This window comes from Rhipicephalus microplus, chromosome 6 (assembly GCF_043290135.1).
Source record: "Rhipicephalus microplus isolate Deutch F79 chromosome 6, USDA_Rmic, whole genome shotgun sequence".
In the NCBI taxonomy this organism is placed as follows: Eukaryota; Metazoa; Arthropoda; class Arachnida; order Ixodida; family Ixodidae; genus Rhipicephalus; species Rhipicephalus microplus.
In genome coordinates this window covers 63,137,740-63,281,918 of record NC_134705.1, presented here as the reverse complement: position 1 = coordinate 63,281,918, position 144,179 = coordinate 63,137,740, and the positions used below count along the sequence as shown (strand labels likewise).

Sequence of the window (144,179 nt, the reverse complement as noted above, 5' to 3'; positions counted from 1 at the left end):
CGAATCTGTAAAAAAAGCATAACGAGGGCTTACATACTTATTGCCTCCAATTTTATATAAGTGCAACAGGTCATGAAAGTCTCCACAGTGACCAGCATTTTCGATAATATCACTTTGAGTTGAGCTCTCAACAACAAAAGCATGAAAATGTTCATCGAAATATTTTGTCTCAAGAATGGAGGCACGAACATTTAGTGGATGTACAACAATGAGTGTAATTTTGGTGAATTCTGGCAGACAGTCATCAGGTACAAGCAAAGGTACCACAGCACCCACAGATAGTGTCCTTCCAGAGACAGTAATTGAATCCACACACTGCATATCTGTCATATTCAAAGAGAGTTCCTGTAGTCTGTCTTTCAAAAGGTCAGGCAACATATTTAATTCCATTGCTTTGCTGCCTTTAACAATCAATGGCTCATGAGCTTGTGTCAAAGCATACATAAGATACATTTGGTGTTGGCGACTTAGTGTTGCAGAAATACTTTTAAAGTTGCGTACTTCCTCCTGAGAGACTTAAAAAACTGATGTTTTGCTTCGAACCGCATACAGGACAGTCTAATACGATGGCCATATGAAAAGAGAAGGCTAGGATAGTGAATAATATAGTGCATCTTCGGTATATTGTTGACATTTGGAAAAGTTTTCTTGAATGCTACATAAAAGTCCTCAATGCACACCTTCAGATATGCAGAAGCACCTTTACACACCTGCGGAGCAAGAATGATGTCTACGATAGCATGCAGTTCAAGGTATACTTCATATGCAGGATTGTCTATTGGCACTTTGTCCCCTACCACAAAAGAGAAGAAACGAAAAAACAAAGCTTTTCAGCCGCTGATTCTTTTATGGGGTTTTTTCCAACACGGCAGCACGTGACAAAGGGGGCAACCTAGACTTTTTGTCCCCCGCTTGAAATGAAAATTTGGCAAGTCGCTTGTTTAATTGCTCCAAAGTCAAAAAAAAATCCGCTTGATACAATGGCTCCGACTACATGTTTCATGATGAAAGGGATCACGCTTTCGTGAAGGTCGTGCATTATGTCTGGTGACAAGCCTTGTGTGACATCAAACGAGCTGAGAGAGCTAAGGAAGCTCTCACCAGTAACGCCATATGCAGTACTTAAAGTTAGATCCTGCTTCAGACGTTCAACGTGACGACTGTGCGATTGCTTTGTCCTCATGACAAACTTTTCTTCATGCCATTTATATTGATCTCATTTCTGTCTGCCATGCAGTAGCGGCACATAATGCCAGAGGAAATACATTCTCGAAAACCACCAAGTTGGTGGCTTGACAGGCTGTCACCACAAACATATAAAAGTGACCCCTTCATTACTGTTCCATTTATATTATTTCCATTAGATTCCAGTTTCTGCATGTCGTTCAGCAGTGGTTTGAGAATTTCCTGATAACTGAATTTCGTTACAAGGCTTCTTTTCGCAAGGAGAATCAGATATTTGTCATCAAGCTTTGAACGCGACTGTGGCATATAATTTAAGAATGACAAGTATCCAGCAAAAAGTTTGTGTTTGCCACGTTTGCTTCCCAGAGAGTTACACACTTCAATGTCGTCAAAATATAGCTGAAGGGCCAACGACTTCTCAGAGCCAGCATATTTAATTATTTTGTGCTCCTCTAAGTAGTCTCCATCACATATATCCTTCAAGAGGGTTGCACGCTGCTTGAATTCCCCTGAAAGCTCACGGACCCCAGCAATCGCTTGTATGGTCTCAAAAAGAGGTACATATTCAAACTTATCATCTGGATGATTTGAAAGATGCACAGTTTGTGGAGACACAAAAGTTAATACACTTTTCCAATATTGTTCTCGGCCAGATTTTGTCCCAAGGTGCTGGAGTCTTCCCATTTCAACTGTGTTCAGCTTAGCTTGAAAATCTGTAATGAAGTTCACCAAGTCATTGGCGATTTCACCCACAGTACACTCTGGCAATTGTCTCCCTTCTTGCCACTTTAACAGTAGAGAGAACAGATGCATGGCACATTGATCAGTAACATCCCAAGTGCTCCTGTTGCGTCTGCATCCCTGTGGAAGCTCCTCATCATTGGGTTCACAGAGTTCACTGGGCTCATTAGTTGCATCTATTTCCCTAGGCTCATCAGTTGCACCAACAAGAGTGCTATGAGGCACTGGCTCATCATTGGTCTCACTGGCAGGGGGGTTGCAGCAAATGGTCGTGGTGTCTCTTCACGTGCTTCTGGAATGAACTGTACAGTCTAAACGTCCGCACACAGTTTTCAAAATTGCAAGTCCAGTTACTTTCTGTGCCATACCAAGTGCAAAAGTGCCGGAAAAGTGCAGGCAATAAACTGGTCCTCTGGTGGCACCGGGCACACGCATATGCTTATGTAGAATCTATCTGCAATGAACAAGCTGAGATTGAAATATCACAGATTAATGCACAAATGTAAAAACTAGATAGAAAAAAAGATAGACTACCTTAAGCAGGTCAAGCAGGGAAGCAGGGAGCCCTATTTTGTAACCCTTTCTCACATAGGTGTGCGCACGATGGGAACAGATGGGGCGGCCGCTCCCCCCAGTCATCTAAGAGGGAGGTGCAAGTTCTGCGCCTTACATTTAATCTGACAATGGCACTAGAGGGCGAGGCACCCTACTAGCCACGTAAAAAAGGGGGGGGGGGCATAAACTCGACCCCATACATTGATGTACCGGGGGGGGGCGAAGGTTTGATATTTTTTCTCGATTTAAAACTAATAGCTAGCAGATAACTGGTATATACCTGTAACGAATACGCAGCGATAAGCTACCGACGTAGCGCTCTTGTGAGCTGAGCTGATAAGATGCTCAAGTAGTAATTTGAGGCAACAGCTGAAACGCTGGAACACCTAAGGGGCACGGGCTTTCCGTGGGAAAATACCGCTACTGCTTTATTGCAATTTTATAGAAATGCAGCCACTCGATCGTTTTCACCATTATAGTGTCACGTGGTCGTGACGTGGCCGAGGACAGGAGACTTTGCGTTGGAATTTAACTCTTCATTTCAGCGAACCTGTGCCCGGTAAACGGAAAGTCCGATTACAGTAGCAGTCTTGGACTGATAGCGGCGAACGGGGCGTCGGCCGTCGATCAACTACTGACAAGCGGCGAAGCGCGTCGGCATTTATACTCTTGCCATCGAATGTTCTAGCGTTATCGCTGGCGGTGGCGTAGGTTCCAGAATTATCTGTACAGTTCACAGTGTAGGTGTGATCTTATCGAAATGATCTACTACAGTGCGGAAGCTTCTCGAAAATTGCAGGTGCCGGTTGCGCTGAGAATTGTGTAGTGGTTTGGGACGATAGCAAAACTTGGGAAATGGAACGTGGCATTGCCCCCTCTGAAAAAGGCATCGTTCCGATGCTTTAACTAAAGATGAAGATACAACTATAATGCAAAAAAGTACAATAAATAAATTACGATACGATAATAATACAAAAAACAGTTTCTGTTTGTTAACGCGCATGAAACGGCTTGAGGCGCGCGACGTGGACGACTTCAGGTCGCGATCGGCGTCGTTGAGAGTTCTTGATGCCGTCGGGGACAACCTCGTAAACAAGTGGGCCGAGACGTTGAATGACCAAGTACGGTCAGCAGTACCGTCGCAGAAGATTTTCACTTAGTCCACGTCGGCGTTTCGGCGTCCACATCCAAACACGTTCATTGGGCTCGTATTCCACGAAGCGTCGTCGAAGATTGTAACGGTGGCTGTCGGTCGTCTGTTGATTCTTGATACGGAGACGTGCGAGTTGTCGGGCTTCTTCGGCGCGTTGAAGGTACTCACTCCGATCGAGGTTTTCTTCGTCGTTGACGTTGGGTAACCTGGCATCGAGCGTCGTTGTCGGGCTCCTTCCGTAGATCGATTTGTACGGAGATATCTGCGTCATCTCCTGCACCACCATGTTGTATGCGAAGGTCACGTACGGAGGAATGGTGTCCCACGTCTTGTGTTCGACATCGACGTACATTGCCAGCATGTCGGCGATCGTCTTGTTAAGCCGCTCGGTGAGGCCGTTGGTCTGTGGGTGGTACGCTGTCATCCGGCGGTGGTTTGTCTTGCAGTATGCCAAGATCGCTTGAGAAAAGTCGGCAGTAAATGCCGTTCCTGTGTCGGTGATAAGGACCTCCGGGGCGCCGTGACGTAAGACAATATTTTCGACGAAGAACTTAGCTACCTCCGATGCACTGCCTTTTGGCAGGGCTTTTGTCTCGGCGTAGCGGGTGAGGTTTTAGGTAGGTACCATGATCCACTTGTTTTCGAAAGCCAACGTCGGAAACGGCCCCAGTAGGTCCATACCAATCTGCTGGAAAGGTCGGCAAGTTGGTTCAATTGGCTGCAGAAGTCCCGCTGTCCTTGTCGGCGGTGTCTTGCGCTGCTGACAGTCCCGGCATGTCCTCACATAACGAGTGACGTTGGTGGTAACACGTGGCCAGTAGTACCTTTCTTGTATCCTCGCGAGCGTGCGAGAAACACCAAGGTGCCCTGCCGTCGGATTGTCGTGCCGGGCCTCCAGGAGTTCTGGTCGCAGAGCTGAAGGCACCACAAGGAGGTACTTAGCTCGAAGTTGTGAAAAGTTTTTCTTTTGTAGAAGACCGTTTCGTAGGGAGAACGACGCAAGTGCGCGCTTGATTACCTTCGGGACTTCGGCGGTCCTGCCTTCGAGGTATTCTATTAAGGCCTTACGTTCCGGGTCAGCCCGCTGTCGTTCAGCGAAGTCGTCGGTAGCTATCGTTCTCAAGAAGTAGTCGTCATCCGGGTCGTCGGGTGGTGGTTGGTCAACAGGCGCGCGAGAGAGACAGTCGGCGTCGGAGTTTTTCATGCCGGACTCGTAAATGACAGTAATGTCATATTATTGAAAGTCTCAGGCTCCATCTTGCGAGGTGACCTGAAGGGTCCTTCAAGGTGGCTAGCCAACACAAGGCGTGGTGGTCGCTCACAACTTTGAAGCGCCTGCCGTAAAGGTAGGAGCGAAATTTCGACGTAGCCCAGATGATGGCGAGTCACTCCTTTTCTGTTGTAGAATAATTGGCTTCTGCTTTGGATAGCGATCCGCTGGCGTAACTAATAACCCTTGCAAGTTCGTCAGCCCTCTGCACAAGAACGGCGCCAAGACCTACGCTGCTTGCGTCAGTGTGTATTTCTGTCTCGGCGAATTCGCCGAAATGGGCAAGTAACGGAGGCGTCTGGAGGTGATGTTTAGGCTCCTGGAAAGCGTGTTCCTGCGGTGTTTCCCACTTGAACTCCACGTCGGCCTTTGTAGGGTTAGTGAGAGGATCGGCTATGCAGGCAAAATTCTTCACCAACTGCCTATAATAGGCGCACAGGTCCAGAAATCGGCGCACTGCCTTCTTGTCAGTAAGCGGCAGGAAGTCAGCGATGACGGCTGTTTTCCGTGGATCGGGACGAACTCCAGACTTACTAATCACGTGCCCCAGAAACAAGAGCTCCTCGTACGCAAATATGCACTTTTCTGGCTTCAATGTGAGTCCGGACGTCTTGATGGCTTTAAATACAGCTTCGAGGCGCCAAAGATGCTCGTCGAAACTCGAGGAAAACACGATGACGTCGTTCAAGTACACAAGGCAAGTCTGCCACTTCAATCCTGCCAGTACTGTATCGATAATGCGTTGAAAAGTTGCAGGCGCTGAGCAAAGACCGAAGGGCATCACCTTAAACTCAACGAGGCCGTCCTGTGTTATAAACGCCATTTTCTATCGGTCTTTTTTGTCGACTTCTATTTGCCAATAGCCAGTTTTGAGGTTCATTGACGTAAAGTACTTGGCGTTATGGAGCCGATCAAGTGCGTCGTCTAGTCGTGGGAGAGGATACACGCTCTTTCTTGTGATTTTGTTCAGGCGGAGATAATCGACGCAGAAACGTAGGGTCCCATCTTTTTGCTTCACTAACACAACGGGGGATGCCAATGGACTCTTCGACGGCTGGATAATGTCATCTCGCAGCATTTCATCAACTTGTCTCTTCATGGCTTCACGTTCTCGCGTCGAAACCCTGTACGGACTCTGACGGAGTGGTCTGGCATTTTCTTTGGTTATGATGCGATGTTTCGTGATTGGGGTCTGCCGAATTTTTGATGACGACGAAAAGCAATTTTCGTATTGCAGGAGCAGGGCCTTGAGCTGTTCTTGCTTATGGTTTGGAAGTCTGGGATTGACATTGAAAGCTATGGGAGGGGCTTGGTTCTTCTGAGCAGGTTCCGCAGAATCGGCGAGGGCAAAAGCACTGGTTGCTTCGACAATTTCTTCGATGTATTTGACCGTTGTTCTTTTGTTCACATGTTTGTACTCATTGCTGAAATTCGTGAGCATAACCATTGCTTTGCCTCCCCGCAGCTCTGCAATTCCTCTTGCGACGCAAATATTTCCGGGGACGAACAGATGCTGACTGCCTTCAACGACGCCTTTCAAGTCAGGTGATTTAGGAGCGCCGACAGAAAATATGACGCTTGAGCGAGGCGGAATGGCAACTTGTTTTTGTAGCACATTCATGGCATGGTTTCCTGACGGCGTGCGCGGCGGTAGTGCTTCTTCTGTGGATGACGTTATCGACATTGTTTTTAGGTTGATGACAGCATCATGGAGGCATAAGAAGTCCATACCAAGGATGACATCTCTCGAGCAACGCTGTAGGACTACGAAGTCTGTTGGATAAATACGGCCGTCAATGGTAACTCTCGCTGTGCAGATTCCTGCAGGCGTTACGAGATGACCTCCGGCTGTGCAGATTTCAGGGCCTTCCCAAGCTATCCTAACTTTCTTTACCTTCGCGGTGAACGACCCACTGATGACGGAGTAGTCGGCTCCAGTATCGACGAGAGCGGTCACACTGTGGCCGTCGATAAGAACGTCGAGGTCGCTAGTTCGCCGTCTCGTTCGTTAGGGCGTGGCGTGGGGTCACGGCTGCGTCGGCTAGTTCCGCTACTTCCATGTTGCGTCGTCAGGTCACCTTCGGTAAGTGAGGTTTCGCCGTCAGGGCTTTGCCTGGTTTGCGTTGTGTTCGGAAAGCTCCGTCGTGACGTCGTCGTCGGAGGAAGATCTTCGGTAGTTCGTCGCACAGCAACCGCACCTTCATCGGTTGCTGCCCTTAGTTTCCAGGATACGGGCTAAGAGACCGGCCCCGCGTTGAGCCAGTGTACTGCCGGTGGTGCGGTGAGGTGTGGTGGTGGGGCGACGGCAAACAGGAAGGGCTTCGTAGTGTCCACTGCGTTCCTGTCAGGTAGTCGGCGATGTCAGTTGGCCGTTCTCCTGGCTCTGGACGCGGTGCATTGACGGCGAAGCAACGCAGTCCCATCTGTCGGTACTGGCAACGACGGTATGTGTGTCCGGCCTCGCCGCAGTGGTTGCAGAGCGGGCGGTGGTCAAGGATCAACCCGGTCAACCTGGTCCTGTGCTTGCTGTTGCCAATTTATGCCCGCAAACTTCCTAATCTCATCTGTCCACCTAACCTTCTGTCTCCCCCTAACCCGCTTCCCTTCTCTGCGAATCCAGTTAGTTACCCTTAATGACCAGCGGTTATCCTGTCTACGCACTACATGCCCGGCCCATGTCCATTTCCTCTTCTTTATTTCAACTATGATATCCTTAACCCCCGTTTGTCCCCTAATCCATTCTGCTCTCTTCTTGTCGCTTAAGGTTACACCTACCAATTTTCTTTCCATTACTCGCTGTGTCGTCCTCAATTTAAGCTGAACCCTCTTTATAAGTCTCCAGGTTTCTGCTCCATAGCTAAGTACCGGTAAGACACAGCTGTTATATACCTTTCTAGTGACAATCTACCAGTCATAATTTGAGAGTGCTTGCCGAATGTGGTCCACCCCATTCTCATTCTTCTAGTTACTTCAATCTCGTGGTTCGGCTCTGCGGTTATTACCTGCCCTAAGTAGACATAGTCTTTTACAACTTCAAGTGCACTATTACCTATCTCGAAGCGCTGCTAATTTCCGAGTTTGTTGTACATTACTTTCGTTTTCTGCCGATTAATTTTAAGACCCACCTTTCTGCTCTCCTTGTCTAACTCCGTAATCATGAGTCGCAATTCGTCCCCTGAGTTACTCAGCAATGCAATGTCATCGGCGAAGCGCAGCTTACTAAGGTATTCTCCATTAACTCATATCCCAAACTGTTCCCATTCTAGGCTTGTGAAAACCTTCTGTAAGCACGTGGTAAATAGCAGTGGGGAGATTGTGTCCCCCTGCCTTACACCCTTCTTGATTGGTATTCTGTTGCTTTCCTTATGAAGCACTGTGGTAGCAGTTGATTTCCTGTTGATTTCTTCCATAATGTATATATATATATATATATATATATATATATATATATATATATATATATATATATAGCTCGGCTCAGTAGTACACCTCACCGGAGAACAATGGCGTACCGTTCACAAACGAACGGGCTAACACAGCGGCTTAATAAGACCTTCGCAGACATGCGCTGAATGTATGTCGACACAGAATACAAAAACTGGGATGAATTCTTGCCTTGTGTGACCTTCGCCTATAATACCGCCCGGCAGGAAACTACCGGAAGGAAGGAAGGAAAGCAAACAGAGGGAAAAGAACGGCAGGAAGGTTAACCAGCCTATAGGCAGCCGGTTTGCTACCCTGCACATGGGAGAGGGATGAGGGAGAAGAAAGATAGAGAGCAGAGAGGGAAGAGAGAAACACAGCACATTCGGCAGCACACGCGCGCACACTCAGTCATAGTACAGTCTTGTCTTTCGCGGTGTGTGGCATTGCTATTACAGTCGCTTGTGTAATTCCGTGTCGCGTAGGAATTTCAGCAGAGCTTTCGTCGCCTTCTGTTGCAATGTCTTCTCTCGGGCACTTGACAGAATAGTGTCCACAGACATTTGGCTGTTGTCGATGCGCGCAAAAGCGGACGCCAGTGACTCTCTCTGGATTTCATACAATGGACAGTCACACAGGATGTGGTGTAGCGTCTCTTCGCAATGACATACATCGCAGAGGGCATTGTCGGCCATTCCTATGACAAAGGAATAAGATCTTGTAAATGCCACTCCTAGTCATAAGCGATGAAGAAAGGTGGCTTCTCTTCGGTCGAGTCCAGTGGGCATGCGGAGAGCCATCAAAGAGGGCAGGTGGTGCTGACGATTCGTATCGATGCTTGGTGGGCACCATAGTGAAAACGTGATTTCACGCCCAAGTCGTCGAAGATTACTTGCAGAATCGGTCCGCGAAAGTGGTATGGCTTGTTTTCGTGTTCCTTCAAGGGCTGCCCGCGCGGCAGTGTCGGCATGTTCGTTCCCTATGATGCCGCAGTGACTTGGCAGCCATTGAAGCGTCACATGATGCCCTTTCTCGTGTGAAGTGTGGAGAAGGCATCGAATTTCGAAAACAAGCTGTTCGTATGGCCCGCGACGCAGTGCTGAGAGCACAGATTGTAGAGCAGCCCTTGAGTCGCTGAAAATCGACCATTGTTGCGGTGGTTCCCGATTGACCACACAAAGTGCAGCGCGCAAAGCAGCTAGTTCCGCTGCTGTAGATGCCGTGGAGTGGTCAGTCCTAAAGCTGATGGTAACACCTCTTGCTGGGACAACTACTGCCCCTGATGAACACTGGTGGTTTGTGGAACCATCGGTGTATACATGTATGCTGTCTGAATATCTCTCGTGCAAAAGAAGAAGATACAGTTGTTTCAGCACGGGCGACGATGCTAAGATTTTTTCCGGATCCCTGGTACACTAAGATGCACTGTGGGTCGAATAAGACACCAAGGCAGTATGGATGGCTTAGATGCAGGAGTGAAGCCCGAGGGAAGTTTATCGTTGTAAGGAAGCTACCGAAATGACGCCGTTTAGTTTAACACATGGGGCAAAGTCACTACAACGTTGGACGCTATACTGCCGCACGAGTGTCACGACATTGATGCTGACGCCGAAGAGTTTGGTGAGCGCCGAAAAAGCCCGAGAGCTAGCCCGCGTGCGTATTTGTCACCAGCACCACAAAGATGCGAAACGGTACGACCTACGAAATAAATTGGGAACCTACACACCAGGCGACAAGGTATAGTTCTGGATTCCAATACATCAACACGGACATTCAGAGATGCTATTACGACAATACTTCGGCACATATCGAGTCACCCGACGATTGAACGACATCAACTTCGAAGTTATTCCCCGCGGCGAATGCAGCTGCAGTCACCAAAACCGCTCACCCGAGATCATGCATGTCATCCAGATGAAATCCTACTTGCCCAGCTAACTCTCGCTTGTCCTGTGGGTGCCGGTGCATATGTGCGTTTTTAAAAGTAGAGCACTTGACTTCGAGCCTGTATTTGTCACGCCACCTCAGGCCATCGCATCATCCAAAGACGCTTTCCTCGGTGAACATCTTACTTCCTCCGCCTTTACAACTGCTATCAGCAGCGACTTAACAAATTCATTGAGGCAGCAGCTGCTCGCATTTTTACAGAAGTATGCCAATGCTTTCGATATTTGCTCGTCTAAGCTAGGCCACACTAATACTACAGCACATCGAATTGAGACAGTTGGGACATTTATCATACACCTCTGACCCTACCGCGTGTCTCTAGCTGAAAGTAAAATTAAAGAATAAAGCGTTGCTGACATGCTTAAACGGGAAGTCATCCATCCCTCATCTAGCCCTTCGTCGTTTCCTATTTTTTTTTTTTTTTTTTTTTTATTCAAGTACCCTAAAGGCCTGGGTAGGCATTACATAGGGGAGTTGTAGCACAATAAAGCTGTTACAATTACAGTGTATAATTTGAATAACAAATACAAACGATTGATATAAATATGCACATACATATGTAGAGATATTATTACTTAACAGTACAGAGATGCTACGTGGAGGAATAAAGAAAGTACTACTAAAAAAGAAACAAAAAAAAAGAAAAGAACAGGACAACAAAACTCTAAGGAAAATTTTCGCAGTGTTCAAAACAACAAAAGGATGCAAAGAAAGGATAATTCACGTTCATTGAAATACCGCGTACAAGAACAACGACAACAAGTACAACAAAACAGATATGCACAAGAACAATATTAACTTTCATTAAAATAACTTTTAAGTTTATTCATGAAATCTTCATGATTTTGGGAAGAAACGACGTCGGCAGGTAGCTTGTTCCAGTGATATATTGCGAGAAAGAGGGGGGATTTACTTAAGAAGTTTGTTCGAGCAAAAACGGGTTGTACTTTAAAGGGATGATCCAGGCGCGGAAAGATACGATGGGCGGCCGTGATGTGGCGTACGCGGAACGATGATGATGAGTGATAAAGTTTGTGGAAATGAGATAGAAGTGCTATGATTCTTCTATTCTCTAGGGTGCTTAGATTCAGAGATTTTTTTAGGTTAGTTATGCTTGATGTTCGTGAATAATCTTTGGTAATGAAGCGGGTTGCTTTATTTTGAATTGCTTCGAGTTTGTTGATGAGATAAGACTGGTGCGGGTTCCAAATAAAAGATGCATATTCTAGTTTTGCGCGAACCAACGTCGCATAGGCCAATAATTTAGTAGACTTGTTTGCCAAATAAAGGTTACGCCTGATAAAACCAAGAGTTTTGCATGCACTGCTACAGATTGCTTCGATGTGGTCACTCCATGAAATGTTAGAAGATAAATGAACTCCCAAGTATTTTATTGTATGCGCACGCGCGATGACTGAGTCATTTATCAAATAATGAGTAAGCTTAGGATTAGACACTCTAGTGAAGGCTACAGCCTTAGTTTTCGAAGTATTTATCTCCATTTGCCACTGTTCACACCAATCTGCAATTTTCGCAAGGTCAGATTGCAAAGCGTCACTATCAGAGGTGGTAGTTATTCGTCTATAAATTACGCAGTCATCTGCGAATAATCGAACTGTAGATGAAATGCTATTGCTGATGTCATTTACATACAACAGGAATAAAATAGGCCCCAATACAGAGCCCTGAGGCACCCCTGACTTGACCAGTGATCGTGAGGAAGAAAATTCATTGGCAGTTACAAATTGGTACCTGTCGGTTAAGAAATTCCTTATCCAATTCACAACCTGACTATGTATATTAAAATAGCGAAGTTTTTGTAATAAACGGTTATGAGCTACCTTATCGAACGCCTTGGCGAAGTCGATAAATATGGCATCTATTTGCGATGAGTCATTAACAGCTTCGTAAATGTCAGAGACCAGCTCGAATAACTGCGTCTCGCAGGAGCGACCCTGTTGAAAGCCGTGCTGGTTGCTGAAAAGATGGTTGTGCTTTGTTAGGTACTTCATGATTGCCGATGATATGATATGCTCTAATAATTTACATGGTATACTGGTCAGCGAGATTGGTCTGTAGTTGGTGACAGATGACGGGTCTCCGGATTTAAAAATTGGTACTATTTTAGAAACTTTCCATCCGTCAGGAACGCATCCTGACTGAATCGATTGCTGGAAAAGGCATGCAAAAATGGGAGAAATAACAGGTTTAGTTAACTTTAGCAGTTTAGGACAAATACCATCTGGACCAGGAGCAGAGCTGCTAGAAAGACGATCAATAGCAGCTTCGATTCCCTTTTCAGTGATCACGATGTCCTCCATGATGGAGGTAACGGAGCCGAGGTGAATATTGTCGGTAATAGGAAGCTCACGAGAAAAAACAGAACAAAAGAAGGAATTGAACGCAGTAGCGACTTCAGAGGGCGGGAGGAACTCGTTGCCTTGCATTATCGATATGAAACATGAAGACGACGGCTTGGGGTTTATTACTTTCCAGAATTTTTTTGTGTTGACAGTTAACATGTTGGAGATGTCATGGTTGAAAAATTTGTCTTTTGCTGCCTCAATTTCGGTTTTGCATAACTGCGACTGTTCGCGATAAGCCTTCCAGGCATCGTCAGATTGCAAGGTTTTAGCTCTTGAATAAAAGCGCTTCTTCTTGTTAATGCATCGCTTCACGTGGGAGGTAAACCAAGCGCTCCCTGTAGACACAGATATGTGTATTTTTGGAATGTATTTTTCTTTGAGTTCGATTAGCTTGTGACAGACGATCATCCAGTTCTCATTGCTGTCGCGATGCTGCATGCCGTTGAAAAATTCTACGCAAAAGGACGAGAGTTCGCTATAGATCATTTCAACATCTGCACGTGCGTAATCATAAATTGTTTTCTTTTCATTCACGCTTTCTTTACGCGTTAACTTGAATTCACAATGGATGACATTATGGTCACTGATGCAGTCTAACACATTAACAGACATGTTTGACGGTTCGGTGGTAAGCACAAGATCCAAGATAGCATCCCCCCGTGTTGGCATAGAAACTATTTGGCTTAAACCGTAAGACGAAATCACGTCAAGAAAGTCCTTACATTCAGCTATCCTTGCGCCGCTATCGGCTGTGCCCGTCCGCCAGTTAATTCCAGGATAGTTAAAGTCGCCCGCGAGAATCACAGGAGAGCCAGGAAATCTGTCATATACGAGGCTCAATGATTCGTTTAAGCAATTAACGAAGGTTTCTTTTGAGTCAGGCGGACGGTAACAAACCCCAACGGCACAAGTTACACATGAAAGCTGGACCAATACCCACAAAATTTCAATACAGGAACCCGTATCAAGCAGACGCGCTTGAAGATCTTTTTTTACTGCAATCATAACACCACCTCCTCGTGTTTCCGTTCTGTCCTTTCGAAACAGGATAAAGTTTTTAGTAAAAGACAATTCATGGTTACACACATCACTCGTCAGCCATGTTTCAGTTCCCACTATGATGTCTGCCGAGCAGGATTCGACAAACGCACAAAGGTGATCTTGTTTTCGAAAAATACTTCTAAAATTAGCTATAATAATAGATAGTTTTTTAACTTCGGTTTCAACTTCGGTTTCAATGGGGCGTCATTCATAAATCGCGGGAGCGTCTTGTCTCGGGATGGGGACCACTTTATTGCTCGAGGAATCGACGGTGAAAATTACGTTGCCCATTATAAGCTTGTCAAACTGCAACTTATACTTCTCATTTTTCTGTCGCTTCGCACGCGCGAAATCACGAAGCGTTTTTCTAATTAGCTGCACACGAGGTGAAAAATCCTCCTCGATCCACACTCGCGGGGTTGCCAGGTCTTTCAGCTTGAACGCATTTTTCAGAATATTGCTTTTGTCCTTGAAGTTTAGGAATTTGACAACAACAGGTCGAGTGCGATCGGGTTTGCGTTGCCCGACCCGATGGGCTCGCTCAATTTCACCTGGTTGAATTCCCAAGTTTTCCGTGACGAATTCATGAATGAGTTTTTCTGTATCGCTCCATTTTTCAGCGGCTTGCTCAGGAACACCCTTGAACACGAGATTATTGCGCCTCATTCGATTGTTCAGGTCATCTACAACAAGGTTGGCTTGATGGGTCTGTTTTTGCTCAATGGTTTTCAACTGTTCCTGAGACTCTTGCACAACAGAGCCGACAGCCTTGACGCTTTCACTTAAGTTGTCAACGCTCTCAAGACGCTCCTCTATTTTGGAGAGCCGCCTTTTGAGGTCTGTTACAGTAGTGTGAATGTCTTTTAGCTTGTTCGTCACTTCCTTTTGAAAACGTTCATTTGAAGCAGTGAATTCCTTTACCAGTGCCACCACTTGGTCAACCTTGTCAGGACCTGGATTAAGCTCAACGTCGCCCGCACAAATGAGCAAATGAGCAAGCGAAAAAAACACAAGCACTAGGCGTCCACCTAGCAAGTGACGGCGACCTAATGAACACGGACGGAGCCACAAAAGATTCCATGATCCCGTATTTTTTCTCGGCTGAGTGAAACAGCCGATGCGAGCGCGGTAAGTGCACAAATCAATACCCATACTTAGTCATACATAGACAGTGTGCAATTGGGGGATATGCAGCCAGTTAGAAGTTCAGCAAGGGCAAGCAAGTAGCTACACACTCACCTAGAAAACAGCACGTTATTAGCTTGAGGCTTTGGCTGCAAATCCCCACTCGGTCGGCGTGAGCGATCCTTTTTACGGCGGGGCTGAACTGAGGGTGCTTGAAGCGATGAGCAGTCGAAGCGGTAAGCAATGGCAGCGCCGGTGTGGTGCTGATTGCCTCAGATGAAGTGGTGATTGCCAGTCACGGTGCAAGGTAAAGGGGGACGCCACGTGTCCGGTGGCAACTGCGTCCGGTGGCAACTGCGTCCGATGACCTAGAAAACAGCACGTTATTAGCTTGAGGCTTTGGCTGCAAATCCCCACTCGGTCGGCGTGAGCGATCCTTTTTACGGCGGGGCTGAACTGAGGGTGCTTGAAGCGATGAGCAGTCGAAGCGGTAAGCAATGGCAGCGCCGGTGTGGTGCTGATTGCCTCAGATGAAGTGGTGATTGCCAGTCACGGTGCAAGGTAAAGGGGGACGCCACGTGTCCGGTGGCAACTGCGTCCGGTGGCAACTGCGTCCGATGACCTAGAAAACAGCACGTTATTAGCTTGAGGCTTTGGCTGCAAATCAATATTGTTTTGGTCCGTAAAAAGGATGGCTCTGTGCGTTTTTGCGTGGACTACCAGGCGCTTACTAAGATCACGCACAAGGACGTGTACCCTATGCCACCCTTGACGACGCCCTTGATCCCCTACAAGGCGTTGAATTCTTTTCAAGCATCGACATGCGTTCTGGGTACTGGCAGATCTCTATGCATGAAGACGATAAGGAGAAAACGGCGTTCGCGACCTCCGACGGGCTATTTGAACTCAGCGTAATGCCTTTCGGGCTCTGAAACGCACCAGCGACTTTTGAGCGTATGATAGATACCGTGCTGCGTGGCCTGAAATCACAAAGTTGCCTTTGCTACCTGTAGAAAATAATTATCTTTTCGTCAGCGTTTCCTGAGCTCCTAGAACAGTTGGATCAACTTCTGACGTGTCTTGTCGACGCCGGGCTCCAAATAAACACTGGGAAATGCTCTTTCGCTAGCAAATCTATCAAGGTCTTAGGAGACACGTCGTTAGCAAAGATGGCATCCGGTTAGACACTGAAGAGATTTCTGCAGTTTTTCACTTTCTGCGTCCCGAAAAACCAAAGGAGCTTCGCAGTGTCCTTTTCCTCGCCTCCTATTTTTGCCAGTTTATCCAGAACTTCCCTTCTATTGCTGCTCCATTACACCAGCTACTTGCTTCCAACGTCCCCTTTCTGTGGTCTCAAGAATGTCAAATGGCATTCGACCTGTTGAAGCGGGCCCTCGCGTCTGAACCTCTGCTCTTCCACATTGATGAAGCCGCACCGACTATCCTTCATACCGACGCTAGCGGCCTTGGTGCAGGAGCCGTTCTTCTACAACGCGACAAGTATTCCCCAGAGAAAGTTGTTCCATATGCCAGTCGTGTACTCACCCTTGATCTTCTCCGGTGTAGAGTTTACAGCGGTGACAAGTGCAGAGCCATTGCAAAAACGAACGACACCGGACGGAAGAACTATTCTTTACGAACGCAAAGTGGTGGCGGTGAGACCAATACATCACCGTGATAGATGTCGTTGGACGTAATGCTGACAATTTGCTCTTGTAGTGGCGGAAGTTCGATGTCTTTCGCAGCAACCAGACGAAGTGGTTTCTGATTGTCGTCGTCAAGCATGTAATCAGTGTCAGCGAGGTGAACGACGCGTTGTCCACAACAAATCGCCGCTGAAGCAGATGATAGAAAATCCCACCCTAAAATTTGTTGGTGATTGCAGCGGGACAGGAGAGCAAACTGGACATGATGGCGGATGCCGTCGAGGAAAACACGCACAGTACAAAACGCGGAAGGGCAAGTGACGTTCCCCTGGGCAGCAACTAACGTGCGGTCATCATAAGGCATCATTACTTTCCTTGAATGTTCACACAAATCAGCACGTATCACAGACAAGGTCGCACCTGTGTCCCCCAAAGCATCGACTCGCACTCTTTCCATTCCCACAGAAACCATGTTACATGGGCCTGATGGAGGAATTTCAGTTCTAATTCCGAATGCAGTTTTTCCTCCACAAACTGTATCATTTAATTTTCCGAATGAATATCAGAGGAGAATGAGGCGGGCCGAAATGGAGAAGTGGAACGGTGGAAGGGCAAAGGCGAGCGGCGTCTCGTGTTTCGGCTGTTTCGTGGTGTAGTCGATACCGGAGGAGATGAAGACCGGTGCGGGGGAGACGAATTACGCCGACCTTGATAAGACGCCCCAGTATACAAATCCCGTTCACGCACGTCGTTCCGACGCTCATCTTGCTGGCGTTTTCGGCAGAAACTAGATAAGTGGCCGCGATAGCCACATTAGTAGCAGACAGGGCGGGACGAGCGCCACGGTCGGAAGTAGAAGGCGTTCGGGGCACCTGGAGATAGCGCGGTCAGGTGAGCCGAAGAAAGGTCAGAGGGCACAGAGATGGTAGTTCACCGGGGGAGCGGCAGTGACAGGCGCGTAGGACGGCAGTGGCAATGTCGCGTGTGCGTCGCTAGGAGGTACGGCGGCAACTTGAGGGTACGTGGATATAGGGCGAAAAGCAGGTGGCTGTACGGGCGCAGAGCCGGTCAGGAATGTAAGTTCCTCCTTGATGATGCCATGCAAGGGCCTCCCGAAGACTGTGTAGGACGCGGTGTAGGAGGTGTGAAGCCCATAGACCGCAATTCTTCGCGTATAATTTCCAGGATAAGGTCACACAAATGGCCACGAGACGTGGAGTGGTGGTGGCCAATGCCCGGCTGGAGACGAACGGAGTCACGACATCATGTCGTCACGACATCAGCGATAGTAGCTGGGTTTCGCACAGCGAGGCTATAGAAAGCAACACGCCCAATGCCTTTCAATATATGGTGCACTTTGCCCGATTCCGGCATGGATTGATTCACACGCCGGCAAAGTGCGAGGACATCCTCGATGTATGAAGTGTACGATTCGCCAGGAAGTTGTCGGCGAGTATCGAGTGTCGTCTTCACGACGGCGGATCGAATGTCTGGTGTCCTAAAACGTGTCGCAGCTGCTGCTGGAAGGTAGCCCAGTCGGGTAAGTCAAGTACGTGGTTAAAACCATGTCTTTGTGACTCCGGTCAGATAAAAAAGAACGTAATGCAGTTTGGCGGCCACGTAATCTATTAGCGACACTTACGCGGTCGTGTCATCGAGCCAGTCTTCTACGTCTTATTCCCGAAGACCATCGTATAGCGGGGGTTTCCGCTGATGTCCGTGTATGTAAGTAGGAGGGGCAGCTTGCGGCGGTGCGTGGTTGATGACATCAGCTCGGGCAGTCTCGGTCTGGAACATGCTGCCTTACTGTGGGCACAAGCGGCGGCCTGAACGAAGCTCCAGGGGATAGAGCAGGCTGCGGGAGGTCAAACGACCGAAAATCTACCTCCACCACGTATGGAATCTTGGTAGTCTTAGTTGCGTCAGCGTTAATTTAAGTACAGACCTCGCAAAACGAACTGGCAGAGCCAGTATACAGACGATGATGATGACCCAGAGTGGCACTGAGGACAAAGAGACTAGTGGATGATGGTGATTGTGATCATGCAGGGATGAGAACGATGTAACTAACGCCCACAGTATATATATATATATATATATATATATATATATATATATATATATATATATATATATATATATATATATATATATATATATATATATATATATATATATATATATATATATATATATATATATATATATATATATATATATATATATATATATATATATATGTGTGTGTGTGTGTGTGTGTGTGTGTTAGTGTGAATATGTGTGTTTTCGAGGAATTAAAAACGTACCTTCAGTATATTATTACGTGTGATTGTTGTCTGCATTGTAGAATGTCTTCCTGTCGTCTGCAGGACAGGAAATCACAGAAAACTGACGCAAGGCTGCTACTGAAATCCGAAAACTCCAGCAATTTATTCGCCCTATTCGATGCGTCCGGTGCTGCTTCAACGAATTGATCTGCGAATTGGATTTCGATGTTAACCTAAGCCTTTCGAAGTGCAAGCAAGACCAGCTCAAGTACTGCTCTTGCAATTCAAGGACACCATGCTGGCTGGATTGAAATGGGAGACTTGCCTCGTGTACTTAGATGACGTCAGCGTATTTCCCTCCAGCTTCTGCGAGCATCGCCAGCGCCTTGAAGCGGTACTTCTTCAAGCTATCACTACCTCTGGATACGACGAGCTGTTTTTCCCGGGACACGTGATAAGCAAGCATGAATTTTGACATCATCACGCAGGAAGGGGATTCCGCGACCTTCCCGTCGGGCCGCCGTAGTCGTTCAACTACGGAATCAATGGTGATGAGTGAAACGAAGCGTCCGTCCGTCCAACTGTGCGTCTGTCTGTGTGCCTGTGCATTTGTCCGTCTGGCTGTCTGTTCGTGCATGCTTTCCTCCGTCTGCCTGTCTGTCTGTACGTCCGCGCGTCTGTCTGTCCGTCTGACGGTCCATTCGTCCGTTCATTAATCTATGGACACTCCAAGTACCGCCATCTCAATTCGACACCTACGGTGACAATCCGGAACCTAGAGAGACACTCATTTCCCACCCACTCAGGCAAAGTATGCGCAGCAGAAAATCGGAGAGTAGCAGTAGAGTAACGCAATATAAACAATGAGACGAGAAATGGTCCTTCATTTTACTGTTCGGGAGATACTTCCGGTTATGCGTGACGAGCGACAAGGTTAGATTAAGAGGAGCTTCACCCCTAATACTGGTTCTAGGCGATGCAGCGAATACAGTTATGATGTTGTAAGTCGCTTCTCATTTGCCATGTTATGGATACACAACATGACTCTCGCAGAACACCACAATTTCACCAACTGTTAGTATCTTGTCACTTGCAGAATTCGTGCGCACTGTCTCTTCCGTCACCATGACAGCGGTAGGCTTGTCCACGTTTAGCACAACAAGCATCACCGACGAGCATGACGAAGTTTCTCTATCACCATTGAGTTTCAGCGCTTGGCTGTTTATTTTGTTTGAAGCCAGCGATAGGGCGAATTCCAAAGAGATAGCGGATATTAAGGCTTGTTTAGTGGTCCTCAAGTTGTAAGCACATGGGGCACAGTCAGACTGTCAGTCAATAAACTGTATATGGGTTCTAAAGAACTACAGCGAGGTAGTTGCGGGTCACGTCCACGTTGGGTTTCTTCGACCAGCCCTCAGCTATTCATGGAGATCACCTCCCAGTCCACTTGTAAGAGGCATTTTGTAACGCTGAACATCGCCAGGCATGTGTGCTGATAAGCAGTACTATTCATGGCATTTTAGGGACTGTGGATCGATGTAAATTGGCTCTTAATAAATGAAGCACAATGTACCAGCAGAAGTTTCCTGCTCCGCATCGAAGTTTTATGCACTCGCACAGGGTCACCGCTCATGCACGCGCTGCATTGCTTAATTAGAAAAGTGCTTTGGAATAACGGCTGCCATGCCTCACATCAACCTATGCAGAGCAAGTGCAGGTGGGACTGTGATATGTGGAAATTTACAAAAACGTTTTTTGCTATTCATATGGGCCTTTCTTCTGTTTACCTTTGAATACAGACCTCTCCAGGAGGTCGTGCTTCCCGAACTGAGCCAGTGTAATTCACGCGTATTATTGCTGGAAGAGTGATGACGGTGGAAGATGAGTGTCACCAAGCCATTTTCTTGAGTCAACCTTTCTTTAGCCTCCGCAGCTTCTCTAGTCGTGTTGTGTACCCCTAACTTCAGCAATATATGAGTGCTGGTACGAAGTGGGAGAACCAGTGCACTCTTTATTACTTGTTCACCACCACGCCGAGCTTCTTTGTATGCGTCCAGTTGTACATAGAAGCTGCATATAAAATATGACATAACACGAAAGAGTTGATCAAACTGAGAAGATCATTCTCTTTGATGCTTTTCTGTCTCCGTTTAAGTCGTCTGATCATCCGGTTTACGTTTTCTATCTTGAAATTATTATTCTTGAGTGCCTTGTGATCCCTGCCTTTTGCATCTATAAAAAAGTCGAGTACCCTCATCGCGTCGTCTCTGAGTATATTATTCTCGTTTTCGCTCAATATGTGTATTCCGCAGTCGGATAGTGCCTTCCAGCTCTTAGCTCTCCCTCCTTTCTCTTTTCTGGAAAGTAACAACACTGATTTGTGTGGGGAGCGTCTGAGACCAGTGGAACTTAAGTATTCCTCCACTGCCTGCACCACTTCTGTGTGTGCATCCTGTACCTCTCTTCCACTACCGCCAGTATACCATATAGTGAGGTCATCAGCATAGACGGTGTGGTGAATGTTGCTGATATTGTTCAGTTTCCTGGATAGACCAATCGTGCACAAGTTTAAGACGACGGGAACGATCACCAAGCCTTTAGGGGTTCCACAATCACTGAGTTGAACCGCATCTGAGTTTATGTCTCCTACCCTTAACCTCGTTCTACGTGCTCCCAAGGAGGAATATATGTTCTTATATATTTTCGATCCAAGTCCGATTTCCTCGTTCATTTTAAGGATGCTTTTGTGCCTGGTGTTGTCGAATGCTTTCTCTAGAGTACCCCTCCAGAATGTGGTGTTTAATCTCCTTCACAGCATCCTGAGTAGATAGTGAGAATCTGAAGCTTAGCATACTGTGGGTGTATATGCTGTTGTCCTTCAAGAAATCTTTAAGCCTGTTGAGTATTGCATGCTCGGCAACCTTTCCTACACACGATGTTAGCGATATTGGCAGCAAGTTCTCTAGCCTTGGATGTGTACCTGGTTTCGGTATTAGTATGACTTTAGAAAGTTTCTACTCATCTGGAACATCTCCCGAATTCCATGCTTCGTCAATAAACTCAGTCAGTGATTCAATATAGAGCTCATCTATGTTCCCGATTGACCTGGTAACGTCATCTGGGCCAGGGGTAGATTTTTTATTTAACGCCCTCAGGACACTTTTAATTTCAGAAAAGACGAAGGATCAATCCTGCTCTGGCTGAGAGGCTCCCCGGTATTCAGACCGAGGAAATTTTTCTTGCTCCTTAGCGACTGGTAGATATTTCTTTATAAGTTTTTTACTAACTGTTCCAATGTCTTGATTTTCAAGGGCTATGTGCATGTCCCGGTTAAGGCAGTGTCTCCTATTAGACTTGATGCCTTGCTCGTCTAGGACGTGGTTATTGGGTTTCTATGCCATGCCGTTCCTGACATGCCGATCAATGGTTTCACAGAAGTCATCCCAGTGCTGCTTGCATAGGGTGTTGCAGTGCTGTTCAATTTGTTTACTCAGTTCTGCTGTTTTCTTCCTTAGTTTACGATTGGGTTTTTGAGTCCACCATTTCTGAGTATGGCCTGCTTTGCGTCTGTTAAGTGGGCTAGCTTAGAATCTATGGCCTCCACGTTAGCGTCAGTGAGGATTTTTGTGGTGGCTACCTCGATATCATTCACGATGAATTCGCGCCACTCTTAGAGGCTTGGTCTGACGGCATTTGGTCCGCTTTGCGTTCCGATTCTGCAAAAGAAATCTCATTCAACAACCTCAAGTTCTCTAAAGCGGCTTTTTTCTACCTCCAGCTTCACCTCGAGAACAAAGTGATCACTGCCGAATTTAGTACCGGTATTTTGCTATAAAGCAAGCTCTATGTTCTACACCAAGGTTAGGTCGGGTGTGGTGTCTCTACAGACAGAATTGCCGTCTTTTGTTGGACACCCTTTAATATTTATTGGCCATGCACATAACAACGACCACGTCTGCCAGAACTGCTTCAGACGCCTCAGATATATGCTGTCTTCGTCTAATCGCTTCTCAGCTTAAACAGCTGATGAGTTTTTGCCGGAAGAAGAAAAAAACAGAAGTCAAGAGCGGTGCGTAAACACGCCTGAAGCATTGTCACATATGCGACTGGAGAAGCTGCATGCGCAAAATAGCAAAGTTCATGCAGAGCCAAGACAACTTAGTGGCAATTCAAAAGTAAACGTGAAATGCCACCGTAACGTGTGTAACCGCCACTTTCAACCATCAGATCTAAAATGCAGTGTGTGTGCCCAGTGGTTCAAGAACTTCAAGCAAGCCTATGAAGCGTGTTCTTCGTATCAAGAGCGCATGCGTTTGTTGACACTGTTGCCGAGCAATATAGAGCGCCGAAAACTCCTATGCGCTTATACCAAACTTGTCAGCTTACATGATATACAGATCCCGACGCTGGCGCGCAACACACGGGATAGATTGATTTGTGGGGTTTAACGTCCCAAAACCACCATATGATTATGAGAGACGCCGTAGTGGAGGGCTCCGGAAATTTTGACCACCTGGGGTTCTTTAACGTGCACCCAAATCTGAGCACACGGGCCTGACACACGGGATATGGTTAGCACCAAATGCAGTAAAAAGGACATGGCTGAACCCAATGGACGTCCAGGCAGCTATATGGCTTACTACTCAAAAGATGAGTATAGCTGCTCTTGGCAAAGTCCCAACAAAAACCATGTAGTATCTGTTATCATTGACGGAAAAAAGGAGCTTGTTTCGAAAAGGTTTATGACCCGTTCGGTGCGAGAGGCATACCGTCACTTTAGAGAAGCTAATCCGAACACGTCTACTGGGCTCTCAAAGTTTTATTCACTGAGGCCGAAGTGGGTTCTTTTTGCGCCACACCAAGAAGTGTGCCTTTGTATACACTTTGCTAATGCAACGGAGTGTGCTTCTGCCCTACAGGACGTCACCGACGGTGCCTACACGGCGGACTTCTTGAAAGAACTATGTCTTTGCAGCTCCCCTACAAGTGATTGTTTTTTAGGCCATTGTGACTATTGTGCTACGGATGACGCTCTAAACGCCACATGTTTAGGAATCACTGAAGATATTGAGGTAGCTTATGCAGTATAGGAAAATGGCGATCTAGTAAAAAAAACAGCCCAGGCAAGTGCTTTTCTGCGAGAGCTAAGTCTACGGTTCGTGAAGTGGATTTCCCATGATTACATAAGATACATTAAAAAATCTGCAATACGCCAGGAGAAATTGAACCAAGAAAAAGAATCTTGCATTTTTCACTTTGATTTCGCCGAAAATTGGACAGCTATTTTACCGAATGAGGTACAGTCGTATCTCTGGCACAAAATACAGGTATCTATATTCCGGTGTGTCGTCACAAGGAAGCAATCAATTCAAATTTTTGCCATCATCACTGATAACACATTTCACGATGCTGCACATGCCTGTTTTGCTCTACAAATAATCCACAACTATACGAAGTAACAACTTAAGCCTGACACGCATGTTACGTATGTTTCTGATGGTGCAAGCAGTCACTTCAAAAACAAGTACCAGTTGTTCGAGTTATTTCAGAAAGATTATACATCAACAAAGTGGACTTTTTCGGCCACAGGACATGACAAGAACTCTTGTGACGGCGTTAGTGGCCTACTAAAGCATCAGGCTACGCTCTACAACCTCAGAGCGGCAACCTCAGCTATGACTGCGCCAGCATCCCAAATGGTGGCGCAAATGAGCGCGAAGCTCAAGAATGTCAAGCTGCTGTGTGCAAATGCAGACGAGCTAGAAACATTTCCGTCCGTTTAAGAATAGCCATTGGAAATTGTTGCCACGTGTTCCAGGTATACGTTCTTGGCATTTTTGGCTAAGCACATCTGAGGGCACTGATCATGGTCGTGTTTTGTTAGCGTCACGTACTGCTAAATGTGATCTGCAAAAGATGCAGCCATTTTGAGCGCACCTCTTGTTTCACGCAGTCACTACCAAAATACCAGCGCATATGATTTTTCTAGCGAGACGCAGCACTTGCGTTGGAACATTTTCATGTTTCAGTTTATCTGCAAATATAGACAGATGTTTTGCAACTGAGTTACAGTGTCGAAGATTACCTCCATTAGAGCTGAGTTATCAGGAGCATAAATGCGCCTTCATGGGTACGTATTTGTCACAGTGCTAAAACAGCGTGTCTTCACCAAATGCGGTCACTTTTAGTCGCGTTTGAAGCTTATTGCCGCTTTTCTGTTCCGTTCTATATTTCTCAACTTATCAGCGCATTCTCGAAAAGCTCTGATTTGTACCACGAATATTGTTGCTAAAAACAAAATATTGCAACATGTTTTTCTATATTACTGTATGATGGCCTTCGGTTGTCTATTTACGAGATTTTAAGAAAAATCGAAGCTGGGGTTTTTTATTATTCAAATTTCACTGGAGTACACTTTTGCCAATATGAGAATTTTGAGGCAATATATAAAAAACTTACGTTTGCCCTACGGCAGCAATAATATAGGTACCTGATGAACACACTATATCCTTAAAACGTGTCAAGTTTGAAAACGCTGCTTGCATACCTTTCGGAGAAAAAAATGGGGAATACGTAACTTATTTTAAACTGTCGCAAAATTAGACATCTTTAAAAGCTATTTTCTTAAGGTCTGCAAACTTGAAACCGTATGAATTCATTCTTCATTAGACATATATTTCAGGTAAAAAATATCTTCCTTGAAACAAAAAAATATTTGTCTTTTAATAGCATCTGAAATTTTCGAAAATGACAGGTGACGAAGTTGGTGCCATTAATAATAAAACGAAGTTGACTTTCGGGCTACCTGGTGTGAGGTGCTTTTCTTGATTTTTGAAATTTGTAGTTAATGATGTTTTTGTATTCGTTGCACCTTGTTCAATATTGTCCCTTTGCCTGTCGTTTATTATACTCTAATTTGTCTTCTAGAGCAACTCGATTTCCTAGTCAAGATGTCTCTTGTTAATGTATTTGATAGAAAACATGCATTTGTTTGTATTCGCCACCACTCGAACAAGGACTGTTTATATTTCTATTCTTTTATTCACACTTCTGGAAGTTCCTGTTCGACTATGGTACCCGTGTATGATAACACGTGATGTTGTACTTTTCTGCGTACTGTACTTGTGGTATGTTGTTGCTTTGCTGCCAGGGTGGCACGACCAAGTCAGGCATTTACTTAGCCTTTAGTCGTGTCCCCCAAGGCAATCTTGTTCAATTTTGCCTTGAATAAAGCAAACCAAACCAAACCAAAGAAGCACAAAATATAAAATACTCAATGAAATCTAAAATATCAACTTTTGGACCTGTGTCGATCTCTCGTGGAATCACCCGAAAGATGTTCCACACTGCGCTCTGTCGATTCACTTTTTCGCTAAATGCCTGAAGCCCTTCCCTGGGATCGTTTATTGTATTCTGCATTTGTACCACATTAATAGCTAACTGTGAGGCAACGTCCATGATCGTTTTCATTTCATCTGCAAATGAGGTCAGTGTTTGTTTCATTTTCTTCAAGTGCGTTTCAGTATTTTTGAGCTTACTCTCGACACTTGGATGGCCCCGTCACCCGCAGGCGTGAGAACCAATGTTTCCTTTTGCGTGTTGTTTTTGTTCTCTGCTTTGTTTCGCTTAAAATATTTTTCAATTGCTTCTCAATTTGTAAGCATATCCTGGTTCATCTTCCTTAGTTCATTTTTTTGTTGAGCCTCTCTATTATCCTATTTTGCTCTGGGTGTGTTTCACGAAGCATGGCACTTACCGGTTCCGTTCGCGCACCATCGGCCCAGGATCGTCGTCTGTTGTCGAAAAATTGCCCTCTGGTAGGGGGTGTCTTGCCCGTCATTGCCGATCCCTTGACTTTGTCGCCCCACGCGGAACAACTGCCTCCCACAGATTTCGGGTTGACAGATGGGCTCCGATTCTCAGACTGCATTACAGATTTGGATCTGGATGCTCTCCTTCAACTGCATCTCGATGCACTATTTTTTCTAGATCGGGAGCGATTTCGCGACCTGGACCTGCTGCGAGGTGCTGCTGTTGCCTTCGATTCGTCCGCTGGCGCTGATACTGTGGAGTGCAGCTCTGATGAGCGCAGGTTCAGCTAATTGTCGACTTGCTCCTTTTCAACGTTGGCTGCCATTGTTCTTTCTTCTGACAAAGTATGGAATCGTGAAACGCTGTCTGCACATCTTTACCGCCATGGTGTGTGGACCACCACACCACGGACAAGACAGTTCATACCTGGGCTGGTGCCTGTACTTCCTAGTCACGTTTATTGCGCCACATCCACGCATGGTCTCTTCCGGGGTCGGGCACATGTCAGCTCCGTGACAAAGCCGGCCAGAAGCATAATATATATCGATCTCTTTTCTTGTAGAGCGAACACTTCACCACAATCGGGTCGTACGTGACGAAATTCAGAACCTTGTGACCGTCGAAGGCCATGATCACCATGCCATAATTCTTAATTCTTTTAGGAGTGAGCGCCAAGGGGTTCCTTAGCACTCGCCCCTAAAACGCGCGTTCACTCGCCCCCGGCGAATGCCACTTAGTGCACGTTCGTGTGGCGCTGACTCGGCTCGGCGTAGGCCTACCTCAAAACGGCCTGGTCGCACGAAAAAGTCTCCTAATATAGTGAAAAGTTCACGCATCGTACAAAATCCATGAAGCTTCAATCTCCTCAATGTTATGCGTCGATTGATATAATCCATCCAATTAGACATATTGATTAACTGGCGGAAACAGATGTTGAAATCGGGAGCCGATATTACTTTCCACAGTGATCGGCGCCTGAGCATGCACAGTGGGGGTCTCGACGGTACCACCACCGACGCCGAAGCGCGCCATCGTGGGACTAAGAAATATTCCGCATACGAAATTATCTCCTGTGTTTTCCTTGCCTTTCTTGTCCACCAGCCGAATTAGGTATGAACATGTGTAATGGAAGAAATTGTAGAAACCTGCTTCTTTTCATGCGGGGTTGTCTCTCGTTGGTGCACTGGTGTGTACGCTAGTGCTCATTTCTCTGGCTAGAAACGCAGCTGTGCTCTTCGTTTCGAAAGCGCTCACTTGAGGGCGCGCCGCCGCTCAGGCGACTCACAAATCTGAAATTGGCAACCCCACTGAGCATGCTCGCGCGTCGCGTCTGTGCAACACCCTTGGGTCTCATGCCAACTGTCGCTCCCCCCTCTCTCGCCTCGCAAGGCTGGCGCAGGCAGCATCTGGTAGTAAAAACTAGTGAACTCCATTAAAAATTCTGGACGATGCATTCCTGCTTTCCGATGCGGGCGCTTGTAAGCCACCGGAAGGTTCTTACACTGTCCCGGAAACTGGCATCTTCTAGACGTTTTAGGCGTCTAATTGGTATTTTATCTGGTGGAAGTGGTTGTGGTCTCAATTTTTCTGTTTTCTTTTCATAATTCTACACACTCGCGGTCATCCAACGCTAAATGAAAAATTACAGACGCCGTAGCGACGCCGTCCGAAGCGGCGTGGTGCGGTGATCTACAACTAGTGCTTTCAACAAACCCTACAATTAGGCATCACTTCAAACGCTGACTAACGCTACACCAAAAAGGACAAATGCAGTAGCAACGCCGTAGCGACGCCGTTCAAGTATGGCGCAGTGCTGTTACGTACAGCGTTACAATTACTCCTTAGTCTGGTGACAAAAAAAAAAGTTTTCATGGAATCTGAAAAAACAAAAAAGAATGAGTGCAATGGTAACCAGGAGGGCAAAATTTTGCCTTTTGTTAGTGATCCGCGAAAGAAAGCAACGTTGGGATGACATGGTTTCGAAGATAAGTTTTTGGAACCAAGGGGTTGAAACATGACTCGGCAAAGTGGTCACCGCAAAGTATGCTTCCTGGATACGGCGTCCACTTGTTCCTGTTTACGTTACTGACCTACTTCTTGTATAGTTGAGACTCCAAGCGTGGGAAACTGCATATCAAATAGCCAAACACCTTCAACGCACCTCAGTAAGTAAACAGCCGGTCAAATACCACAGCTTTCTTGCTGAATGCGTAAGAAGAAATATAATTTTGAGGTACTTAAGCGTAAAATGTCTTCGCGACGACACGCCAGGTCCATTCGTAAACTTCACAGCTCTCTACAAGCCAGCAATTCATTAAAAGAAGAGCCCTCGTGCCCGCAGCAGGTGACTATTTATGGCGGTGACTTCCGGGCCAACGACGTCTTTCGGTGGCTTCAACCGCGCGCTCGATGCGCCATCCAGTTCCCCTTAATAGAGATCAGTGGTAAAAGCTAACTGCTCGCGCTGCACAACTATTCACTGCACTGGTTCACACAACAGCGTCCCACCATTCATCCTCCTTCATTCAATAAATAAGATTGGTAAATATGAAATACCAATTAGATGTTTCCAAAGCATACCCAATTACGCAACATTGCCCCGCCGCAGTGGTATAGTGAATAAGATACTCGGCTGCTGACCCTCAGTTCGCGGGATCATATTCTGGCTGCAGCGGCTGCATTTTAAATTGAGGCTAAACTGCTGCAGGCCCGTGTGCTTAGATTTGGGTGCAGGTTAACGAACCCCAGGTGGTCAAAATTTCCGGAGCCCGGAATTTGCGGCGGCTTTCATAATCATATGGTGGCTTTGGGACGTTAAGCCACACATATCAATTACGCAACATTCACGCAATACCCCCACCATTGCGACACATCTACTCGAGTTTCCCTCGTCACGTGACACATTCATATTTGTAAACATGAATAGGCCGACGTCGACATCATGGATAAAATTATAGCAACGTCCGCACGTCACTTCCGCCCTAAGTGCTGAGGGCTGTGATGTGCGCCAACAAAACGACGTTGTGAGACGCCAGAAGCGTTGTGAAAGCCATAAGGGCTGAGGGCTGTGATGTGTGCCAACAAGCAAAACTAAGTTGTGAAACGTGACTCACATCCAACCGTGACGCAGCTCGTCGGCATACCGTTTTTTTTTTCGTTGCTTGCCTGAGAACACCATATGCATCATTGAGAAACCCAAGACAGTGCCACCACATTTTCGTGACGCAAGTCTGGTGGGATTGGAATTCCACCAGACTTACGTCACGGAAATGCGGTGGTGCTGTTTCGCGAGGCAAATTAGGGAGCCTTCTTGTGCGTGAGTCTCCGTGTTTTAGGGTCATGTCAGCCTTTGACCCAGCACTTGCCGCCACCCGCTAAAACACAATGTTGCCAGTCCCGGTTTCCTTGGCAACAAGCGCCACGTTGGTTCTTGCAGCCAGGCGTTCGTGCTCCGCCACACTGCACCAGCTGCATGTTGGCGCGGGTGTGCAAGCTGCGGTATGAGCTGCATTTGATTACCCTATAGACGTAGCTTCCGCTACGACACCATCCTCGTGCTAACCAAACATAAAAGAACTTTGAAGTCTATATGCCAGGGTGCTGCGTGCCACAATGCAAAAACCTCTGGAGACCTTCCCGCTTCCCGACTTGCTCTAGCCAACGGAAACGCTAGGCTACACAAGTGAAGTGGGACTGCTTGGAGGCGACTACTTCTCGCCGTGTTTGTGAGGTGAGTACCCTTTGTATTGCGAGTTGGGTGAGTGTATCACCGCACATTTCGTGAAATGGCAGACTTAGCCATGCAACGAAAAGCAGTTTGAGCCAAGTAAGCACGACAACGTGCACAGTATAATAATGAATTAGGCTTCGTTCGGCTACGCTGTGTGAGCGGAAGATGGTTGAGTATGCTTGTTTATCCTTGTAGTTGAAGGGCAGTTCCTCAATCTAATGATATGAGTAGTCGAATGTGTGGTCCTGCATGCATTCACTATCTGCACTTTGTCGGTTTTCGAAGCCGTCACTGCATGCGTCGCGGAAAACGCCAGGCCCGTAAACCACCTACAGACGCTCCCGTTCGCTTCTTCCTTTTCTGGCAGGTGTTCGCATTCTTGCAATTTTACCTCAGTTGCTGAGGAAGGGCATTTGGAGAGGTAGACAGACGAGCCGATGAACGCGTTCCCTGTAAGCGCTTGTCTTGCACAGTTGCAACGCAACTAACTTTTTGTGTGGCTTGCCATGGGGTATTCGTTCTTCACTTCAATGACACGCGCAACCACACCGAAACTCGCTCAATAATTGCAAACAGGACTTCTCTTTATTAACATAGAATGCGACAGATTTACTGTTCGTGTCCGTCCATCCTTCTGTCTATCTGTAGGTCCTGAACGGAGCAGTAAATGTGCACTAAGCAAGTCGATTGTCAGCCCATAACTCAAATATGCCCTATGTGGTGCATCGTTATTTGTGTCATCATTTTGTTTCGTAACCAGACACACAGATGATTTGATATCGTAAACTCCACTTTTATTTAGTGCTTGTACAGATAATTTGTATAGACTCCATAAATATGGTCGGAGTCGTGTATGATTTTTTTGTCTTATTGCTTTACTCTAGGTCCACTGCGAGGACACACGCTTCCAGCAAAGGAGGCAGGATGGTTTGAAGACACAAGGCCAGATGTCGTTTGGATGCTGTTTACAATAAAATCTGGCCTCAAAAAACTTGATTTTTCCCTCGTTGCTCCCTTTGCTTTTCTTCTAGCCTAATATACATACAGGCTTGTGGGCATAGGGAGAGGGCGGTGTAATGTGATTGAATTCCCTACTTTTTCGGGCAATGCTTACAGCTTGTAAGGTTTTTAAGCAGTCATTGTACAGTTTCGTTCGCAGGAACTAAACTTGCTGTAGGAAATTATATTACGGAGAAACCCAATGTTTAGGGTATGAGAAACAGGCTAGCTGAGCCATTCAGTTTACAGAGAACATCGCGAGCTACCCGGTTGCGAGTTTACAAAGGCGAGCGGATAGAGCCACCCACAATGCACCGCGGCCCAACGCTCTTGGAGGCTATGCATTTCCGCCGGCCTAACTGTATCATCGCGCTGTCGCTCCCCGCACTTTCGTATAGTGTTGCCGGAGGCTGCTGCTGTAACCTAGCGGGGGGTCGCGCTCGCGGGAAGCCCTGCCAAGGCATATGGCCCTGCAATCGGATGCTCGCGAAGTAATCGTGTGCGGCTCGTCTGACCGAACGTGCTGCGCTGAGTTAGATACTCGTGAAGAAAGCGTGTGCCCCCACCTCTCACTGTCGCAAAGCCGCGTTATTCAGGACGCAATAAAGCCGAGTCGCCGCTTCGCCTGTTGCCAAGTGCTAGGAAGGAAGCCCTGCGCCGAGTAGGATACTCGCGAAAGAAGCGTGTGCGCCCACCTCCCACTGAACGAACGCCCTACGCCGAGTTGGATACTCATGAAGAAAGCGTGTGCCCCACCTTTCACTCCCGAGTCGCAAAGCCGCGCCGTTCAGGATGCATTGAAGCCGAGTCGACTGACTACGCCTGATACACCTAGGCCTGCTGTGAAAAACGCCGCACCGGAGATTACTGAACTGCACTTGGTGAGTTTTTGTTGATTATCAGCATGCTGTTATTGAAAGCGCGTTTCTGATACTGTCGTTTTAAATAAGGCTACGAACTGAGTTCGGGCAGCAAGGACAGAAATGTAGTGGTGATACATGCGTGCGATCGTAAAATCCTTGAAAGCCTGCGCGCAAAACTTTGTCGTGCGTCACTACCACAATGTCGAAGCTAAAAGTAAAGCATGCAGCCTCAAGACATTGTCTTTAGTCGAACTAATGTGAGACAAGAGAATTAAACTTATTGGAAAGCTCTTCGCGGATGTTTTTTTTTTTTTCACGGCTTCACTGCAATACGGCCCCGTATTCAGGTGAAGGCAAGTTAGACTCGCAGTTATCCTCGCCCGTTTGTGGTTGTCGCTTTTTTTTTTCGCCCCCCTGTGTTATTATGTGATCTGAAAATAATCTGCCACACTTCTCTATGAACCTGTCGAGTGCACTCCATGTGGCTCTACTCTGCATGATGTCTCCTTTGAGAGGCTTCTTCAATAAAAGAATGTATTAGGGCAAAGCTTACTAAAATCACAGCTGCCAACTGTTGTAACCACTACACCCATGCAAAAATAAATATGCAATACATGAGATAATAATTTATTAACATGAAAACTGTCCCATGAGAGAACACTGAAGGTATTTACAGGAGAATGGCACAACAAAGATAACACTTTATGCGTCAAGCATAGACATGCGTGAATGTACACATTGGTGAGTTCGTGTATGAACAGTCATGGTAATAACTTTGAAACGCAAAATGAACTCTGCTTGTAGTGCAAGCCGAAGGAAAAATGAGAATGGAGACAGGAAAGAGCGTACTCTTTCCTGTCCCCCTTCTCGTTTTTCCATCAGCTTGCACTGCAAGCAGAGTTTTCAAGTATGAAACCAACTAGTCTGCAAAGAAGTATTGATTCAAAAAGCACAAAGTCTTTGTTAGAATTTCAGTGGAAGCGGCATAGCAGGCACGTATATTAAATGGACACTATCGACACGATGCTGTCATGCCAATGTGTGTAAAGTACACAGATGAAGCATGGTGCATACACAGGCAATATCGATTTGACTTTCTGTTGACCAGAAAGCACTATACTGCCCTTAGGCTCAGCCATCTTGAGAATAGAGGAGGGCTCTGTTGTTTTGAGCTAAAATTGAAAATGCAAGTGGCACATCGATACTAAAAATGTGGGCTCGGTAGTTGGCCATCATATAATGATGCACTGGATGATGTGGTGTTCACAGAAGGGCATACTATTGCTGACAGCACAGGTAGTTTGCCGGGTTAACACATAAGTGTGCATTGCAGGGAACTTGGTGGTGACAAGTGGTGTTCTGGTACCGTTTTATACATTGAGTGATGTGGGCCGACAGCACTGAGGACCAACCCACCACATCTAGTGGTGACCTGCAGGTTACGGCATTGAAATCATGGCCGCGGTGGCATCTCGATGCAGCACATTGGAATGAAAGAAAAAGGATGAGTGCACTATACAATGGAACGGCGTGTCATAACGCAAAATAGCTCAATCGGCCGCTATCAAGCAAGGTATCAAATAAAAATAAACAGCAAACAACAAAATGGAGAAGATGAATTAAAAGAAACCATGCTAAGCTGTCAATCCACTGTAATATTGCTAATTAGACGAGTCGGAGCAAGAAAAGTACGGTTAAAGTCTAGAAAAGTGCGCCACTACACTTTCTGGAAGCTGATAGCAGTTTCTTGAGGTGCCTTCTGGGAGAACCTCATAGGATACTTCAGTATTTCGCTGTAAAACCCTGTAAGGCCCGAAATAGAATCATAGCCCAAAAACCTTCTCCGAAAATATGTCTGTGCCTCAACGGGTGTTTCATAAATGATATTGTTACTGGTAGATGACTGAAAACAGGTATATTTACAATATATGCAGTCACAGTAATGCGGGTAAAAACAACTGCGATAGCGAGAGCAGGCACCACCTAGTCCTTCACTTTTTCGTCCTCTCTATGTGAGCGGCACCTTAACGTTACCCTCCGGCGGTGAATGCACCGACTCCGTGAAGTCAGAGAAAGACGGTATAGAGGTGGTTATTATACATGTGCGTTGCAGCAGCCCGGTGTATGACATGGCTTCAGACGTACAACGTAAACGATGTTGGTACGCGGTTGAGTCGACGAGGACAAAGACAATTCAATTTCTTATGTCACGAAGGTCACTTGGCGGTGCATAGGGTACGGTTCGGAGGGTGGGAACAGTAGCTTTGTAAAAAGCCCAATACAGCGTGCTGGAGACCACAGCACAGGAATCCTGGAGGAAAGTGAGTGTTTATATGACTGCTCTCGTAACAAAATCGTTGGCCCGCTTGCAACTCGGTTAGCCGAACGCACAGAAGTTGATGTGTATGGTCGGCATGGGCTATAGCTTATTGAGCGTATTCAGTGGGTGGGCATGTTGAAGGAGGCATCATTGGTGTCCATAGGCAACATGGATTTCAGTCAAATAAAATAAAGGCGAACAGCCAGCTGCCTCGTGTTACGATGTCTATGTTGCACAAGACTAAGACATCTTGTATGTAAACTATGTACGGCTCCATTGAGGTTCGGGCACGGCACGAGAGTTCTTTATGTTGGCGTGCAACGGGCTTTCCGAAAAGGTTTTTTTAATTTTTTGAAGCACATTGGATGAAGCACGAGCCAAAAAAACGAGCGAACCTCTTTGAAGAACGTGTAATAGGGAAGTTGATGACGGCGCGTATTTTTGCTGGATCAGCTCGTTTACTTGCAGCGTCAACAAGATGGCCAAGCACGGCGATCTCAAGGCGCAAAAAGCAGCATTTTGAAGAGTTGAGTTGAAGATCAGCAATGTGAAAGACTTGCAATATGGCCGACAAGTTTTGCAGGTGACTAATGAATGTAAGGGGAGAAAACTTCGATATTGTCCAGGCAGCAGAGAGGCATGTGGACCACTTGAAACCTCTCAGTAGAGAGTCCATCACACGCTCAAAATGTTGCTGGCGCATTACACAACCAAAAAGGCATGACTTAACTCCCAATCATTTTCATCGACAGCTATTTGTCAATAGCCCAAACGAAGGTCGATGGAAGAAAAGTACCGTGCACCAAAAGGGAATCAGTGGCGTCGTCTATTCGCAGCAATAGGCAGAAGTATTTTTTGATTTTGTTGAAGTGCCGGTGAAATGCCGGTAGTCGACGCAGAACTGCCAGGTGTTGTCTTTGTTTTTTACAAATACTACGGGCGACGCTCAAGGGCTCGAAAATGGCTCCATGATGTCCTTAGAGAGTATTTCATCAACTTCCGTTTGAATGACGCTGCGATCGGTCGCCGGGACATGCTAAGGGTGTCGATGAATGCGTGTTGTGTCCGCGTTGTCAATTCGATGCCTCACTAGATATGTTTGTCCAAGTTTGGGTGAAGCGAAATCAAAAGTCGCGGTATGACTCCTAGGAAAGGCGTAGGTCTTGGCTTTTAGAAGGGTCAGGGTTCGGGGCAATCATGTTTTCGAATGTGTCATTAGCTGTCGGGCCAGCAGCAGGGCTGCCTGAAGGCGACTGTGGGGCATCAATGGCCAGAGCAACAGGGTTGTTTGCGTCTAAAGGTGATATTGTGCGCAGCGAGATACCTTCAGGAAGCAGTTGTGCGCAGCGTCCAAAGTTCAGGACAGGTGTGCAAAAGTTGTTCGCAGAAACAGTCACAAGATAGTGAGGCAAAACTAATCTTCGCGTCAGTAGAACGTCCAAGGAGCAACGTCCAGAACAGCAAAGAGAACTGAGGTGTTGTGGTCATCGAAGCTCACATGCGCAAAGCACATTCAAAGAACGGTAGGTATACGGCTATTGGCTTCGCGAACAAGTGATGAGGCGCGTGTAACGACTTTACGAAGACGACGAGAAAGGTGAGCACTCATCAATGATTATTGGGCCCTTGTGTGGATGAGTGCTGAAACAGGCATGCCCTCTACATCTACATCCATAAGCTTTTGTCGAGATGCCAGAGTTAACAGAGGATTTCCGACTCGATCAGTCAAGGCAGCATCACCTTCCAGGAGCTGCACTGGTCTGTTTTCCCGAGGAAGGACGGTGAGGGGGAGCGACGGGACATAAGCAACCGAGAAAGTCGTTGGGTCTGGGGAGACGGCGATGGCTCGTAATGTGGGGTCGATGTTCGGGCATTAGTGTTCAGTGGATTGCCGTGCAAAGGGGAGGATGAAGTGTCGTCTGGACAGTATGGTGCACGAGGAGACGATGGCCGACGATCGCGACAATAGAGGGAAATGTGACCGGCGCCATTGCAGTTGAAGCATATCGACCCGTCTTCTCGCATGCGCCACTGGTTCGAATAATGGTACCCGGAATAAGTCAGTTGTGGCTGGTAGTATGGAGCAGGGCTGACGTAGAACGACTTTGGGCACATACAGGCTGGATGCCTGCATTCGCCAGTTCTTCGCGCACGGCGGCCTGAATTAATGACACTGTCGGGTGGGCCTCCTCGTGAGAATTAGCCGGGGGAGCAGATGGAGTTGCTGCCTCGATATTGCGCCGCACGAGACGCAGGAAGTTTTTGGTACAGGGCGGCGGCTGGATCTAGACGTCTTTGCACGACGACGTGGCAGCAGTGGTAGGGAGCTGAACAAATTGCTGCGTAACATGTTGGCTTTTTGCTTCTTTGAAACTTCAGCACTCCCTGATAATGTCGTAAATGGTGGAGCAGTCTTTGTACACGAGCAAGTGAAGGGCGTCGTGAGCGATGCCTTCATTAATGTGGGTGACTGTTGGCTTCGGCCATTTGGCTATCAACTTGCCGGCAGAAGGCTAAGACATCTTGTATGTAAACCATGTGCAGCTCCTTTGAGGTTTGGGCACGGCACGAGAGTTCTTTCTCTTGGCATGCAATGGGCTTTCCAAAAAGGTGTTTCATTTTTTTGTTTACATACGTCTTCTTTTTTTGTTACGTACGTTTGAATTCTCCTCGTGTGTGTCGAACCACACGCTGGCCCTACCCCTGAGGTAGTACCTGACCTTTGCAAGCATCAAAGTCGAATCCCAGCGAGTGGTCTTGCTGCTGCACTCTTAGTTGGCCAGCCACTTCTCCACCTGGCTGTTATCAGTCCCGCAGAAGGGGCCTGGGCCTCGGAGGTGGGTCACGACAATGTGACTGGGTGCATTCGGTATAAGCGGGGGCTGGATCAGCAGAATTGTCTGCCGGCATGATGGACTGTCCAAGAATACGCCCGCTGCGAAGTTCCGTTGTGTGCTCTTGATGTGCCCAGCACCTCCACCAAAGATGTTACGGGGAGGTGACAGAAAACGAGTGTATTTACAATATTCATAGCAACAATACTGCGGTTAAAAACAACCACGATGTCCAGGACAGGCACCACCTAGTCTTCTAACTTCTTCGGTTTCTAGGTAAGCGGCACATAACAATACTGTAAGTGTCGTGGTTTTGGGACATCAACCCCCCCGCCACTCAAAAAACGCAATTGAAGAGATCATTACTCCTGACGGTAAGGCGAAACAAAAGTCGCTCATGGTTGAATGGCACAATGTTACTGCACAACATTGATGAGTATCTGATTGTGACTTGTGAGGGCCACACCTGGTGGATCCAAGAGACAAGTGGGTTTAGTGGGCACCATTCTTTAACATCGATTGATATGTGGGGTTTAGCGTCCCAAAACCACTATATGATTATGAGAGACGCCGTAGTGGAGGGCTCCGGAAATTTAGACCACCTGGGGTTCTTTAACGTGCACCCAAATCTGAGCACACGGGCCTACAACATTTCCGCCTCCATCGGAAATGCAGCCGCCACAGCCGGGATTCGAACCCGCGCCCTGCGGGTCAGCAGCCGAGTACCTTAGCCACTAGACCACCGCGGCGGGGCATTCTTTAACATCAGCTTTGACAAGGCTGTATGCATGATACTGAGGTAGTAGTGCAGAGCCAAATGCTTCTGCCTGTGGCTAAGGTGACCAATTGTAAGGTTATGATATTACAGCTAATGCGAGGAGTCGTTCTCGCTTTGGTTCAATCAAAGATGAAGCATCAAGTGCAGCGGTGGCGATGAGCTGCTCCGTCGCATAGATTTAGGTTCACTTTAAAGAATCCCACATGGCCTAATTTGATCCGAAGTCACCCACTGTGGGCCCCGTCGCGGTGGTCTACTGGCTAAAATACTTGACTGCTGACCCGCAGGCCGTGGCATTGAATACCGGCTGTGGTGACTACACTTCCGATGGAGGTGGAAATGGTGTAGGCCAGTGTGCCCAGATTTGGGAGCCCGTTAAAGAACTCCAGGTGGTCGAAATTTCCGGAGCCCTCCACTACGGCGTCTCTCATAATCATATGGTGGTTTTGGGACGTTAAACCCCACATATCATCATTCGCCCACTGCGGTGTGCTTCACAATAATATCATCGTTTCGCCACATAAAACCCTAGAAATGATGTTTGAAACCAAGTTGGCTCTGTGCTTAGAACTGTCGTGAGCCCAGTTGGTGGGAGGCAGCTGCCATTCAGTGCAGCCTTGCACCAGGCACATTTTTCTCCATGCTGTGGCTCAAAGATTGGGGCCTCTTCTTTGCTCTCTTGGCAGCTGGCTCAACTGCTGGGCGCCCTATAGGGACCCTCTTAGACCCCTTTGTAAGCCCTGGCCTACGCCTAGCAGTGCTGGTCGGTTGCACCCTTATGTGACGGGCCCGGCAACGTCTTGCTGCAGCGGTAGCCTTGAATGCCAGCATCAGTCCTGTCCCATCGCTGCTGTTCTGAACACGAGAAAGCTCCTCTGCAAGGCCCTTCACGATATCAAGGTGAGCTGGATTGTGTGCATTCATAGAATGCACACGCCGCAAGTGGACCTCCAGGAACTCATATGCATGTTCTTGGGCCTGCACCAAAAGTGATGAAAGAAATATACTTCAAGTGTACAGCACACCAACAAGAACTGCACATTTATTTTGCTCCTCTCTTACTGCAGACAACTGCTCAAGAATAAAGTTCAAGCTGAGGAGTCAGTTTAAGTTAAGGTTTTCCTGTCACCTGTTTTTACTATTCTGTTAGTAGAAATGCTGCTAATACCAACAATTGGTGACCTGTAGTCCCAAACATGGAACAACACGACACCAATAGTGTTGAAATCTTGAAATCGCCCTCAGAATGATGACATCCACCAATATGAAATTGTAAATTCGTGAGTGCGGTGGAGCACAATAATATGCTTACAGGAATAAAAAAAGCCTTGACTACTCTTCAGTAGCATTCCCTATGTTTAATTGAAAAGTACCCTACTTCAGGGCCCTTTCAAGGGGCTTGTCCTACCTGGGCAAGTTGGGCTGCATCAGGCACCGACGGTACAGGTGCGAGGTGTGTGGCCTCTTCCGTGCTGGTGCCTTGCATTGCTTGGAGTTCGTCTGGCTCCTCCTGCTGGGCACTGATACCTGCCGTGGTTCTGGAACTACTGCTGGGCTCCTCCTCTTGGAAGGGTTCGAAAAATATCCTGGGGGGACACTTCTCGCCCAGGGCCAGCTGTCCCAGTTGGTACCGGTCGTCAGTACTCAGTGCCGGAGCATTCGGAAACAGTCTCCGTACTTTTTCTGCACCAAAGCCTGGTGCTTACAAAATGCACCTTGTTTACCAAAGAGACACGTACATAGTCCTATGTTAGCATAGACCTCATAACTGGAGCTGGGGTGTGTCGCACTAGGCACAATGTACTGTCCCTGGCCTACCACTTGGATGGCCTCGGCTGCGTCTTTAGGCATTCTCGACAGCAGCCGCTTGTACAGCAGTTGATGGGCTGCAACACGGCTGTAGGCGTGGCGGAGGATACGGCTTTCAAAGTATTTCTCCCACACCAGAGCCACCGAGTCTACGAGTGCGACTGCATTAAATGCTTCGACTCTGTTCAGGATAATGTCTTTGAGCACGCGTATGGTTGCCTCCGCAAAATTGTTGGTGTTGTGGCCCCTTGTCAACACGTCCAAACGGTAGAGCTGCACCCACTCTTCTTGTCGGCGCAAGAATGTCAGAACTCTAGACACGAAGGCATCGTGTTGTAGGGCCTTCACTTCGGCAGTGGCAGCTTCAAGTTTTTCTGCTGTGTCTGCATACATGACCTGCAGATAGCAGGAAATTTTTCAATAAGGTGCTCGTATTTGGATATTTTCGCTTTTTTTAAACTGCATCATAATACAGATTCATGCTTCACTGTCTGCATTGAAGTCACTTTGTGATCTGCGCATGCTTGCCCCAGTTCAAAGGGCCAGTAAACAACCCCCAAGGACCAAAAATCAAAAATATGTGCACCTTTGCTCCGTGAACATGCTGCCTCCTCAAGGATTTTGCAAATACTTTATTAAGGAATTCACAGGGGTTAAAACATTGGTTTCAGCTGGTTTCAAATTTTCGTGCGGTCTCGCCATCCTTCTCTTTCAAAGGGAGGAAAAAGCGTAGCCTGCCGTCGTGACTGGTTTAACCCAATCGATGAGCTGCGTCCTTGGTCAAGTCGCCGATCGGCGAATTTGTGTCACTGCTCATGAAAGGAGGATTGGGCAGGTGTAGGGAAGGAGCGCGGGAATTTTTTTTCGAAATGGAGGCTGTGCACGGTGTGCAGCGCTGTAATCTGGAAATTGATTGCCGCGGTCTGCTTTAGGAATCGCCAAGCGGTGGTTCATAAAAGTTGATGCTGCTGACATTTTCTGTACGCTTGTGCGAATAGGGAATTTTAGGTTCGAAGTGAATTCAAAGCGAATAGTGATTTTGGTCGAATAATATCTAATTGAATTGTAATAGTATATATATTGCATATTATAAACAAAAGGGGGCATATTTGTCATCGCCAAACAAACTTGCACAGATCTTTAAAAATTGAAACAGGGCCTATGCAAAGGCCTTTTTTTTTCATCAAAGGAAGTGGCAACAACTTCGAATTGTAGCAGCATTCGACTTTTGGTGCAGTCCAAGTAATAGCCAGTAAAATATGCTGCGTTTCAATTTTTTTTTACTTAGAGCATATGAATCTGTGTAACGAGCTTTTAAACTGAAAAAAAAAAGCAGAATCGATGTCATTGTAATTCTTTATTAAAACCTTGAAGTGGGGCTTTGCTGCAGTGCGAATTTCTCTTGAGTATGTGTTTTCACGGCTTATCAACAATTCACTGCAGTGAAACCACTTTTACATGTGGTCTAATATGCTTGGGTAAGCGCTGTCATGGTTTAGCATCCCTCCACTGCCGTGAAACCACCTTTACAGAGTGTAACATGTGGACTAATATACACCTATTTTGTTCGTTTTTATTATTTCAAAATTTTCAGCAATTTAACTTCGATTGAAATCAAATTTGATTACTGCATTATTCATTTGAATATTCAAAGCATTTGAATATTCAAAGCATTTGAATATTTGTACAAGCTTCATTTTATGGCATTTGAAATCATTTGAACCCACCAGACGTTTACTGGTGTACTTTTTAAATGTGATTAAAATGGACACAAATACTGTCTGCATTGTCATCTGCAGATTAGGGCATCTTGTGCGGCATATTCTCCAAATTATATCACGAGGAAGTGAAGGTAATTCATGCACTAGCCTTGCAGGACAGCTGTGCTTTTTATACACCTATGCTGCCATGCCAGCGCCATCATCTTGGAAACATGAAACGAATGCTAAAATAGCAGACCATTGTGAATTTGTTCACTAAGTGCAGATGCAACGAATGCACCTCGTATCTTAGAGCTAGAGTTACAACTAGATTGCAAAAAAACTTGCCAGTTGGAAGGCAGACATGAATCGTCTCCTCTGGTCTTTGTCGACAGAGTTGTGAGATGTCGTCAGCCAGCGCCACTCCGCTTGTGCCACATGAAAATTGCACAAAAGCTGCCTTGCTGACGGCCATGTCTGCTGAGGGGCGGCCTTCTCAGCACTTGAATTGTCACTCATGAGTACCTGTGGGGCCTGGCAGACAATGCAATAAAGTTGAAAGCTGTTCATAGTTATAAAGGCATAGAAATGTCGTGGATGTTGTGAGAACAATTTTCGTGGGTGAATCTAAAAATATAAATAGCCTTGGCTAATAATTTTCTATTGAATTTGAGTTCGCTATTTGCTTTTTAATAAACTATAGAGAGCAGTAACATTTATGGTAAGTTTCAAGGTTAAAGACAAGTGTAAGTTTGCATCTGTTACCAGTATTTTAAAGAGAGGAGAGAGTTCGGGCAATAGGTCCACGAACTCACTTATTGGCCAACTCACACGGACTCACTCAGACTCACATTATGAGTCTGAGTCTGGATAAGCACTATTTTTGTGAGTCGAAGTCCGAGAGAGTTTGTTTGAAGAAAATTTTAGTGAGTGTGAGTCCGATCGGGTTCGGCTAAGCAAAATTTTGGAGAGTCCGAGTCCGAGTGTGTCTAAAGCGCAAAATATATTTCTTGAGTGAGTTCCACTTTCTTTTGCCGACTTGAGGTTCCACCTAGACATTTTCAGCATTACTCAGCCTTACCTAGATTCACATTTACACTCACATCTATGCTTAGGTATTCCAAAGCAGTGTTTTTTATACACCGTTTCAATATTTATTAATTAGACGTTTGAATTATACAAGGGGGCGCCTTGGCAGTCCCAAGCTAAGTCTTCCAGGGAATTTCTCGACTATTATATTTTAACATCTCCTCCAAGAAAAATGACTTTACTGGTTTGGAAGCACTCGGAACTCGTTTTCGAAGATGCTGTGTGAAGCGGCACCAAGAAGAGCACCGATTACATCAGATATTGGCGTTAAAGAGCATTGACACCACAATCAAAGAAGCTAATTTCATTCTGATGAACTCATGAGTTGACTCAGTAGTACTCAGTCACACTCAGGTCCAGCCGTGAGTCTGAGGCTGAGTGTGTGCGGTTGAGTAATGTTTTGGTGCGTTTGAGTCTGAGTGAGTCCGGCTTAAGAACCTGTATGGGCCTGTACAAAGGCTTACAGTATTGTTAAATAAATAAATATGTGTGAACGAGAGTTTGGGTGAGTTCAGCTCAGAAAAAATTTCGTGAGTCTGAGTACAATAAGTGGAAAGTTCAATATACAAGGTGCATTTGATTTACCTGCACCAATTGAAACCGGTTCACGGCTGTGCATGCAAAGTTCAGAAATTGTGAAGCGCAAGTTCAGTGGTGCAGGCACAGTGCAACACCCAAAACGAATGACGATGTGCTGATGCAGGCCTTATTTCTGTTCACTTAGTTAACACCGTTAAGGTAACACTGACCGATGGCCAAATGATTATGCATACAGTTTATGAGGCACAAACTTCTTAGCAAAAAGCATAGTTTATGAGGCACAAACTTCTTAGCAAAAAACACATCGTGTTAGTGGAGGCAGGTACGGTGCCTACACCAAAGTATTGCGTCGTCTGCTCAGCTGCACGCGCGGCTGCACCAAGCTGGCACTGTCAATGTGGGAGGGGCGGGAAAATCGTGAACCAGCGCTGTACCTCTTCTGCACCTTTAGAAATGAATGGCAGGGTTCAGAGGTTGTCAATGCTGCACCGCTGAAACGAATGGCAAGACGCAGAACATCGTGAACTGGTTCACGTGGTGCAGGCAAATTGAACAGACTGATATATTTCATGAATGAGCCTGAGAGAGTTCCACAAGCTATGCCGACCTATGGTGTGGGCACATGTTTTAGCTTGAGAAACGCTTATCTAGCCAGAGTGAAGTGCACAGAACAGGCACACTTCACCCAATATGATGGTGTCACATGGGAAAGATTAGAATTCATAGCCAAATGTGTGATGATGATCATGAGAGCATGTAGGTGATTTCTATAAATGCCCACAAGAACCACAAAGGCCCTCTCCTGTGGCTTAGTCTGTGCAGTATTGTTTAATTTTGTTTTTGTCACAAATAATTTCTGTCCTGGTACAACTTTTTTTTTGGTCCAGCTTAATGGAGCTATTTGCTATTGTGTCATTACTTACACTATGAGAATTCAGAAATGTCTTCAAAAGTAGTTACAGAAGTTCCATGGGAAACTACAGGTTTTCCCGCTCACTTTGATCCAAGTGGCAGCTTAGATAATCTGCACGCCATTGAAATTATCTCAGTGTCAACCTCTTTAATCCATGTGCCAAACATTTAATCCAAGCCCCAACATATTTAATCCTAGTGCCAACTCAATCAGGCCGCGTGCCAGTGATTTTAATCCAAGTGCCACCATGTTTAATCCAATCGCCAATGACTTGAATTCAGGTGCCAGTCAGTTCAATCCATGCACAAAAAGCACAATACGGAGCGTAAAAATGGCAATGCATTTGAAATGCAGTTTCTACAATATAAAATACTATAGTCGGAAAGTAGAATAAATCATTATTATTAGTATTCACCGCTAGTATTCAAGGAAACAAAAATTCCGTGGTTCGCTTGAGCCATGTGTGCAGTGCTTATACTGTGCTATGTACAAGTTTGTAGATGAGTGCTTGGCCCGGGTGGAGTCATTTTAATAGCAATGAAAGAAAAAAAGCAAGGATATTTTGTGTTCGTCAACAAAGCTCATAATTAGATTTGTATAGCATTACATGTCTGGCCAGGTCATGTAATGCGGCAGACATAATATTGTTATTGGAGTGCCGGGATGCATAACAAGATATGAAGAACTTGACTGTGGGCAGTAGTGAGTCAGAAACAGGTACATGCTCAATAAATTAGGGCAGAGCAAATTAGAAACATTTAAGAAGCTTTCGTCCTTCAGGGCACATAAGACAAACTCGTCACCCTGATGTGGAAAACAGAAGTCATATTTTATATTCATATTAGTTATCTTTTATTCAAACAAAATTATGTGTAGTCGATGAACGCGTGTTTCAAGCAAACACGCTTCAGGAATACTAGCGTTGTCTTTTTATATGAAAACGGGAGTTTCTCTTTTGATGCTTTTATAAAAAACTTAATTCCAAATGAACCGAAACAAATGCAACTTGAGTTTTAAATGGTTGTTTCTCATTTCAAAAACGAATGAATATCAAATCAAATCAAAATTTATTTATTTACCAGACAAAAACTGGAGGGTCGCCAAGGCTAAAAGCCGCGAGAAGGGCTTACAAAGGCCCTGGTGACCATCTGTCTATCACCGTTATCACCGGGCTGAGCAGACGACTGCGAATGCCTCAGCGAATAAGTAGCCGAAAGCCGTCTGCTTAGCAGACGACACGAATCTATGCATATGGGATGGTGTACATGGTTAGCCAGAATAATGCAGTAGCGACGAACCATACACTGACTCTATGAGCAAATACTCTTAGTACCCATAAATGCAATTAACACACACTGTTCTTTTTTTATTTTGAAGCTATGACACCAAAATGTTAGGAGGAAATAGCAATGCGCACTTCATTTCATAAGCGCAAGCATGTATAGGTGAAGGAAAAGTTCTTCCTGTGACTTCATGTTTATGTTATTTTCACATTTATACTGTATAAAGCGGCAAACTAGTGTTTCTAGTGCGTGGATTAAAATGACTGGCACATTAATTAGTCATTGGCAATTGGATTAAACTCACTGACATGCGGCCTCATTGAGTTGGCGCTTGGATTAAATGTTTGGCACATGGATTAAATGTGGCACATGGATTAAATGGGTATGGCATGGGCAAAAAAAAAAAATGTCACACGTGCCTTTTGTCATTGAAAACTTTCTCTTTGTTTTTTTTTTGTTTTTTTCGCTTTGAATACATGGTCTTTTCTGTGTGATCGCGAGCACGCGTGGGGACAAGTTGCGGCCTCTCGCGGCGATCCCTGTAAGGACCGAACGCGCCATGTTAAAATCAGCGAATGGCTCATAGATGGCCTTTGAATGATTTTTCAGCTTCCTCCGTCATTTGTTGAAACGAGAGAAAGCAATTTTTAGCTGACTTTGGTCATTTATATATTGCAAATTCCAAGCCAAGTGCTGCACTATAATATTTGGCCCGTGTGTTCTCGGGACCCTCTTCTACCAAATGGCAACATTTTCTGGCCATGCTCAAGCCATGCTCAGGGCCTCTTTAAGACAAAACTGACAGCGGCAGCGTTTGCTCGACAAACACAAAAAAAAAAATGTCAGGGTGCGAGCAGGGCCCCGCCGCGGTGGTCTAGTGGCTAAGGTACTCGGCTGCTGACTTGCTCGTCGCGGAATCGAATTCTGGCTGCAGCGGCTGCATTTTCGATGCAGGCAAAAATGTTGTAGGCTAGTGTGCTCAGATTAGGGTGCACGTTAAAGAACCCCAGGTGGTTGGAACTTGCGAAGCCCTCCACTACAGCGTCTCTCATAATCATATGGTAGTTTTGGGACGTCAAACTCCACATATTAATCTATCAGGGTGCCAGCAGGAGTCAAACCCAAGCGTAATGCGAGGCAATCAAGAATTCTACCACAGAGCCATGCTAGATCTCGGAACTATTTTTCAAATAGACCGTAATGTTCGTAAAACGTCAAATGTGGTTGCAGTGCTGGCTATGCAATCTCATAAAGATTACATATTTACTCCTATGCTACAACCTTTATGTTGTGTAAACGTGCATTGTAGTTAGGTGCCATGCGCAGAAGTGAATTTATGTACCAGTGTCCAGGGCTTTCATCCTTGCAAGCACAAACCCTTCATATCAGCTTATCACTTCTGGTGTTGCTAATACTCATGTTACTGATGGCACCATTGTGCAAATGCAAACAACTGGTTATAGAAACATCTGCAACTGTTCAATATGCATCTGTTCCTGCAACATTTGTACATATATTTAGCATCACTTCATAACATGTCGCTGAATAAAAAAATTTACATCACGGCCACCTTTTCTCCGCATGCTTCACATAATGTGAAGTCCCAAAGTATATGGGATCTGCTGAATTTTTTTGTTAGTTTCGCATCTGTCAAATAAGGTGTTCTCTGTTTCGGCTCTACTTCTCAGTCTTCAATGGTATGGCGCCAGGACCAGGATAAGATAGGTTTAAGATACCTGACCATCTTCCTGAACAGTGAGAGCAATCGGTGCCACCAAGCTAGGCGGAATGTGCCGCCATGCAAACGAACAGGAAGGAAGCGGAGCAAGCTGTTCAAAGAAACATATCAAGCCGTTCATCCAGTGATTCATATATGTCATAATTCAGTGTTCGTGCGGCTGTGTGTCTGTGGTACAGACTAGGCGGTGCATCAGTTATAGGCCTCGCAAATGTGTCAATTCATGTAAAGATTGGTGTTTGTAGTAATTTAGCCACACATTGTGCTAGGCATGGCTGCAGCATGCCTTCGTCTGTCGGATGTTACAGTCCTAAAATGCTGTTGTCAAAGGCTCGCACGGGAGATATTTGAAGCTTTTGCCATCCACCAAAGGGGCCATAGATGTGTGAGCACTCCGCTACTTAATCTGTTTGAAAAAAAAAATCAATTTGATATGACGCACATGACTGAAGATTTGTAATCTAACCAATTTTTTTTTTTTTGTATCCGTGTATCCTTGATTTTGTTGATTAAAATTTCAGTTGGCAGTCAGCGCCCATTTTTGTATTGCCTTCCTTTGTCCCGTTCTTGCGCTTTACGCTTTTCTTTTTTTTTGTTTTCTCCGAAGTTTAAATGGCCTCTCTAGATTGACCTGTGTGGCTGACACTCTGTACAGCTCTGGTTGCTGCTGCTGTCATGCTTTCCGAAATTTCGACACTTCCTTTAATGACATTTACAACTAATCCTTTCAAGTAACAGCCAAGAAGAACAAAATGCCTTTGACAAAGATAAATACTTACATTGAAACATAGGCCGGCCAGTATGGGGCATCTCATCTCTTTTTTTCATGTTTTATATTTCACAATTTGTTTCCATGGGCTGACTCGCGAGCTTCATTAATGCTGGTTCCCTGTGAATTGATGCTGATGCAACGTGTCAGTTGGTCTAGATTGCCAACTTATGCCTTGAACCAAAAACTTTTTAAAAATAAGTCAGTGTCACTTTCAAAGAAAATAAATAAGGTTTTTGTTATTTCTTTTATCTGGTCATGTATATGTTCTTCTTCCCCCCTTTTTTTTTCTTCATTTTGGTTTTTCTATCAATCTGATCTGGTTTTCTGGTTTTGCCACTTGAAACTCCGACCACCTGTGCACCTCTTGGGCTTTAAGTTTGCCATACTCAAGGTTACTCCAAGTATTTAATGTTTCTGATTTCACAGGAACGTAAATTCATCAAAAAGTTGTGGGTTTCAAAGTAAATACATCATTTCTTATTTCCCAAGAAAATAATGGTAAATGTATGCTCTGACTGGCAGGTGCAGTGTACAACCAAGCCACTGGCATGAATCACAAGTAGATGAGGCTTTGTGCTGAATGTGTCTGTAATTTGTCATAGCTACAACTTCACCATTCAAACATTGAAAATGAGTGCTTATGAATACTGTTTTACGTAGAGGACAGATTCTCCCACAAGCTTAGACATATCTTGAGCTTCATACAAAGAAGCCTTTTCCTCCAGTTTCAGCACTGGGTCGATGTAAGTACCACCAAAACAGGCCTCCCTCCAAACGCTGTGCCAGTGGTAGACCGTTCTTTGAGGCGGATTTAAAGGCGCATTGGCCAGCTTTGCAGGGCCATCATCTTCCATAGAGAGCTTGCTCTCATGCAGTCTCCTTGCTTCACTAGGGGTCATGCCTTCGCTGAAGTAACGGAGGAATGTTTGCCTTGTTGACCTGGTGCCGCGAAGTAGCCGCAGAGCATCCGCTGAGTCGGTGCTGTGGCTGTGCCTGTCGTCGATTCGTATCACTGCAGAAAGAGGCACCTCTCTCTGCAGATACTTGTCCCTGCGTTTGGTGTCAAACGTGACCAGCTTTATTTTCACGTCAACTTAGGCCATGCACTTGGCATTGCGTGGGCCACTCTTCTTCTTCTTTGTGTGATGCTGGCAGCGCCAAATTTTGTGAAAAGCCATCCTGCATGACACACATGGGTGCAAATGGGGATAAGCTCTTTCATAATGCACTGTTTTGTGAAATATAATTATCTAAGTAAGAATAACTAGAAGTACAAAACTATTTTCACAGTTGCACTGCTGTAATAGCTATGCTTTTATCATATTTGCAGCTGGCTGCTCGTATGTTGTATTCTGTGCAATGGCATGGCACCGTAGGATTGCATGAGCACCATATGAGTGGTTGTCGCACATCTCACTGGGGCACCCCAGAGGTGCTTCAGCCGCCATGCCATCATGAAGATGATGGTAGTGTTGAACAATCGTTCGGCTCGGTGCACGCCAGGAAAGGACTCTGTCTGTACAGACTGTTGACTGAAAGCAACAAAGAATTGTTCAATACTCACAATAACCTTTAACTTCACCAATTATGACATATTTTGGACTCCACAACTTAGTGAATATTTTTTTGCCTGACTTGACAATGTGTTAAATAAGTTGTAGTTGGTATTGTTTGCGACGGTCCCCTCTTCCCCTCCCGAGCCAGAAAAAAAAGAGGCATCTAGAATTTGTGGCAGAATTGCATAGAGACGGGCACTATATGAACGTGACATTAACATCAAGTTGGGTATTTATACCAAGAGCCTGCTACAACACATGGCAAGTTCAGCTACCACCCTTTTCAGCATCGCTGGTTAGGCCAATACTTTTAGCTTTTGCAGAGCCTGCTAAGTGAAATGACACATCATGTTGCAATCTATATGCACCAAGCAAAGTTTTATGGTAGGGCACATGCTTCAATGCTGAAGTTGCCACATTCAAGATACCGCAGTGTGCGCATGTCATTTCAGTAGTGCAAGACCGGTTGCAGCAGGCAAAGTTTCCGAACAGATGGTGGTTATACATGAATATCGTGAGCTCAACCAAGAGCTAGGTGGCTTTTGTCAACTGCCTCTTCATTATCATTAGCTCAAGCAAATAATCTCTGTTGAGTATTCAGTTATTGAGTTAAGATGGCTTGTTGGGCAAGTTGGTATATAGTCTTGGTGGGAACCCCAGCAGCATCAATAGAATGCAGAAGCAACCAAGGCAAAAAAAGACAGGGACAGGAAGGACGCTAGGCTGCCAAGTGGCGTGTCTACTGCACTGTTGGTATTCCCACCTAGATGTTATTGGCCTGGAGAGATTTTAGGACTATGCAGCTCTTATCTGTGTTGTTCAATGAGCACTAAAATTTACAGCAGTAACTTGGAGACCCTGCTACATTTTTCAAGTAGTCATCTAATGGCTATTTAAAGGAGTTCATTGTCGTACGAATCGACTGCCGCAACAATTTTCAGTGTCAAGTATGGCCAGAGTCAATGGGAATGGTCGCGTTTTTAAGTGCTTTCTGTACTAGCGAGCGGGCTGACAGCTACACAAGCATGTATAAAAAAAACGCAAGATTAGGCACACCTGTTCTCCAGCGTGCGTCGCCTTTTTTTTTTTCTGGGAATGCTAAGCTACTTGCAGAGCGGGCGAGCGAACAATGCCGCATTTTGTGACGGCCGCGGTAACATTGCCCATCACGGGGTGTCAAATCAGCCAGTGGCCGTCCACTTTGAGTTTATGGCACGGTTAGGTTGACGGCATCATTGGGGGGAGAGGAGAGCGAACGATTTAAAGGTGTTTAAGAATTGTAAATTCTGTTTCATGTGCTGCGCTATGTTTGGCTCACATGCCCCGAGGAGCCTAGACTACCGATTGGCAGCACAATTGAATATGATGCGCAAGTAGGCGCGTAGAGGACACGGGACAGAGCGCGTTTTTTCGCCATGGTGAAAAATGGTCGAGCACTCGTGTTTCGATCGCCTACCACTTTTTTTTTTTGCCGAAAGACCGTAAAAACGTCTTGGCGCACGCTCAGCGTTAATTGTGCCTCTTCTGTCCAAATGTTTCAGTATGTAGCAGTTTTCACATCTCGGCGCAATTGCCGCAGCAACCTCATCATCGCAAATGGAGCTGCCGCCATGACATCAATAAAATCGCCTTGTATCGTGGCGCGGAATTTCGAAACTATGATTTCAGCTGTAAGCCCTGTGTAAATGATCGCTCAAACGACTGTAGTGCAGTAAATGGCACCGACAAGACAACCCACCTTTCCCCAACACTCTGGACGTGCCAGACAATCCAAGAAGTGTTGGTCCGTACGCTGTACGTTTCCATCCATTCATTGACGGCGTTTTCGTCGGTCAAGTTCGCTCGGAACACGGACTCGTGTTCAGTAGACTGCTGGTCATCTCTTACGATGTCAAGTGGCTGACGCATCTCCTCCATTGTGCCTCGATATTGTGCAACAACGGGATCGGCACTCGTACAAACTTGACGGTCACAACCACAGTGGTAGGACGAACTTCGTGGAGCGATCACCCCCAGTGGTCTGACGTCACCGCCGATTCAGCATGTACACTGTGGCCAGTGATGTTTCATTCTACGCCGAAGAATTCGCGGTCATAGACATGAAAATTCCCTATTTCGGGAATTTTTCCCTGTTAACGTTGACGAACGTTTCAGCATATTTCCCTGCATAACAGTACTCATTTCCGCCCTCATCTACGCAAACACTATAATTACAAGTGTATGACGTACTGGCCACTTTTGAAATCATGACTAGCCCACCCGCTGCCACACAACAAAGCCATGGTATATTCATTCATATAGTGAGAGTACACTGCACATTGTGGGCTTCAAGTCTAACACCAATAATGAACTAGAAATCACTCCGCGTATATCAAATCTCAAGGGTTCTGCTAGCGTGGTGCATGCACCAGAACCGATAACAGCAGATGAAGGCGCACTGTGACCGCTAATTATCGGTCGTCATATGAGAATTTAACCATTCCTGAAATACCCTGCAATATTGCGAAGATTTCTTTTGGCTCAAAATGACAGGCGAATATTCCCCGATAAAACAAAAATTTCCTGCACGGAACATCACTGAGTGACTGCGCCTGTGAGACATACTTCACCGTGTGTAACCACTTTGAAAGGTGGTTTCACTACCGCATAGGTTCTCTGTGCGGTGAAACCAACCACTTTGGGGATATTCGCAATGCCGTGAAGCGACCTTTCAAGACTGAGTTAGGTTCTAGTGCCTGCAACCCTGTTGATTTTAAACAGCGAAGTTCATTGGACATTTGTATTTATAGTGGGATCATATCATAACATCCATCTATATTAAAACATGTGTGGGCTGTTATCGCAATAAGAACAAAAATTTTTTGAGAAAACTGAGTTCATGTGTGCTACAAAAAAAAAATCAAGCAATGCTTTATACCGCACGGCACTAGCAATGAAGTGGCACCTCGCTTCCAATTTTCTTTGTCTATTTGAATAGAACCATCATATGCATCATTTATAAATTTGTTGTACTGTTCTTGGGTCATTTATTCTCAAATTGTATATTCTGAATTTTCTTTGTTTTGGAAATTTTGGGTATACAGTGTTTTTATTTCATAACTTGATAAGACAGATGCTTGGGCTAGTTGGTGATAGGGATTCAACATATTTGTACAGCGCAAGACTACGAGTAGTTACGATGTAACTACAGATGAAGAGACAAGGACAGAAAGAGCGCTGACAACTGAAATTTTATTAACGAAAATGCTGGAAATATATACTCATGACGGAACACCACCGCGCAATGTATTGCATCACAGCAAGACAATCATCATCTCATTATATGGTTACAACGCCACAGCTCAGCACAAGTTCACAATCAATTGTGTCAAAGCCAGAAACTCGCTTTCTTTTTTAGTCAGAGTAAGCGAAGGCATGCTGATACATCGATCACCCAGCATTTGCATTTCATTGGCCTCCATAATCTCTCGTGTTAGCTGCTGACGGTGTTTGGCTACAACAGTGCACTTTTCGAAGTGTTGGAGGGCCCTATTAAGTTTAAAAGCTTGTTATATGAGCCAAGTAGGAAACCTTTAAACACAAATATTTCACTGTGTACAACTTGCAATGTAGTCATATTTAAATCATACATTTAATAGAAACTTGCTTCCACTTTGCTTCAACCCAAGGTAGCGTAAGTCAGAAAAGCTTGTGGAGCTTGCTCAGACTCGGACTCGATAAACATTTTTGGGAGCCGTACTCACTATCACAAAAATTTGTTCAGCTGGACTCGCTCGGACTCACTGTCTTTTTCGACCACAATCCCAGTGCTTTTTAACACCGAAATTTCACGTAATCGATGCTCGTCTTGGCACCTTTTCATATGGTGCCTTCGAATACGAGTTACGAGTGCTCGTAAACCAGTAAGGTCGTTTTTCTTGAAAGAGATGACAGCGCAATATATATTCATCACGAACTTTTTTTTTTCATTAAATGTATGTAAGGAGAGGTTATCACCACCTTCCTTTAGTTGTCAATGGTTAGGGAAAGGTCGAGGCCTTCCACCATGTAATTCATGCCACTGATCAATAAATATTCAAATAGTATATAAAAGACACGGCTTTGAAACATGTGAGCATTGACGCGAGTATGAACGCTGATCTAGGTAAAGCAGATAGTAATACTGAAGACGAGTAGGTATGACCATAGCTTGGCAAACAAAAATCGAACTCAGATTCCCTCAGGAAATGTATCTTGCACTTTGGACTCACTCGGACTCAGAAAACGCCAAAATTTTCCAGAGACGGACTCATTCAGACGCACACTCACAGAAATGTTAACTCATTCTGAGACTAGCGTCTCGATCTGAGTTAGAGTGAGTAGACTCTGAAGTGAGTTCACTAATATCTACAAGAAAGAGACATTCCTGGTATAAGAGCAAAAAAGGACACTGCTAAGAGGCGAGGAAATTGCACAAGCGTATGTGATCTTCGTACAAGCCTAATTCTTATTCGTAAAATTTTTAAGGTTATTGGATCATAATAAAAATGCTTGATTTAAATGATTCAACCAAATTACTACTTTTTCAACCTCACATAACTATTTGCCCATCACTAAACCTTGCAGTTCTTGCTTCTTCTGGCTGTTTTGGACAGGTGCATGGAAGAAGTTGTGGCCGAAAATCACATGCATGTTTTCTGACAGGGCGAACTGTTGGAGGCCTATATTTTTCAATCAAATGTTGAATGGTAGAACTGAAGATTACCAAGCATATACAAGCTGTCTTGTCAGGTTTCATGCATATTTGGAATTCGCTGCGAGGAGGGCTTGTTATATGTAATCAATTTGCAGTATTTCTAGTGCAATGAAGCTGTAATATTGTGGTACAATTTTTTTAAAGGAACTGTCTACTGCACAGAACTTTTTGCTTATTATGGTGAAAATGAGAAGACTGTTAATCTCATCAGCACCAGTGAGCATGTTTTTGTACCATATAACAGGAGTAATTTTGATGTTGAAAATCTACAAAGCAACTGCTGGCATCACCCAGCAGCTATGTGGTTCTATTTATCCACACAGAAATGCTCGCAAGTAGGCTGATTTTGCTTAAAAACAAACATGTTTAACTTGAAATTGCATTTCATTCCCTTGAGGCAACTTTAGACGGCACAAGAGAGTACTTTTGCTTGTTTTATCACGCGTCCAAAGAGGCACCGTGGCACTGCCGGCGAGACGGTCGCGTGCTTGCCTACGGCGGAGAAAAGCGAGTGCTGCTTCTGGCGCCGCTCTCAACAACAACAACAAAAAAAAGTCTTTGGCAAGTATTAGCACAACTGATTTCAGTAAATTTTCAAACCTTGCCCGTGGGTCCAGTGTCATCTAGTAATGTTGCGCGAGCCTTTGTGCTTAAAGTGCACAACAGTACTTACCAAAGTTCTAACATTGGAGAACATTTTGCCATCAGGTTTCGCTTAATCATGTTGCCCATGCTGGCTCTCATCCCATATGCAACGCAGAACACCTAAACACAACTGCAAAACAGCGAGGACATTCTGCTGTTTTGTGAAGGACATTTCATGTTTGTTTTAGTTGCATGCACACTTGGCAGGAGTAAAACCACTACTGTTCGTTTCACAATGCTGGCGTACCAGTGTTGCTGGAACAAACTCTTCCCCTCAACTGTGGTGGTTTTTGAGGCTAACTAAACAAAGCTGGAGAAACTTCGGTAATACATTATCTGACAATTTGCATGCTTTATACGACCAGAACGGTGTATGTAGTATTATTGGTGAAGGCCTTGCAAAAACTGCACACGGTTTCAGTTTTAGACTTTCACACCACTGTGATCACGTCCACCAACCATCGTTCCGGGCGTTCATCACTCCGATGGAAGAAGACTGAACGCAGAATAAAAAAATTTTTTCCGAGGATTTCTACACACTCGCCAGAGAAGCCGTTGGAATGTTGGACACTTCAGACGTATGCTTTTTATTGCGATACAAAACAGCAAAGCAGTGGAGGACTATCATAGTCACTTGAAAGTGAAAGACTTACTTGGGGTGCTGCCTTGCATTCTGGCCTTCAGAGCTTGCATTTGAATGACTAAATTACTTATGAGCCCAGACTCGGAGAGGACACTGCACTTGTTTCATCATGAACCTTTACCTACACGCCCAACTGGCAGTCATCCTACATACTTATGAGCGCTAAATAAAGCTAGAATAGATTTATCGTCATTGTACCCTACCCACCAGAAGCTTCAGATGGTCTCGTCTAGCCTCTCGATGCCCGTGGGGTGTGTGAAAAATGATGCAAACAGACAGTTTTTATTTCACTTGTGTATTTGCTTACTTGTAAATAATAAAATCACCAATGTTCATTTTCATGGGTTTGGTACAATAAGGACATAATAGTAACATGCTGTTAATACAAAATAATTGAACTCTCTTTTTTTTTTCTTGCAAATGGTGCTTTCATTCCTTATTGAGCCACCTTTGCTGCTTCTCAGCGCACAAGCTCCATCATCCAGTGCCGCTCACCCCCACAAGGCAGTCCTACATGCCCATGAAGCATAGAAAAATGTGAGCCATGTTAACTCAATACTGTGTGCCCACAGTTGACATGCATCTCCATGTGCAGTACCCTATAGGTGTGCTGCTTGCCGAAAATATATCTGGTAAGCTTAGTGATCAAAATATGTCATCGACAATGCACTTCTCATGGTGTTGTATGCATTATGTCTTGGGGTCCCCTTTATTGTGCTGCTTGTGTGCTTCTCTGTGTGTTAAATTTCCTGCCTTCTTTTTGACTTGTACTATAGTTCTGATACATCTAGGATTGCTGACTGTTCCCATTTCCTCATATTTCCTTGTAAAGTTCTGAGAAACTAGAATAAAAATTGACTTGAAAGCAGGTCACAGAACTCGATACTTAAAAACACTTTGGTATCTTTCCTACTTGCAGGCTGGCCACCAAAAACAGTGTGAACCTCGGTGCTAAGGGCTTGAATGCCACTGGGTTGTAGTGCCACCAACAGCAAGGGGATCGCGTCGTGATGGAAGAAGGGGATGCGCGTGATCACGTGCGATGCAGCAGCAATACTGGCGCGAGGGGGACAGAAAATAAAGAAAACATTGGTTGTGTGAAAACCTGTAGAGTCTTTTTCTCACATGTGCTACACAAGGTATACTAACTTTCTCCTCATTGTGGACATGTACTGTGATAGGGACAGCAGCTGCCTTTGTGTAGTATTTCTGAATGCTTTGTTGTTGTTACTAACACAAAGCTGTCACATAACTTAACCTTTACTTCACTAAAATTATAAATGAACTGTAATAATTACAAGAGCAAGCCTAAAAATGTTGATGCTTCATGTTACTTTGCCTGAAAAATGTTAGTTTTTGAAGCATGAAGTTGGTTTTGTTTAATCCCAAACAAGCAAACTCCACTTCTTAAAGGAGTGCCAACCCCTGATGTCCGAATAAGTTGGCATAAAAAGGACTGAATCATCGGCTTTCAGTGCTTGCAAGGAATGCTGGGTGAATGTCAACTGTTTGACACGCTATGTACACAATTGTGTACACCCCTTGATTTTTCTATTTATATAGGTAGGGGCTAAGAAACATCAAAATATATTGACTTTCTAATCTCTTTATTTAACTTCGTTTTGCAGCATACAGTTGTATATTTATTTTTATTTTATTTACTCTCGAAATCCTTACGGTATTAATAGAGGGGACTGGTTACAAAGTAGACAAGGAAAATGCAGCATCAAAAGTTACTAAACAAAGAATAAACTCATCATTACACAATGTTAGCTGTGTAAGGACAACAAACACAATACATAATTCAGCCTGTAAATACAGAATGTTAGTTAGTCTATTTTGGATAATTACAGAATACTGAGTAAAGTTTATTGGAAAACAATTACTAATAGTGACATGTCTTCAGGTAGTTGGTTTCAATGTACCAATGTACAAGATGAAAACACTGGGAGTTGCATAATCCGATGCCAACCTTATGGCAAGGTCACTGCAATGTTCATGTACTGAGGATTCAGGATTAGTTGGTCATGCGGGGTGGTATGACAGAATAATTCGTGAAATGAAGCCAAACAGGATATTTTCCAAGGGGGTGCAAAAGAAGCAAGGCTTCGGCTGGATTTCATTGAAGTTATACCAGCAATGCAATTACAGTGAGAAGGTTTCAAGCAGATGGAATTATTCTGTACAAACAAGTGAATCAAGTTGTCGTGGCAAGGGTCTCGCTCAGAAGAGGCATATTCAAGTTTGGGACGTAATAATGTTTCATATAGGAGTAGTTTTAGTGTATATCGGGGTTTCGAGAAGGTGCAATGTATGTAGCCTAACTTGTAATCGGCATTATTAGTAACATATTCAGTGTGAGGTGCCTGAGGTAAGTTCAATGAGATAAGAACACCTAATTATTTATATGAGTTGACCCGATTGCGTAGGACATTTACCTTGTATGTTAGCAAGATGTCTGCATATCTTCTTATGCACGTTTGCTTACAGTTACGCATGTTTAAATCTATTTGCCATGTGCTGCACCAAGCTGCTACAGTGTTGAGGTAAGATTGGATAAATTAACTGCCATTACCACTAGTTATTTTATTGAAAATTACGCAGTAATCTAAAAAACATTAATGTTTGAAGAAGTTGAAGATTACAGGCTCAAGGTCGGCGTCGGGTATCTTTTTTGGCACTGGAGCTGGGTTTATGGCTTGATGGGGGCGCCCAGAACATAAAAGAAACCACCTCCACCAGATGTCGCATAGTTGTGATATGGACTAAGGCAGCAGGCGGCACTTCCGAGATGAAATTTTTTGTTTGGCCATACTTGTGGCCGAGAAACAAAATCAAAGACTACAGTAAAGCACAAGTTCGGTTTCTTTTTGAATGCACCTCGTGTAATGCAGCTATTTTTGTTGCAATAGAATATCGAGTGCCTTGAAATGTCAGTTTCACACAAGTACATACAGTTCTACGTAGGTGGTATCTGAAAGGGCTAAGAGAGCAGTTCACTTTTATTACTTTTTTTCTTCTCGCAAGAAACCCTTGCACCACTTGGGCCGTAGCCCAATCATTCGCAAAGTTTGAGATTAGCTAGTTTCTATGACGAGACCTTAATGTCGAGGTGTTTCATGCATTTGGCACTGTAGTCACTGCCTGCATTGCTTCATTTATGGTGCTGGCAACAGTGCTGTAACCAGGGATATTTTAGGGGAAGAGAGGAACACATGCTCAGTACAGTACTTGCAACAACCCTGAATGGCAGTGAAAAACTTGTGCAAATACACATGCCAGTCATGAGGCATAGGAACATCGATACTTGTATAATGCCTTGCTGAATCGAAACTTCGTATAGAGATTAAATAAGAGGTGTGAGCATAACATTTCACAGCTCTGCATTTGGATATCCTCGCACTTTTTGAAATTTATATTTCGGGCTTCTGGATTTATAGATGTCCACATCTCTTTGAGAAACATAAACTAGTATGCCAGCAGTCGTCAAGCTTCTAATCTTCATAACTGCAAAAATATTAGAAATGTATGCAAAGAAATAAGCTATCTTTTATCCTCAATGCCAAAAGACATAATAAACTGGGTGTATTATGCTGTGTCTATAGGCGCTATTATGAATATTTTCATAGCATTACAAAGACTTAGCATCGATGTGTACAGCTGACTGAAATGCGTGGCCTCCACACTAGACCAGCAGCTTATGTTGGCAAGTATTTTTACATTTTCAAGGCCACTTGTGCAAGCCTCGGTTGGTCTAATTTTGTTCAGAATGCTTCTTCAAAATTAAGAAATACATTGCTTTTTTTTTTACAACCGCTTATAAGTCTTACAGGCGGTTTACTATTTCCTCTGATTTTAACATTACATTGCAGTGAAACGCCAAGTTCATAGGCTGAAGAGGTGTATAGGCATTTTAGACAACTCGTGCAAGAGCTTTCAGAGGTTCGCAGAAAATAGACATTGCTGGCATTAACCGATATATTTGCCACCATGCCTGTGAAGGCTTTGCAAAACAATTTCCAGAATATATTTGCCTTTGCTGCATTTTCTACCTGGCATATGCTGTGTTGCAAAAGGCAGTTGAACTATTTGCTGCATTGAATTCAATATCTGTTTCTAAAGTGTATACTAATGAATTGTAAAGTCTTATTGCATCTTGTAACCCTTGCACAAATCAGGCAGTCATATGCACGGATGTTTATTTGAACAGGTACATGCGTAAGGACTGGCTCTCACCTATACAAGGTTGGATGATGAGGGGTCTAAGCAAGCAATGATCCTGTGATACTTCGAATGGCATTTCACCAGCAAAGCGTTGTTTTTAAATGATGCAAAAGTAAAACAAGGTGTAATTGCAAGATCCTGGGTGACTTTTATGGTCTCATAGTTTCCTAAAAGTAACTCTGGCACTGCAGTCGTTTAGTTGCAATGGGAATGATGGGTACTTCACAGATTTGCCTAGTTTTCGTGTTTGCAGGCTTCCCATGCACTTGTGGCTGTGTTTATAGCTATGCATTGATTTTAAACCTTTGCTAAACTTTGTCTTGTGGCAAAGCGAATTCAGGCCACACGGAGCTAAAAGAACGAACATTAGACACATTCGTGTACTACCCATCCCTGCCATGCTAGCTGAAGTGCTGTGCGTTGCAGCTGCCACAGACACTAGCATCAAAGTTCTTTATGTTTCATTCAGAGCATGGTCTATGCTTTAGAACATCCTCCAGTGTATCTCTGTGCATGGTCTGCACTCCTGCTTTTATTTCAATTTCATGTGACGGCTATGTGACACTTGTGGCCAGGAATGTTTTTTTTTACTTGCCATCAAGTTTGCATGACTGCTTGTTGGACAAGGGCGGGTTGTAGAAAAAAAAAAGAGAAAAACATCATGTCGAGGTGCTCGGTCGCATATTATAAAGTTGCGCGTGCCCTCACAGCTTCACCGCATTACACATGCTTGCTGCACTGAAGCGCCAAAAAAGAAAAGAAAACACGGGCGCTTTTTTCTGCAGGACGCACCAGAAAAATTTTGTTTTTGTTCGAACCTTATTTGCGCCGATAGGCAATATTTAATCAGCGGCGTTCTTTTGCCTTAACGATGGCGTATTAGCTTGTCCGTGTAATATGTCAAGGAGGCGTTGAATATATGAACGGGCGAGGCCGGAAGCTTTACTTTTTTTAAGCCGCACAATGGTGTTTGGAAGGTCTTCGTGTGGCATGGCACGTTCCTATTCATAATGCGTAGCTTAGAAGTCAGTGCTGAGCATCAGCTAAAGCTAATTAACCCTGAAGTGACGACCGCGACGTAGCGGAGTGTGATTTTTCCGAAACCCCTTTTCTGACCAGCGACGAGGCAAGGCTTGCACAAGTACCTGATCGCGTCGTTTTGTGTTGATTGCATACGACTTAGTAAACATCCAAACTTACATCGTTGATAACAGGCCGGCAAAACGTTGGGCAGAGCGAGGAGCGCAGCGCAGCGGCGATACAAGGCGCGCGCACTGCTTGAAACATGAACGATTGTGAGATGTCAATCGTAGAGGGTTTGGCTTTCCTTGATCACATCGTTCCAGTGCCCACTTGCGTCATGAACGAGCCGGCTTTCGGTTGCGAGAAGCGACAGGTGGGCGCACCCGATTTCTTCGCGAGTATCCAACTCAACTCGCCGCAGGTCCAAAAGCCTTGAGGGGTTTCCTTTGTGAGCAAGGCGGCCCCCGCTAGCTGCAGCAGCAGCCTCCGGCAACACTGTACGAAAGTGCGGGGAGCGACAGCGCGATGACACAGTTAGGCCGGCGGAAATGCATAGCCTCCAAGAGCGCTAGGCCGCGGTGCATTGTGGGTGGCTCTATCCGCTCGCCTTTGTAAACTCGCTACCCGGTTGTTTGTTCTGCCTTCCCTGTCGTTTCGAGTTCCATCATATAAACAGCACTGTTTCAAGCCTCGCACTAAGGGGCCTTTGAGGTATTGGCAGTGCTAAGGTGAATACGCTTCATGAATGGCACGCAGACATTGAAGTTTACTCATTATGTCATCGAGGATCTCCCCTCGCAAACATAGGCTACCTAAATAACCTCACTCCGCCAACGCGGTGGGTCTACGAAGTGGGAGAAACGAACTGTTTTAACAGTATTTTATACAAACTCGAGTCACGAACATGTCTTTCCTGTTCTACCAAACCACGGCTAACCTCAGAGAACAACCCTTCAGCCTTCAGCACTTCCTATACAAAAAAAAAACCCCTCTTCTCGTTGAAACCCGCGCTGCCGTCATGGTAAATGAGTGACCACTCAAAACCAACATGGCGGCCCGTCAAGTATGGGGGCCGTTTTAGCCAGTTGTAAGCAACCTTTATTGGAGTTGTCACCACCCTAAAACACGGAGACGCATGCACATGAAGGCTCCCTAAGACAAAAGACGCTCTGCCTACCACAGTTTATGCTGGGTATTTAATGGTGCATCCGGTGTCCTCAGTCAAGCAACGAGAAAAAAAAAACGTAAACCAACGAACTGCGTCGCGGTTGGATGTGAGTCGCGTCTCACAACTTAGTTTTCTTTGTTGGCGCATATCACAGCCCTCGGCGCTTATGGCTTTCACAACACTTATGGTGTCTCACAACGTCGTTTTGTTGGCGCACATCGCAGCCTTCAGCGCTTATTGTGGAAGTTACGTGCGGACGTCACTATAATTTTACCCATAAGGTCGACATCGGCCTACCTGTGTTTACAAACATAGAATGGGTCTAAGAACTCGCTCTCAGCGCACTTCCTTTCTCTTTCGCCGGACATCACTCAGTGTTCGTCGATACCGCTACCCACTATGAACACCACAGAAGCCAAGGTGGTGGCGTGGAGGGCTTCTACTTTGCGGATCTCAAAGCCGTTATACTAAATAAAAACGTTCCTCCGAGCTTATTTGATCTACAAATAAGCTCTTGAACAAAATGTATATAATGCGTTATTATGTAAATATCTATATTTAGCCCAATAATATATAAGTATTAAACGTTGTGCAAATAAGGTGTATATACAATAACACCACAACACCGTTCGTGTAACGCCTTTATGTGATAATTATTTAGAGCATGTACAGAAGATTCGAGGTTTACTGGATTTAACCTCCGGAGCCAGCTCCTTCATCTTCTTTTACTTCGTGGATATGCGGGAATTTTTTCCGGTGGCTTCTACTTAGTTTCTTTCGCAAGAACGCAATATATATATATATATATATATATATATATATAAATGAGATCCAACAGACAGTAATGCCAAGGAATGTACAGGGGAAGTTATTAGAACCAATGGAATGTAAATAAGAAGAAAGAAAAGTGGATGAAAAATAACCAACCGTGGGCAGGAATCGAACCTACGACCTTCGAATAACGCGTTCGATGCATCGAACGCGTGACTCTAGTGTTTGTGAGCACATGTAAGGTGGTGTGCCTGTGTCTTTATACGCTAGGATAGTGATTCTGTACACTCGAAGGGCGGGCAACTCAATGTTATGAAAAAATAATTATTGTCAGGCTATGGTTGACAATAACTATGTGAACAGTGAGTGATGTAACAAGCTCTACTATTGGAAAGTGCCATATGCATAAGTGTACCATTCACCATTCTTCGATATGGCCATAGCACTGGTTAATAATATATTGCAGCAGATGGTGCATTGCACTTCTAATGTCTTGTTACGATATTTTATTTGTTAAAATACTGCCCGTAGTGTAAATATCGGAATTAGGCTGTATATGTGTTAATCAATAACATTACAAATGGTGTACCAAATATAAGTTGACCAACCTAGCACATGCGGACTTATCTCACGCAATAATTCATTGTGTTTGAACCAGACGCATGCAGTGAATACAAGAATACCATGATATGCCAAGCATGTGACCTCCCCCCCCCCCGCCTTCCCTCATGGTGAAGGATAATTTGACAAGATTTTCAGGGGGTCGCCTGCTCGTTCATGAATTGAAATTCAATGTGGTGGCGGTAAAGCTGCTACGAATAATAATGTACACCTGTGCTTCAAATGAAAAGCTTTCTTCAGTACATATTCATTCACGTTTTTCATTCCCTCTAGTCAGGCAGAGAATTACACGGTGAAATTACTATTTTACCGCAAACGGGAAAACGTGTTTGGAATGTCCCGAAGAAATGAGAGGGGTGCTTGCTCAAATAGGCGGCGCTTGCTCGGCATTTTACGGTTGTTATCAAATATACGAATAGCCTGTGACAATGTGTAACTTACATTATCACATAAAAGTATAACATTTTATGAGCTTTTTATGATACTTCTACGCGCCAGTGCATGGAGTGGAAGAAGACAAAGCATATTGACTGGCGCGAGCTAATCTGTGTGGCGAGCTAACCGCACTCTAACAAATATGCTCGCTATGTAAGTGTCGCCCGACCTCCGAGACTGGGACCTTGCCTTACCCTACGCAACTTTCGCGTATAATTCATCCCGTCACGACACAGCGGGATTTAGCCGTTCTACTTATTGTACGGAAGAGAGCCGACTTTACCACTGAACACAGTCATCTCAGCTCACACTTCGTCGACCAGCGAGTATGCCTGCGACGCGATTGCGCGAGCCGATCATGCCCGTCAGCTCGCTCGCGCTCGGCTGATGGCGTCGCAAACCAACCAATGCCGTTGGTACGAGGTGGAACATAGAGATGTACATTTCGCTCCCGGTACCCTCGTTTTACTCTGGTCCCCTCATTGTCGACTGCGTCTATCAGAAAAACTTTTGTCTCATTGCACGGGACCCTACCGTATATTGCGTCAAGTAACACCTGTCACCTATATACGAGATCAGCCCGATCAATCTGTCATCATCTGATGTGCGGTCCAGTGATATCGTACACGTCTCGCGGATCAAGCCCTACAAGAATGCGTCAGATATTGACTTTTAAAGCACTGGGGTGGTGCCTCCGCCACCGGAGGTCATGCTACGTGCCAGTGCATGGAGTTGAAGAAGACAAAGCATATAGACAGGCGCGGGCTAATCTGTGTGGCTGGCGCTGCTCGCTTAACCGGCTGTAAATACATCTCTGACTGCCCCTTTGAGTTGGCCTCCTTCTGGTAACAATATACTTGTAAAACAGGCTTTGTAAGACTTTTCAATTTATAATGGGAATGAGATTAAGCATGTGAACGACGAAAAATAAATTAGAAGTGCAGTGCACATGCTGCTGCACCAAAGTGGCTAGTGTGGTACTATACTTCAAGGTAACTTATCTCAGGGCATTATTTACAGGTCTAGAGTGATCGCTTTTGTGAATGTGTTGATGTTCCGGAAGGCTTCACAATTTCCGATGTGGACAACATAAAACTTGTGAACAACAAGAAGGTGCACACGGCACACTACTGCAGCTGAGGTGGCAAACTCTTTCAAGCTCGTTATTAAGGCTTGATATTTTAGCTTTTTTGCTGTAGCTGTGCACGACTTCATGATTTCTTCATTTTTTAAGCTTAAAACCACCCTAAAAGTCACCATTATATCAGGTTTCACTGAGAGCCACCCATTCTCTTCAGTTTAAAAAAGTATACCTTGCCTGATGTGCCCCTGAACATACATATTCGAGTAATTAACGTCAAACAGGGGGAAGTGTCCAGCCGTCTCAAATCGAGGACCGCCAATGATGTAACGACTATTTGCTTGTAAGTACCAACTTCAACCTAATTGTCTGAATGGCCAGAGCTATGTACGTAATGCTTTTTTTTTTCATATATCGAAGGGACTTGTATGAGGCTGCAGCAAAAGAACTGGTGTGAAAATATCCGCAGCTCGCGGCCACAATCGGTGCGGGTCATGTAAGAGCAGATAATTTATCGAAGCTTCGTCCTATATGAGATTAAAAACCTAAATTTATTCCTTGCCACAATTTAAAAAAGCTGTGACTGAATGCTGAAAGTAACAAGCATCGCTTAATTTTGCATTTTGTGGAAGACATTTTTCGAGGAGGTTGGGTAGCAGCCCACACAAAAGCGAATAGGTTGTTACTATGACTAGGAAGAAGTGTTTCTCTTATTTTCCCACATTCAAGCCGGGGCTTGCGGGACGTCCAAATTATGCCGCCGCCTCTTGTTACTTTCCTGCTTCTGAACGTTGCCAGGTGACACTGTTGTGTATGGCTGTTTCTGACTAGCTATTCCAGCGTGTCTCACGTCTAGAATTCAGACCAAACCTCCTGATTACCCACAAAGGAATTGTAGAAACAATGCTAGAACTAAACAATAAAAAATATTTGAGTGTTATTTATCGCCTCCTTCAGGACTAACGAATAGAGCTGACAAACAAATGCTTCTGCTCCCCATCCTCAAGGAGATGTATTTGCCACTTCTATCTGCGATGCCATTATAAACCGCTCAGCTGATGCATGAGACGCGTAAATTAAAAATGCGTATATTGGTGTCAATTACAGGAGCTCACATCACACTTGACATAAAAATAACATACACAATTTCCGACCAATAATATACGGAAATGCTGGAACAAAGTGTACGGTTCAAAGCTACTTTTTAAAAAAACGCGCTGTTATATGCAGACTTCTTTCCTCCATTCTAAGCGAGGGTTTTGTTCTGCCAGACTTGGTGCTTTCAAAGTAGTATGCGAGGGACTATTCGTGAGCTGCCAGCTAGTAATGAGATCGCGTGTGACGTGGTGGCAAACAGGCTGATAAAGAGTGTTCCACTTTCCCCATCATGGCTACGACACTTGTCCTGAGGCTGCCACGTTTGATGCACATGTATACATCATGAATTGGACGAGGGAATAGCTGCCGTGGTTGCTAAGCTGGTAGAGCATCTGAACTGAAAAAAAAAGAATTGAACAGTTCCAAAATAATACGTGCGCGAATTTAAATACTTGGGAGTGTTATTTACCCCCGATTTATCATGGACACGACACATTGACTACGTTGTCACCACAGCATCTCGAGTGCCAGGATATCTGAAAAGGAGTGCTAAGCAACTCCTCGTCAAAGCAGGGCCTCTACTATATCTTTCCACTGTAAAATCAGTACTTGAGTATGCTAGTACTGCTTGTGATCCGTGAACGCAAATCAATAGAGACAAGCGTGAAAGAATTCAGAGTAAGGCCGTGTGGTTTGTTTGTCAAAACTATTCAAGGCAGTTCAGTGTATCTGAGGCCAAAAATTTATTTGGATGGGACAGTCTTCAGAAAAGAGGCTGCACTCAAAAATCAAAATTAATGCATGATATTTACCATTCGCGAACAGGAATCGACCTAACGAAATATTCCCATGACCCTGACCACGTGCCTATAAGAGTGGACCCCGATTTATAAGTAAAAGAAATATCGTGTTAAAGTACCCTGTACAACACGTCCTTTTTCCCCAATACAGTTCGAGTCTGTAATCGGTTACAAGAACACATTGTTAGCCTAAGTTCGAATGCAGCATTTATTGAGGCGCTACGTGATTGTATTGCATAGGCATTACAATGTTGTGACGTACTAATATGGTTACGATCATGTTTCCGTGAATTCTCCATGTAACCCCGGCTTTGTAATATGTGCTTTATATACCCTCCTCGCACTGTCAACTCCCCCAACTATCAACCAGCATGCGTGTGAGCATGCTCATTGATAGCGAGAGAAAGGGAACGAGACGAACATGCATGTCGAGAACACAAACACACATGAAAAACGTAAAGGAAAGAATGGAAGAGAAAGAAAAGACAGAGTTGTTAACTAGTCTGTAGAATGAGTGGTATGATACCCTGCACAAGGGATAGGGGATTTTGAAAGAGTAAAGAATGAGGAAAGAGGGGGGCCGCGAAAGTTACGACTCTTATCATATACGTATGTCTGATACAGTGTATACATAACTACGGCTCAGTTTACCCTTTGCAGGTTAACCATTTTGTAGGGAATGTGACAGAATACAATCAATGACTTCACAACAGCTAAGTAATTTATTTAGCGCCTCATGAGGCCACACATTTTAGTATCTCCTCTTTTTCGCATTAGCAGTAGGGACTACCATTTTAATTGTCTTGGTTGTCACATTGATCGAGGCGTCTGTTCAATGACAATATACCATTGCTAACGCTGGCTCTACTCTTTAAGCGACATCTTGCTGTTTTCACGTGTTAGTCGCTTATCCAGGGATGACGTTATGAACTATTTTGTTTTAAATTGTGCCATATTAAAATAAATGTTCTATGTCATAACTTCTGCGTGAACGCTCTCAAATAAGGTCGCAGTTACACCCACTAAGCTGGGGGAAAACCTTTTCGACTGCTATAACGATAGCATCTCTGCTCTGAATCTCTCTCTCACCATATATATATATATATATATATATATATATATATATATATATATATATATATATATATATATATATATATGTATATATATATATATATATATATATATATATATATATATATATATATATATATATATATATAAAATATGCGAAGTTTATTTGTTTGCCCTGTATTGGGGATTGGGGATACGTTTCGAGTGTTATATGCCAGCGTCTGGTCCTCGGGGGAGCCTACATGCCGCCCATTTCGGACACCCACTCCAGGTGTCCGTAAATCATCCTCGTATGCTGCACCACACGTATACATAAGATCCGTGGGCGAGCTACTAGGTCACGATGATCACATCGCAACCTCATTTGTTCATTGATATAATAGGGTGCAGTTTGCTCAATCTCTGATCCGTACACACACAAATAAACGTACACACACAAGGAAGACATGTGAAAGAGCAACTGTCAGCACGTGCAACTGCTTTACAACTTTTCCGAAGTGCAGCTAACTCCTATAAGAGATCCTGGCGATGCTTTTCTAAAGCTACGAGGTCATAGGCGGCAAGGAGGCCCATGGTGTACTGCCCGACACATTTGTGTCTAATTTTTACAAAGTGCAAATCAAGTGCAACTTATGTCAGTTTTCTTTATACGGGCTAAAAATATAATACTACACACTTCTTTTGCATTAATGCTTCAGTGACCCTTTAAGGGCGGTAAATTCACTCCAATGACGCCAGAGAGTCTTAAACGTTAGCCGCTAGACGGTTAGGGTTAGGGGATCCACAAGAATAGCTTCGTATCCAATGTACATAGCGAGGCTAAAACCAGGTATCTTGTGCACCTGCGAGTTCTTAAGCATCTCGTCCAATGTGACGCCACCTGGCCAAATTTAATATGCTCTACATTCGCCGCCATGTGTACAGATAGTCATAGCAGTAATACGATTCTGTGTTTGCATCATCATCATCATCATCATCAGCCTGACTACGTCCACTGCAGGACAAAGGCCTCTCCCATGTTCCGCCAGTTAACCTGGTCATGTGCTTGCTGCTGCAAATTTATACCCGCAAACTTTTTAATCTCATCTGCCCACCGGACCTTCTGTCTCCCCCTAACCCACTTGCCTTCGCTTGGAATTCAGTTAGTTACCCTTAATGACCAGCGGTTATCCTGTCTACGCGCTACATGTCCAGCCCATGTCCACTTCTTTTTTGTTCATTTCAGTTATGATATCCTTAACCACTGTTTGTTCCCTAATCCACTCTGCTCTCTTCTTGTCTCTTAAGGTTACACCTACCATTTTTTTCATTGCTCGCTGCGTCGTCCTCAATTTAAGCTGAACCCTCTTTGTGAGTCTCCAGGTTTCTGCTCCGTAGCTAAGTACCGGCAAGATACAGCTGTTATATACCTTCCTCTTGAGCGATAGTGGTAATCTACCTGTCATAATTTGAGAGCTTGCCGAATGTGCTCCACCCCATTCTTATTCTTCTAGTTACTTCAATCTCGTGGTTCGGCTCCGCGGTTTTTACCAGCCCTAAGTAGACATAGACTTCTACAACTTGAAGTGCACTATTACCTATCTCGAAGCGCTGCTCTTTTTCGAGGTTGTTGTACATTACTTTCGTTTTCTGCAAAATCATTTTAAGACCCACCTCTCTGCTCTCCTTGTCTAACTCCGTAATCATGAGTTGCAATTTGTCCCCTGAGTTACTCAGCAATGCAATGTCATCGGCAAAGCGCAGGTTACTAAGGTACTCTCCATTAACACTTATCCCTAACTGTTCCCATTCTCGGCTTCTGAAAACCTCTTGTAAGCACGCAGTAAATAGCGTTGGGGAGATTGTGTCCCCCTGCCTTACATCCTTCTTGATTGGTACTCTGTTGCTTTCTTTATAAAGCATTATGGTAGCAGTTGATCCCCTGTAGATTTCTTCCAGGATGTTTATATATACTTCATCGACGCCCTCATTCCGCAGTGTCTGCATGACGGCTGATATTTCTACTGAATCAAACGCTTTTTCGTAATCTATGAAGGCTATGTATAGTGGTTGGTTATATTCTAAGCATTTCTCTATTACCTGATTGATAGTATGACTGTGGTCGATTGTTGAGTAGCCGGTTCTAAATCCTGCTTGTTCCTTTGGTTGATTGAATTCTAATGTTTTTTTCACTCTGTTAGCAATTACCTTTGTAAATAGCTTGTATACTACAGAGAGCAGGCTGATTGGCCTGTAGTTCTTCAAGTTCTTGTCATCTCCTTTCTTATGTGCTAAGATGATGTTTAGCGTTCTTCCAAGACTCCGGTACTCTTCCCGTCAGGAGACACCTCGTAAACAGGGTGGCTACTTTTTCTAACACAATCTCTCCTCCATCTTTCAGCAGATCTGATGTTACCCGATCCTCACCAGCAGCTTTGCCTCTTTGCATGCTCTCCAAAGCTTTTCTGACTTCTATCATTACAGGCGGGGTGTCATCTGGGTAACTGCTAGTTCTTATAGTATTAAGGTCGTGGTTGTCCCGGCTACTGTACAGATCTCTGTAAAACTCCTCCGCTATTTTAATTATCCTATTCATATTGGTAGTTATTTTGCCTTCTTTGTCCCTTAGTGCATACATCTGAATTTTTGCCTATCCCAAGTTTCCTCTTCACTGCTTTGACGCTTCCTCCGTTTTTCAGGGCGTGTTCAATTTTTTCCATGTTATACCTTCTTACATCGCATACCTTACACCTATTAATCAACTTTGAAAGCTCTGCGAGTTCTAATTTGTCTGTTGTACTTGAGACTTTCATGTTTGACGCTTCTTAATGAGATTCTTTGTTTCCTGGGAAAGCTTGCCAGTGTCCTGTCTAACTACCCTGCCTCCACTTTCCACTGCACGATCCGTAATGACACTCGTCAGATTATCATTCATTGTATCTACTCTAAGGTTGGTTTCCTCACTGAGAGCCCAGTACCTTATCTGAAGCGAGACTCTGAATTCCTGTACTTTTCCTCTCAGTGCTAGCTCAATGATGGGCTTCTTGCGTATCAGTTTCTGTCGTTGCTTCTTCAAGTCTAGGCGAATTCGAGACCGTACTATTCAATGGTCACTGCACCGTACCTTGCCAACCACTTCCACATTTTGCACCATGCCTGGGTGTGCACTCATTATAAAGTCTATTTCGTTCTTATTTTCGCCATTAGGGCTTCTCCATGTCCATTTGCGGTTTCCTCGTTTTCGGTAGAAGGTATTCAAAATCCGTAAATTATTGCGTTCTGCGAATTCTACTAGTAGCTCTCCTCTGGCGTTTCTTGTACCGATGCCATAATCTGCTACTGCCTGGTCTTCAGCCTGCTTCTTCCCAACCTTTGCATTAAAGTATCCCATCAGTATAGTATATACTGTGTTTTTACCTTACTCATTGCCGATTCCACGTCTTCATAGAAGTTTTCAACTGAAGCGTCATCGTTGCTAGATGTGGGTGCGTAAGCCTGTACCACCTTCATCTTGTATCTTTTATTTAGTTTAATTACGATACCTACCACCCTTTCGTTAATGCTATAGTATTCCTCTATGTTACCAGCTATGTTTGTGTTAATTAGGAACCCCACTCCCAGTTCTCTCCTGTCAGCCAAGCCCCTATAGCAAAGGACGTGCCCATTTGGTAGCACCGTTTAGGCCTCATCTGTCCTCCTAACCTCACTGAGCCCTATTATATCCCGTTTAACACCATCTAGCTCCTCGAATAGTACAGCTAGATTTCCCTCACTAGATAAGGTTCTAGCAATAAACGTTGCCAAGTTCAGGTTCCAAAGGCGGCCTGTCCGGATCCAGAGATTCTTAGCACCTTCTGCTGCGTTGCAGATCTGACTGAGGGCCGTGTGTTATTTGACGTTTGCATGTGAGAGGCAGTGGCCAGATACTGCACCAGGGTGGCCAATCCTTCTCTGGTGAGTGGTGTTCGCGTATACATACACAAAAAGTGAGCGTGGTTGGGTCGTCATTGACGACAAGCTGTTCCTTTTTTTCGTTCACTTGAATTCGTTCAAATTCTTGTTTCCGTTTTCCATTATTATTCATATTACGTTGCTTTTCTGGCTGCTGTAGAGTCACAGGCACAAGGTACGAACTAGAATTGCCGGTAGAACAAAATAGTCTTCTAAAACTGTAACCTCCTATGAACCAAAGCTAGCAGAGGCAAAGCTCTTTACAGTCTAAACAACATACAATTCCCAGTCTAACGCATTCTAAGGAATACCACTGCCATGGCGGTCTAGTGGCTAAGGCACTCGGCTGCTGCGCAGAAAGTCGCGAGATCGAATTCCAGCCACGGTGGCCGAATTTTTCGATGGAGGCAAAAATGCTTGAGGCCCGTGTACTTCGATTTAGAGCATGCTAAAGAACACCAGGTGGTCGAGTTTTTTGGAGCCCTCCAGAACGGCATCTCTCATAATGCTATGGTGATCCTGGGATGCTAAACCACAACAATTATTCATTATCATCCACCTGACTGCACCCACTGCAGGGCAAAGGCCTCTCCCATGATCCGCCAATCAACCTGGTGTTGAGGTTTCTGCTGCTATGTTATGCCTAGGAACTGTTCAATGTAATCTGCCCACCTAAATTTCTATCTCCCCTTCATGCGTTCGTCTTCTCTGACAATCCAGTGAGTTCCTCTCAAGAAGCAGCGGTTATCCTACCTACGTGCTACATGCCCGGCCCATGTCCATTTCTTGTTCTCGATTTCAACTATTATATCCTTAACCCCAGTATGTTCCCTCGCCCACTCTTTTCTCTTCTTGTCTCTTGTTGTGATACACATCACTACAAGATACAAGAAGCTATCATCCGTGTGTGCAGCTGTGATGGTTTTTGTCGAGAGTATCACAGATGTGTGGAGGTACGCCTGGAGTATGAAGGCGAGAAGTTCAAAGTTGAAACTCTAGTAGTGCACGAAGTCGATTTTGACTTCCTCTTATCAAGACATGACATGACACGCATAAAGAATAACATAATTTGACATGACGAAGTTACAATCGAAAGGGAGTGCGCTGAAGCAAATATCGCTCACATGGCTTACCTTAGGCCGGCTACCAGAGAAGATATACCATTGATTTTTCCCCAGATTTTGTGTGTTGGTGCATACCCAGAAGTCACAAGCGCCCCCCACAGGGGCGTCTGCGAAAGCAGGCGTTTGGTGTGTAGCGACACCACGGACACGAGCTAACGGGGGGAGGGATTCAACTTCCTCCCACGCCTAGCCGTGCGTAACTTTGCCGTATCCGGGGAAAAGGGGATGGAAAAGGCATATGACACTACATGGCGCTTTGGCATATTTCGAAAGATGTCACATTTAGGTGTGCGGGGTAGAATACTGACAATTATCTAAAGCTACCTTTTCAACCATACATTACGTGTCCAAGTTGGCACTGTCCTATCACGAGATGTCCAATAAACATGAGTCCCCGCAGGGGCACCTGCGTAAGTAGGCGTTGGGTGTGTGGCTACACCACAGACCTGAGCTAACGGAGGAGTTTTGACTCCCTCCCACGCTTAGCCACGAGTGGCTTTGCCGTGTCCGGGGAAAAGGGGATCCTGGGCCGACGCTGGGCGATTGGACCTTTAAGGCCCCACGGCAGAAGCAACACATATTTTTGGTCCCGGCTCCACGTAGACGGTACCCTTGGGCTGACCCACCCAGGGGAAATCGGCAGTCGCCTTTTCCTATCTCTCTCTCTCTCTCTCTCTCTCTCTCTCTCTCTACATCTTAGTCATCTCTCCTCTTTAAATCTGTTCTGTCTTCTTCTCTCTTCCATTTACTTCCGATTTTTCCTGGCAACAAAGGGTTAACCTTGTGTATGTGCTCTGTCTTGGGCACAATATGTTTGGCAAGAGCGGCTGTGCAGAGTTGACGTTGATATGCCTCATATAAATCTAGGACGTATCACGTCCCCGTGTTGGGGTTCATGGTGGGCGGCTTGCATGGCTGCCGAACTCATATATACCTATTTTAGGCTTTTACTTCTCTCCCTTCATAGCACGATCGTCTTCTCTCGAAGAAAGGGCGCACCGAAGACATTTGCAACTATTTCAGAAAACCCAAAGAAACCTTTCCCCGATACCATGTAATCCACTGTGAAACTGCTGAAAAGAACGCCAGAACATTCTCACCTTTTGTTGTCATCAAATGCCTCACCACTACGCTTGGCCAGGGTTGCCAGGCTACAAGAATGGCCAGTGGGGATCGCCTCATCGAGGTAAAAAGTCTGACCTAGTATGAAAACCTCTCGAAACTAGAATCATTTGGAAACATTCCTATCTCAATTACACCACACCGTTCACTCAACACTTCCCGAGGCGTTGTATCGGATCAACATTCGCTTGGCCTGACTGAAGGTGAGCTCCTCGAGGGCTGGAAGGACCAGCAGGTGACACAAGTACAAAGAATCAAAATTAGGCGTGATAAAAAGGAAGTCCCAACAAAACACATAATTGTGAGATTTTTCACCAGTACCCTGCCTGACCATCTCGAAACAGGATACTTGAAGTAGATTGTGCGATCCTACATCCCCAACCCACGACGTTGCTTCAAATGCCAGCGTTTTGGTCATGGCTCTCGGAGTTTCCGTGGTCGACTCAACTGCGGAAAGTGTGCCACCACAGGACACGCCACAGACGATTGTAAGTTGGAGGATGGGGCCCACTGCGTGAACTGCGATGGTGCTCACCCCGCATACACCCAAACCTGTCCAACATGGAAAAAGGAAAACAATAGTTAGAATCAAAGTCACACAAAAGAGCTTTTTGAGGAGCCCGACAATGGGTATCCGGTCTTTTCACAAATAAACCATCGTTCGCCAATGTAGTCCAGCAAGGGGCAGCACTACAACGGCCTACGGCAGCTGTCCATGCTAAGCATGGTGTGCCCAGGTGTTTGCCAATGCCCCCCCCCCAAGGGCGGGAACAACCATGGCTGCCCTGCCGTTTGTCCCCACGGCAACACCAGCGGCCGCTGCAAGCTCTTGCAGTAGCCAGGGTTACCAAGCAGCAAAGGAGGTCCCCTCGACTTCTGGCCCGATGGGACGAAACGTTACGCCTCCCGAGGTGAAGGAGACCCCAGCGTCGGCAGATATAAAGGACTCTGCTCACCAGGCGAGGCCTCAAGCTCGAAACACCAGATCGCAAATGAGGGAGCGCACTGCGTCTGAGGAGGCTATAGACACTACGGTACCCCTGGTGCCAAAAGATCGGCGTATCTCTCTGGAGCGCGCCAAGAGAAATAAAAAGCCGATAACGGGGCCCAATGACGGCCCTGTTACCTGAGTATACCGTTCAGCTTAAAAAGCAGACACACCCATTTCGTACACACAACACTACTTTACTTCTAATATAGAAACACAAATTGTACATTGAAACGTCAGAGGACTGCTAAAACCTCGACGACGTCCATGAGCTCTCACAGAAAGTGCGGTGTGCAGGAAACACAACTTAAATCCTCTAATACAAATTTTCTACGTAATTACGTTATATTCAGAAAGGACCGAGATGATTCTGTGGCGTCATCTGGTGGCGTGGCCATTTTGGTTAATCAAGGAGTAGCGTGTACACACTTATCACTCCCTACGTCCCTTGAGGCGGTGGCTGTCCGAGCAGTGCTTCTAAACAATCTTGTCACCATCTGCTCTCTGTACATACTTCCGCACCACCGTCTTGAAAGACGTGCATTCCAGTCTTTAATGGACGAACTACCTGAGCATTATCTGCTCCTTGGGGACCCGAATGCACATAGCGGTCTGTGGGGCGATTCTCGCTGTGATGCACGAGGTCGTCTCATTGAACAGTTTCTCTTCTCTTCCGGTGCCTGTTTGTTGAATAGCAAAGAGCCAACATACTATAACGTCGCTTACAAAACTTACTCGTCTATAGACCACAGCATCGTAGCACCTTCAATTTTACCCCTCCTGAAGTGGAAAGTCATAAATAATCCATATGAAAGTGACCATTTTCCTCTAGTGTTCAGTTCAACAACAACATATGAATCTTCTTCACTTGTTCTCAAATGACTAATAAACAAAGCAGATTGGGAACAGTTTCACAACACAACTCGTTTAAGTTGGACTGACATATGTAGGTTAAGCTCAGATGAAGCTGTGCAACACTTCATAGCTTTTCTTACTGACGCAGCGGCCAAACGCATACCACAAACATCTGGAATGCCTGGCAAGCGACGTGTCTCATGGTGGAACACTGAGTGTCGGAATGTGCGAAAGGAGCAGAACAGGGCAAGGAGAGTGCTTCGGAAATCATTGACAGCAAAAATTCTTGACAGCTTTAAGTAAATTAAGTCCCAAGGCAAAAGAACGCGTCGACAGGCCAGAAGAGAAAGCTGGCAGAAATTTTTATCACGGATCAATTCATATACACAGGAGGCTAAAGTCTGCAACATGGTTGGTAGAATAGCAGGAAGACAAGCACACTCACTCCCACTCGTAAACACACATGGTGACAGCTTGGAAGATCAGGCAAACTTCATGGGTGCACACTTTGAAAAAGTGTCTAGCTCAGCACACTGTACTGATGCTTTCAAAAATACAAAACAAGAATAGAAAAGCAGAAACTAGAACACAAATGTACAAAATACGAGGCATATAATCAAGCTTTCAGCTTCGCTGAGCTCCAAACATCACTAAACACCTGCAGTATTTCCGCCCCTCGTTCTGACCACGTGGTTTACGAAATCTTAAAAACCTACAAATCGAAACCTAAAGAACCTTAATTTGTTTGTACAATACTATTTGGTTTTCTAGCACTATTCCTGCTTCCTGGAAAGAGGCTATTATTGTTCCGATTTTGAAAGAGGGCAAGGACCCTTCTTCTGTTTCGAGTTATAGGCCTATATCATTTACAAGCTGCTTGTGCAAAGTCTTCGAAAAAATGATAAACTGCCGACTTGTACATTTCCTTGAAACAAACAATTTGCTAGACCCCTTTCAGTGCGGGTTTCGAGAGTGTAGATCCCCCACAGACCACCTTGATCGTATCGAGGCACAGACCAGAGACGCTTTCGTCCATAAACAGTATTTTCTCTCTGTGTTTCTCGATATCGAAAAGGCTTATGATACAACATGGCGCTTTGGAATTCTAAGAGACCTGACCTACCTTGGTGTGCACGGAAGAATGTTTCATATAATCGAAATTTACCTGTCAAACCGGACATTCCGTGTCCGTCTGGGCAGTGTGCTCTCCCAAACATTTGTCCAGGAAACAGGCGTGCCACAAGGTGGTGTGGTTAGTTGCACACTTTTTATTTTCAAAATGAATTCTTTGCACTTGTCGATTCCCCGCAATATGTTCTATTGTACATATGTCGACGACGTCCAGCTTGGCTTTAGATCTTGCAATCTGGCAATGTGTGAGCGGCAGGTTCAGTTAGGTTTTAACAAGGTCTCCAAATTCCCTATGTTTATTTGAAAAGTATTTCAGGGCCCTTTCAAGGGGCTTGTCCTACCTGGGCAAATTGGGCGGCATCAGGCACCGACGGTACAGGTGCGACGTGTGTGGCCTCTTGCGTGCTGGTGCCATGCATTGCTTGGAGTTCCTTTGGCTCCTCCTGCTGGGCACTGGTACCTTCCGTGGTTCTGGCACTACTGCTGGGCGCCTCCTCTTGGAAGGGTTCGAAAAATATCCTGGGGGGACACTTCTCGCTTAGGGCCAGCTGTCCCAGTTGGTACCGGTCGTCAGTACTCAGTGCCGGAGCATTTGGAAACAGTCTTCCGTACTTTTTCTGCACCAAAGCCTGGTGCTTACAAAATGCACCTTGTTTACCAATGAGACACGTGCATAATCCTATGTCGGCATAGACTTCATAACTGGAGCTGGGGTGGGTGGCACTAGGCACAATGTACTGTCCCTGGCCTACCACTTGGATGGCCTCGGCTGCGTCTTTTGGCATTCTCGACAGCAGCCGCTTGTACAGCAGTTGATGGGCTGCAACAGGGCTGTAGGCGTGGCGGAGGATACGGCTTTCAAAGTATTTCTCCCACACCAGAGCCACCGAGTCGGCGAGTGCGACTGCGTTAAATCTTCGACTCTGTTCAGTATAATGTCTTTGAGCACGCGTATGGTTGCCTCCTCAAAATTGTTGGTGTTGTGGCCCCTTGTCAACACGTCCAAATGGTAGAGCTGCACCCACTCTTCTTGTCGGCGCAAAAATCTCCGAACTCTTGACACGGAGGCCTCGTGTTGTAGGGCCTTCAGTTCGGCAGTGGCAGCTTCAAGTTTTTCTGCTGTGTCTGCATACATGACCTGCCGATAGCAGGAAATTTTTCAATGAGGTGCTCGTATTTGCATATTTTCCCTTTTTTTTTAAACTGCACCATTATGCAGATTCGTTAGCCTGCTTTACTGTCTGCATTGTAGTCACTGTGTGATCTGCACATGATTACCCCAGTTCAAAGGGCCAGTAAACAACCCCAAGGACCAAAAATAAAAAATATGTGCACCTTTGCTCCGTGAACATGCTGCCTCAGGGATTTCGCGAATGCTTTATTAAGGAATTCACTGGAGTTAGAACATTGGTTTCAGCTGGTTTCAAATTTTCGCGCCGTGTCGCCACCCTTCTCTTTCAAAGGGAGGAAAAAGCGTAGCCTGCCGTCGTGACTGGTTTAACCCAATCGTTGAGCTGCGTGCTTCGTCAAGTCGCCGATCAGCGAATTTGTGTGAGGAATGAAATGAGGATTGGTCAGGTGTAGGAAAGGAGCACGGGAATCGGTTTTTAAAATGAAGGCCGTGCACGTGCGCAGCACTATAATCTAGAAATGGATTGCCGCGGTCTGCTCTACGAATTGCCAAGCGGTGGTTCATAAAAGTTGATGCTGCTGACATTTTCTGTACGCTTGTGTGAATAGGGAATTTATAGTTTAAAGTGAATTCGAAGCGAATAGTGATTTTGGGCGAATAATTTCTAATTGAATTGTAATAGTATATATATTGCATATTATAAACAAAAAGGGGCATATTTGTCATGGCCAAACAAACTTGCACAGATCTTTAAAAATTGAAACAGAGCCTATGCAAAGGCTTTTTTTTTTCATGAAAGGAAGTGGCTACAACTTTGAATTGTAGCAGCATTTGACTTTTGGTACAGTCCAAGTAATAGCCAGTAAAATATGCTGCGTTTAAATTTTTTTCACTTAGAGCATATAAGTCTGTGTAACGACCTTTTAAACTGAAAACAAAAAAGCAGAATCGATGTCAGGATAATTCTTTATTTAAGTCTTGATCTGGGGCTTTGCTGCAGTGCGAATTTCTCTTGATTACGCGTTTTGATTGCTTAGCACCGATTCACTGCAGTGAAACCACTGTTACATGTGGTCTAATATGCTTGGGTAAGTGCTTTCATAGTTTAGCATCTCTCCACTGCCGTGAAACCACCTTTACAGAATGTTACATGTAGACTAATATGCACCTATTTGTTCATTTCGAATAATTCACAATTTTCAACAATTTAACTTCGATTCAAAGCAAATTTGATTACTGCTTTATTCGTTTGAATATTTGAAGTATTTGAATATTTGTACAAGCCTAATTTTATGGCATTTGAAATCATTTGAAACCACCAGACGTTTACTGGTGTACTTTTTAAATGTGATTAAAATGGACACAAATGCTGTCAGCGTTGCCATCTGCAGTTTAGGGCATCTTGTGCGGCATACACTCCAAATTATATCACGAGGAAGTGAAGGTCATTCATTAACTAGCCTTGCATGACAGCTGCGCTTCTTATACACCTATGCTGCAATGCCAGCGCCATCATCTTGGAAACATGAAACGAATGCTAAAATAGCAGACCATTGTGAATTTATTCACTAAGTGCAGATGCAACAAAGCACCTCCTATTTTAGAGCTTGAGTTACAACTAGATTGTAAAAAAACTTGCCAGTTGGAAGGCAGACATGAATCGTCTCCTCTGGTCTTTGTCGACAGAGTTGTGAGATGTCGTAGGCCAGCGCCACTCCGCTTGTGCCACATGAAAATGGCACAAAAGCTGCCTTGCTGACGGCCATGTCTGCTGCAGGGCGGCCTTCTCAGCACTTTAATTGTCACTCATAAGTACCTGTGGGGCCTGGCAGACAATGCAATAAAGTTGAAAGCTGTCCATAGTTATAAAGGCATAGAAAACTCGTGGATGTTGTGAGAACATTTTTCGTGGGTGAATCTAAAAATATAAATAGCCTTGGCTAATAATTTTCTATTCAATTAGAGTTCGCTATTTGCTTTTTAATAAATTATAGAGAGCAGTAACATTTATGGTAAGTTTCAAGGTTAAAGACGAGTGTAAGTTCGCATCTGTTACCAGTATTTTAAAAAGAGGAGAGAGTGTGGGCAATAGGTCGACGAACTCACTCATTGGCCAACTCACACGGACTTACTCAGACTCACATTATGAGTCTGAGTCTGGATAAGCAATAATTTTGTCAGTCGAAGTCCGAGAGAGTTTGTTTGAAGAAACTTTTAGTGAGTGTGAGTCAGAGCGGGTTTGGCTAAGCAAAATTTTGAAGAGTCTGAGTCTGAGTGAGTCTAAAGCGCAAGATATATTTCTTGAGTGAGTTCCACATTTTCGCCGACTTGAGGTTCCACCTAGGCATTTTCAGCATTACTCAGCCTTAGCTAGATTCACATTTATACTCACATCTATTCACAGGTATTCCAAAGCAGTGTTGTTCATACACCGTTTCAATATTTATTAATTAGATGTGTGAATCATACAAGGGGGTGCCTTGACAGTCCCGAACTAAGTCTTCCAGGGAATTTCTTGACTAATATATCTTATCGTCTCCTTCAAGAAAAATAACTTTACTGGTTTGGAAGCATTCGGAACTCGTTTTCGAAGATGCTGTGTGAAGCGGCACCAAGAAGAGCACGGATTATATCAGATATTGGTGTTAAAGAGCATTAACACCACAATCAAAGAATCTAATTCTAGGCTGATGAACTCATTAGTTGACTTAGTAGTACTCACTCAGACTGAGGTCCAGCCGTGAGTCTGAGACTGAGTGCGTGCGCTTGAGTAATGCTTTGGTTAGTTTGACTCTGAGCCAGTCCGGCTTAAGAACCTGTATGGGCCTGTACAAAGACTTACAGTATCTTTAAATAAATAAATATGTGTGAACGAGAGTTTTAGTGAGTTCATCTCAGAAAAATTTTTGTGAGTCTGAGTACAATGAGTCCAAAGTTCAAAATACAAGGTCCATTTTATTTACCTGCACCAATTGAAACCGGTTCACGGCTGTGCATGCAAAGTTCAAAAATTGTGAAGCGCAAGTTCAGTGGTGCAGGCACAGTGCAACACCCAAAACGAATGACGATGTGCTGATGCAAGCCTTATTTCTGTTCGCTTAGTTAACACCGTCAAGCTAACACTGACCGATCGTGAAATGTTTATGCATACAGTTTATGAGGCACGAACTTCTTTGCAAAAAACACATCGTGTTAGTGGAGGCAGGTATGGTGCCTACACCAAAGTGTTGCTTCGTCTGCTCAGCTGCATGGTTGGCTGCACCAAGCCGGGACTGTCAGTGTGGGAGGGGCGGGAAAATCGTGAACCAGCGCTGTACCTCTTCTGCACCTTTAGAAAAGAATGGCAAAGTTCAGAGGTCGTCAATGCTGCACCCCTGAAACGAATGGCAAGGCGCAGAACATCGTGAACTGGTTCACGTGGTGCAGGCAAATTGAACAGACTGATATATTTCATGAATGAGCCTGAGTGAGTTCCACAAGTTATGACGACCTATGGTGTGGGTACATGTTTTAGCTGGAGAAACGCTTATATAGCCTGAGTGCAATGCACAGAACAGGCACGCTTCCCCCACAATGATGGTGTCACATGGGAAAGATTAGGACTCATAGCCAAATGTATGATGATGATGACGATGATGAGAGCATGTAGGTGATTTCTACAAATGCCCACAAGAACCACAAAGGCCCTTTCCTGTGGCTTAGTCTGTGCAGTAATATTTATTTTTGTTTTTGTCACAAATAATTTTTTCTGTCCTGGTACAACTTTTTTTTTTGGTCCGGCTTAATGGGGCTGTTTGCTATTGTGCCATTACTTACACTATGCAAATTCAGAAATGTCTTCAAAACTAGTTACAGAAGTTTCATAGGAAACTGCAGGTTTTCCCGCTCACGCTAATCCAAGTGGCAGCTTAGATAATCTGCACGCCATTGAAGTAATGTGAGCACCAATCTCTTCAATCCATGTGCCAAACATTTAATCCAAGCCCCAACATATTTAATCCAAGCGCCAACTCAACCAGGTCGCGTGCCAGTGATTTTAATCCAAGTGCCACCGTGTTTAATCCAATCGCCAATGGCTTCAATTCAGGTGCCAGTCAGTTTATTCCATGCACAAAAAGCACAATACGGGGCGTAGAAATGCCGGTGCATTTGAAATGCAGTTTCTACAATATGAAATACTATAGTTGGAAAGTAGAATAAATCATTATTATTAGTATTCGCCGCTAGTATTCGTGGAAACAAAAATCACTGCCGCGGTTCGCTTGAGCCATGTTTGGAGTGCTTATACTGTGCTATTTACAAGTTTGTAGATGAGTGCTTGGCCCGGGTGGAGTCATTTTAATAGCAACGAAAAAAAAAGCAAGAATATTTTGTGGTCGTCAACAAAGCTCATAATTAGATTTGTATAGCATTACATGTCTGGGCCAGGTCATGTAATGCGGCAGACATAATATTGTTATTGGAGTGCCGGAATGCATAACAAGATATGAAGAACTTGACTGTGGGAAGTGATGAGTCAGAAACAGGTACATGCTCGAAAAATTAGGGGGTCATCACAGGGCAGAGCAAATTAGAAATCATTTAAGAGGCTTTCGTCCTGCAGGGCACTTAAGACGTAAACTCGTGACCCTGATGTGGAAAACGGAAGTCATATTTTATATTCATATTAGTTGTTATCTTTTTATTCAAACAAAATTATGTGTATTCGGTGAACGCGTGTTTCAAGCAAACACGCTTCAGGAATACTAGCGTCATCTTTTACATGAAAACAGGAGTATCTCCTTTGATGCTTTTATAAAAAACTTAATTCCACATGAACCGAAACAAATGCAACTTGAGTTTTAAATGGTTGTTTCTGTTTTCAAGAACGAATGAATATCAAATCAAATCAAACTTTATTTATTTACCAGACAAAAACTGGAGGGCCGCCAAGGCTAAAAGTCGCGAGAAGGACTTGACAAAGGCCCTGGTGACCATCTGTCTATCACCGTTATCACCGGGCTGAGCAGACGACTGCGAATGCCTCAGCGAATAAGTAGCCGAAAGCTGTCTGCTTAGCAGACGACACGAATCTATGCATATGCGATGGTGTACATGGTTAGCCAGAATAATGCAGTAGCGACGAACGATACACTGACTCTATGAGCAAATACGTTTAGTACCCATAAATGCAATTAACACACACTGTTCTTTTTTTATTTTGAAGCTATGACACCAAAATGTTAGGAGGAAATAGCAATGCGCACTTCATTTCATAAGCGCAAGCATGTATAGGTGAAGGAAATGTTCTTCCTGTGACTTTATGTTTACGTTATTCTTACATTTATACTGTATAAAGTGGCCAACTAGTTTTTCTGGATTAAAATGACCGGCACTTTAATTAGTACATTGGCAATTGGATTAAACTCACTGACATGCGGCCTCGTTGGGTTGGCGCTTGGATTAAATGTTTGGCACATGGATTTAATAGCTCGGTGCTCAGATTATTTCAATGGCAGGCAGATTATTCACGCTGGCACTTGGAATAAAGTGGGCGGGAAAACCTGTAGTTTGGATACTGAAATATATTCAAGCCACGCATTGAGCACTGGCCTCTATATTTTCTTCACTAGTTGTTCTTGTAAGTTTGTGTTAACAATGCTATTGTAGAGAATTGGGATGGCATTAATATATAGCAATTCACTTTGCACAAAATTTACAATTTTGTGCCTACTTCTTCACTTACTGGTTGGCCTCCAAAGCAGAGAGGATGGGCTTCCTTGAGGAGCTTGAAAGCAGCCAGGTAGCCATCATTGCTCTGCTCCTTGTGAATTAGTACTGCGAGTGGGACAGCACCAGCCTTGGTCGCAGTCAGCACCACTGTTACTGTGCATTTGGTGGTGTCGCATGAGGCAGTCGAATCAACAAAGACGATCTCCCTTGCCAGCTCGAGGTTATGACCTCGTCGCATGATGGGGGTAACCACGACCACTGCCCAGCAGGCACTGCTACCACCACGAGTCACACTTATGTGAGTGCCTGGAAAGTTATGTGGAATGGCAGGTGGTCTTTTAAAAACAATCTTCAGGCGCATGACTTTTACTGGCCATTTTGCTCTCTGTAAAGTGCAAAGTGTTCCTGCAAAGTAAGCTTTAGTCCTAGCTTCACCTTGTCTTTTAAAAACGTCCTGCAGGCTTTTTTCAAGCAATCATAACATTACCTCATTGTCGGAGTTTGTTGCCTCACAAATCAATTGCAGCAAAAATATTTGGACTCCTTGAAGTACGAGTGGAGTTCAGGTTTACTGCAATCTTTTTGTACTTCATTTATTGATTCTCCACGAGCTAACTGTCAGCTACACAGCGAATAATGACAAAGGGGAAGAAGCTACATCAGCGAGCATTAATACATATTAGTATCAGATAGAGCAGGGAAGATGAGCAAAATCAAGAGAGCATGGACCCGTGCAGGTGCCTGCATTCCCTTATGAATGCGGAGCATTTCTTTGCGTACTGCATGCACTTTCGGTATCTATCTATCTATATATTTATCTATCTATCTATCTAAGCCCTGCCGCGGTGGTCTAGTGGCTAAGGTACTCGGCTGCTGTCCCACAGGGTGCGGGATCGAATCCTGGTTGCGGTGGTGGCATCTATCTTTCTGTCTGTCTGTCTATCTATCTCTATCTATCTATCTATCTAGCCGCTTACGTCTGGGTGCTCTCGTGATAATCTCCTTAACTTGGTGGGGACCTAAATTAGTATGAGAGAGTTTGATGATCATGACACGCTGGTCAAAACACAAATAACATTACATACATTGTTAAACACTTTTTGTTATACAGTTAAACAGTGGCACATACCTGAGGGTGGGTATGTGCGACAGCTGTTTGACACTTGGTATCTACCCAAAAACGACGAGAACACACATGGGCCATTGTAACGCGTGAACGTTAAAGGGACCCTGAAACACCTTTTTAAGTAACCATGGAATGGATTCACTAAAAAAGCTTATTGTCTCACGAATTCAACGCTGCAAAAATTTTAAGAATACGTGCAGTATGAGCGGACTCGCAAAGATTTGTCATGCTGCAATCGCATTCGCTCTGCTCTCATACCCGGCGAAAGCTCTGGGAGCTAAGCCGAGGGGGGAGGGGGGGGTTAGCATTGGCAAAAAAAAAATACGTCACACGTGTGTTGTTTCATTGAAAACGTTTTCTTCGTTTTTTTTTTTTTTTGTCGCTTTGAATACGTGGCCTTTTCTGTGTGATCGCGAGCGCACGCGGGGACAAGTTGCGGCCTCTCGCGGCGATCCCTGTAAGGACCGAGCGCGCCTTGTTAAAATCGGCGAATGTCTGATAGATGGCCTTTGAATGATTCTTCAGCTTCCTCCGTCTTTTGTTGAAACGAGAGAAAGCAATTTTTAGCTGACTTTGATCATTTATTTATTGCAAATTTATTTATTGCAAACTATATTATTTGGTTCGCGTGTTCTCGGGAGCCTCTTCTACCAATTGTCAATATTTTCTGGCCATGCTCAAAAAGTGTTGCACGGCCTCTTTAAGACAAAACTGACAGCGCCAGCGTTGACTCTACAAACGCAAAAAAAAATGTCAGCGTGCCCCGCTGCGGAGGTCTAGTGGCTAAGCTACTCGGCTGCTCACTTGCATGTCGTGGAATCGAATTCTGGCTGCGGCAACTGCATTTTCGATGCCGGCAAAAATGTTGTAGGCTCGTGTGCTCAGATTAGGGTGCACGTTAAAGAACCCCAGGTGGTTGGAATTTACGGAGCCCTCCACTACAGCGTCTCTCATAAACATATGGTGGTTTCGGGACGTTAAACTCTACATATTAATCTATCAGGGTGCCAGCAGGAGTCGAACCCAAGCATAATGCGAGGCAATCAAGAATTCTACCACAGAGCCATGCTAGATCTCGGAACTATTTTCAAATAGACCGTAATGTTCGTAAAACGTCAATTGTGGTTGCAGTGCTGGCTATGCAATCTCGTAAAGATGACATATTTACTCCTATGCTACAACCTTTATGTTGTGTAAACGTCTATTGTAGTTAGGTGCCATGCGCAGAAGTGGATTTATGTACCAGTGTCCAGGGCTACCATCCTTGAGAGCACAAACCCTTCCTATCAGCTTATCGCTTCTGGTGTTGCTAATACTCATGTTACTGATGACACCATTGTGCAAGTGCAAACAACTGGTTATAGAAACAACTGCAACTGTTCAATATGCATCTGTTCCTGCAACATTACTACATATATTTAGCATCATTTCATAACACGTCGCTGAATAAAGAAATTACAACACGGCCACCTTCCCTCCGCATGCTTCACATAATGTGAATTCCCAACATACATGGGATCTGCTGAATTTTTTTTTGTTAGTTTCGCATCTGTCATAATAAGGTGTTCTCTGTTTCGGTTCTACTTCTCAGTTTTCAGTGGTATGGCGCCAAGACCAGGATAAGATAGGTTTAAGACACCTGACCATCTTCCTGAACAGTAAGAGAAATCGGTGCCATTAAGCTAGGCGAAATGTGCCGCCGTGCGAACAAACAGGAAGGAAGCGGAGCAAGCTGTTCAAAGAAACATATCAAGCCGTTCATCCAGTGATCAACATATGTCATAATTCAGTGTTCATGCGGCTGTGTGTCTGTGGCACAGACTGGGCGGCGCATCAGTTATAGGCCTCGCAAACATGTCAATTCATGTAAAGATTGGTGTTTGTAAAGATCCAATTCATGTAAAGATTTAGCTACACATTGTGCTAGGCATGGCTGCAGCATGCCTCCGTCTGTCGGATGTTACAGTCCTATAATGATGTTGTCAAAGGCTCGCACGGGAGATATTTGAGGCTTTTGCCATCCACCAAAGGGGCCATAGATGTGTGAGCACTCCGCTACTTAATCTGTTTGAAAAAAAAAATCAATTTGATGTGACGCACATGGCTGAAGATTTGTTATCTAACCATTTTTTTGTAACCGTGTATCCTTGATATTGTCGATTAAAATTTCAGTTGGCAGTCAGCGCCCATTTTTGTATCGCCTTCCTTTGTCCCGTTCTTGCGCTTTACGCTTCTTTTCTTTTTTTGTTTTCTCCCAAGTTTAAATGGCCTCTCTAGATTGACCTGTGTGGCTGACACTCTGTACAGCTCTGGTTGCTGCTGCTGTCATGCTTTCCGAAATTTCGACACTTCCTTTAATGACATTTACAACTAATCCTTTCAAGTAACAGCCAAGAAGAACAAAATGCCTTTGACAAAGATAAATACTTACATTGAAACATAGGCCGGCCAGTATGAGGCATCTCATCTCTTTTTTTCATGTTTTATATTTCCCAATTTGTTTTCATGGGCTGACTCGCGAGCTTCATTAATGCTGGTTCCCTGTGAATTGATGCTCATGCAACGTGTCAGTTGTTCTCGATTGCCAACTTATGCCTTGAACCAAAAACCTTTTAAAAATAAGTCAGTGTCACTTTCAAAGAAAATAAATAACGTTTTCGTTATTTCTTTGATCTGGTCATGTACCTATATGTTCTTCTTCCCCCCTTTCTTTTTCTTCATTTTGGTTTTTCTATCAATCTGATCTGGTTTTCTGGTTTTGCCACTTGAAACTCCGACCACCTGTGCACCTCTTGGGCTTTAAGTTTGCCATACTCAAGGTTACTCCAAGTATTTAATGTTTCTGATTTCACAGGAACGTAAATTCATCAAAAAGTTGTGGGTTTCAAAGTAAATACATCATTTCTTATTTCCCAAGAAAATAATGGTAAATGTATGCTCTGACTGGCAGGTGCAGTGTACAACCAAGCCACTGGCATGAATCACAAGTAGATGAGGCTTTGTGCTGAATGTGTCTGTAATTTGTCATAGCTACAACTTCACCATTCAAACATTGAAAATGAGTGCTTATGAATACTGTTTTACGTAGAGGACAGATTCTCCCACAAGCTTAGACATATCTTGAGCTTCATACAAAGAAGCCTTTTCCTCCAGTTTCAGCACTGGGTCGATGTAAGTACCACCAAAACAGGCCTCCCTCCAAACGCTGTGCCAGTGGTAGACCGTTCTTTGAGGCGGATTTAAAGGCGCATTGGCCAGCTTTGCAGGGCCATCATCTTCCATAGAGAGCTTGCTCTCATGCAGTCTCCTTGCTTCACTAGGGGTCATGCCTTCGCTGAAGTAACGGAGGAATGTTTGCCTTGTTGACCTGGTGCCGCGAAGTAGCCGCAGAGCATCCGCTGAGTCGGTGCTGTGGCTGTGCCTGTCGTCGATTCGTATCACTGCAGAAAGAGGCACCTCTCTCTGCAGATACTTGTCCCTGCGTTTGGTGTCAAACGTGACCAGCTTTATTTTCACGTCAACTTAGGCCATGCACTTGGCATTGCGTGGGCCACTCTTCTTCTTCTTTGTGTGATGCTGGCAGCGCCAAATTTTGTGAAAAGCCATCCTGCATGACACACATGGGTGCAAATGGGGATAAGCTCTTTCATAATGCACTGTTTTGTGAAATATAATTATCTAAGTAAGAATAACTAGAAGTACAAAACTATTTTCACAGTTGCACTGCTGTAATAGCTATGCTTTTATCACATTTGCAGCTGGCTGCTCGTATGTTGTATTCTGTGCAATGGCATGGCACCGTAGGATTGCATGAGCACCATATGAGTGGTTGTCGCACATCTCACTGGGGCACCCCAGAGGTGCTTCAGCCGCCATGCCATCATGAAGATGATGGTAGTGTTGAACAATCGTTTGGCTCGGTACACGCCAGGAAAGGACACTTTTAGTAGCCCATCAGTGCAGGCGTAATTGGCAACTGGTGTGGCCTTAGAACATGTCCAGACTAGAGGGACTATGTGTACAAGCTTACCATGGCTGTGCACCCACAAGGCTACATTTACAATAGTGGTGTCACCAGACATTAGAGAGACATTAAACGTAAATGTCAAGTTGGCGTAGATTGCTGAAGTAGCGGTCCACAAACGTTGTAGTGCTACTTCGGTGCCAAGGAAATACTGACTTTGAAATAAGATCATGTTTGAGTGATCCGCATGGTGTTATTGCACTTCAAATTGCCCTCCTGAAAAAATGGGGCTCCTGACATAGTTGCCTTGCCCAACATTGCCTGACTTTACTGCATGGCCGCCGATGCTAGTACCAGCAAAGCAAGAGTACCTGGAGCCACAGAAGCAGCAATGGCCATTGAAGCTAACTGCGATAAGTGCTGTTTGTGAACCTTGCAATGACACATTGGCTTGCGACACTGGTGCAGAGGCATGCCACTCAGCCACTTCAAGTATAGGGTTTGTTTTGCAGCACTCAGTGGAAAGTCGCATTAGTTACTTTGCTGCAGTTTAAGTGGCATACACTGTTCGGGCATCAGGTCACCGGCATGTGCATTTTTTTCTTTTGTTGAACTTTCCGTCACAGCAACTTTTTTTATTTGATCTGCAGTGGCGGTCGGGCTTGGCAAAATTGGTCATTTGACGCTTTCTCGTGCAAACACACATAGACAGCCGGAAAAAAAGCCCGATTGCAGCATCACAGCTGTTCAAGTCTCTCATAGACCGCCTCGCTTGCCTCCGTGCACCGTCTTGGCAGCGCGCTCCTGCAAGTGGCCGGCGCTATAAGGGTGAGGCATTCATAAACAAAAAGAAGCATACTGTGCGGTTACACGAGGCATTCTGTCCACAACTTGCATGGGCATGTTTCCGGCATTTACTTTATTGGTTTAAGGAGCACGCAGCTATATTTTCTTGCTAATAAACCAGCAATGAGCTAGGAAAAGTTAATAGCCTTGGTCTTTAGCTCACTTTTTATTATGATGAGGTGAACTTATACAAGGCTGCCTTTAAACCTAATGAGGCGAGTTTATGAAACATACCCTTGCCTTTTCTCATACTGAAACTTTTTTTCCTAATCAAAGAGGGCCTTGTAGTGTTACGACAGGTTTGTGAATACGGGTCTAGTCTGGCAAGAGGCTACCAGTATTTTTAGAGGGGCATGCATGAGTACATGTGCTGTAAAATTACGAGTACCTCTGTAATTGCTTATGTCTTAGAAAAAAATTTTAGGGGCAATTATCTAGCATCCTTCAGAAGTCCAGTGGTTAACTAGAACACTTTCAATAAGAAGACCTTGCTGCACATGAAAAAATAAATATTTATGGTGGCTTTACAGTAGCGTTCCGTAGTCTGGATGAGGAGCAGAACTGAGTGGTCTTTTTTGTTTTTCATTATTTCTTTCTACCTTATTTTTCTTTCTATTACTTTCTTTTTCCTTTTTCTGTGCTTATTTCTCTCTTTCTCCTGTCTTGCTGTCAGTTCTTCCTGTCTCTTTTGGTCTGTTGCTCTCTTTCTATCTTTTTACGTTTTTATTTCCTTTAGTTCTTTTATTTTTCTGTTTCATTTTATGGCTGGCTGCCTTTCTCTTCTCCTGTCTCGTGTTTCACAAGCTCCACTTCACCAAGCAGAGTTTTCATTTTAATGCTCACACCTGCTGTATTTGGTAGTGGGGCTTGCCCGAATCCTGTAGCGCATACCCACCTGCGGTTTTCTGCAAACACAAAGTTTTTACAGCTGGCTTAAAAGCCAACTCTGGAGATTCTTCAACCATATCAAGGTAATGGTGTTTGTATGTTTCTGAGACAATAGCTGAAATTCTCAGAAAATTGAAAAAAGCTTTTAATAAGCAAAAAGGCGCAATACTGAAACCCAATCAAGCGCACTGTCTACGCATGACACACTATTTGGTAAGAACCAGAAGTCGCATATTGATCCCGCTTGCGCAGAGTATGAAAACTGTGAAAGCCAGGCCAGCAAAGTGCAGGCCAAACACCACAGAGGAAGGAAGGAAGCTTTTTCGTACCAAACACTGCCGCTGGATTTGCCCAGCCGTCATACTTCACGTTCGTTCTGACTTTGGGTGGCTTGAAGCTGCTTTGTCATGAAACAACAATCGGCAAATGTTTGGCAGTTACGCTTCACCACCTTAATCTTTTAGGCTTACCATTTCACATTGGGTCACGAAATGAAAAACTGTTTGTTCTTTCCTTCGAAACAATACTATAACACAGGAATAAACAAAGACACAATTTTGTCCACCACCTGCAAGCAAATACGTGTTCTGCAAGCAGGAAGAGTAGGCAAATACGTGTTCTACTCATGATTCTCATGGTCACCGAACGATCTTACTGCTAGAGTCTTCTCTAGTTCATTTTAGGAAACTCTGACTTCAGTTGACATGCCAGACGTGATGTTACACGGACAGTGTTGCCAATAATTATGGCTAGTCGGTTGATCATTTCGAGGCAAGCCTAAAAATTTATTTGCAAACAATCAGTGCATCTCTCCATCCTGTCATTTGGCATAAATGACAAAAACATGCAAAGGAACGTACCCACTGAATTCTATTGAGAATCATTGATGTCAAAAAATCAGTTGATCTTTAAATAGCTGAGCTGTCAAAACATCCTCCCTTTTCATTTTGTTGCATTCTCTGTGCCTATTTATGAATCTCCCAACAAACAAAATGGCTTTCAGATTACTGCCCAAACATGATGCGACGGCTTCTATGATCAGCTCAGTACAGTATGTTATGGTCACTTTCAGTGATGTGATCAACGAAGCAGTTTCAGTGTAGCTTCTGGAGCAGCTAAAATCGCACTTTGGAGCAACATAACCTTTTGATGTTAGGGGCGAAGCTCCTTAAAGCGTGGGTCTGTCCACCCTCCGTCGTTGTCGTGCGTAGCCACCGGGATGCGAAGTGGGAGGTGGCGGTACTTGGAGTGTTCACTAGATTGACGCACAGACGGCCGGACAGACTAACAGACGGATGGATGGACGCGCGTAGTGGGTATGTGCCACAGGGGATGGGAGATGGTGGTACTTGGAGTGTTCACTAGATGGACGCAGGCACGGACGAACAGACAGACTGAAGGCAACAGTCTGTCTGTACAGACTGTTGACAGAAAGCAACAAAGAATTATTCAATACTCACAATAACCTTTAACTTCATCAATTATTACATATTTTGGACTCAACTTAGTGAATATTTTTTTGCCTGACTTGACAATGTGTTAAATAAGTTGTAGTTGATATTGTTTGCGACGGTCTCCTCTTCTCCTCCCAAGCCAGAAAAAAAAGAGACATCTAAAGTTTGTGGCAGAATTGCATAGAGACGGGCATTATATGAACGTGACATAACATCAAGTTGGGTATTTATACCAAGAGCCGGCTACAACACATGGCAAGTTCAGCTACCACCCTTTTCAGCATCGCTGATTAGGCCAATACATTTAGCTTTTGCAGAGCCTGCTAGGTGAAATGACACATCATGTTGCAATCTATATGCACCAAGCAAAGTTTTATGGTAGGGCACATGCTTCGGTGCTGAAGTTGCCACATTCAAGATACCGCAGTGTGCGCATGTCATTTCAGTAGTGCAAGACCGGTTGCAGCAGGCAAAGTTTCCGAACAGATGGTGGTTATACATGAATATTGTGAGCTCAACCAAGAGCTAGGTGGCTTTTGTCAATTGCCTCTTCATTATCATTAGCTCAAGCAAATAATCTCTATTGAGTATTCAGTTATTGAGTTAAGATGGCTTGTTGGGCAAGTTGGTATATTGTCTTGGTGGGAACCCCAGCAGCATCAACAGAAAGCAGAAGCAACCAAGGCAAAAAAAGACAGGAACAGGACGGATGCTAGGCTGCCAAGGGACGTGTCTACTACACTGTTGGTATTCCCACCTAGATGTTATTGGCCTGGAGAGATTTTAGGACTATGCAGCTCTTATCTGTGTTGTTCAATGAGCACTAAAATATACAGCAGTAACTTAGAGACCCTGCTACATTTTTCAAGTAGTCATCTAATGGCTACTTAAAGGAGTTCATTGTCGGACGAATCGACTGCCGCAACAATTTTCAGTGTCAAGTATGGCCAGAGTTAATGGGAATGGTCGCGTTTTTAAGTGCTTTCTGTACTAGCGAGCGAGCTGAAAGCTACACAAGCATGTATAAAAAAAAGGCAAGATCAGGCACACCTGTTCGCCAGCGCGCGTCGCTTTTTTTTTTCTGGGAATGCTAAACTACTTGCAGCGTGAGGGAGCAAACATCGCCGCATTTTGTGACGGCCGCGGTAACATTGCCCATCACGGGGTGTCAAATCAGCCAGTGGCCGTCCACTTTGAGTTTATGGCATGGTTAGGTTGATGGCATCATTGGGGGGAGAGAAGAGCAAACGATTTAAAAGTGTTTAAGAGTTGTGAATTCTGTTTCACGTGCTGCGCTATGTTTGGCTCACATGTCCTGAGGAGCCTAGACTACCGATTGGCAGCACAATTGAATATGATGCGCAAGTAGGCGCGTAGAGGACACGGGACAGAGCCCGTTTTTTCGCCATGGTGAAAAATGGTCGAGCACTCATGTTTCGATCGCCTACCACTTTTTTTTTCGCTGAAAGACCGCGAAAACGACGTCTTGGCGCACGCTCAGCGTTAATTGTGCCTCTTCTGTCGAAATGTTTCAGTATGTAGCAGTTTTCACATCTCGGCGCAATTGCCGCAGCAACCTCATCACCGCAAATGGAGCTGCCGCCATGACATCAATAAAATCGCCTTGTATCGTGGCGCGGAATTTCGAAACTATGATTTCAGCTGTAAGCCCTGTGTAAATGATCGCTCAAACGACTGTAGTGCAGTAAATGGCACCGACAAGACAACCCACCTTTCCCCAACACTCTGGACGTGCCAGACAATCCAAGAAGTGTTGGTCCGTACGCTGTACGTTTCCATCCATTCATTGACGGCGTTTTCGTCGGTCAAGTTCGCTCGGAACACGGACTCGTGTTCAGTAGACTGCTGGTCATCTCTTACGATGTCAAGTGGCTGACGCATCTCCTCCATTGTGCCTCGATATTGTGCAACAACGGGATCGGCACTCGTACAAACTTGACGGTCACAACCACAGTGGTAGCACGAACTTTGTGGAGCGATAGCCTTCGTGGACACCACGTGGACACGACCCAGTGGTCTGACGTCACCGCCGATCCAGCATGTACATTGTGGCCAGTGATGTTTCGTTCTACGCCGAGGAATTCTCATTCATAGACATGAAAATTCCCTATTTCGGGGATTTTTCTTTGTTAACGTTGACGAAAGTTCCAGCATATTTCCCTGCATAACAGTGCTAATTTCTGCCCTCATCTACGCAAACACTATAATTACACGTGTATGACGTACTGGCCACTTTTGAAATCATGACTAGCCCACCCGCTGCCGCACAACAAAGCCATGGTACAGTGCACTAGAGGGGGGCTTTGGGTAGTGTGTTCAGGAGCCACGCGCGCCATGCATAGCAACGAAGCGGCGAATGTAGAAAGTCTCGGATGCTGGCGGCGGCGCTGCAGTCGCGTGGGCTGGCAGTAGCGGCTAGCCGCGGAACGGCGGCAGCGGCTTCCTCGGTGCGTAAACAGCTCTCGGTGTGCATGGGTGTCGTTTGGTTTTTTGAAGTTTGAGCAAAAATGGCGAAGCGGAAACGGCAACGCCACTGCTTTGCCCCGGGGTGCCAGACAGGGTACAAGTGGACGAAAGGTCCGCAGCCGTCCCTGTTTTCTGTGCCAAAAGACGAAGAGAAGCGAAAACTGTGCAACTTGCACCGGCAAGACAAGAGCCTGGACGAAACATGGGCCGTGTATGAGCTTCATTTTGAGCCGTCGTGTATTATCACAGACTATGTGCACGTTGTGAATGGAAAAGAAGTGCGGATCCCGCGTGGGAAACCCCTGACGCGGTACCCACGGTATTGTCAAACGCTCCGGCGTATTTGTCAAAAAAAAACAACGCAGCCGCGACCACATAGGAAAAGGTTGAACAATGACGCCCCTTCCCCAGTCGCCACGAAGAGATTTGCGCCCATGAAGGAGCCGGCGATTTGGATTCAAGTAGTGTCTGCTCGACTGGTGTAATGTCAGAACCTGTGCCCACTGTTTGCGGGGCATCATCCGCTCCCGAATATTTACTGGCCCTTAATGTGCCCTCCATATATTGAAGTTGCCATCGTGTGGCTGATCGCACATTTCCTCTCTACTGCAAGCTGAAAATGGATGGAAATAAAATTGCATCAGAGAGAGTAGTTATCTTTTCACACGACGGTGAGAATAACCATCCCGGCGTCGCCTACACTGCCTACCTATAGGGTCGTATGGTAGAAAAGGGACACGTCGCTGGACCTGGAGAAGCCGAGGATGTTTTACGAAACGTTGACTCGTACGCTGCGTGCAAAGGTGCCTTGTCAACAAAAAGCATGCAAAAGTGTAACCTGACAAGAGGACTGCAGGAGCAAGTGACTATCCACGAAGGCACCTATTTCAACAAGCGCTGCGTAGGAAAAGGGCCATCAGAAGGTACGATTCATTGTCGCTAATTGGTTCTGTGAATTATTGATTAATCGCTTAAGCTTTCAGCATCAAATATGTTAGTCTAGATGAGTGTACACTACGTCAGCAATGTCTCATTTTGTTACTGTGTTTTTCAGGTCAAGCATGCATCTCTTGCAAATACCTCAAAAAGGCCCTTTTGACGAGGCAGTCAAGGCTCAAGAGGTTAGTCAGGAGGCATGTCGTAAGCACTTTTCAGAAGCTCCGTTCAGCCAGGCAAAAGATCAGGAGGCTGTCGTCTCGATCAGCTAACCTCAAGGATTAGCTCCGCAGAATGCAGGAGGTAAACGCTTCAAAACCAGAAGACGTACTTCATGCTCAGATTGAAACTTTGCCACCAAAACAGCAACAGTGCGTCATGCAGTCTTTTTCAGCTGCGAAGAAAAGGAGTTCCAAGGGAAATGTCTACTCCAAAGACTGGATTTTAGAGTGCATTCTCATGAAGATGAAGAGTGCGAAACTCTATGAGCACCTTCGCAAACACAACATTATTTTCCTTCCAAGTAAAAGTACCTTGAAGCGATACCTTAGACTGTTCAAAAGCGGATTTGGATTTAATGAGAAGGTGCTGAAAAAACTAAAAGAAAAGACAACACACATCAGTATTTTCAGAAGACTTGGTGGGCTCTTGGTTGATGAAATTAAGCTCTCCGAACATTTGACAGTAACTTCTACTGGACATATCGAAGGGTTTGTCGACATGGGCCCCTTCACGACTGATGGTCAAAACGTGCCCTGTGACCACGGCATGATTTTCATGTTCGTTCCGTTGACAGGAAAATGGAATCAGGTTATTGGCGCCTTTGCAACGAGCTCCAATGTCAAAGGAGAGATGCTTGCAAAAATTTTGATTGAAGCAACAATACTTGCAGAAGCCAGCGGTCTATTTGTTGATTTTGTAACGTGCGATGGAGCCGCGTGGAACAGGAAAATGTGGGACATCCTGGGAATTAGCGTGAAGTCGGGCAAGATCACCAGCAAGCTTCAGCACCCCGTTGATTCTTCCCGTTACCTTCACTTCATGTCGGATTTTCCCCATCTGCTGAAATTTGTAAGTAACACACTCCTCAAAGGCCCTCTCAGTACTCCAAATGGCAAGGTATGTGGCATGATTTTGTATTGTAATTGTGTGACACATGGAATTTTGGGGGTGTTTTTGAAAAAAAAGCAACTTGAAGAAACATTTTGCCCTCTAAAGCCATGTTTCTTAAGTACAATTGAAGAATGTAAATCCGCGTCTTGATATACAGTGCTTCTATTTCAGGTTTCCATCGAGCCTGTAAAGAAAGCGTACGAAATGGATTGCAACAACGTCACCCTGAAAGCTATGCCTGGCCTTGCATCTGTGCACCTAAATCCTAACAATTTTGAAAAGATGAGAGTGAACTACGCCTTTTTAATAGTTAATTGCTTAGCCGTAGCTGGTCGGAGTTTTTTCCCCCAACCGGGAAGAGCCATTCTTAACGAAAATCAGTTGAATAGTAATTGCTGCGCAAATTTGCCGCGGTTCGCAGAGCCGCCCGAAGTCGGCCGCCGCCATCGCGTACAGCCGATGCAGCTGTGGCGCCGCCTCGCGGCGTCGACGCGTAACGCGTCAGCCGACAACCTTTCCTGAGCACACTACCCAAAAGCCCTCTAGTGCACTGTAGCCATGGCATATTCATTCATATAGTGACAGAACACTGCACATTGCGGGCTTCAAGTCTAACACCAATAATGAACTAGAAATCGCTCCGCGTATATCAAATCTCAAGGGTTCTGCTAGCGTGGTGCATGCACCAGAACCGATTACAGCAGATGAAGGCGCACTGTGACCGCTAATTATCGGTCGTCATATGAGAATTTAACCATTCCTGAAATACCCTGCAATATCGCGAAGATTCCTTTTTGCTCAAAATTACAGGCGAAAATTCCCAGATAAAACAAAAATTTCCTGCACGGAACGTCACTGAGTGGCTGCGCCTGTGAGACTTACTTCACCGTGTGTAACCGCTTTGAAAGGTGGTTTCACTGCTGCATAGGTTCTCTGGGCGGTGAAACCAACCACTTTGGGGATATTCGCAATGCCGTGAAGCAACCTTTCAAGACTGAGTTAGGTTAAAGTGCCTGCAACCCTGTTAGTTTTAAACAGCGAAGATCATTGTATGTATGTATAGTGGGATCAAATCATATCATCCATCTATATTAAAACACTTGTGGGCTCTTATCGCAATAAGAATAAAGATTTATTGAGAAAACTGAGTTCATGTGTGTTACCCCAAAAAAATCAAGCAATGCTTTATACCGCACGGCACGAGCAATGAGGTCGCACCTCGCTTCCAATTTTCTTTGTCTATTTGAATAGAACCATCATATGCATCATTTATAAATTTGTTGTACTGTTCTTGCGTCATCTCTATTCTCAAAATGTACATTCTGAATTTTCTTTGTTTTGGAAATTTTGGGTATACAGAGTTTTAATTTCGTAACTTGATAAGAGAGATACTTGGGCTAGTTAGTGATAGGGAATCAACATATTTGTACAGAGCAAGACAACGAGTAGTTACGACGTAACTACATAAGAAGAGACAAGGACAGAAAGAGCGCAGACTTCAACTGAAATTTTATTAATGAAAATGCTGCAAATATATACTCATGATGGAACACCACCGCGCAATGTATTGCATCACAGCAAGACAATCATCATCTCATTATATGGTTACAATGCCACCGCTCAGCACAAGTTCATAATCAATTGTGTCAAAGCCAGAAACTCGCTTTCTTTTTTAGTCAGAGCAAACGATTCAGGCAGGCTGATACATCGATCACCCAGCATTTGCATTTCGTTGGCCTCCATAATCTCTCGTGTTAGCTGCTGACGGTGTTTGGCTACAACAGTGCACTTTTCGAAGTGTTGAAGGGCCCTATTAAGTTTAAAAGCTTGTTGTATGGGCCAAGTAGGAAACCTTTAAACACAAATATTTTACTGTGTACAACTTGCAATGTAGTCATATTTAAATCACACATTTAATATAAACTTGCTTCCACTTTGCTTCAACACAAGACAGCGTAAGTCAGAAAAACTTGTGGAGCTTGCTCAGACTCGGACTCAACAAACATTTTTGGGAGCCGTACTCACTATCACGAAAATTTATTCAACCGGACTCGCTTGGCCTCACTGTCTTTTTCGACCACAATGCCAGTGCTTTTTAACACCGAAATTTCACGTAATCGATGCTTTTCTTGGCACCTTTTCATATGGTGCCTTCGAATACGAGTTATGAGTGCTCGTAAACCAGTAAGGTCATTTTTCTTGAAAGAGATGACAGCGTAATATATATTCATCACCAACTTCCTTTAGTTGTCAATGGTAAGGGAAAGGTCAAGGTCTTCCACCATGTAATTCATGCCACTGATCAATAAATATTCAAATGGTGTATAAAAGACACTGCTTTGAAATATGTGAGCATCGACGCGAGTATGAACGCTGATCTAGATAAAGCAGATAGTAATGCTGAAGACGTGTAGATATGACCATAGCTTGGCAAACAAAAATCGAACTCAGATTCCCTCAGGAAATGTATCTTGCACTTTAGACTCGCTCGGACTCAGAATCACCAAAATTTTCCAGAGACGGACTCATTTGGACGCACACTCACAGAAATGTTAAACTGGACTCTCTCATTCTGAGACTAGGGCCTCGATCCGAGTTAGAGTGAGTACACTATGAAGTGAGTTCGCTGATATCTACAAGAAAGAGACATTCCTAGTATAAGAGCAGAAAAGGACACTGTTAAGAGGCAAGGAAATTACACAAGCGCATGTGATATTCATACAAGTCTAGTTCTTATTCGTATAATTCTTAAGGTTACTGGATCATAATAAAAATGCTTGATTTTAAATGATTCAACCAATTTACTACTTTTTCAACCTCACATAACTATTTGCCCATCACTAAACCTTGCACTTCTTGCTTCTCTGGCTGTTTTGGACAGGTGCGTGGAAGAAGTTGTGGCTGAAAATCCCATGTTTTCTGACAGGGCGAACAGTTGGAGGCCTATGTTTTTCAATCAAATGTTGAATGGTAGAACTGAAGATTACCAAGCATATACAAGCTGTTTTGTCAGGTTCCATGCATATTCGGAATTCGCTGTGAGGAGGGCTCGACATTTGTAATCAGTTTCCAGCATTTCTAGAGCAATGAAGCTGTAATGTTCAGGTACAATTTTTTTAAAAGAACTGTCTACTGCACAGAACTTTTTGCTCATTGTGGTGAAAATGAGAAGATTGTTAATCTCATCAGCACCAATGAGCATGTTTTTGTACCATATAAAAGGAGTAATTTTGATGTTCAAAATCTACAAAGCAACTGCTGGCACCACCCAGAAGCGATGTGGTTCTATTTATCCACACAGAAATGCTCCCAAGTAAGTTGATTTTGCTTAAAAACAGACATGTTTAACTTGAAATTGCATTTCATTCACTTGAGGCAACTTTAGACTGCACAAGAGAGTATTTTTGCTTGTTTTATCACGCATTCAAAGAGGCACCGTGGCACTGCCGGCGAGATGATCGCGTGCTTGCCTACGGCGGAGAAAAGCGAGTGCTGCGTCTGGCGCCGCTCTCAACAAAAAAAAAAATGTTTTCGGCAAGTATTAGCACAACTGATTTCAGTAAATTTTCAAACCTTGCCCGTGGGTCCAGTGTCATCTAGTAATGTTGCGCGAGCCTTTGTGCTTAAAGTGCACAACAGTACTTACCAAAGTTCTAACATTGGAGAACATTTTGCCATCAGGTTTCGCTTAATCATGTTGCCCATGCTGGCTCTCATCCCATATGCAACGCAGAACACCTAAACACAACTGCAAAACAGCGAGGACATTCTGCTGTTTTGTGAAGGACATTTCATGTTTGCTTTAGTTGCATGCACACTTGGCAGGAGTAAAACCCCTACAGTTCGTTTTACAATGCTGGCGTACCAGTGTTGCTGGAACAAACTCTTCTCCTCAACTGTGGTGGTTTTTGAGGCTAACTAAACAAAGCTGGAGAAACTTCGGTAATACATTATCTGACAATTTGCATGCTTTATACGACCAGTACGGTGTATGTAGTATTATTGGTGAAGGCCTTGCAAAACTGCACACGGTTTAAGTTTTAGACTTTCACACCATTGTAATCACGTCCACCAGCCATCGTTCCGGGCGTTCATCACTCTGATGGAAGAAGACTGAACGCAGAATAAAAAAAAAATTTCTCAGGATTTCTACGCACTTGCCAGAGAAATCGTTGGAATGTTGGGCACTTCAGACGTATGCTTTTTATTGCGATACAAAACAGCAAAGCAGTGGAGGACTATCATATTCACTTGAAAGTGAAAGACTTACTTGGGGTGCTGCCTTGCATTCTGGCCTTGAGAGCTTGCGTTTGAATGGCTGAATTACTTATGAGCCCAGTCTCGGAGAGGACACTGCACTTGTTTGCGCTTGTTTCATCATGAATTTTACCAACACGCCCAACTAGCAGTCATTCTACATACTTATAAGCACTAATTAAAGCTAAAATACGTTTATCGTAATTGTACTCTGCCCACCAGAAGCTTCAGATGGTCTCGTCTAGCCTCTTGATGCCCATGGGGTGTGTGAAAAATGATACAAAGAGACAGTTTTTATTTCACTTGTGTATTTATTTGCTTATTTGTAAATAAAAAAAATCACCAATGTTCATTTTAAAGAGTTTAGTAAAATAGGGAGATAATAGTAACACACTGTTAATACAAAATAATTGAACTCTCTTTTTTTTTGCAAATGGTGCTTTCATTCTTTATTGAGCCACCTTTGTTGCTTCTCAGCGCACAAGCTCCGTCATCCATTGCCACGTACCCCCACAAGGCAGTCCTATACATGCCCATGAAGCATAGAAAAATGTGAGCCACGTTAACTGAATACTGTGTGCCCACAGTTGACATGCATCTCCATGTGCAGTACCCTATAGGTGTGCTGCTTGCCGAAAATATATCTGGTAAGCTTAGTGATCGAAATCTGTCATCGACAATGCACTTCTCATAGTGTTGTATGCATTATGTCTTGGGGTCCTCTTTATTGTGCTGCTTGTGTGCTTCTCTGTGTGTTCAATTTCCTGCCTTCTTTTTGACTTGTACTATAGTTCTGATACATCTAGTATTGCTGACTGTTTTTATTTCCTCACATTTCCTTGCAAAGTTCTGAGAAACTAGAATAAAAATTGACCTGAAAGCAGGTCACAGAACTCAATACTTAAAAAGACTTTGGTATCTTTCCAACTTGCAGGCTGGCCACCAAAAACAGTGTGAACCTCGGTGCTAAGGGCTTGAATGCCACTGGGTTGTAGTGCCACCAACAGCGAGGGGATTGCGTCTTGATGGAAGAAGAGGATGCGTGTGATCACGTGCGATGCATCAGCAATACTGGCGTGAGGGGGACAGAAAATAAAGAAAACATTGTTTGTGTGAAAACCTGTCGAGTCTTTTTCTCACATGTGCTACACAAGGTATACTAACGTTCTCCTCATTGTGGACATGTACTGTGATAGGGACAGCAGCTGCCTTTGTGTAGTATTTCTGAATGCTTTGTTGTTGTTACTAACACAAAGCTATCACAGAATTTAACCTTTTGCTTCACTAAAATTATAAATGAACTGTAACAATTACGAGAGCAGGCCTGAAAATGTTGATACTTCATGTTACTTTGCCTGAAAAATATTAGTTTTTGAAGCATGAAGTTGCTTCTGTTTATTCCCAAACAAGTGAACTCCACTTCTTAAAGGAGTGCCAACACCTGAAATCCGACTAAGTTGGCATAAAAAGGACGAAAGCATCAGCTTTCAATGCTTGCAAGGAATGCTGCGTGAATGTCAACCGTTTGACACGCTATGTACACAACTGTGTACACCACTTGATTTTTCTATTTGTATTTGTAGAGGATAAGAAACATGAAAATATATTGACTTTCTAATCTCTTCATTTAACTTAGTTTTGCAGCATACAGTTACATATTTATTTTTATTTTATTTACTCTCAAAATTCTTACGCAAATAATAGTGGGGACTGGTTACAAAGTAGACAAGGAAAATGCAGCATCAAAAGTTACTAAACAAAGAATAAACTCATCATTACACAATGTTAGCTGTGTAAGGACAATAAACACAATACATAATTCAGCCTGTAAATACAGAATATTAGTTAGTCTATTTTGGATAATTACAGAATGCTGAGTAAAGTTTATTGGAAAACAATTACTAATAGTGACATGTCTTCAGGTAGTTGGTTTTAATGTACAAATGTACAAGATGAAAACACTGGGAGTTGCATAATGCGATGTCAACCTTATGACAAGGTCACTGCAATGGGATATGTACTGAGGATTCAGTATTAGTTGGTCATGCAGGGTGGTATGGCAGAATAATTCGTGAAGTGAAGCCAAATAGGATATTTTCCAAGGGGGTGCAAAAGAAGCAAGGCTTCGGCTGGATTTCATTTAAGTTATACCAGCAATGCAAATACAGTGAGAAGGTTTCAAGCGGATGGAGTTATTCTGTACAAACAAGTGAATCAAGTTATTGTGGCAAGGGTCTCGCACAGAAGAGGCATATTCAAGTTTGGGACGTAATAATGTTTCATATAGGAGTAGATTTAGTGTATATTGTGGTTTTAAGAAGTTGCTATGTATGTAGCCTAACTTGTAATCGGCATTATTAGTAACATATTCAGTGTGAGGTGCCTGAGGTAAGTTCAATGTGATAAGAACACCTAATTATTTATATGAGCTGACTATTTATATGAGGACATTTACCTAGTATGTTAAGAAGATGTCTGCATATTTTTTACGCACATTTGCTTACATTTACGCATGTTTAAATCTATTAGCCATGTGCTGCACCAAGCTGCTACAGTGTTGAGGTAAGATTAGAGAAATGAACTGCCATTACCACTACTTACTTTATTGAAAATTACACAGTAATCTAAAAAAGATTAGGTAAGATCGGAGGAATGAACTGCCGTTACCACTAGATATTTTATTGAAAATTACGCAGTAATCTAAAAAAGTTAATTTTTGAAGACGTTGATGATGTCAGGCTCAAAGTTGGCGTCGGGTATCTTTTTTGGCACTGGAGCTGGGTTTATGGCTTGATGGGGGCGCCCAGAACATGAAAGAAACCACCTCCACCAGATGTCGCATATATAGTTGTGATATGGACTAAGGCAGCAGGCGGCATTTCCAAGCTGAAATTTTTTGTTTGGCCATATCTGTGGGCGAGAAACAAAGTCAAAGACTACAGCAAAGCACAAGTTCGGTTTCTTTTTGAACGCACCTCGTGTTATGCCGCTATTTTTGTTGCAATAGAATATCGAGTGCCTTGAAATGTCAGTTTCACACAAGTACATACAGTTCTTTATAGGTGGTATCTGGAAGGGCTAAGAAAGCAGTTCACTTTTATTACGTTTTTCTTCTCTCAACAAACCCTTGCACCACTTGGGCCGTAGCCCAATCATTTGCAAAATTTGAGATTAGCTAGTTTGTATGACGAGACCTCAATGTCGAGGTGTTTCATGCATTTGGCACTGTAGTCACTGCCTGCATTGCTTCATTTATGGTGCTGGCAACAGTGCAGTCACCAGGGATATTTTAGGGGGAGAGAGAAACACATGTTCAGTACAATACTTGCAACAACGCTGAATGGCAGTGAAAAACTTGTGCAAAGACACCTGCCAGTCATGAGGCATATGAACATTGATACTTGTATAATGCCTTGCTGAATCGAAACTTCGTATAGAGATTAAATAAGAGGTGTGAGCATAACATTTCACAGCTCTGCATTTGGTTATCCTCGCACTTGTCGAAATTTACATTTTGGGGCTTCTCGATTTATAGATGTCCACATCTCTTTGAGAAACATAAACTAGTATGCCAGCAGTCCTCAAGCTTCTAATCTTCATAACTGCAAAAAATATTATAAATGTATGCAAAGGAATAAGCTATCTTTTATCCTCAATGGCAAAAGACATAATAAACTGGGTGTATTATGCTGTGTCTATAGGTGCTGTTATGAATATTTTCATAACATTACAAAGACTTAGCATCGATGTGTACAGCTGACTGAAATGTGTGGCCTCCACATTTGACCAGCAGCTTCTGTTGGCAAATATTTTTTACATTTTCAAGGCCACTTGTGGCAGCATCAGTTGGTCTACTTTTGTTCAGAATGCTTCTTCAAAATTAAGAAATATATTGTTTTTTCTTTTTACAACAGCTTATAAATCTTAGAGCCGGTTTACTTTTTCCTCTGATTTTAACATTACATTGCAGTGAAACGCCAAGTTGATTGGCTGAAGAACTGTATAGGCATTTTAGGCAACTCGTGCAAGAGCTTTCAGAGCTTCGCAGAAAATATGCATTGCTGGCATTAACCGATATATTTGCCACCATGCCTGTGAAGGCTTTGCAAAACAATTTCCAGAATATATTTGCCTTTGCAGCATTTTCTACCTGGCATATGCTGTGTTGCAAGAGGCAGTTGAGCTATTTGCTGCATTGAATTTATAATCTGTTTCTAAAGTGTATACTATTGAATTGTGAAGTCTTATTGCATCTTATAATCCTTGCAGAAATCAGGCAGTCATATGCACGGATGTTTATTTGAACAGGTACATGCGTAAGGACTGGCTCTTACCTATACAAGGTTGGATGATGAGGGGTCTAAGCAAGCAATGATCCTGTGATAATTCGAATGGCATTTCACCCCAGCAGAGAAATATTTTTAAATAATTCAAAAATATAATAAGGTGTAATTGCAAGATCCTGGGTGACCTTAATGGTCTCATAGTTTCCTAAAAGTAACTCTGGCACTGCAGTCGTTCAGTTGCCATGGGAATGATGGATACTTCACAGATTTGCCTAGTTTTCGTAATTGCAGGCTTCCCATGCACTTGTGGCTGTGTTTATAGCTATGCATTGATTTTCAACCTTTTCTAAACTTTGTCTTGTGGCAAAGCGAATTGAGGCCACACGGAGCTAAAAGAACGAACATTAGACACATTCGTGTACTACCCATCCCTGCCATGCTAGCTGAAGTGCTGTGCGTTGCAGCTGCCACAGACACTAGCATCAAAGTTCCCTATGTTTCATTCAGAGCATGCTCTATGCTTTAGAACATCCTCCAGTGTATCTCTGTGCATGGTCTGCACCTTCCACCGTGGTCTGCACTCCTGCTTTTATTTCAATTTCATGTAACGACTATGTGGCACTTGTAACCAGGTATGTTTTTTTTTTACTTGCCATCAAGTTTCCATGACTGCTTGTTGGATAAGGGCGGGTTGTAGAAAAAAAAAAGAGAAAAATATCATGTCGAGGTGCTCGGTCGCATATTATAACGTTGTGCGGGTCCCCACAGCTTCACCGCATTACACATGCATGCTGCACTGAAGCGCCAAAAAAGAAAAGAAAACACGGGCACTTTTTTCTGCAGGACGCACCAGAAAAAATTTTGTTTTTGTTCGAACTTTACTTGCGCTGATAGGCAATATTTAAGCAGCGGCGTTCTTTTGCCTTAATGATGGCGTATTATCTTGTCCGTGTAATATACCAAGGAGGCGTTGAATATACGAACGGGCGAGGCCGGAAGCTTTACTTGTTTTAAGCAGCACAATGGCGTTTGGAATTTCTTCGTATTGCATGGCATGTTCCCTATTCATAATGCGTAGCTTAGAAGTCAGTGCTGAGCATCAGCTAAAGCTAATTAACGCTGAAGTGACGACCGCGACGTAGCGCAGTGTGATTTTTCCGAAACCCTCTTTCTCACCAGCGACGAGGCAAGGCTTGCAACAAGTACGTCATCGCGTTGTTTTGTGTTCATTGCATATGACTTAGTAAACATCCAAACTTACATCGTTGATAACAGGCCGGCAAAACTTTGGGCAGAGCGAGGAGCGCAGCGCAGCGGTAAAGTGAGCTTATAGCTCACTTTAGCAGCGGTGATACAAGGCGCGCGCACTGCTTGAAACATGAAAGATTGCGAGATGTCAATCGTAGAGGGTTTGGCTTTTCTTGATCACATCGTTCCAGTGCCCACTTGCGTCATGAACGAGTCGGATTTCGGTTGCGAGAGGCAACAGGTGGGCGCACACGATTTCTTCGCGAGTATCCAACTCAAACTCGGCGCAGGGCCACATGCCTTGGCAGGGCTTCCTTCCGCGAGTGCGACCCCCCCGCTAGCTGCAGCAGCAGCCTCCGGCAACGCTATGCGAAAGTTCGGGGAGCGACAGCGCGATGACATAGTTAGGCCGGCGGAAATGCATAGCCTCCAAGAGCGTTGGGCCGCAGTGCATTGTGGGGGGCTCTATCCGCTCGCCTTTGTAAACTCGCGTCCGGGCTGGCCGCTCAAGCATGGGGGGGGGGGGGGGGGAATAAGTGTGAGCATAATTCATGCGCGTCATCTTGTCATATGTACATACTCATCATCATCAGTCTGACCTGTGTTGTGGGGCAGAGGTCGGCAAGTAAAAGAAGTGTCTTGCAGCAAAAACGTTGCCTTCCAAGATATATATATATATATATATATATATATATATATATATATATATATATATATATATATATATATATATATAACGTTCATAATGTGGTTTATTTCGACCGTTCGGCCTCGAGCCTGGCCTTCATCAGGATTGTCTCCCATATATATATATATATATATATATATATATATATATATATATATATATATATATATATATATATATATATATATATATATATATATATATATATATATATATATATATATATATATATATATATATATATATATATATATATATATATGTATACATATGAAAGTAGACGCGCTTTCACATAACAACTGTTTATTGTGCCGACGTTTCGACGGGAACCCCATCTTTTTCAAGGCATAGTAGTATTTACACATGTTCCGTGTCTTCTTATAACCTGTCGAAACAGGAGGGAAGGGGTCAAAAGAAAAGTAAAAAAAAGAGAAAAGAGAGAGAGAAAAAAGAAAAAGAAGAAGACGAAACAGTGAAACGGGAGGAGAAACATTAAATAAATTATAGAAAATCTAGGAGAAGAAGCAAGACCGACACGGCGTAGTTAGAAAGGGGCAGCAACTCAACAGAGTAGGGCAGAGGTAGATGAGCAATGTCATCATTGTCAACAATACCTCCCCCGCACCCACTCTTCCCCAAGTGGTAAGTGTGCCGCCGTTCTTGTATTTCAGCTTTCCGTGTAGTCCGCTGGCGGCTCGTTCCTCTTTGAAGTTTAGGATAAGTTAATGGGGAGAGCTTAAGTGCTTCGAGTGCGTGCTGGTGGCGTCGGGAGGAATGAAAAAGCCGGTGATTGAGGCACCACCATCGATATTCAATATATGCAATGGCTCCTTGTCAGTGGAGGAACAGAATGTGCGTTAAAAATTAAAGAAGAAAAAAAAGAAAAAAGAAAAAAAAGAACAGGGGGGGGGGGGGACTGTACAACATCCGGGACAGTGACCACACAGTGGCGGCTCACTGGGAAGACATGCGCGCATGTATGAGAAGGTTAACGAAACCACCTAGCTGTCAGCTCCTTGTCAGTGAAGGAACAGAATGTGCGTTAAAACTTAAAGAAGAAAAAAAAGAAAAAAGGAAAAGAAAAAAAGTGGGGGGGGGGGGGGAACCGTACGACATCCGGGACCACTTATCTGTGCATTCCGGCTGTGCTTGGTGAGGCAAATCATTTCTATGTGGTCAGATGCATAGGCTAAAAGCTTTGTTAGCGGGTAATATTATTGTCGTAATGAGACCGGACTGATTAGAGAGCAGCGTTTGCGTCTTTTAGCGGTCGTAACGCAGAGTGCCTGGGTGTTCATTTATTCCGTATTTTATCGTGTTAAATTTGTAGATAAAATAACATTCCCGTTGTTCCCGTTCTCTGATTGTTCGAAATTTGTTTTCTAGTAGTGTAACCCTTATGTCATCAAAGCTGTGGTCTTTTAATGTGCAGTGTTTTGAAAGTGGAAGGCCTGGCAGAGATCGTACATGTGCCCGATGGTTGTTGAATCTAATTCTAAACGGAGTGTCTGTCTGGCCCACGTATTGCTTGTTACATACCCCACATTCCAGGAGGTATATGACGTTGTCTGAGTCACAGTCTAGTGCACCTCTTATTTTGTGCTTAAAATCCGAGTGGGTGGTTTTCGCCATTGTCATTGTCTGCATGTGTTTGCATACCTTGCATCTGCTTTTTCCGCAAGGGTGACACCAATTTTGAGATTTCACACCTATCTTTGAATTTATTAAATGATCCTTTATATTTTTCGGCCGTCTGTATACAACTCTAGGGGGGGGGAAGTGAAAATTTTGGATAGTCGCATGCTCTGTTCCAATATGTTAAAGTGTTTTCTTAGGACCTTGTTTATGTTTGGTGGGTTGCTCGTGAAAGTTAATAGCAAGTTTTTGTTGCGGTGTTGGTCGGCGTTTTTCTGGTGGTTGAGAAGAATCTGGCGGTCCAGATTTTCAGCTTTTTTGATGGCGTCATCGATGATAGCTGGCGGGTATTCTTGATTAAGGAGTACTTCGCGCATATGTGTGCTGTTTTTGTGGAAGTCCTCGGTGCGGGAGCAGATTCGTCGGAATCTGTGTGCTTCGGAATAGGGAATGCTGGTCTTGCAATGTCGCGGGTGGCAGCTTTTGAAGTGCAGGTATTGTTGCCTGTCCGTAGGTTTTCTGTGTACGCTAGTTACCAACGCTCCATCGTCAAATCGAATGAGTACATCAAGAAAGTTTATTTCAGTGTTAGAGTAGGAGTGTGTAAAATAAATGCTGGGGTGTACCTGGTTGAATGTCTATATGAATTTGAGGAGCTCGTTTTCCGAATGTGTCCAAATTATGAATACATCATCTAGGTGCCGTTTATAGAATAATAGGTTGATATCACAAGATGAAAGAAAATTGGACTCTATGTGGTGCATGAATATGTTAGCGTAGTTTGGGGCCATTCTTGTACCCATTGCCGTGCCGCTGATTTGAAGGCAGTACTGGTTGTTAAATTCAAAGCTGTTCAATTCGAGTACAAGTCTTGTGAAGATTTCAATTACTTTTTTGCTTGGATAAGCAACAGGGTTGTGTGTGCCATACGATTCAACAAGCGTCCTTACACCATCGTCATGTGGGATATTTGGGCAGAGTGAGCTAACATATGTATATATATATATATATATATATATATATATATATATATATATATATATATATATATATATATATATATATATATATATATATAAGAAGAAAATAGACACAACTTTTGCATTATTTTTATTTCCAACGGCTTCGACCAGTGGATCGGTCTTCGTCAGCGTTTGCGAACCCTAAGGAAAACTGGTGCACTGGTCGAAGTCGTTGGAAATTAAATTAGAGCAACCACTAACTTGTGTCTCTTGCCTTCCTAATTAGGTTTGGCCCATTGGAAAAACATCTACATTGTATATATTGTTCAGGCGTTTATTAGCCGGCAACCAGCGATCATACGCTATGGCGACAGTGACGGTCAAGCACAAACTCCCAACGCGAGCGGCCTCCTTGTTGGGTAGCCCCAGTAGAAAGAACTGGATAGTTTGACCCATTTCCGAGTTCGGAGGTTTTGCTTATATTAACCCGGGGTCGAAGAGGGAGCCACATGGCGACCTAACAGCTTGTTACTATGAGCGGGTCATAATAAGCCTTCAGGCGCTCCACGTTGAAGATGTCGCGCCCACGCTGGCGCACGTCCGAAGATTGTTCAACGGGTTCCATTAGATAGTTGACCGGCGATGTGCACTCGAGGACACAGTAAGGACCTGCGTATTTGGGAAGTAGTTTGGAAGAGAGGCCAGCTGCAGAGGTCGGGATCAAGAGCCATACAAGCGCACCAGGAAGGAACGTGGGCTCAGAAGTGGTGCAGCCGTTACGAATACACTTCTGCCGCTCTTGCTCATGTGTTGTAAAAGTCTTGGCAAGATCGCGACACTCTTCAGCAAGCCTGGATATTTCAGAAATAGGTGCACAGTACGATGGATCCGGCATGTACAGGAGTATTGTGTCCATGGTGTGCGACGGGTGCCTTCCGTATAGCAATAAGAAAGGTGAAAAACCAGTCGCGCTCTGAGGGGCAGTGTTGTAGGCATAGGTGACGAAGGGCAGTATATTACCCCAATTCGTGTGGTTGGCGACGACGTACATCGATAGCATGTCACCGATGGAGCGGTTAAAACGTTCGGTGAGGCCATTCGTCAGCGGGTGGTAAGCAGTAGTTTTGCAGTGGACAGAATGGCACTCCGTCAGGATGGCTTCGACGACTTCTGACAAGAAGACACGGCCTCGATTGCTGAGAAACTCTTGGGGTGATCCGTGGCACAGTATGAATCGATGCAGTAGGAAGGATGCAACATCGCGCGCAGTAGCCGCAGGGAGAGCGGCGCTTTCGGCGTATCGCGTTAAATGGTCTACGGCAACAATGGCCCAGCGGTTACCAGCCGACGTCAGAGGAAGAGGCCCATATAAATCGATACCTACGCGCCCAAATGCACGGTCAGGGCAAGGTAACGGTTGCAGACCGGCGTGCAACATGTGTGCTGACGGTTTGTGGCGTTGGCAAGCGAGGCAAGAGCGTACGAACTGCATGCTGCGCGTAGCGGTACATTCCACGCCAGAAGTAGCATTGTCGAATGCGGTGGTAAGTTTTAGAGACCCCAGAGTGCGCGCATTGCGGATGGGAATGGAAAGATTCACATATCTCTGGCCGCAGACTGCGCGGTATCACGAGTAACCACTGCCGGTTATCGGAGTCATAATTGCGTCTGTGTAGGAGGCCGTCACGGATAGCGAAATGGTGAGCTCGACGACGCAAGGCACGCGTGGATGGCGTTGCGGACGGATCAGAGAGCAAGTCGATCAGCAGGGCGATCCAATTATCCTTTCGCTGTTCGGTAGCTAGGATGTCAACATCGATAGCAGATACAGCAATTGAGTTTACTGAGCAGGACACGTCGTCTTGAGGTAGAGGGGAGCGCGAGACGGCATCGGCGCCAGCATGCTGGGCGTCCGTTTCGGTACAGCACGTGGATGTCGTAGTCTTGTAAGCGAAGATTGATATAATGATATGTGGGGTTTAACGTCCCAAAACCACCATATGACTTTGAGAGACGCTGTAGTGGAGGGCTCCGGAAATTTCGACCACCTGGGGTTCTTTAACGTGAACGCAAATCTGAGCACACGGGCCTACAACATTTCCGCCTCCATCGCAAATGCAGCCGCCGCAGCCGGGATTCGAACCCGCGACCTGCGAGTCAGTAACCGAGTACCTTAGCCACTAGATCACCGCGGTGGGGCTGTAAGCGAAGAACCCAACGGGTGAGGCGGCCTGAGGGATCCCTCAATGATGAAAGGCAGCATAGTTCAGAATGGTCAGGGACGACATCGAATGGGCGACCATACAAATAAGGTCGAAACTTTGTAAGGGTCCAAACGATTGCCACTCACTTATTTTCCGTGACGGTGTAGTTTGTCTCGGCTCTCGTGAACGTGCAGCTTGCATATGCTACGACATATTCAGGTAATCCGAGTTTTCGCTGCGCCATGACAGCGTCGAGGCATAAACCGCTGGCGCCCGTGTGTACCTCCGTTGGGGCCGTAGGGTCGTATTGGCGTAGAATGGGAGGAGACGTCAACAAATGGCCGAGCTTCGCGAACGCGTCGTCGCACTCGGATGACCACGAATTGAGGAGCCCGTTACTTCCAAGGAGCTTCATCAGCGGTGATATGATTGTCGCAAAGTTTCGTATGAAACGTCGGAAGTATGAGCACAGGCCCACAAAACTACGCAGTTCTTTGACAGATGCAGGTTTGAGGAATTCGGCCACGGCCCGAAGCTTGGCCGGATCAGGAAGAATGCCGTTTTTGGACACGACATACCCTAGGATGGTGAGTTGCCGTGTTCCGAAGCGGCACTTCTTCAGATTTAGTTGCAAGCCGGCATTGCTCACACGTGCGAAGACTTCTTTCAGATGTTGAAGATTCGTGGAGAAATCCGGAGCGAAGACAACGACATCGTCGAGGTAACACAAGCACGTGTACCATTTAAAGTTGTGCAGAACGGTGTCCATCATGCGCTCAAAGGTCGCAGGTGCATTACACAGATCAAATGGCATGACGTTGAACTCGTACAAGCTGTCAGGTGAGACGAAGGCGGTCTTCGGTCGAGCGCCGTCAGCCATGAGTACTTGCCAGTACCCCGAGCGCAGATCGGGAGAAGAAAAAAAAATTACGGCATATTCACGGGGTGAATGATGATGAATGGGCGAAGCTCCGGAGGGATTCATCGGTAAACTGTGAATCTTCCGTGCAATTCGCCCAGTCGATCATCATGTAAAGACGTGAGAAACGCTGTGTGTGTATATACACAAATCAACTTTTATTTGTTCTTAGACGATGGATGGCTTGCGATGTCCCTTGCCTCGCGCGCTCGCACATCGGGATTCTGTCTGCGAGCGCGCGCTGCTGCCGCCTTGCGCTCTCTCCGCTGTGCAGCCTTATCCATCCGGTGACTCCGAGCGCGCGCCAACAGCGAACAGATTTTATTACAACGCTCCCCCTAGCGTACGTCGCCGCACTAAATCGAACGATTGCCTTCAACCAATGACACGTGCCATATGTGACATCATTCCTATTTTATAAGATCTCGCGTCTTTCATCAACTACAAGTACCGCTTTCTAGTTTATAACATCTTGCATCTTTTCATCATCAGCTACAAGCACCACCATCTAGTAAACACTACAAGAACTAAACGAGAGGTGGCTACATACAGGAGACGGTACCGCCATCTAGTGAACACTGCAAGAACTAAACTAGAGGTGGCTACATACAGGGGACGGTACCGCCATCTAGTGAACACTGCAAGAACTAAACTAGAGGTGGCTACATACAGGCTACAGGGGACGCACAGCCCACGCCCTAAGGAGCTTCGCCCCTAAAAAATCGGCTCCGTGAAGGCTGTCAATCGCGTCATCGATACGCGACAGTGGATAAACATCCTTGCAATTGATCTTATTGAGCCGTCTGTAGTCCACACAGAACCACACAGAACCGCACAGAATTGTCTTTTTTCGCAACAAGAACAACAGGAGACAACCATGGACTCTCCGAGGCCCAAATTATGTCGCGTCAGAGCATATCATTAACCTGCTCGTTAATTAACCAACGTTCAGCAGGCGACACGCGATATGGACATTGCTGTAAAGGTAGATGGGCACCAGTGTCGATGCGGTGCGCAAGAGTGGACGTGCGACCGGAAGAAGTTTGCCCTACATAGAAAGAAAAACGATATTCTTGCAACAGGTCCAGAAGCTGGGAACGCTGTACCACCGTAAGCTGTCCGAAATGGAGGGGCCAAATACTTCAGCAGATGACGGATTAGAAGTGGAAACAGCATCGATGGTACGTGACCTGGGACAGCGCGTGCCATCGGGTACGTCCAGGACTTGTGTGTCGTCGACTGGTTCCACTCTGCCGAGACATTCCCCTCGAAGCAAGGTAACAGTGTACGGAGATGGGTTGGTTACAAAAATAGCGGCGTTGCCCTGGGTGACTTGCACGGTCGCGAAAGGTACTAGCAACCGTTCCTGCTACAAGCTCGGTCAGATGGCGAAACGAGCGCAATTGTGTCGGAGAGACCAGCGCAGTATACCGGCACAACCATTGTCGAGTTTGGAGGCACTGTTGTATCATGTTTCATGAGAATCTTGCTCAGTGTCGAGGGACTGTCTTCTGGCGTCAAATGCGAGAATGGTAAGAGTTCGATTTCAGTGGAGGCACAATGGATTACGGCGTCGTGGCGAAGAGAAAGTTCCATCCCAGGATGACGTCATGAGAGCATGCCGGAATGAAGATGAACTGGGCGACACAGAGAACGTCCTGAATGACAACGCGAGCTATGCACCCTGCTGTAGGATGAATACGGTGCAAACTAGCAGTACGGAAGGAAAACCCGGAAAGTGGCGTCGACACTTTTCGAAGTAAGCGGCAAAATTTTTCGTCCATAACTGTTACGGCAGCTCCAGTGTCAATAAGAGCCGATGCATGAACACCGTCCACAAGCACGCCAATGACATTGAAGGGGCTGCTCTGAGGGATTTAACATTGCAATAGCGTCACAGTCCTTGCCTCTGGGACTGCGACGACTAGTTTTTCCTCTCATGAGCAGCCGAACTTGGCCGCATGGGAGACAGGGAACGACGTCGTGGAGACGGCGACCTTTGAGGAGACGGACCTGGGCGAGACTACCACGGCATAGACGGCAGTTCGTCATTATACGGACGGCTAAGCTGGCCAGCAACAGGCGAAAAAATGGGAGCCGGCAGTACTCGAGAGCAATAACGGGCTACGTGACCGGCGTAACCGCAAGCAAAGCATATGGGCCGGTTATCGGGTGTGCGCCATCGGTTCGCCAGGGTGGGTCTCGCCCGGAACGGTTGCTGGAAAGGCTGCATGGTGGGCTGAAGATGAGGCTGAGGGGTTGTGCCAAAATACGTAGTGGGCATACTAGCTGCAAAGGACGGAAGTCGGGAGGCAGCTTCGGCGTAAGTCAGAGGGGCCGGTGCTGGAACGACTTGAGGCGGCCTGGCGACAACTTTGGCGTAGCTAAGGAGTGCAGGAGCCGGAGGTTGTTGAGGGTGGTACGCAGGCATGACCTCCGCTATTTCCTTCTCAATCGCCCAACGGATGGAAAGGAGAAGGGTAGTGGCCGATTGTTGAACAGCCGGTGGGTGGGCGAAGGGCAGGAGAGAGAACTGGCGCGCGATTTCCTCATGGATGGAGGACTTGAGGTCTGTCATTAACGCCACTTGATCACAACTGGCTTCCAAGCCAGCAAGCGTTGCAGCTCGTGGTGGGGAGGGACGTGTCATCGAACGCTGCCGGCATAGCTCCTCGTAGCTCTGGCACAATGTGATGACCTCAGCCACTATGCCGGGGTTTTTGGCAAGCAGCATCGTGACGGCATCATCGTCAATGCCTTCCTTGATGTTTCGGATATTGTCAGACTCGGACATGGTTTGATTGGATTTGTTGCACAAGTCCAGTACATCTTCAATATAGCTGGTGAATGACTCAACAGCCTGCTGAGCGCGTTCACGCAAGCGCTGCTCGACTTGCAGCTTACGAACGGCAGAGCGGCCGAAAACGTTGATAACAGCGGTCTTAAAATCGGACCAGGTTGCAAAATCAGACGCGTGGTTGTTGTACCATAAACTGGCCACGCCTGCGAGATAGAGCACCATGTTCGTCAACTTGCCGTCCTCGTCCCATTTGTCGGGGACGCTCACGCGCTCGTAAAGGGCGAGCCAGTCCTCCACGTCAGTGCCATCACTGCTAGTGAAGATGGGTGGATCGCGGATCCTGGGGACACCGGGACAAGGGGGTGGCATGGGAGGAGTCGTTTGCTCAGAGGTGCCGTGGAGCATACGTGGAGAGGTGCCGTCGATCACGTACCCTGCCGTGGAGCATGGCAGGGTACGTGATCGAAGCTCCAAGGGCACTGAAATGGAACGCAGCACTTTCAACCTATTTGATAAGGCGTTTATTTGGCCGGCAACCAGCGATCATACGCTATGGCGACAGTGACGGTCAAGCACGGACTACCAGCGCGAGCGGCGTCCTTGTTGAGTAGCCACACTAGAAGGTACTCGAGAGTTTGACCCATTTCAGAAACAACATACAATAATGTCAAGGAAAGCATAGGGGAAGTCATTAGACCGAATTGTAATGTAACTGTGAAGAAAGAAAAGTGGGTGAAAAGATAACCTGCCGTGGGTAGGAACCAAACCTGCGACCTTCGCATAACGCGTTCGATGCTCTACCACTGAGCTACCACGGCGGCTATCCCCCCAACCACTTTATTGGGTATATTTGTGAATTTAAATGCAGGAGTCTCAGTCAGCGCCACCAGTTGCCATGACGGCGAGTGTGGTACAGTCTTTTTATGAGCCTTTTGGCGTCATGTAGAACGTGAACATCATACGAGCTGGCATCTGACAAATACTCCCTCGTATACAACCTAAAGCACCGAGTCTACCATTACGAGACCCTCGTCAATGAATATACACTTCTTTCCTTTATATATATATATATATATATATATATATATATATTGCCGCGCTGTGTTGGTGGCAGAGGACGAGAGCGAAGAAGTGAATAAATGGCAGCTGTGGCTGAGTAAACAGTCCTCCACTTCGAGTTCCTGCCTATCGTTTCCTCTCGCGACAGACTGGTGGAGGTGCTGGGTACTGTACTGCAACGTCTTATGCCTGCTGGTCCTGAACCAGAAGCAACCACCGCCAGTGCACCAGGGTCTGCTGACATCTATCGAAGCAGCCGCCGCCTTCAAGGACTACCACCACAGTACGGCCCCTTGGCAAGTTCCGTGAGGACAATGTTTGCCACATCCGCAACCTAAACCGAGCATGACCCACTCGCTAGTGTACCCTGTGTCATCAACACGCCTCGCACACCCAATCCATTCCATGGTGATGCCAGTGAGGATGTCGAAGACTGGCTTGACCATTTCGACCTGGTCGCTGCCATCAATGACGGGGACAATCGCCGTAAGTTGAAGAACGTGTATATCTCCCTCTTAGACGCGGCAAGAGTGTGGTATGAGAACCACGAAACTTCATTCACAAGTTGGCAGGAGTTCCATCGGCAGCTTCGCGAGGCGTTCAGTAACCCCGAACGGGAAGAAAGAGCGGAGCAGGCACTTTCTTCGCGATTTCAAATGCCGAATGAGAGCGTTGCCATGTTTGTCGAAGAAATGTCGCGATTGTTTCGACGGGCTTACGCCCCCATGCCAGAAGACAAGAAAGTGCGCCTGCTAATGCGAGGCGTGAAGGAGCAAGATGCTATCCGTCATCAAGTGAAACAAATGCTCGACGATGACGTAATTCAACCATCGACTAGTCCTTGGGCGTCACCAGTTGTTCTGGTTAAAAAACAAGATGGTTCATTACGATTCTGCGTCGACTACCGCAAACTGAACGACATAACGAAAAAAGACGTATATCCTCTTCCTCGTATCGATAACTCCTTGGATCGCCTGCGACATGCCCGTTAATTCTCGTCCGTGGATCTCCGTAGCGGATATTGGCAGATTGAAGTAGATGAACGGGACCGAGAAAAAACAACGTTTATTACACCAGACGGTCTTTATGAATTTAAAGTTCTCCCGTTTGGCCTGTGCTCCGCTCCAGCCACGTTCCAACGAATGATGGACACAGTTTTATGTGGCTTGAAGTGGTACTCTTGTTTAGTGTATCTAGACGGCGTAGTCGTTTTTTCTACGACTTTTGAACAGCACATTGAGCGGCTTGAGGCGGTTCTTCTGGCTATTCGCACTGCTGGTCTCTCTCTGAAACCGGAAAAGTGTTATTTTGGATATGAGGAACTGAAATTTCTTGGCCACATTGTCAGTAGCAGTGGTGTTCGCCCCGATCCTGACAAGGCTACGGCAGTTGCTTTGTTCCCGATACCGAAAACAAAGCATGATGTACGCCGCTTTCCGGGACTTTGTGCTTATTACCGCTGCGTCGTGCCGAACTTTTCGAAAATCGCCGACCCTCTACAACAACTCGTCAAGGATGACGTCGCCTTCGTCTGGGGCCCCAAACAATCCGGCGCTTTCCGCGATCTTCAACAACGCCTACAAACGCCACCGATCCTAGGTCACTTCGACACCGAAGCAGACACAGAAGTCCGCAATGACGCGAGCAACCTTGGCCTCGGAGCTATTCTCGTGCAATATCAAGATGGCGTGGAACGCGTCATCGCCTACGCTAGCCGCACGTTATCATCTGTGGAGAAGCACTACTCGACGACTGAAAAAGAATGTCTGGTGGTTGTATGGGCCATAACTAAATTCAGGCCCTACTTGTATGGACGCCCCTTCCAAATCGTCAGTGACCACCACTCTCTCTGCTGGCTAGCGAATCTGAAAGATCCTTCGGGCCGTCTCGCAAGATGGAGCCTTCGGTTACAAGAATTCGATATAACAATGGTTTACAAGTCTGGTCAGAAACACACCGACGCTGACTGTCTTTCCCGTGCACCCGTCGAGGTCACTGAAGAAGACAATGATGAAGACTTCAGCTGCCTTGCTATTCTCGCATCATTAAACGTGGCTGAGCAGCAACGTGAAGACTTAGAATTACAACCACTGATCGAATACCTTGAGGGACGTCGCCCACAACTCCCACGTCAGTTCGTGCGTGATTTGTCATCTTTCTGTCTACGCCAAGGCATCCTCTACAAGCGCAACTTTCATTCAACGAAAACTCTTTACCTCCTCGTCGTTCCTGCTGCTCTCCGCGATGATATTTTGCGTGCTTGTCACGACGAGCCATCGTCAGGGCATCTTGGCTTCGTGCGTACTCTGGCGTGGATCAAAGACAAATACTACTGGCGGAAACTTACGAAAACCGTCCGGCAGTACGTCAAGACATGCACAGCCTGTCAGTGCCGCAAAACTCCAACGACGAAACCAGCCGGTCTGCTTCAGCCTTCGCGACCCCCTAACGCACCTTTTGAAAAGGTCGGGATGCATTTACTCGGCCCATTTCCAAAGTCTATGGCTGGTAACCACTGGATTGTGGTGGCCACCGACTACTTGACCAGGTACTGCGAAACACAAGCCGCCCAGCGAGCAACTGCTTCCGAGGTGGCTGACTTTTTCATCAAGAACATCGTTCTTCGCCACGGTGCTCCCGCTGTCGTCATCACAGATCGTGGTACTGCTTTTACGGCAAGTTGCTCCGACAGATCCTGTTGCTGAGCGGCACGATGCACCGAACAGCAACTGCGTACCGCCCACAGACTAACGGGTTAACCGAACGCCTTAACAAAACGATTGGAGATATGCTTTCGATGTATGTCGCCAAGGATCAGAAGAATTGGGATGAAATCCTCCCGTATATAACATTTGCCTACAATACGGCTTTGCAAGAAACCACCGGCTTTGCTCCTTTTCGTCTGGTTTACGGCCGCGACGTCACCACAATGCTTGACACCATGCTGTAACCAAATCTGCCGAACACGATTACCCCGGACGCAGATGTATTTGTTCAGCGTGCCGAAGACGCTCGGCAGCTGGCGCGCTTTCGCATTTTATCGCGTCAAAATCAAGATGCTCGCCGATACAACACCCACCACAGAGCAGTAATATACGAACCCGGTGACCTAGCCTGGGTTTGGACTCCTATACGTCAACGGGGACGCTCAGAAAAATTGCTATGTCGGTACTTCGGACCCTACCGAGTTCTTCATCGCCTTGGCGAAATAAACTACGAAGTTGTCCCAGCAGACACGACACACCGTTCTCGCAGACCACGCTCCTCGTATGTGGTTCACGTCTCCAGGATGAAGCCATACTATTCGCGTTGACTGCAAGTCAAGAACTTTGTGATGTGGCAATAGCCTTCAAGACAATTGCGCATTGCTTTCTTGCTTCTTTATTTTTCATCTCGTCCTTTTCTTTTCAAAGGACACAGACATTTCTGACTACCTTTCGTTGTTTTTCGGAGCCGTGGTATTCATGCGATGCTTCTTCTTCTTTTTTTTCTTTGGGGAGAGGGTAATGCCACGCTGTGTAGGTGGCAGAGGACGAGAGCGAAGAAGTGAATGGCAGCTGTGGCTGAGTAAACAGTCCTCCACTTCGATATATATATATATATATATATATATATATATATATATATATATATATATATATATATATATATATATATATATATATATATGTGAGATTTAACAGACAATAATGTTAAGGAATGTATAGGGGAAGTTATTCGACCAAATGTAAATGTATTATAAAGGCCGCTGTGATAGCTCAGTGGTTAGAGCATCGAACGCGTTATTCGAAGGTCGTAGGTTCGATTCCTGCTCACGGCTTGTTATTTTTCACCCACTTTTCTTTCTTCTTATTTACATTACATTTGGTCTAATAACTTCCCCTATACATTCCTTGGCATTATTGTCTGTTAGGTCTCATTAATATTGTGTCAAAACACGTAAAAATGAGCCCTTAGGCAAACACTCCTTTCCCTTATATATAAATAAATATATATATATACACACACACACACACACACACACACATATATATATATATATATATATATATATATATATATATATATATATATATATATATATATATATATATATATACGCAAAATCATCAAAGCGACTATGGGCAATGTCGGCAAAATTTCACTATGTTGTAACATAGCTTCGTAACAATATCATTCTCCCCCCCCCCCTTTTTTCTCAGTGGGAAGCTCGCGCCCCCCTTGCCTCCCCCCAGCTGGTACGCCTATGATGACGCTCTAATGTCAGCAACATCGAATAGCCTTGACTATGCCTGCAGATTCGATCTATGGCTTCGACATACTCCCTGTCACGGACTGCCATTTTTGCGACCCGGCGTCACGCTGAGTTAAAATGCGCCGCGTTTCTCTCTCTGACCGTGAGACTGCTTGGAATTCGAAAGAGTTTCTGTTTGAGCTGCCAAGGCCTCACGGGGCGGTTAGTCTCATATGTCCACCGCAGAGAGTTCGCGCGAAGGGGCAGCCACCGAATTCCCCAAACTAAGGTGTGGGCCACCGGATGCTCCGGCTTAGAACTGAGGCACGAGCTCCTTCCTACGGTAGAAGTAACACGCCGGTGAACTGTAAGTTATCACCTCACAAGTTTGCCATCCTCGCACAGTTGTGAATATGGGCGTGGTTGGAATATATTTTTAGAGCGCAGTTTTGAACAATGTCACGCGCATGATTAAATCCACGTCAATGGTCCTCTTTTTCCCCCCAAGAAGAGAATGAATTAAGGTACACGAAGGGGATTTAGGCGCAGCATATCGCGCTGCTATTCAGTCTAGTTGATTGTACGACATGATGTAGAAGTAGACCATCCAGTATATCTTCTAGAAGCTTTAGTGTGGCTTTGTATCGGCTGGCCACCTAAACTTAGCCGTTCGTCTAGTTGAGACGCGTAATTAACGTCTGCCCCGTAGGCAGATCGAAAGTTCCACTCAGGCTAGCAGAAACTGCCTGGGTTCATGGTCACCTCCCGGAAATATCAGCGTTGCAACGGCGCCGGCATCGAAGTCGTGCCACAACTCTTTGGAACTTCTCGCATCCGATCGTTACGGACTCAACGCTGCCGGTCATCGCACGTATGCCATCATCTGTTTGTACTTCTGAACTGTCGCGTCTTCGGCTATTGTTTATTTATTCAACTGTTTGTTTCATTGTTTGTAATTTATTTCCTATCTTAATACTTCTTGCTGGTGAGCTAATTTCTTGTTCCTTATATTGTTACGTTTGAAAGAGACTGGTAGACGTTAAAAGGGGTCATTTATTAGGTTGTGAGGGGCAGCTCAGTAGCGGCCGACTGGTTAAAGATCTTGATCCTCTTCTTCCTCTCTCGCTCTGGGCGACAAGTGCGCTCACCGTATACGCTTCTTTGTTTTCGTGCATGTACGCAACATTCCTCTCCGCGCAGATGAAGGCCGCCGGGCGAGTCAGTCGAGTTGTCGTGGCGTGTACAGTTTCAGGCGGGCAACATGAGCCACTTGAGTTTTGGCAGCTCGTCGACCACTCGCCGTGAGACGAGCTATTACATAGTTGACCTCTGTAAGTCTGTCGACAATGACAAAAGGTCCATCGCAAGTGGCCAAAAACTTTTGGCATAACCCGCGCTTGCGCATCGGAGTCCACAACTACACCAGATCCCCACGGCGATAAATCACTCGTCCATGGTAAATGTCATAGCGTGCCTTCGCCTTGTCTTGCGATGCCAATGTACGTAGTCGAGCTATGCGACGCGCCTCTTCGGCGAGGCAGAGAATCTCGACGACAGTGACGTTGTCGTGGTCACAGAAAGGCAATATTGTGTCGATTGTGTGCCGGGGCGAACGTGTATAAAGCAAAAAAAAAGGGATATAGCCTGTAATCTCATGCTTCGCGGTGTTGAACGCGTAAGTAATGAACGGGAGTACGTCATCCCAGTTCATGTGGTCGCATGAGACATACATAGACAACATGTTAATAATGATGCGGTTGGTACGCTCCGTCAGCCCATTAGTTTGGGGGTGGTATGGTGTCGAGTGACGCAGGCGGGATTCACATAAACGCAGTAGCTCCTCCACGACATCCGCTGTGAATTGTCGTCCACGATCACTGATAATCAGGCGAGGAGGGCCATGTCGGAGGATGACGTACTGTAACAAAAACGACGAGACTTCACTGGCAGTTGCGGAGGGGACTGCCGCCGTCTCGCAGTAGCGTGTGTGGTAGTCGACGCAAACAATTATCCATCGGTTGCCTTTAGCCGATTTTCGGAAAGCACCCAGGAAGTCAATGCCCACTTGTTCGAAAGGTGCGCTTGGAGTAGGCATTGGCTGTAAAAGACCAGCTGGACCAGTTGATGGACGTTTGTGACGCTGACATTGCATGCAGCTTGCCACATAACTCTCAACAGACTTCTGCATACCAGGCCAATAAAAGCGCTCTTTAGTCCGGTAAAGACCGCGCCAAACCTAAATGTCCAGATGTAGGGTCGTCGTGCATGACACTCATAATAACTGTTCGCAGGCTCTCCGGGACCACCAGAAGGAAACGCGCGCCACTGCTGGAGAGGTTCCTTTTGAACAACAGTCCATCACGCATGCTGAAATGGCGTGCACTAGTGGAAGCGGATGCAGCGGCGAATAGTGGTGCTAGTTTAGCGTCCTTCCGCTGTTCTGCTCTGAAACTGGGATAGTCCGGGAACGTAGGCGACACAGACGCTACAAGCTGGTCAAGGTCATCGGATTCACAGTCCGTTGTGCTAAGTGGCATACGCAAAAGACAGTCCGCGTCAGCATGTCAACGACCACTCTTGTAAGCGACGGTAAAACTGTATTCTTGTAGCTGGAGTGCTCAGCGCGCAAGGCGGCCACAAGGGTCACGAAGGTTGACAAGCCAACACAACGAGTGGTGGTCGCTTACGACTGTGAATGAGCGTCCGTACACGTAAGACCTAATCCGCTAAATTGCAAATAATACCGTCAGGCATTCTTGTTCCGTAACAGTGTAGTTTTGTTCCGGCCTGCTTAGGGAGCGACTTACGTATGCGATGACGTGTTCGCGGTCGCCGTAACGTTGTACTAGGACGGCTCCAATACCTATGCCGCTAGCATCCGTGTGAAGCTCTGTCGGAGCAGAAGGACTGAAGTGCTGAAGGACGGGTTGTGACGTCAGCAAAAACTTCAATTGACGGAATGAAAAATCGCACTCCGGAGTCCACTCAAAGGAATTGTTCTTTCGTAAGAGGCATATGAGAGGATACGCAACGTCGGCAAACTTCGGAATAAACTTAGAAGTGTGGCAAATTGGGCTAGTTGGTATGGCATGACGATAGTTATAGCACGAGAACAAAACGACGAACAGTGGCGACGAGGAAGTGGATTTGGACCGACGCTACGCCACGATATTGACAAGCTACAAGCTATGGCTACGCACGGGCTCCCAAATCGGCTACCCGAATTCAACGGCTCATCATGGTCATCCTGGTTTGGACGCCTGCAAATTTACTTCGAGGCTAACAACATCACTGATGCAGCAATGAAGAGGGCCAACCTGCTAACGCTGTGTGGGTAGTAGACATACGACACAGTCTGTGCCCTGATTCAGCCACGCACTACAGCAGCCGTTGACTACGACGACATCGTAGCAGCGCTACAAGAGCACTATGACCCAAGGCCATCGGAGGTCTACTGTCGAGCCCGCTTCCAACAGCGAGACCAACTGGAAGGCGAAAAAGTGGCCGAATATGTAGCAGCTCTCAAAAAGCTCGCTGCTGACTGCAATTTCGGGACGTTGCCCGCGACAGCTGCAGCTACTGCGCAGGAGGGAGGATCGACTGCCACACCTGCTAACACCACTATGCTCCCCTTGGACGTTATGTTGCGTGACCGTTTTGTGTGCGGACTGCGTGACGCAGGCCTACAACAACGCCTTTTCGCGGAGACGGGTCTCACCTTCTCCAAAGCCTATGACATCGCCCAACGAGCGGAGAGCGCCGGTCACCAGCAGAGGGATATTCGACAGAACGTCGAGCCGGTGCATCACACCAGTCAGCAGTCAGGTCATTCCACGTCTAAGGCGAAATCAAGCAGAAAAACACAGCGCTGTTGGCGATGCGACGACATGCACGATCCCCAGGTATGTCGATACAAGACTGCGACCTGCAATTTTTGACAAAAACTGGGACACATTGAAAAGGCATGCATCTCGAAGCGCAAACAGCTCGGACCGAAGACTTCTGTGCAACGGAACAACAATGTCGACGCACAGGAGGGCCAGACGCAAGATACAAGCCGAACAGCACTAACGTCATCGGCACTATATGACTTAAACGCCGTTGTGAACCTCGGAACGAGACCGAAGATTACAACTGAAATAATGGTACACCAGCGCCCTATCAGGTTTGAGGTGGATTCCGGAGCAGCATGTACGCTCATCAGCGAGGACACTTTTCGCGCTACTTGGCGTGAGAACGCGCCAGCTCTCCAGCAAGACGACACGCAGCTGAGAACGTGGTCCGGACATTCCCTTCCACTGCTGGGCTGTGCCAACGTAGACGTGTACTACAACGGGCAGACCCATCAGGTCCCCTTGCTAGTCGTCCACGGTTCTGGATCAAGCCTTTTAGGACGAAATTGGTTCACCCCCCTTGGAGTGGTCATTGGCGGAGTTCACCACACACCCAGTTATCCGTCAGTGGAGCAGCTTCAAGATAAGTACAAAGTGGTTTTCTCCGAAGAAATACCAGGGAACAATGGACCTCCAGTCACACTGGAGCTGCGGGAGGATGCGACGCCGAAATTTTCGAAAGCTAGGTCGGTGCCTTTCGCCCTACGAACGTCAGTCGAGAATGAGCTTGACCGACTGCAGGAACAAGGGATCATCGAACCGACGCAACATTCGGAATGGGCTACACCACTCGTTGTCGTCCGAAAGAAGAACGGTACCCTACGCCTCTGTGGAGACTACCGGAGCACTGTCAACCTGGCAACAAAAGCATCTTCCTACCCACTGCCGACACCGGAAGAGGTTTTTAGCACGCTTCGTGGTGGAAAAATCTTCAGCACCTTGGACTTGACACAAGCCTACCAGCAGCTGAAGGTGAGCGAATCAACGTCTGAACTGCTCACAATAAACACTATTAAGGGTATTTACAAAGTTAAAAGGCTACCATTCGGAATATCTGCAGCGCCAACAATCTTCCAGAAATTTATGGAGTCTACACTTAGCGGAATCCCAGGTGTTTGCGTCTACTTGGACGATGTTATTGTCGGTGGCGCCTCCAATGAAGAGCACACAGAACGTTTGGAGCTCATTTTGGAAAGGCTAGCAAATGCTAATTTGCGCATCAGTAAAGAAAAATGTGTTTTTGCGGTGCCTGAAGTGAAGTTTCTTGGACATCAAATTGACGCGCAGGGTATCCATCCTACTGAAGACAAAGTGCGTGCAATCACCGAAGCACGAGCGCCTACTAACAAGCAAGAACTGCAGTCGTTTTTGGGGCTATTTACGTTCTACGACCGGTTCTTGGAACATCGAGCTACAGTGGCCAACGATCTATATCAGCTCCTGCAGAAAGAAGTCCCATGGACTTGGTCGCCACGCCACCAAGAGTCATTTGTTGCCCTTGAGCAACTACTTCGCAAGTCTACTGTTCTGCGACACTACGACGAAAGGAGACCCCTACTGCTAGCCTGTGACGCATCACCATACGGAGTGGGAGCAGTCCTCTCCCAAGTTGACGACCAGGGACGGGAAGCCCCGATCGCTTTTGCTTCGCGCACCCTATCGCAGGCAGAGAGGAATTATTCCCAGCTAGATAAAGAGGGACTTGCCATCGTCTACGCAGCAGATCACTTTCGGCAGTACATTACCGGCAGGAAAGTGACTTTCATAACAGATCTCCGGCCCTTATTGGGTATTATGGGTCCCCAGAAGCCAATGCCACAGACATTGTCGCCGCGAATGACACGATGGTGCATCAAGATGTCGGCGTACGATTACGAATTCGTACATCGCACGGGGAAGAAACACCAGAACGCCGACGCACTAAGCCGCCTGCCGCTAGACACCACAATAGATGAACTACCCCCGCCGGGTGATATACTCATGTTCGAGGCGCTGCCGAACCCTCCGCTAACAGCTGACACGGTAGCAGCATCAACGCAGGAGTGCACTGTCTTGAAGGAAGTCTACGCAGCTATACAAGAAGGCAACGTGCAGAAGCTAAAGGGTGAACACTTCAACGCTTACCGCAAGCGAGCTACGGAGTTGAGCACTCATCGCGGTTGCGTCACCTTGGGATCAAGAGTTGTAATTCCAGCGGCACTTCGCGAACAGGCCACGTCGCTTGTCCACGCAGGTCATCGAGGCACTGTTGCCATGAAAAAGTGCGCCAGAAGTTATATGTGGTGGCCTGGTATCGACCATGATATAGAATTAACAGTTCACGATTGCCAGCCTTGCCAATGCAACCACAGAAGCCCGCCAAGAGCCCTTATTCCTGAATGGGAAAGACAAGACACGCCTTGGCACACCCTGCACATTGATTTTGCTGGACCTATCGAAGGGTGTTCGTTTCTGGTGGTTGTAGACGCATACATCAAGTGGCTGGAGGTAAAACAAATGGCTACAACGACATCGGCAGCAGTTATCGACACTCTGCGGTCGTTGTTTGCAACGTTTGGCCTACCGCGCAAGGTGGTCTCGGACAACGGCACTCCGTTTGTGTCCACGGATATTCTCAAGTTTTACAGCGACAATGGCGTCTCGTCTGTTACATCAGCTCCTTACCACCCGGCTACGAATGGACAAGCCGAGCGCTACGTGGCTGAGCTAAAGCACGCCCTTACTAAAGACCAGACTGGGACAATGCAACGCCGCATCCCGCGCTTTCTCTTCAGACAGCACAACACTGTTCAAAGCACTACTGATCAAACGCCAGCGAAATTGATGTTCGGACGAGAAATGAGAACCCAGCTGGCAGCAATTGTCCCGGAGCCCTCAGCGAAAGCACCGTCGGAGGAAGAAAGGCTCCCGCATAGCAGGAGAATTGAAAGTGGACAGCGCATATACGCCCGCCAGTTCCACAGAAAGCCCGGCAGGGTTGAAGCGACGGCACTCAAACGCATAGGTTTGCGGTCATGGCTCGTCGACATTGGTGGAAGGGCCACGCGCCGCCACCTTAATCAGCTACGCCGTTTAGGTAATTTGCCAAGGGAACCTCCCATTCAAGCAGCCACCTCGACGGAAGCTTCGTTCCACTTAGCCTGGCATCTCGCACCAGATGAATCGGCGCCGCCGCCCGTTCCGCCGCCCGCCTGCCCTGAACACAAGAGGAACGACACCCAGCGAGCGGAGGCTTCTCTTCTTAGTGCGTCCAGAGCGTCCACGTGCCCACGGCGGCCCCCAGATCGCTTCCAAGCGACAAGCTAAGGAGGGAGGAGATGTTGTGTTCCAAGCACCCCTGTGTCACGAGCGCTCCGAACCCGCGAAGGACCGGTTGCTGAAACTGCTTCCAGATGTTGACTCCTCCCCTTCCCCCGCTCGGCGCAAACGAGCCACCGTCGTTTCCTCCGGCAGTTCGGCCGCCGCCTCCATCCGAATAGGAATAAACTTGTTTTTAACCATTCGAGGCTGTCTGAGCTTTTTGGACTACCGCGACCAACGCGTACGTCTATGGGCCGACGACAACACCGGACATAACAGTCGTCATTCGGAATAAAGCGGCGAAAGTACGAACAAAGCCCAGGAAACTACGAAGCTCCTTGACGGAACGCGGCACATTGAACGCCTCAACTGCTGCTGTCTGTAACAATATGTATGCTTCTTAGAAAGCTTGAAGTATTGCATTCCTTGTGCCACCTACAAGTATAATACATCTGTCGTTTCGATTTCCTACACGTGTTTCTGATCTCTTTCCTGATGTTGTTGCATACAGAACAAACTATCTTGCTGTCATTCCTAGGTGTCGTCGAATTCGTGGTGGGGACGCTAGGGTGGCCACCACAAATTACCTGCCCAATATTTTTGGGATGGTAATTGAGCCATATAATTGTCTATATTCGCTCGGGTGTTTCTATATGCAGTACGTGTGAAATATGTACGCCAGAGAGTGAAAATTTTCGGGATATGGGGGCTTGAACCCCCTACCCCCTGAAGATCACACACACACACACACACAAACACACACACACACACACACACACACACACACACACACACACACACACACACACACACACACACACACACACACACACACACACACACACACACACACACACACACACACGATATATAGAGAGAGAAAGCTTGATGCACTAATAAGAACACCGTTCGAGTTCACCACAGTGGAGCAGTGGCTAAGGTGCTAGGCTGGTGACCCGAAGTTGGCGGGTGCGATCCCGACCGCGGTGGTCGTAGTTCGGTGGAAGTGAAATGATGAAGGCCTGTCTGCTGTGCAATGTCTGTGCACGTTTGAGTACACCACATGTTTGATATTTCGGTGTCTTTCATAATCATTTCGTGGTTTTCGGACATAAAAGCCAACATGTTATTCATAACACCGTTTGAATAACGCGCCTAAAGTTCTTTTAAACTACTAGCCCGCAGCCGTAAAAATTAAATGTAAAAGTGCTTTTACTGTTTTATGATATAAAGAGAGTAAATGAATAAAATATTTACAAAAAATATGATTGTATGAGACTTTTATCTGGATATACATGTAAAACATGGTTGTCCAGTTGTTCACAACAACCGACATGTTGTCAGTTGCAGAACAAAACGATGTGCGGTGAAGGTGCGCTGGAGACGGAGCACCTCATTTGCAATGACGCTCGAAGTGCGATGGGCAGAAGTGTAAAGTAATTGATTGGTAATGTTTCTAAGCTTGTTTGTTCTAGTTTTACCTCTGATAAATGCCCCTTTGCGTGATAATTTTCGATGCGGTCAGTCGTCGCGACATTCAAAAACCACGTGCATTGGACTAAGGCGTCGGCTGGAGTGGTTGTGCCATTCCGATGCCCGTACCCGCTGTGTTTGACGAGCATTAAGACATGCCTGTGAAAGGTTTCAAGCCGTCGTCATACAAGACCAGCTTACAAGGTATGTGTGTTTTGGCTATGCCCATAGAACCGGCCGCCGGCGTATCATCCCGAAAGAAAAAAAAGTTGCCGGCAGTCTTTTTTTTTTTTTTTCTTCTATCGGCTGCCCATAACCATGTGACTAATGTGGCGGCATATTTCTTGTGAGCCTGTCCTGCCGGCAATACAAGTGCCGGCAGAATAGAGGCTGTACTTGTGGTGCCGGCAGCCGGCATTGTTTTATTTTATGCTTATTGGCTGGCCATGAACATGACTTATGTGTGCGCACATTTCTGGTGTGCCTGTCGTGCCGGTAAGACAAGTGCCGGCAGAGTATAGGCGGTACGTGGAGTGCCGGCTGCTGGCATTATACACCGAAAAAAAACTTGCGGGCAGTTTTTTTTTTTTTTTTTTCTCTTTTCGCATGCACGCGACCACTTCGGGGTGTCTGTCGGTGAGCCTGTCGTGGCGGCATTACGTTTGCTGGCAGAATACGGACTGCGCTTTTAGTGTCGGCAGCCAGCATAATATACGGGAATGAAAAGCTGGCGGTAGTTTTTTTTTTTTCTCCTACTCCGTGCACGCGACCACGTCAAGGTGTCAGCCTGTCACATTTCGCCTGAGGGTGCTGCGCCGGCGAAAAGCCTGGGACAACAGAACAAAAATGCAGACGATTCTTGGTCTGCTGGTGTACAGTGACCATCAGCGTTCCTGACTGATTCATGTCCGGGCTTTCGACGACGTCTGTAGTAGACGGTGTGCCAGCCTTCTTCACTTTCGGTAGTGGCTGTCGATTCATAATCATCGTGTTGTACGTCCATCGTCCTTGAGTCAGCAGCATTGTCTTCGGGTTGATCGAAGCAAAAATAATTTGCGACGTCGACAATCGCAGGGATTACACGCTCCAGACTATCACATTGAACCCGAGGCGACACTTTGTACGGCGACGATAGCATGCAGGTGACAAGGCATGAATGAATGTGTCCGCCTAGCAAACTAAATGTTCGAAGAGCAGCAGAGCCTGACGTCACTATTTTCGGAGGAGAAGTGGTCAGCTGTGCCATGAACTGGAGGTGACCACCAGGTAGCGCCACTGCTGGTGCTCCCAGCGCAAAAAATGGCGGGATTGCCGGCCGCTTCAAAGAGGGCTAGATACCAGTGATATAACTCAATAAAAGTGATAGTTATTCATCCCTCAGTTGGGTTTAGGTCGCGAATCGCTGCTACTGCGTCTCCAGCTACTCGTTCACGCAGAAATCTTGGAATGAGTAAATTTCATGTCAGTGCTCCTTTAACATTATGTCTGCTTGTTGAGATGCACACACAGCAAGTGGTACCAGGACAAACACGATTGCACAAGACTGAGGCATGTGCGTCAAGATATGTTTTGCAGGCATTGCATTCCCATTGCTGCAACTTTTGTTTGTGATCCAGCACATTTGTCACTACCGATCAAGCACCATCCGAGAAATAGGGGCACACTGCATTTACGTCAACATTCTCATCTAAAATGCCTCTGCACATTCTCGAGCTTCTGTTCGATGTCCTCCTCTTCAAGTTTATTGCATTGACCGGCAGCTTTTGCAGCACGTTCTCCCACAGGCCAAACTAAAATTCTGCTATGACGACCGATGTTTAGTGGTCACAGTGTGCCTCCATCTGCTGCAATGGGTTCTGGCGCATGCACAATGCAAGCATAGTCCTTGAGATTTGTTTCTGGTATATACCTGGAGCGGTTATTTCGCTATTGGTGTTAAACTTGATGCCCACATTGGACAGTGTACTAACAGTATATGAATTAAGAAAGTCATGCTTTTGTTGTACGGCAGTGGAGGGGCTAGTCATGATTTCAAATCTCTAGTATGTCAGACACGTGTAAATATAGTGTGCGTAGATGCGGCGTAAGTTAATACTGTTGGACTGGAAAAATCTTCTAAATAGGAAATTTTCCTTACCCTAATTGGAACTCTGGTGTAGTACGAAACATCACTGAATGCACAGTCACATGCACACATGATAAGCCAGATTTTTAAGCTCATAGCAATGAAGTTGAAAATTTTGCTTACGTAGATGATCGTTCAGTTGTTGCCAATTTTTTTCCTCCTTGAATGCAGCAGAATTTCACTGACTTACACAAGCTCATCGGGCATTCCGGCCGCAATATTGCTCACTCGTTTTTTCGCAGCTTAAATTCTGTGTGCATCCTTTTCCATAGCTGCATGTTATTGGCAGCAGAATACTGAGAAATTTTTGCTAGGTCAGCGAATGTCTAGAACTTGTCTCCAACGCTGAAGCTGATATCTCTAGTTGCCGGCATCTGGTCAACTTGAGGAGTAATGACCAAGGCCTCGGGTAATCAGAGAGGCTAGCCTCTTCGGTTACCTGAGGCTGCCAATTCATCTTCAGTTTGACTGACTGCAGGACACGTGCAGTCAGTCACGTGGAGCGCCGTTAGCAACACATGAACAAAGTGCACAGGGAGAAAAAGAGGCACACGTTTATGTGGAGCGGCGTTACCAACAACTACACATCTGAATGGCCGATGGCGATGGATGCCACACGGCCTTAACAGAGGATGTCACTAGAAGCCCTCCAATAGGAGAGAACTGCCAGCATCCAATCAGTTGATATACTCTGCCGGCAGCCAGCAAAATAGACACTGCCAATTTTTCTACAAAAACAAATTGGCAGCTTGCCAAACTGTAGTAAGCATTCATACTGCAGATATATTCATGCATTTTACATTTCTTGCAAAAAAGATGGAACATGAAAAGGCAAGCAAGCACACGGCGTTGTGAGGACAAAGCCTCTCGTAAGTTTTGAACCGCATGTGGTCGAAATTTTTAATGCCCTCTACTATGGCATTGCTCATAATAATATGGTTGTTTTGCAACAAAACCCTGACAGTTATTACAGGCCGAGAAGTTTTAGTGGCTAGGCGACGTTGACACTTCCAAACTTCTGTTTTTTGAGTTTACTCAAGACAGACCCATAGCAGGCGACTCCAGCACAATCTGCAGTCACGGAAAACCAAATCATCCCTGCCCAAGTTTGTTACTCATTGGATTTCCATTCTTGCTTTTCTTCACCACCCCACTGCTTTCTATGCATCTGTGAAGAAATGTCAAATCATCCCAAATGGGTGGCTATCAACATTTATTATACCTGCCATGACTTTTGTGGTCCTCTCAAAGGAGTCTTCTTTTCTTTACTTAGCGTGGCAAAAGGTGGCATGCTGCTGTTTTGTTTGATGTTCTGGGTAGACCAATCGAACAAGCGTGTGGCCTTTTGAGCAGTCACACTTTTTCTTGGCCTCTGATACCTTGATTTCTTTGAGGCTGCTTAACATTCTGAGGTGCTCCCATCGCGAGTAACAAGATTCATGATCATACTTGCTTTTGTACTCTGTTGTTTGAAGGTAGTGCTTCAAAAGAAAGCAGGAGTGGGGGACGAGAGAAGCTTGAAATGGAAAATTGATCAGCTAAGGGTGTTGGCTCTCCAACACCTCCTGTTTGCAAACTTTTGATAAATGTTCAGTGTCACCTATGTGCACATCTGTACTTCTTAATTGCATGAAGAAGTTAAGTGAGTGACCGTTACTGACAGGTCATCGTGCTGCATAATGTCGTTCAGTGTTGGTTTTGCCGGGTCACCTTGCATAATGCATCCTGTGCTCATTTCCTTGAGAAAACTATCAGCAACATCAAGACTGCTTCTCCTGGACAACTTGCCTGCTTACACTTTTTCTCCATTTTTCCAGCATTCAAATATGCGTTCAAGCACTCCAAGTCCCTGATGGTGCTCATTGAGCTATCTGGTGTCGGGTAAGCCGATTTCCTGGCGGCAGAAGCCACCTTTTCAACTTTTGGTGAGTGCATAGAATCACACCGCTTTTGTGACCGCTGACGTGCACTGCTTCAACATCCAGGTAAGTGTTTCCAGCGTAAGTGTGCTTGCATATGCTTGCATTTACCATCTTGCCTTACGAATGTTTTTGGACACTCTTTTGCCGGCTAAAGACCCCGATGCATCGTGAAAATGTGACTGCCTAGAGCATCATAGCTTATCGAGATGAGCAGGTGTAAAGCCTCGGTTGGCTGGTGATGGCTAAGCCATTGACACTTTTTTTTTTTTACGCAATCGGCTTTTTCTTACACAATTTATGGCTAACGCCACCATATGGCGATGTTAGCCTTGAACGTTATTTGCCAGCCTCATAAATAGGAGCTATAATCATATTTTCACGGCACAAGTGCGGCCTTCTGCACATTTTCATCTCTTTGATTAATAATTATTAAAGACATCTGCTCAAACTGTTTATAAGGAGCTGGAGCACTCCACAATCTGCTTCAGCTTGACACTTGTGCTTCCCGTGTGGTTCTTAAGTTACCGCATGCTACATAAACCCCATTAATCACCCTTTTTAAATGGAGTGTAAGTTGGTGTTGACATAGTCAGTAAACAATTGACATCTCTGTAAACAATGGACCCTTTTCATAATTCACAAGTGCGCTTCTCTGCACTGCATTTTTGAACAAAAAATGGCAGCACCTGTCAGGTTTAAGCAGACATGCGGTCCTAGTTATATGTGCTGAGGCTAGTTCATTATGAAGGTTTATATCCAGATAGGCGGCTCAACATTCTCCACGTCACTGTGTAAGGAAACCGCACCTGAATAGGTTCTTTGCACTAAATGATAAGCCGCCATTAATTGTTCAAACTGCTTAGCAGGAAGGCTAACTTTACAATTTTAAGAAGGGTGTATTGAGTAGGAGAGCACAAGACTCAATACACTTCACTTGTTTCTGTGTGAGACAAATCATGCGAGTGGTGTGCAGAGGGCAGCACTTCATGGAGGCTGTCAAAATGATAGAAAATGTGACATGGTCTCGCATGGATTTACAAGACTGTGGGAGATTTTAGAAAAGTCTTTTCTTCTGGCTGCTGAAGGGCTTGCCACTTTGCACATGATATCTCTTGAAGTGCTGCAGTTGATCCATTCACTATTCCCCAACCAGTTCCTCACCATTCCTGCAGAATTTTATTAGTGACAGAATGTGAAATGTTGCAGGCCTTGTGAAATAAAACATTCTCGTTTACTGCAAAATGATTGAACTGTGAGGTTGTGATATGATCGTTTGTGTTCCGGGACGATTTCTTCTTGCCCCTCTGATCTGCCCAGCTGTGCTGTCTGAGCAACGGGTTTTGGCATTCTCCTGGCGGCCACCTCGAAACGTAGGTAGTTCTTGCAGCTGTATCTTCTCGAGGTTATGTTCAAGAAGATTTACTCAGTGCAGAGTATTGAAGCAGAAATTTAGGACAATATGACTGTTAGTAGACAAGCCACAGTGTCATGCTGTTAGCTGCCGATTTCCTTTTAACGCTTTGAAAGATTTCTATGTCTCTGAAATTGCTTCACGACAGATTTTTATTCTTTGCACTAGGCCACCCTGCAGAAAATGGTGATATTCTGTGCTTTTGCAAGCCCTTGCTTCTTTTAGGTCACATGCCTTGCTTCTGATTAAAAAAACAACAGTACACTCCAGCATGGCTCTATTCGCATTGAAAGCCTTCAAATCAATAATTCTGCAGTGCACATCCAGGGGTGCAACAGCTAAACCAATTGCGCTAAATTGATACAATTCTCTATTTCTGTGCCGAGCTACGCCAAAACCATGACATTTGTTGAAATTCCGCCACGCTGGGCCAAAATTCCCGACCAGCCTCAGAATTTTCTCTGTTGTCCTAATTTCAGAGAGAAATGGAGGCTCCATACATTGCCCACGTGCATTTTGAGTCATCAATCAATCCTCTAATTCTAACCTTAAACCACGGCAACCTAACCATGCTAACATTAAATGCTATTATGTTGAGTACTCTTGGGACACGATCAACAAGATAAAATAACAAAGCCATGCCCATTGGTCCCCTGACCGCAACGTATACCTATCGGCAGGACAACGCAACTTTAAGACAAAAATGTGTTGGTGTAGCCACGAACCCTTCTCGAGAAATATGAACTTCCTGGTCAGGAAAAACGACTATGGCAAGTTAGCAACTAGAGCTGGGTGGGCATACCGCGTATTTCGCGTGCGAACAAGGTTGACATGCTGCGAACACCGGCGTTGCCAGCGACCACGTTCGTCGCCATAGCAAGGACATGTGAAACATTTTTCTGTCAAGTTTGTGTCGTCCCACTGACCGATATCCGGTGCTGTTGCCAGACCAAGGGGGTGCGCCGCTGTTACTTTATTTGCGCGGGTTGCAAGCGAGCCAAGATGTTGTGCCCTAAACCTAGCCCCCATGGTAAAAAAAAAAAAAGAAAGTGGGGGGGGGGGGAGGTCGTGGCGTTCTTCGAAAATTTATTGGCCTTGTTCTAACCCGTGCAAAGCGCTGCTTAAACCACTTTTGCTACAATACACCGGTGTCCTGTTGAAAAGCATGATTTGGAAAAGGCTGTTAGCCCTACTCACGGGATAGCGAATTTCGTTCAATTACCCATGCCTGTATACTATCACATAATTGTGAGTGCTAGTATGATCGCTGATGTCTGAAAAAGTTACTGGCAAACATTTGGAGCCGTGTATTACACTTCTGCCGCCCTTAAAAATAGGAAAATAAACTGCGCAAGCTTTTCTTTTTTCCGCCACGCCTACTGCTCAGTTTCGGGAATCCCTTGAATTTCAAGTCGCCAGCTTGGCAAATTCACATTTTAATTTGCAAATTCTGTCAAAATATTTTACAGACATGGCAAGCGCTAATCTTGACTTTATCATTGTTTGCTCAGTGGGGTAGATAGAAATATACTAGTTTTATTGAAAGAGCAGTGCTCATGTTTATTCTGCATGATTTGGGTGACATTCAATGGCTTGAGCATACTTTTTTTTTCTAAATATAAACCTTCTTTTCTCCAAATTTTGTCTTTTGGTATAAAAAATGTTTTACTTCTTGTAACCTGCTCCCAATCTGCGTTTTAGTGTCATTATTCACAAAGTGCTTGATATTTATTAATGCATGTAGATCACACCATGTGAAAAATTGTCACGTAGCGAGTGCATATATAAGCTAAAACAAGTGCATCATCAGAAGTATTCAAGCTTTCTTTTATAATAATTGTATGTGCTCTCACGTCGCCAACAACATGCATAGTGCCAGGCACGTTTTGCTTGATTCAGCGTAATAAACTCGCAATGACGAAAAGGTGCGACATAAACACAACCTTCGTTCCACACAAATACAAATAAGCACACCAAAGGAACAGTATAACCTTATTACAACAGACGTCCGTAGTGAAGAGGGTTTTAAAACTGTTGTAACAGTACTGTGACAACAGACTTTTGTAAACACTCAATGAGTCTGTTTTAACAACAGACAATTACTTGCCATAAATGCATTTACTCTCAAAGGGGCTATAAAAAATTTTTTGAAAATTGCGAATATTTTCTGTGGCCCCCATTTTTCTTTATTCTCATTCCAAAATATTCTCACTGAGAACTGTGCAGAAGTGCTGTAAAAAATTTTGCACTTCATGAGGTTGCAAAAACTATTGCGAAAGTCTCAAAAAACAGCATTTTCAGAAACGTATTGTTTCTAAATGGCACAACCGTCGAAAATCATGCTACTTAGTGATGTTCTCGCACTCGTTCTGTGTTCGCGGGATGTGATGTAGTTGAGGCAGCTGCAAACAGAAGTTCAGTTATCAGATTACGATAGCCTGTCCAACTGCCGTTGCGGACATCGCAGACGCGCGTCTCGGGCCCACTGCAAATGCATCTCGTTACACTTGCTGCTTATCAGCTCGTGGACTTTGGGATGAAAACCACTGCAGGACAACTATTTATACTAGCAATCGAGCATGATGTACTTCGAAACATCAGGCATGCGGCCATGCACATCGCAGTCAAGATGAAGTCGTGCCAAAGCCTACCTTTGCTCCGAGCTTTGCAGGCAGGACTATCGCATTAGCAGACATGCGAAAGCGATGAAGTCGTAATGGGCTTCATCGAAAACAACGAATCACATCGTTCCCTGGCTTTCCGAAGCCGCGGATGGGCATATTGCGCTTTGGCAGCGCCCCCCCCCCTCAAGCCAAGCTCAGTACGCAGCGACTGCTTCAAGCAGCAGCTAATTTCGAGTGCCACTGCCCCAAAACGCTAGACCAAGCATGCGGCGCACCGATTTTTCTGTCACCTTAGTTGACCATTAACTGATTGTTTAAGGACGTAATCTGAGCATCCCAGTCAACAGCTTAAGCTACAACCAGGTTGTGCAATGTCTGGAGGATCAGTACAACCTGCAAGTGAATGAAACTGCAGCCCGTTACGCGTTTTTCATGCGGAAGCAACTGGAAGGCAAGAGTGTGCGAGGGTTCATCGAAGAACTTGTGAAAATTCGTACATGAGAATCAACTGGTTTCAACTGGTCCCAGTTCAACTGGTTTATGGAACACATTTGCAGTTTAGAATGTGTATTTTTAGTTGCCAACTGGGACTAGTTGCCCATTTCCAGTTGGTTACTAACACTAGTTGGAAAGGCATTCCCAATCGGGTATAAAAATATTCCCAGTGGTCCGGACGAGACCTTCAAACCTAGGCAATGCCCACAACGTTGCCAGCAAAAAATTGATGCACAATGTTGCCCACTAAAGAGTATCCCTTGTCCTGTGCATGCGCAGGAAATCTGGGACGTTTGCGTTGTGTTACTTAGGCTCAACCGAGAAAGACTATATTTCGTGCATTTGTCCCTAGATTCGTAGGCGCTGGCGTCTTGCTGTCTCAAGCTCGCGCCCTGCCATTCTCTGGCCTTGATCGAGCGAAGTTTTTCTTACACCGTGCTTTGTTTCTGCGAATCGTACAGCTCTCTAGTAGACAACGTAGGACGCAAATCACTGCCCCGTAGCAATTTCGTCAACACCGGGGTGACTGTACTACTTGCTCGATCGACAGACGTAGCGAACTGCAGTGCGCTGCCTTGCCACAAAAGGTAATCAGTCAATTGTTTAATTGTCATCTGCACGGTTGATCGCTATTGGATATGTAATGGCAAGAAATACCTTTCATATCAGACAGCGTGACATAATAAAGAGCTATGCAGCCGGTGTTTGAGAACGCTTTTCCAGAGGCTTCCAATGTAGATGAGCATTAAATTGCTGAATTCTTTGGCACCTGTTATAGCATCCTGAAAAATTGTGTAACTTGCTCCGAGTCGTCTTCTAATCCTGCTGATATGCGAGAATGGCGAAATTAAACTGTGTTTCGTGTCGGCCATTTAGCATTGGAGAATAACGCTGGTGTAATTGTAATGGCCCCAAATGATTAGGTTGAAATATACATTAGCACACTTTTGTGGAACAGTACTGCGCTTAGCTTCATAGAAAACTAAAATAATTGCTTCAAGCGCGTTAAAAGAATAAACACCTTTGTTCTCTGTAGCGCACGTACAAAGGCAGTGAGGACGAAACTGTGAATTTCAGTTTCGTAAATCTGTATTCGTATTTACTGTGTGCTTCTCCGCTGTGCACGTACACGGCTGTGAAGCCGAACGTGTGAATGCCAGTTAGGTCATTTTTCAGTTAACTTTACCTCGTGCTTCTCCGCAGCGCACGTGCATAGCAGTGAAACCGAACTTGTTAATGCATTGCATTGTTTGCTTTTCTTGCAGGCATAGAAGTGAGCATTTCAAGTTAAAAACAGTGCGTACTTTCCTCTACGTTGATGGAACGACTTAAATTTTTCTTGAATTATGTGGAGGCATTTGTCATTGACTTGCCACCAAAATCCCAAACTGTCATATTACGAAAGAACACATCTTTTGGTGCTCCCCTCACACTGCTGTACCAGGAAATCGACATGTAGGCTGCCCCTCATGCGAATACATACTGGGCGACAGAAGCGCCATGGGATGAATCTGTGCGCTACTATTCAGTTGAGCTGACATCCTCAAAGCCCAGAGATTTGGATCACGCATTGACATAAATTTACTGACACACTCACTGCTACGCTCCACTGTGTACCGAGACAAGTGCCCCTGGAGCGTTGTGGTGCCAACACTTACACATATGATGTACGAGTGTACTCGATGTCCCAACAAAGTGAACTCAATATAGGCCAACGCAATACCACATCGGTCGTTAGAATCGCAACTTTCTGAGAAGGCCTCGAAGAGCCTAGTGGTTGCCATGGACTAGGCCCCATTAAGCGGGTAGTCGATGAAGCCCTAAGAGCCCTTCGCTCTGAAGAAGGCTTCAGCTATATATATATAAACGTTCCTTCTGTTCTTGCTACAGTCCAGCATATGCAAGCTTGTTTGGACAACTTGCTTTGCTAACATCTGTACCTTCTGCGTGCGTGGTGCAATGGCTTCTCAACTTTGCGAGTGGTGGCGTACCTTAAGTAAGCCGTCTGCAACTGAAATGAGGAGTAGCTTGTGATGGCCAGCACCAGTCAGCCTTCCAGCTTGACGCTTTGGGCAAGGTTTTCTCCACAGCGTCAAGGTTTGCCCAGAGTGAGGCACGATGTGGTAATAGCTCGTTTAATAAGGCGGACTTCAAAGGCAGTAGTGGTATGTCAGTGCATGGCTCATAGCACCAGCAGATGCTAACACCTACAAAACGAAACCAAATATCTAAATATCTAATTTGGCCATTTACTGGGAGTTCATGGGTTAGGCTAAATGGGCTCATCACATTAAAAAAACGCATCAAGGAGCACTTTGCTTTCTAGCTCTAAGTCACGCAGGTCACGATTTAACACAATTAGGTAACCATGAGATACATTTTGGAATATGCTAAGAACATTTTTATCGGTGATCGAGTAATTGAGTTCATAATTGAATTGAGCAAGAAGTGGGTCTCCACTTCTTGCTCAATGGAGCAAGAAGAACCGAGCAATGCAGGAACTAGTGCATACACCTTGCTACTGTAGGTGTGTGATCCCTTCAAACATTTCATACATAGATTGCTTATAAAAGCTTGGAATTTCTAAGAAACCGCTAGCAGAAAGCCCTGCAGAGTTTTGGAAAGCAGTGAAACTGTGTTTCTCAGTAGAATGCTCAACACGCTCAAGGATTAGGTTATGAGGCAGGGTATAAAAAAGACATTTGATGCCAATCGATAAAGCCTGATAGCACTTGTCAGTGAAAGTGTTAAAGACGTCCAAAACCTGGTTAGATTTAGTCGCGATAAAAAGGTAATTTATTACTAAAAGCTTGAGATTACGCTGATTCAGATTAATTGACAATGGTCCAATAAGGTACGTTTCTCTTGTGCATTTTTGCTCTAAGAAAGAAATTTAAAAATTGTTTTTGCTGTTATTGATTGCCTTGACCAAATTTGTAAGGTTAAGCTTGTCACACAGTCTTTTTGCATTAGACTTCTGTTTACTCACTGAAACATTGGAGTGAGAATCGACTGCAGAAATCGCTTCTTTTGACTTATTCAAATATTTTTGCTCAGTAAAACCATAAACCACCTTCCTTATCGGCCAGGAGAATGTGGATAAAGTGGTCGCGTAGAAGAGAAGCCGCTCATAGAATGGTTGGGTCGGGTTTGAAGTTCTTGCAGCTGTTAAGAGTGTTATTGCATCTGAAAGACAACGTGCACTATCATCGGCAGAGGCCTCATGCGAAACCTTGCGTAGAAAAGAACACTGAGCTGGCCTTAACTCCCTGAGTGCTGCAGCAAACTTCAGTCCAAGGAAAGGAGCACAGGTTACGACGGCTGACAAATGTTGAATTCCAATGGCGGAGTCGGTGCAGCCGACCGACTTCGTGAGCGAGCACTCGACTCTGGCGTAGAGCAAATCCTCCAAATCCGCCATCGGAACACAACCCGCCCTGCTGGAGCAAGGCGGAAGCTGCCGCGTTACCCAGGATACCTTGCGCGTGGTCTCTTCCGCTGTCTGTTTCCCAGGTGGTTTACCAGCATCGCCGCATCGTTTGTTTGCGCAGAAAAAAAAGGGGGTGAAGGTGGGGAGGTGTAACTAACCATATAAATGTCAAGACATGCGTTTCCGCGGATTTCGCTTGAACTCCTCCGTGTGTGCTCGAAGGGCACATTAACGAGACAGCAAACTCCGCAACCAACTTTTCGGCCACAGTTCGAGCCAGCCTAAAGTGCCTCCGGAACTGCTCAAGAAAAGAAACAAACGAAAACACCACAGCGTGTTAAACCTTGAGCATAACGCTTTCCTTCTTTTTTTCTATTTCTTTACCTCGTGGTTTGAGTACTGCCGAACGACGTCCTCGTTGAAACCGACGACTTTGGGCCTCTTCGCGGGAATGCGGAACAACTTGTTGAATTCCCGCTCGTAAGCGCAAGCTTTAGCGTCGCTGTCACTGTCCGACGAATCACTCGTGTCGGTACTTGAGCTTTCCGACTCAGAGCTGTCGCTATCGAGTAGCAGAAGCATTGCTGCACGCTTTGCCGAGGTAGCCGAGCCGTCCATGCCGTCCGCCATTATCAATACAACTCGCGCCGTGGCAGCCGCGCCCCCAAGCAGGCAAACGTGTTAAAGGAAATGCGTCACGCTGAGTACCGCTCCACTCCACCGATTTCGGTGGAGCAGTTTTTCCTGCTCCACGGAGGGACTCCCGCTCTGAATCCCCTCCGGCTCTTTCATTGGAACTTTTAACTCCCGCTCTCACTCTGTCATCTGAACACACTTGCTCTGAAAAAAGCAGAAAAACTTGCTCCGACTCCGCCATTGAAATTCAACAAAAGTTACTTCACCGACGATGTGAGCATTGCATCGTGACTCTTACCTGTGTGGAGTAAACTAGGTCAGCAGTTTTCTCAGAACGGTATCAATATACGTGCTATTTCCCAATAAACATTGTAGAAAATTCAGCACTCATTGTCGCCGATTATGTTCGGTCCATTGTGTCTTTTTACACTGTAGTGCACCAAAACTCTTATTATTTCACGAGTACATTCAAAGACCAAAACCGTCGCCAGTGGTGGTGGCCAAGCGGGAAGAGTTGGCCTGCGAGGGCTCGCCAATCCCACTGAGTCCCACACTGGCAAAAAGCAGAGTGAAGCACACACGCACTCACACACTCCACATTCACGCGCACTTCAAAAAAATATCACAAATTTATCACATTTGATCAAAAGTGATCAAATAATAAAAAGTGAAGAAAATGGAGTGTAAAACTAAGAAATTGAAGAAAATGAGAATAGAAAAATAGAGAAAAACATGAAGAAAATCACTTTTCAAAAAAGATGAAAATATTCAAAAAAAATCTTCTTCTTCTCCTCCTCAAAAAAAAATCTTACTACGACATGGAAATGTGTACAATGAGATTCTTTAAAAACGTGGCCCTGAAAAGAGCCGTTACATGATGTACACATTGCGATGTCTGCTCCTGAACGCCTGGGCCGCCCGGAGGACTGCCTTTGACACCACCTCAGGCTCCGCATCCGACCTTTTGACCAGGAGTCCAACCTCCAGGAGAAGCCACAGGTTGTCCTCCAGGGCCTCTGGGTGCCTCTTGTTCAGGGCTGCATGGAGGGCAGGGAGGCAAGATTCCAGGACCAAGGCATCTCCCTGGTTCTTCATCCTAGGATTGATCAGCTTGGCAAACTCTATCAGGTACAGGCAGTGCGCATGAATAAGAGCCATTGAGTAGCTCTTATCAATGGGGATGGCAGCTGCTACTGCCTGGGTCATTAGAGCTGCGGGGTAGTCTGCGCTGATCGTGGCCATGTAGGATGGCTTGATGGGGAGGTGGGGTCCTGATTTGTGGGCAGTCAGGACAGTGACCTGGTAAAAGGCCAGGGCAATGCGAGAGAGCGTCAGGTCTTCTGGTGGTGCTTGCCCCTTCTTCAAGTTGTAGTTTTGAATCAACTTCTCAAGGAGCTCAGCACCATCAGCACTCATCTTCTTGGGCATGTTGACCAGGTTTGTTCCCCTGGTCAGGAAGATTGTGCACATGTGAGCAATGTCTGTCTTAAAGTCCAATGTGGACCTACCTTTCGCATCCTTCTGAAAGAAGGCTTGGTGCAGAGTTGGGGTCGAACCCCTGGTAGGCAACTTTGGAGATCACGGCCTCACGATCCACCTGTGAAAGCTCAAATCTCCCAAAATACCCCATCACCCTGATTGACTCGGCATCAGTCGGCCGAGCCACCCCTCCCCTGCACATGTCCGCTGCCCATTTCACCAACTCTTCAACATTACAGCCCTGACGTGGGGCTGGTGGCAAGTTTTCAGGCACATCTCCTGTGCCGTTTGGGGGGTCATCGTCTGAGCCTCCTCCTCCCGTGCCACCAGTGGTCCGGAGACCCCTCCAGTGGCTCCACCTGTCGTGCCCCCACTCCCATCCTTGGCTGCATTGGCAGCATCTGTTAAAGGAGTCTTGTTAGGTCCCTGCTGGTTGGACCCCCTGTCTTAGCTGGTCCTGTTGGCGTCCTTTTCGCGCCCCCTATCTTCGTCTGGGTGAAATCTGCAGGCTTCGCAGT

General features: G+C 45.4%; 1 protein-coding gene, 1 long non-coding RNA gene and 1 pseudogene across 2 annotated transcripts; 1 reads left to right on the top strand and 2 right to left on the bottom strand.

Moving 5' to 3' along the window:
• Positions 1-39,445: 39,445 nt before the first annotated feature.
• On the bottom strand, positions 39,446-42,083 carry LOC142765870 (uncharacterized; annotated as a pseudogene).
• Positions 42,084-48,610: 6,527 nt separating this feature from the next.
• Positions 48,611-84,109, bottom strand: LOC142765288 (uncharacterized). The gene is made up of 2 exons (XM_075866023.1): positions 83,781-84,109; positions 48,611-49,078 (listed from the first exon to the last, which is right to left on the bottom strand). The coding sequence occupies exons 1-2, from the start codon at positions 84,003-84,005 to the stop codon at positions 48,989-48,991; spliced, it is 315 nt and encodes a 104-aa protein (XP_075722138.1). The 5' UTR covers positions 84,006-84,109; the 3' UTR covers positions 48,611-48,988.
• A 45,301-nt stretch (positions 84,110-129,410) lies between these two features.
• Positions 129,411-136,992, top strand: LOC142765286 (uncharacterized). The gene is made up of 2 exons (XR_012884141.1): positions 129,411-129,743; positions 133,482-136,992. It is a non-coding gene; the product is annotated as an uncharacterized LOC142765286 (long non-coding RNA).
• Positions 136,993-144,179: the final 7,187 nt, after the last annotated feature.

Coding starts and splice junctions, on each gene's coding strand:
- LOC142765288 (XM_075866023.1), bottom strand. CDS start 84,005: ATGCGACGAGGTCATAACCTCGAGCTGGCAAGGGAGATCGTCTTTGTT. Junction 49,079..83,780: donor TCTGCTTTGGAGGCCAACCA/GTAAGTGAAGAA, acceptor TGTGTCATGCAG/GATGGCTTTTCACAAAATTT.